Genomic DNA, 126,804 nt, shown 5'->3' on the forward strand with positions numbered 1-126,804 from the left:
TCCTCATCTTTCTCCTTTTCCTTTTTCCTCACAACACAGTAAACATCCAGAACAAAAGACAGAACCAGAAAATGAAGTTTGGTCTGATAATTGATGCATATTTTGTTTTAGTTTTGAGAACCTTTTGAATCTCACTCTTTTTGCAGCAGCTTTTAGCGGTTTAAAGAGTCTCCTGAAAATACAATTTAAAAAAAATATATGAACGACAACTCAGCAGCAAGGACAAAGACAATACATCAATGCTCTGACAGCTTGTTAGCAGATAAGGAACGCGCTTGCAGATCTACAAAGGACATTCTGACAAACGCCGGACAAAGACGCGTGTGCTGTGCAGTCGACAGAAGAAAGGAAGAAATTTTTAAAAACCGGGGTCGTGACTAGTGTCATCTCATTATGGAGTGTGCCCTTTCCCTTTCACACATTTCAGTCAGTCCACTTGTGACACTCGCACACACTCGCACGCGCACAAAAGCAATGAAGCTTCTGCGGTCTTAATTAGGGCCCGGTGGAAACAACCGGCAGCCATTCTCATTCACCCTCCTCGCTCTTATGAATATTAACTCTGTCATTCATGAATATCAAGACGCATTTGAAATTCAGAATGCTCTTGTACCTTTACCCTGCTGCTCTATTCTGACCTTGTATGGAAACTTTTCCCTGTGGATTCCTAAAAATCGACGGCTGATCATTTCATGTCAAGGATATGTGACTTTTCCTCTCCACCTGAGCAACCTGTTATAAAACGCTTACATAACAACAACAAAAAAAAATTACATAAATGTGGTTTAAACGGCCTTCAAATGACAAAAAAGAGGCAAGGATGCACACAGAATGATAGACTGTTTTCACAACAGTTGTATTCACTGTCACCACCATACTCCATGTGTGCTCAGTAGGTGGTTGTCTCCTGTTGGGATTACGTATCATCCAGGAGGCAAAAAAAAGGCCCACATGTCCTTCTTCTTTCCAAAAATATTGAATAGAGAAGCATGTAACACACAGCATCCTCTCTGTGCGAGCAGTGAGTAATGTTTGGAAATGGAGGGATGAAGACCTTTTTGTTTTGTAACAGCTCAGAGAGCATGAGTGGTGCCAGCTGAGCCACAGGGGCATGAGGTAGGTAGCTGTGAGTGACTGAGTGTGTGTTCGTGTATACGTGTGAGTGTGTGTTGGTGCAGAGAGAGTGCTTTTTTTTTATAGCCGAACTTACGTGAAGTAGTATGTGTGTATGCGTGGGCACAAGCGTGGAAGGTGTGAGTGTAGTGAAGAGTGTGTGATGCGTGGGAGGTGCATGTGTATGCTTTCATGCACTGTAGAGACGACCGCTCTGGGAAATATTGGTGTCTTTGTGCTGTTGTCACATGTACAGTACATGTTTGCTTGCCTTGTTATCGTCTGCCGCTTGATTTTCTTTTCTCAGTTCCTATTATATCCAGAAATTACTTTTTCTTGCTTTTTCCTGGAGACTAAGAGCTCTTCTACCTACTCCCATTTTCCTGCGTTAAACAGCTCATCTTATTCCACCACCTCCACCACTGCAGTTATATAAAAACACATTAAAAGAGGGCAATTATCTGTGTCTTTCCACAGGTTCAACAACGAACCAAAAACATTTTCAGCAGAGTGATTTTTGGGCTTATGCCATGCTGTAGCTGGGATTTCAAGGTTTAACATTTTCTTTTGTTTTCCAAATCTTGGATTTTTTTTCACCTTTACTTGACCATAATGTTCAAAACTGGGTGATGCCACAAACTAGAACTTGCAAAGATGTCATGTCAATGTTAGTGCAGTAAACAGAGTTCACAGTTTTGAAGGAATTAAAGGTGCGGTAACAATATGCAAACACAAGCAAAAAATACATTGCCTATAAAAAGTACTAACATCCCCTTGAATATTTTCCCCGTTCATTAATTTTCAACACTGTATCATGGTCGATATAATTTGACTTTCTGGACAAGAATTTTAAAAAAAAGGCTTTTTCTGTCAAAGTGAAAACATATTTCACATATTTCATTCCACAGTCATATTTCCAAAACTGTCAATTTACACTAGGATTGTAACTGATCACCTCTTTTTACATCCTGCCACAAATTCTGAATTAGCCTGACTTATCTCTGACTCACCCACTCCAGATCATTTAGCTTGTTGTCTTTGAATCAGTTCATTTTCTGCTCTGGCTGTTTGTTTTGGCTCGTACTGCTAAGAAACAAATTTTCTCCCAAATTGTAGTTCTCTAGCAGACTGCATCAGGTTGTCCTCCAGGATAGGAGTTGCATTCATTTGATCCTCTAAGCCTTCCAAAGCCTGCTACAGAGAAGCATCTCCATATCATGATGATGCCACCACCATGCTTCACATCATGATGCTGCCACCACCATGCTTCACTGTGGTAATAGTAAGTTTGTGATGATGTACATTGTTTGGTGTCTACTAAGTATAGCATCTAGTATAATGGCCACAAAGCTCAATTTTGGTCAAAGAACCTTCTTCCAGTTGACTTCAGAGTCTCTCACATGCATATTTGAACTCTGGGCAAGATCTGTTATGCACTTTTTTAACAGTGACCTTTCCTTTGACACTCTCCATAAAGCTTTGACTGGTGAAGAACAGACAACAGTTGCTATATTCACAATCTCTCCCATCTCACCCGCTGAAGCTTGTAACTCTTTCAGAGCAGTCACAGTTGTCTCAGTGGCCTTCCTCACTCATCTTTTTTTGTTCGGTCACTCAGTTTTAGAGGACGGCCTGCTGTTGGAAGACTTACGCAAGTGCCATGTAACTTCCATTTCTTAATTATGGATTTATCTGCACTCTAAGGGGTATTGTATGACTTATGCTTTTCAATAACCTTTTCACAAAGCTGTAAAGGCCAATATATCTTCTAATGGCCTCTCCTTTTTTTCCTCTCAATAGTCCATTTTCACTGTTAACGCCTTGCCTCTTACATATTTCAAGCATATCGCGTTTGGATTTAAAAAAGTGTTGCAAGTGTATGTGAAGAGAAACAGTTATCAACTCTTTTTCTATATTTAATATTACATGCTATCATGATCAAAATACAGTGCATCCGGAAAGTATTCACAGCGCGTTACCTTTTCCACATTTTGTTATGTTACAGTCTTATACCAAATCGGATTCAATTCATTTTTTCCCTTAAAATTCTACACACAACACCCCATAATGACAACATGAAAAAAGTTTTTTTGAGATTCTTGAAAATTTATTAAAAATAAAAAACTAAGAGACCACATGTACATAAGTATTCACAGCCTTTGCTTAATACTTTGTTGATGCACCTTTGGCAGCAATTACAGCCTCAAGTCTTTTTGAATATGATGCCACAAGCTTGGCACACCTATCTTTGGGCAGTTTTGCCCATTCCTCTTTGCAACACCTCTCAAGCTCCATCAAGTTGGATGGGGAGCGCCGGTGCACAGCCATTTTCAGATCTCTCCAGAGATGCTCAATTGGATTCAAGTCCGGGCTCTGGCTGGGCCACTCAAGGACATTCACAGAGTTGTCCTGAAGCCACTTCTTTGCTATCTTGGCTGTGTGCTTAGGGTCGTTGTCCTGCTGAAAGATGAACCGCCGCCCCAGTTTGAGGTCAAGAGCGCTCTGGAGCAGGTTTTCATCCAGGATGTCTCTGTACATTGCTGCATTCATCTTCCCCTCTATCTTGACTAGTTTCCCAGTTCCTGCTGCTGAAAAACATCCCCACAGCATGATGCTACCGCCACCATGCTTCACTGTAGGGATGGTATTGGCCTGGTGATGAGCAGTGCCTGGTTTCCTCCAAACAAAACGCCTAGCATTCACACCAAAGAGTTCAATCTTTGTCTCATCAGACCAGAGAATTTTTTTGCTGATGGTCTGAGAGTCCTTCAGGTGCCTTTTGGCAAACTCCAGGCGGGCTGCCATGTGCCTTTTACTAAGAAGTGGCTTCCGTCTGGCCACTCTACCAAACAGGCCTGATTTGTGGATTGCTGCAGAGATGGTTGTCCTTCTGGAAGGTTCTCCTCTCTCCACAGAGGAACGCTGGAGCTCTGACAAAGTGACCATGGGGTTCTTAGTCACCTCTCTGACTAAGGCCCTTCTCCCCCGATTGCTCAGTTTAGATGGCCGGCCGGCTCTAGGAAGAGTCCTGGTGGTTCCAAATGTCTTCCATTTACGGATGATGGAGGCCACCGTGCTCATTGGGACCTTCAAAGCAGCAGAAATTTTTCTGTACCCTTCCCCAGACTTGTGCCTCGTCACAATCCTGTTTCGGAGGTCTACAGACAATTCCTTTGACTTCATGCTTGGTTTATGCTCTGACATGCACTGCCAACTGTGGAACCTTATATAGACAGGTGTGTGCCTTTCCAAATCATGTCCAATCAACTGAATTTGCCACAGGTGGACTCCAATTAAGCAGTAGAAGCGTCTCAAGGATGATCAGTGGAAACAGGATGCACATGAGCTCAATTTAGAGCTTCATGGCAAAGGCTGTGAATACTTATGTACATGTAATTTCTTTGTTTTTTATTTTTAATAAATTTGCAAGACTCTTAAAAAAACTTTTTTCATTTTGTCATTATGGGGTGTTATGTGTAGAATTTTAAGGGAAAAAAAATAATTGAATCCGATTTGGAATAAGGCTGTAACATAACAAAATGTGGAAAAAGTGAAACGCTGTGAATACTTTCTGGATGCACTGTATATCATTTTAATTAAGCTTTGTATATATTTTCTAATTAGACTGTGCTACTTTTGGCTTGTCCTTTCAATACTATTGTAATTTGTAGTGTCAGCAACGTTTTCCGGTGGAGACTTTTTGGAACTATATTTGTTTTTATATCCGACAGACACTTTTTAAAGCCGGATATGGAAGATATTGGATTTTTAAAGCAGGTAATTCTACAGATACATGAGAGTTTAAAATATTGTGATACCCATATGTTGTGTGGTATTCATTTTAAAGCACTTAAAAATAAAAAAGTGCTAATGTTTAGCATGTTTACAGTCAGTATTTCAATATAGCATTTAGCAAGCAAACATTTGCTAATTAACAATAAATACAAATTTCCCTTTGATGGGAATATGGGTAGCTTGCAGATTTTTGGACATAAATAAAGCTGTGGACACATTTCAAATGCAACTTCATGGTGGTTAAAGAAAAGAATAATAATAGAAGAAAACATTATCAAAGTTACGAAGATCCATCTCTGAGGATCAGGAGTTTCATTACAACTTTTAGAGCAATCAGTAATGCTGATGTTAAGGTAGTGTTTTTCAGTGGTTGAGGGAAAACCTTGACCAGCTTTCGTGAAGGGAGGAAATCACCGAAGTAATTAAGGTTTACCCTCTGAGGATCCTGAACGTGTGTAATATATTGTGACTTCTCATTACTTAGCTGTTGAGACATTTCAGTCTGGACTGAGAAAAACTTATCTGATTGACAAACTATGGTACCATATCTACACTACAAAACAATATGTTTTGCATTATAGTACTGCAATTTTTTTGTTATTTACTAGCGGACCCACACACCTGTATCAACAGTAACCTGTTAGGAGCTGTGTGGGTTCTATCCCCAATATACAGCAGCAGTTTTAGAATTTTTCTTAACCCAGTGATTCCACACAGGGTCCTGATCACAGACCTTAGAATGATTGTTGTACGGGCCTCATGTAAATGCTACTAAAAGTGCTGTTGAATATCAATTACACTGGAATTCCCTCTGATCGCAGCACAACCCTGAAGGCTTGCATCTGTACCCCAGTGAATGTATTCCACTTTAAGGTGCTTCTGCTGCCAGTCATTAATACTGCATAGACTCCAGCATGGTGCCTCCACTCATGACATTCATATTTACACTGAGTGGGGTAATTAATTCCAAAGACCCATCTGCCCTTTTGCTTGTTTAAATATTTATACAGCAGTCAGTCGTTTCTTCAGTTACCATTTATTCCCATCCACTCTGCCTGGTTCTATTAAAACAACAAAAAAAAGTGCTCCCATATATGGCAAACAAATTGATTTAATTCTCTGGAATAATTCATTGTTGTTGACGACCGGAGAAGTAGGCAAAGGAAGCTCATCGATCAGCTTGTCAGGCATTGCTCTGCAACCGAAAACCAGCTGCAAATATCAAGAGCTGTAAAAAAATAAGATTGTATTTGCAGTGACAGTGACCGGCAGCGATATCAGCGCGAGCACACTTGACTCATGGATGTGTTTGTTTTCAGAACTGATTTATTTCCAGACTGAATGCAGTGAATCAAACTTTCAGAGCTGTCATGTGTCACAGCGAATTTTGAAAGTGAGAATCAAAACTTTCCCTCCTCTGTTTGATTTTATTTATCTGTTTCTGACAGCTTTCAGCGCAACAGCGGCAACAGATGCACTTCTGTTGCCATGGTAACTGCTGCCAGTGTGAGCATCAGCTCTTGTGCATTCAATAGTCCTTAAAGGGCTAGTTCACAGAAACAGGATGGGATGTCGGAAAATGAATAAGAGGGGTGATTTCTTTTGATTTAATTTGACAGCAAATATGAATACAAAGCTTCAAGTCACCTGCTGATGATCCCTTGCAGTGTCTGAAACTTTTCATGCATGGATATTGTTTAGCTTTGCTTATTTCTTGCAAGCTGTTTGTCAGTGTTTTACGTGTATGTATGCAAATAATGTTTTTTTTTTACACTATCTAACATGTATTCATTTCAGATTTTCTGTGTTTGAACTACTGGATCCTGCACACTCTTACTCATTCTGCATGTTGTCATCCGAGTAGTGCTTCACTGTCCTGCCAGTAAATCCATTCACAAACACAATGATGAAAGGCTCAAAGAAAATAAGCTTCATTTCAACACAATACAGGCTACAAACAAAAGCCTGTACACACACACACACACACACATACACACACATATCTGCTGAAGGTGTTATTGCATTTTGTCTAAAATGTCATCGGTGCTTCATTTTTTTGAGCACTGTTTCTCAGGTATGCGGGACTGTGATTGAAATTGCTGCTTCGGAGGCAAACAGGAGAATGATTACTTACTTATGCTGTGTGATGTGTTGTATCAAGAACCTGTCTGCCAGGTCTCGTAGGAGGAGTGGAAAGGGGATCTTGTTTCGGTGTAATTTCGGGATAAACAACAAACGTGTTTTTTTTTTCTGACGTTTTCCACCGCATGCAGTAGTGGTGTTTACCAGTATTCAGCATGCACAAAGGTAACATTTGTGTCTTTGTATACTAGCCTGTTATCATATTTTCTATTACAGCAGCTGCACACTTAAGTTGGAAATGTACTGCATAATGCACTGACATACATCTGTAAAATTATACATGATAGAGGAGTTTGATTGTGATTCATATCCAGGTTGCACCACATCAGGGACATTGCTGGACTATATTCACAACTAGAATTAAAACACACACAATCTTGATATATATATATATATATATATATATATATATATATATATATATATATATATATATATATATATACATATATATATATATATATATATACATATATATATATATATATATTGAAATCTCACTCCCTGCATTGTTTCTGGCCAGCTCCAAATGTGACTATTGACACCTGATTGATCACCCTGGACTGATTAGAAAGGAAGGTGTTAGAAATGCCAAAGAGATAAAGTGAGCATGTCTACTGTTGAAGCTTCAGTCAAACAGGCATTTTTTACTCTGCTTTCCTAATGGTCCCAAAGAGGATGTGAATTTTGTGGTTTAAAGAGAACCAAACTGGTTACAATTTAACTCTCATCAATAACTGAAAAACACCTCATAGGATGGCAGAATCCCATATCCTTCAGTTATGTCATCAACTCTATGTTTCACTTTTGCAAGCAGTTTGAAAAATCATATAACAGTTCTAATGATGCTCGGATACTTATCTTTTTTCACAGTGTTGATTCAAAGCAAAAGTTTGGTTTGTTGCTCAGCAAATGTCATGAAGCATCTTTTCATCAATGCTGGGGGAAAAAAAGCAGCTCTATTTGTGGTTTCCAGCTTTCTTTTCTGATACACTTTCTATGTTTGTTATGCATTACCGTGACTTTTGAGACTTTTCTCCCTTTGCCACATTATGTAATTTTGCACCAGGAGAACAGGAAGAGACCACAGTAAATGTAGCGTCTGCCTACAGTAAGTGAGTCATATGGAGTTGAATACCAATTAGCAGTGCGTAATGTGGCGGCTTTAAATCAGGTCTGACAAACTCTGTTTGTATGAGTGAGCTCTCAACAGCATAAGGCAACTTGAAGTGTAAAGACAGCAGATGGTTTGCTGGCACATCAGTTCCAATCACAAGACGCGTAGAGTATGTAGACCAATATGGATGCGGTGTAGCTGTGATCAGGACACTTGTCAAATGCAAAAATTGACGTTAAATAGAACTATTTGAATAAATTTATCAAATATCGCTTGAAATCTTATTATTGTTAGATTTTCCTCAAGATAAACGAGACAGCAGAGTTGGGTGATGTGATGTAAAATAATCAAATTGATTCTTTGAGCTGTGGTCTAGCATTTAATTACATTTAGTTTTGCATCACAGTGAATGATAAACCAAACGCACAATTCAGAAAGTTCAGTTATAAAAAAATGATAACAGTCGCTGTTAAAGGATTCAGCTGCAAATCATTTCAAAAATAGATCTTAACATGAGTATAAGTTTCATTTTTGCTCATATCATTCTGATTCCCTGCAGTATCAAGGTCAGACATTTGGAGCTCTTTGTTCGCAGATTCCTCAGTCAGATGATCGTGTTTACTGTGCAAGCACTACCGACAATATGATCACTGGCAGGAATGTTCTTATGATGGAAATACTGTGGAAATTCTAATATGCTTGATATGCCCCAATAAATGCTTTAAACTTAAAGTGAATCTTTTTCCCAGAACACTTGAAAACACTGTGAAGGAAATCAAGAGCTAACATATTGCAATGAACATACCAAAACTATTGACTGAGGCCACGCAAGTTCCAGTAACCAACCATAAAAAAGCAAATTAGACACTTTCATCACACTGTTTGCCAGAAATTCAACACAGATTGTATTTGTTGTTCAATATTTTGGATATATTGGTGTTAATATACTGACTAAATTGTATCTTCACTATCAAGCTCATTTTCTATCAGATAAAGATAGAGGAAAATAAAACCCCACATCCAGGCCTGACTTCTCCCAAAAAGTGTGTTTTGTTATTATGAATCAGACTGTAATGTCTGGAGACACTGGGGATCGAATACCTGCTATTCAAGTGCAGCAAAAAAAAAAAAAAAAAAACAACACTGGGGAGCTTTTACCAGTTCTCATGAATACAGGATCATGTGGCGTCTACGGGGAGTCGAACACCAGGGAGCGTTTCTGCCCACTGGGGGGGAGAAACAGCGAGATCCGGAGCATCACAGAGCTGGAGCTAAACAACCGCCACTCCGACACAGAGGGAGACCCTGAGTCACGACTACTGCACCGAGTGTCCTGCTCCGGTTGCAAAGTGGGAGGACAAAAAGAGAACGGAAAAGGGTGACATAGGGGCAGAGAAAGGGGGAGGAAGAGGGGAGGATGGAGAAAGGGGAAGAGGAAGGGAGAGAGTGCTGTTTATATGAGCAGCGCGTGCACCAACATTAACCTTCCCCATTAATGAACCGCTGGAGGGGACTTCACATGGGCAAACACAGGAAGGAAGCGAGGAAGGAGAGGGCAGGAGGGGTGGGGCAGTGGAGGAGGGAGGGGGGTGGGGGAGTTGTGTGTTGCACATGGGGACAGAGGAGGGTGATTCTATCCGGCCTCGTCACTTTTCCTGCCCTCATTGCCGGTTCAATCAGTAACACACATTAGGAGTAAATTGAGTGGATAGATGATGCAGCTGCTTTCAGCCAGTCTGGGGCAGACGGAGCAATTACCACCGCTGGGCCCCGTTTAGCTGCGTGACGTACACAACAGCAGCACTGTGGCTTCACACAGGACGTACGGAAAAGGGCTGGGTGTATCTCTGTATTCTCAACTGACCTGTTGTCTGTAATGGAAAGAAAGAAAACAATCTTTCATGTTCGGCATGTACACACAGATTTCATATTTGCAGTCATTCATGAGGGCAAGTTCTGCCACATTTTGCGAAGAAAAATGTTCAATTTAAAGATCAAGAAACGACCGACCAACGTAAAATGTAAGTCAAAACATGAAAATGTCAGCATTCAGGAAGAGAACTAGTCTCTTAAAGTGACTTGACAGCTAAAAAAAAAAAAAAAAAAAAACGTGGCTTAAGCTCAAGGTCTAAAGGTCAGTTTGTGACCAGTTCAGCTCCTGATGTTGAAATGTCAGCTGCCGTACCTCAGGGCATCACCAACATCATGTATCAAGGAGATGACATATGTTTCTGGGTAAGAACAGACTGCTCTAATGCACCCAAATTGAAGCCTAATGCCCTTTTTATGAAGTGAGGATGTAAGGTGACTTAGGTAGGCTGCTAGAAACATCCATCCATCCATCCATTCTCTATACACCGCTTTATCCTCATTAGGGTCGTGGGGGGTGCTGGAGCCTATCCCAGCTGACTTGAGCGAAGGCAGGGGACACCCTGGACAGGTCGCCGGTCTGCATATACAGACAGACAATCACACCTACGGGCAATTTAGAGTCATCAATTAACCTCAGCATATTTTTGGACTGTGGGAGGAAGCCGGAGTACCCGGAGAAAACCCACGCATGTACAGGGAGAACATGCAAACTCCATGCAGAAAGATCCCAGGCCCATCCCGGGATTCGAACCGGGATCTTCTTGCTGCAAGGCGAAAGTGCTAACCACTACGCCGCTGTGCAGCCCCTGCTAGAAACAGTCAGAGCAAAAGATGGAAGTTTGAGACGCATGTGCAGGTCGCCCTCATCTGGTTGTTGTTGTCAGTTGCAGCTGGAGAGCACTGACACAAAAGGCCCAGTTGTTCAAAAATGGGTTCGATCCTCGGCCCGTCGTCCTCATGTTGAGGTGTCCTTGAGCAAGACACCTAACCCCTAATTGCTCCTGGTGGGTCGTGGTTAGCGCCTTGCATGGCAGCTTCCGCCATCAGTGTGTGAATGTGTGTGAATGGGTGAATGTCACGTATCATGTAAAGCGCTTTGGATAAAAGCGCTATATAAATACAACCATTTACCATTTATCAAAACGTTTTATCTGGTTTTTGGATATGTAGCCACTTGATTTGGACTGGGCCACTGTGATCTAGATAGAAACTTCTAACATATCTGGATTGCGAGTGTTCCAAATGTGATTCCATAGCACAGTATTGGCTACCAGCTCTGTAAGGAACAACAGCTAGAACAACCAGCATGGAGTCCCTTTGAGTGTTTTAATTTCAGGACACAGAAAACACTACAACAAAATGATGAAAAGCATCTTTTAAACAGTCAGACATTTTAATCTGACCAGCACCATACAAGTATGAACAACCTAAGACACATTATTCACTAATACAAATGTGAATATTTTGAACATGTGTTTTAGACCATAAAAGGCCTAAATGTCCAAAAGTTAACAAAATAATTCAAGGAAGTTTACAGTTGCAGTCACTAAAGATTATCATTGTAATTAATATACAGTGATAAATGTTACAAAACATGTTATTTAAATTTGTTTGATATTTAAAGCTGTTTGAGCTGCTAGGGGATTATTTTACAGAAATAAAATCACTTTTTTAAACTTAAATTCTAGCCCAAAAACTAAGATGAGTTTACATGATCTCCACTGATTTCAGAATGCTTTTGAACAACCTTTTTTTCCAAGATTTGATCTAATTTCAGGGCCAACATCTGATCAAATTACTCCTAAAATTAAACTGCAATACAGTAATCAATGCAGCTAATTTTAATTTAGTGACAGCTAAAGTTACATTGTGTTTGGTACTGAATACAGTTAATGTTACAAGATAAAAATTACAGTTGAAAAGTCAGCAGAATATTTTTTTTGCGAGTTGAAACCAACCCTAAGTAAATTAGGTAAATAAGTCATACCTGTGACTAAATATGTTGTGCCATTGTACAATCACTGTGATCAGTTGTAACGCACAATGCACACAAATAAATGTTAAATTGAGTCATAGTGTTGTTGAAATTGTACTTACTTTAATCTGTTTGTTTTTAATATAATTTTTAAAAAGACAGTTCATTACATATAAAGATTTTTCTAATATACTTGTTCTCCTTTGCACTAAAACGCCAGAAAAATTTAGACTTATTGTTACTTCTCATAATTATGCTATAAGTTTACTGGTCCGGCCCCTTTGAGATCAAATGAGGCCGTATGGGGCCCCTGGACCAAAATGAGTTTGACACCCCTGCTCTATTAGATTGGGATCTATGGAGTTTGGAGGCTGGGTCAATGCCTTTGGGTCTTTTCTGTGTTCTTTAAGCTGTTCCTGAGGAGTTTTGTGATATGGTGGGATGCCTTACCCTACTGGGAGAGGCCATTGCTGTTAGGTAGTGCTGCTCCCACAGGAGGGTGCACTTGAACTGCAACAATGTGGGCGGTGTGTTCCAAAACAACATCTACATACATGCCAAGGCAGCGGGTTTCCCAGTAGAGTGATTGCATTGCAACAAGACGGTCAGTGTTGTTCACCTCACCCATAAATGGTTTAATGTAATGGGTGATGGGTGTGTAATGCTAGGTCTGTAGCACTCCTTTAAAGGACTGTATGTATTATGTATATATGTACCAGCCTCCTCCACCAGATGGCAGTGATGTTTTTGCCTTCTCTGTGTGGTAACGGACTCATGTACAGTACGACACTGAGCCCCACACCTGCCCTGTCATGGGATGCACTCACTCTATTCCACATTATACACAGTCCACAGTGCGTTTCTCCAATTTCATGCCACCCCTCAGATGTGCAACCACATGAAACAGACCAGTATTCCTCAAAGATCGGACACAGTAAGCTGCACCTTAATAAAGATCATACATAAGTGGGTGCTCCAGAGTCCCCGCCATGCTGTATTCATTTGCATGGCTCGGCGATGATGATCCAAACCATATGAGGAGCTGAGTGGATCTGCAGAGAGTCAGTGTGGAGGCAGGCCACCCACAGCCATCACTCAGTGCTCTCTTTTTCGTCTTTCCTCCCCTCCTAGGTCAGGCAGCATTCCTTCGTTGCCCTTGGGGATCTCCGCGGAAGAAGCCAACATCATTCACATAGATGCTAAAGCATATGCTACCTTCATTTCCCCCCCCCACCAGTGATCAAACGGGAACATTTAGAAGAAGAAAGAAGGGGGAAAAAAGCTGTGACAGACAGATGGGCACATAACTTTGTCATTAGTGCATACCTCTCAGTGTCAGGGGTGAATGAGTGCAGGAAGAGAGACGAGCAGCGCAGATGTTCTGATCCAGCACAGATTAGCCTCTAGTCACCTCCAGTGTTGCATTATTTGAAGACTGGGTGGTGCTGAACAAACACGTCTGTCCCGACAGCTGACAGATACTGTATTTTTACCCACGGTATTTTTTTTTCAGTGTGTGTTCAGTCTGTGGCTGTCTGTGTCTGATCACAGCAGCTAACAACGAGGGGGCAGATGTGAGTGTTTCTTGATAAGCTCCAACATAGTTTTGTTTATTGAACTTGATCTATTGCTCAAGGGCAGACCACCTTCACTCCCTCTCCTCCCTGTCATCTCTTTAGGCATTATTCTAACCGCAGCTGTAGAGTAAAACATTCATTGATAAACCCAGACAGTCAACAAAAGGCAGTCTGACGGGCAAATGAGCCCATTTATTGAAGTTTTCAGTATACATACTAATATATGTATATATATATGTATTTGGGCACTTCATTGTTGTGTAATTTATCATAATATTTAAAAGAATCATTTAAGATGAACCTTAAAGAGGTGGTGCTTTTCCTTCGCTACTGCAAAGAAGCACAATTGAGCTTAACTACTCGATCATGTTCTTTAAAAGAGTATTTTTTAACACAATAATGAAATAATGAATATGTATGTCATCTCTATAGAATCATCTCTATAGAATTCCTTTTCCACCCCCCCCCCCACCCACCCCCACACACACACACACACACACACACACACACACACATAGAATTATAGAAAGAAAACAGTCCAGCAGTATATGCTTTGTAAGAAGATCTCAGAGTTAGGGAGCATTAAAGATTAGACATTTCAGAATAAAACACCCAACAGGCAAGTAAATATCACATTCAGAGGCTACTATTAAACAAGGTATTTAAAAAAAAAATCTCAATCTGGAATTTTTTTTTTTTTTAAAAGTCTACTGTCTGAGTAAAATCTGAAAAGTTTAATTTAAAAAAAAGCCTTTTCAAGAAAAAAAGTCAGTGTTTTCCAGGACTTAATTAGCCTTTAATTAATCTACTATGGTGTGAAAACGTTTTGTGAGGTCATATAAGTGCCCAGTGTCTGGCGCTGGAGGGCATGGATCATTTCCCGACTCTGGAAATTGAGTCAGAGTCAAACTGTGTCCTGCCCTGGCTTATTACTGGCTGAGAGGATCGCCCATCCCAGCAGCATAATTCCATCTGGGCTAAATATTTATACAGAGGGGGAACGACATCACTTATCCACAACACATTCATTCACATAAGGGAGAGCTACTTGCAGAGTTGAGTTAGAGTGAGACGCCGTGTTTGGAACATCACTTCTCCTTGTAGAGATTTACTTAGACAACCGTCTGGGAGAAAAAATAACAGGTTTTTATACTAATTCAGAATACACAATGAGCCCTTTGATTTCTGTTTTGGGGGTGATTCTCTTTTTCTATCAGATTGGGAGGAATCCTGCCAGTGGTGAGTGAACTTTTTTTGTGGATGAGATGCTTTTCATGTCCTACATTTACTGTAAATCAATCTTCTGAAAAAGTATTGTATATTTCTGTTTTAAATTAATATATACAAGACAAATTTCCTGCTATTTGTCTATTAGTGAAGTAGAAATTATATACAAAGAAAACCTGCTACAACAAAAGACACAGCTTTATGTGGGGATTCTACTTTAAAAATTGCTTTAATATGAGCCGTTAATCTTAAAGTCTAACTGACAATCAATCAAAATGCCAGAATATACTTTCTATATTAGTTTCCATGTGTTTAAATGAACTTCTGTCCTCCAGCCGGGATGTGCTGGCTGCAGCAGAGTCAGGAACAGCGCTGCGACATGGTGCTGATGAGAGGGGTGACCAGGGAGGAGTGCTGTGCCGGGGGCCGCCTGGACACCGCGTGGTCCAACACCAGCCTGCCCATGAATGAGGTCAGCCTGCTGGGCTTCCTTGGAATCGTCTCCTGTAAACCGTGCAAAGGTAAACAACCAAAGAGAAAAAGTAATGAGATAAATCTGCCAAGAAGAAGTTACCATATGCTGCTTTGATTAATCACTGCAGGACACCTTATTAGTCAAAGCTAAATGCCAAACTAAACCACTTTAAAGCTACATTCAAATTCCTAACAGTCACATTCGGATTAAACAGTATAAAAAATGTTTTACTGGACTCATGCTGCTACTGTCGGGTGGTTGTTTTGTGGTGAGCACTAACATTTTCAGTAACTGTTTAGATTTAATTTACTGACGTAAAACTGACGAACTTTCAAATATCACAGCCGTAATTGATAAATTGGCTATTCCATTACACAATATAACCCCTGGCATCTCTCAGAGAGTTAGTGAAAGTTCAGTTAAAACACGTCATTTGTGAATCATGACATTTAAACAATGAGTTCCCGATGCAGCTTTCTAACAAATAGCAGACGTGGATCAAGGAGCGGCGATCCGCATAACTCCAGCTGTCCTGAGAAACGTCCTCCTCCTGGAATCTGTGCAAGGTTCATTCAGGTTCACTCGCAGATAAAGTCTGTTTTCATAAGCTGCTCCTGCATGATGTGATCAATCTGATGGTAAATTCCAGCAAAAATACCAACTACTAGCAGTTTTCTAAAAACACGCCCAGCCTCAACTTTGGCTTTTTCTGGCTTATCATGACGAGATGTGGGTTGTAGTTTGATTAACCTGAGATAAGTGGGCAGTTAAAAGTAGCACACAGCTTTGTTAAAGTCACTCTTGCATAAAGCCAAACAACTGTATTTCATTGCAAATGAATCAGAACCTTCCCTCCCTTCATTATGTGTTGAATTTTTCCAAAGCTAGTTAAAAAGAAGCTGTTTGCTTTCACAAGCAAAACAAGAAAATACATTCCTGCTGTCTGGAATAAATGCCTGCCACATGCACAGATGCCTGGGAATCATAATGTGTCTTCATCATGTGGAATTCCGTAGGAGGAAAAACATTGGTATTACTAATGCCACATTAATTGAAAGACACCAACATCCTCACCAGACTGCAGCTTGTATTCAAAGATCCCCTTATTGTGATAAACAGAGGAGATAGAGAGACAATGCATGCACTGCAAGAAGCAAAAATAAGAGATGAGAATCAAGCAAAAACAGAGCAGTGGAGTAAGAGAACAAAAACACAGGATATTGAAGTGGTGGCAGACGCAGGAAATCAGTTCCCGATTGTTTATTGAATCCTCAGGACTGTGACCAGGCATCATCTCCGCAGACTCAAAAAAGGGTCCTGGGAAGAAACCTGTGAGCACTGTCCTGTGTTGACTCTGCACTGTGTAAGGTTACAGTTCCCCCTGTGCTTTGACATTATGGGGTGTCAGAAGAGCCCAGGGCTTCCTCATTTCTCATCCAGTAAACTTCTCCGACAGCTATTTGAACTCCATCTACCTCCTCCGTTCCCCCTGCAGGAGCTCAGCCCAGTCTGAGTGCAGCCGTACACATAGATGTGTTATGAAACACGCCAGCCTCACATTCCACCCGGCGAGACACCTCTGTGTGTAACGGTCAATAAAGAGGTGTGATTATTGTAAATATTGTGCAAGGTGAAAATTGTGTTATGGTCTGGGAAAACCCCAAGATTTCAGGCTTGTTTTGTGTGAAAATGCCTGCGAAATCACCTGATGTCTGCAGACTTGTTAATACAGTAACTGACACTGACACACACTGAAGCTACTCGCTGTGCTTTTGTGTGTTTGCATGTGTTTACATGTGTGTGTGTGTGTGTGTGTGTGTGTGTGCGTGCGCGCAGAGACATGTGAAGGAGTCAAATGCAGCCCCGGGAAGGTTTGCAAGATGAAGACGGGAAGGCCCCAGTGTGTGTGCTCTCCAGACTGCTCTCACATTTCCCGGAAGCATGCTGTGTGCGGCAGCGATGGGAAGTCATATAAGGATGAGTGCACTCTGCTCATGGCCCGCTGTATGGGACATCCGGACCTGGAGGTCATGTACCAGGGAGAGTGCAAGAGTAAGCAAGATTCATCTCATCTGTGCAAGCTGAGCTGTCCTGCACAAAAGCAAATCAGTCTGAATGCATTCTTCGTGCCTTTTGCAGAGTCGTGCTCCAGCGTGGTTTGTCCAGGAACTCACACCTGCGTGACTGACCAGACCAACAGCGCCCACTGCGTCATGTGCCGCACCACGCCTTGCCCGATACCCATGCCATCTGAGCAGCCCATCTGTGGCAACGACAATGTGACCTATCCAAGTGCCTGCCACCTCCGCCGGGCCACCTGCTTCCTCGGACGCTCCATAGGAGTCCGCTACTATGGCCACTGCAACAGTAAGTACACACCTATCACTTCTCTTTACTCATTTCCAACATTACTGGTACAATCATGTCAATTTAAGCTCCTTTATTCATCTAGATCCACCTCGGAAAGCCACCGAAGGCAGCGAGGAAAACGCAGTGTAAATGGAGGATCCTTCACAGCCTTCTTGCCAGAAACATTTCACACCACTAGCTTCCCAACATGACCTCTTTTTTATTTGACAATCACTCCCCTTTGTACACAAAATGACGACACATTTGATATGAAATGATCTGTGATAACCTTGTGTTAAATTGGGAAGTGGAAGCAGTTGAATGGAAATTTACCTATGAGCTCTTTGGGAGATGTGTGCATATTGTAAATAGAATACCAGTACTATTTATTGGAGAAGGTAGCAAGCTCTATTTATGTTTTTATCCCAGTAACAACTTTATATACCCTTGGGAAAGCTGATGCAAAAAAAGAAAAAGAAATGTATTTATTGTGTTTTTTGTTGTTGTTGTTCATTGTGTATGTACAATAGCCATCACTGGTATTGGCTTTTCACAGCTTTCTGGAGTTCTACATTCTTCATTCCCCTCAAGCTGATGGAAAGCAATCCTAATTTGTTTGGAAAGCTGATTCCAGTTTATAGTCTGCCAATGTGGTTTCAATTCACCACAAAAACAAGAACAAGACAGCTATAGTCTACTGTACATACTCGAGCTTTATTTGGGGTGGTGAGGAAGGGTTTCAACCTAATCAGACCTATATAGTCTCTCTCCCTCACTCTACCCCCCTACACATGTTTACTCTGGATCCCGATCCAAACTCTTGGCCACCCGCTGATCACCAAAATTAACAGTTTGATGTGTCTGTAGGAGTCTGTTGGTACAACCCCAAGCACTCTACAATACCTCCTCTGTTGAAGGTTTGGCTTTGTTTTGTAAATGCATTTTTGTAGCTCTTGCTAGTTGGTTTGATGCTGTTTTGCTTTGATTGGATTGGATCTTTTTTTTTTTTATACCGGAAAGACAAATGTAATTAGCACCGCCTGACTTTAAGGAAAATTAAATTTGTCTGGGAATGGTTCGTCATTTGGACCAATTGAACATACATGATTATATTGCCATCAGAACGGAGACAATCTGCTGTTGACGCTGGTAAACCTGCACACAGACGGATTTCAAACGGTCAAGTGATCCAATTAAATCCTCTAAACTCGAAGCAGATGTCTGAATACTTTAGTACCTTATATTGTCACATTTTAATGATTCTTCTGTAAATAACAGACTTGTGTGTACCTGCCTGTGTACCTACTGTGAAATTTGAATGATAAATGCATCAACATATTTTTGTATTTTTGTACTGCCACTTCAAAACAACATAAAGTTTAATATTTGTCACAACCTGTCTTCTTTCTTTTAGAATGAAACAGGAACATTCTTGATTCTTGGAAACAGATTGAGCTTTGCAATCTGCTTTCTCGATTATATCTCACCATTGGCGATTAAAAACAATACAACCAGTGCTCTGCAACGGAGAAACAGTCTCCGAGATGAGATTTATAATATTTTACATTTGGTAATCTATGTCAGAGTTCCAATTGCAGTCAGTTCCAACTAAATCTGACTTGCACCCTACACAGTTTTGCTCTCACATTGGGGTTTTGTGTGGTGGATCAGCCACCCAGATGCTGCCAGTCTGTGCGTGCAGTGGTTAGACCTCTTCTCCTGTTCGTGCAGCAGCTGAGTCGTCTCTACAAAAGACCTCTCAAGGCGGCAGGGAATCAAATCCAGGCTGGGCAGCTTTCCTCTCGCTGTCTCCTCAGGGATATCCCCCTGCTCTGAATTAAGGCGGGAAGGGTCAGGGGGACGAAGGGCGAAGGGGCAAAGGAATGAATATTTCGAAGTGCCAAGGCCTGGGTACTGACTCACTTTCCTGTGTAAAGTACCTCCCTTGTTTTTCTGTCTGTAGCTCTCCCTCCTCTGAATCCTGCACTCGGCCATGCAGCAGCATCTGGTTCAACTTTAGAGAGATGTTTATATTCCTGTCCAAGTACCCTTTTATTACACTGGGAATGGAATTAGATGTTTTGTTAGTTCGAACAGGACACATAACAATGCCACCGAGGGGCTGTTGCTGTGCCCACACATAAAACACACAGGAATGCCTTTTTTCAGAGATGGATCGTTGGAAGTTTGTGACTCACTGTGTACAAAATCACATGTGATTGATCGATCCAGAGAAATCAAAGAAGCTAGGCACCACGCAAACATACTGCCCAGACTTTGTCATCAGGCATGTAGACATCACATCGGTATTCTCTGAGTTTTAGAAGTTATTGGATGAATATTCCAAATATTATACCTTTACCTGTTTCTTCACAACATGTGCTATGTAGAATGTTTAAACCATTTATTCCTCATCTTTAAATTCTTGTGTGACCCGCACAATAAACTCACCAAACCAGAGTTCTGTGTCACAGTTTAAAGTATGGTGACCCCACAGGAATTTGCAATGAACACCAACTGGAATAAGGCATTTGCCACTCGTTATTTGCCACTCGTTGAGGTGTGCATTAGTCTTTTGTTTTTTTTTGTTTTTTTCTGAATAAACACACAAAAATAAGGTTGAGTCAGCACTTTTGGTACATGTGTCTGGACAAACCATCCCGATAGGTACATGTTGTTCAAGACAAACAAAAATCCCATTTGCTGTTGTCATTATGACTGTGTAATATATTCACCAGGAACAACCTGTATATCATTTTTTACTCACACAGCCCTCTGACGGATGTCGGATATGATGCGCCTCTGTCACACCAGGGGTGGTAATGACATGACCACAGCCTAAACCTATGAGCCATTTCAGAGCTATTCTAATTACACTCAACAAGAGACCTCAGGAATTATCTGCCCACTTTGCTCCATATTTCATTCTCTTTTTTTCACATCTTACGGTTTGTGGTGTGTCCAGAAAGGTGTCAGGCTCCCTTCCACTGCAGCGTCGCTCCATGTGAGTGAGTGTGTGGGTGTGATTATGGCTTGCATCCCTCCTGTTGGAGCTCACCTGTTATGACCATAGGATCAGTCACACACATTACATCACAACCCCTGGCTGAGTTGTTTATATCCCGACAAACACATGGGGCCATAATGTGACGCCCACACTGACATTTCAGGGATGCGTAATCATCCCGCTCTGATATGTCGAGCCTCTTTCTCAACGACGTCCACATGGTATCATTTCCTCCAGCTTGCCATACTACTTCCAGTAAGTTAACAGCCAACATTTAGATCTGAAATGATGTTGTGATGAAACCGAGGCTCTGCGGAGTGTTTCGGAGACCACCCACTCTCTGGATCGCGCCACTGGATTGTAAACAGCTCCGTCCCACAGCTGAAACTAATAGATATCAGATCCATCACTCCATTAGAATCTATCTCCCTCAGACGTTATTTCTCAGAGCTGCTTTGTTAAATGGCATGTCTTTTTAATTTTCCACATGTGTGTAATATTTTACTTCTGACAATTCATCATTACACTGACACAACAGCCCACACTCCAGTCATATAGCTAGTACTGTTACAGATGATGTTTCATGCACTTCTCGGAAATACTTTTTTCAGCTTTCAATAATCTGAGGTAATACAGATTGTGTTTGGGGGAAATTACACAGACGGTCATTCAAACTGTCACCACAGATTACAACTCAATAAGGAGATTAAACCTGGTGAACAAGACAATGCCGAATACAGGAAGGAAAATCTTTGAAGTCTTATTACAAGTCTGGTCAGTTCGTGCTTTGAGAACCTCAGGGTGGATGTCAGGCAAAGGACAGTGTTCTTAAAAAGCTGCAAAACTATTGATTAATTCATCTGACAGAAGCATTGACAGCAAAGCTTTGCACTGAAATCAGCTCTCTTCGCAATCGCTTTAAGCAACAACTGAAATCCAAGCGAGCGTATTGCAAATCAACTGTGTTTTTCAGCATCAGATCATCAACAACAAATCAGCAGAGCTAGGAAGTTGTGTAAATGCTAATTATCCCTAATTATTCTTGGTGAGTTGTTTTACTTCCTCGTTGTGACCTCTGGGATGGCTTCTCCACAGACGCTGCGTGTGGTCCGGCCCATGTGTACCAAGGCTTAAGACGAGGAAAACGTACAGGAAGCACAACAAAATCAAATTCAAGGCTCTAAAAATATGTTAAACATGATTATAGAATAATAGTTGTTATCTGTGATGAATTTACTTCGTTGTGGTCGATAAATATTGTGGTAAAGTCTCCTAAGTGGGGCTTAAGTGTTTAGGCACATGTGTGCCTGGGACCATATATGAGATGATTGCCTCTCTGCCTTGGCTGCAACAAGGTCATTGAATTAACTCTGGTTTGAGTTTGCATTGAAATATCAAGCTGCACAATATGAAAGAAGTCAACGAAGTGTGATAATTGGGCTGCGCTTAGCTCCCAAACCTGACTTAAATTGAGTCCAATTGTGCAGTTTGAGGCTTGGAAGATCACCAGACCATGACCATAATTTCACATCAGCTTTTCAGGTGGCTCTCGCATGGAAACGAGACAAAAATACCTTATTTTTTATAAGCCTTGGCCTGATACCTACCTTGTTTATAATGGAAAGTTGGTTGGTCGTTGTGGAAAATTGCTCAGGCATTTAATTTGCTGTCATGCGTTACACAAATTCAGCAAAGATGAGCGTGGAAAAGTTGTCTTGGCCTGGATTTCGTGAGATTTTTTTGGCCTGCACATTATCAACAGCTTCTTTTAGTCAAAAAGCTACAATAGCTACAAGGACAAAGCTAATCAAATCATCTGTGAGAAGATCCTCTGCTTGTCAAAGTAGGCCAGTATACCACAAGTAAACACACTAGGCCCACATGGTGCCTCTTCCCAAAGACTACAGACATAGAAAGAGGGTCACTTGTAGATTAACTGACCTCATGTATACAGCCAGGAGGGTTGCATGGTGTGGACACCTGTGTTAGCAAACACTTGATAACTCACATAAGCTGTGCACAAAATATTCCAGTAACTTTCTGCACTCTGTACTGGATATCCACATCAGCATACAAACAGACATACATTTACCACATACCTAAGAATACACCACATGTCAAAAACAAAACATCAGCAACTCCAGTAGGGAATTTTCTACCTTCATGTGGGAGCGTGATTCGCCCTCAAGTGCTCATTTTGTTCTGTGAGTAATGGTTGGTTTGAATGTACTCACTGTAAATTATCACACTCAAGTCTTTGTCTATTCGGTAAATTTCAAAATGACAGCAGTCAGCGTAAATCATTTAAAAAGTCTAGTCTGAGCTGTGTTCTGAGCTAAGTGCAAAGGTTAACATTCAAACATGCTCACAATGACAAGGCCGACTTGCTGATGTTTAGCATGTACAATGGTTGACATGCTAACAGTGGCTAATTAACACAATACTAAGTGGTAGGTAGCATAAAAGTTGAGTAGAACTTATTTGTATTTTCAATGCATTTGGTAAGATATTACATAAGACTTGGAAAATGAAAGAGGCCACCAGTTCCAGAAGTGTTTTTTTCCAGTTTTTTTGGATTTTCACAGAAACATTGGACTCCCCCAGATAATGCAACAACTGCATAGTTTAATGTTGTAGCAACCCCTTTTAATCATTTCATTATAATCCTTTCAGCTTTGTTTCTGGGAAAACATCCCTTGTCTGCCATTTCGACATATCGGACGGGTCAAAATAGGACACAACCCATGAACCAGTTTTCAGAATTCCAACACAGACAGGCTACACCTTTTTAAAATCAAAGAACCAGACATCTCAGAACGCAACAGTTGATCAGGAATTGATGATTTAACCAAGAGATTTTTATGTTCCTCCAACACACCAGAAGTGCTCCAAGTGTGAGTCATCCTACATCTAGCACTCATATTGGGAAAAAAATAAATAAAATTGTGGCCGTATCAGGGAGAAGATCTTTTAATACATCCATGGAAAAACATGAGGAGGATGAGAGGGAATTTTATTTTCATAACTAAGAACTCCCAAAATAGCTCCTTGTACTTATTAATTCTTTTGACATGATGTCAGAAGTACATGTATTTCAAGCGATTAGCAACGTTATTAAAACTATTCGTGGGGGATTATGAATGTGTGTAGGTGATCACATTTATGACAATCCATCTGATAGTTTTTGAGACGATTTGTCAAAAGATGTTTTGGTCTGGATTAAAATAGTGCACTTTGCTATTCTTATTCCACACCATTAGCATTGCTGAAGCATGCCTGGCAGTCAAAGCAAATTGCACTGTAGCCCAGAAGTAAACACGGAGCTACGCTGAAAGAATAAAATGTGCAAAATAAAAAAAAAACTGCAGTGTAATGATCGAGACAGGTTGCCACAATCTAATGAAACATTAAAAGCAGACAAAGTCAAACTCAGCTGAAACATCTGCAGTGAGAAACCACAAACACCCCACTACAACACAGTTAGTTGAAGCCTGAATTGTTAATTGTGCACATATGTTCCTCTAGCAACATCTATATTTTGTTAGCTGCTCAGTGATGTAATCCCAAACACTTATGTACCAACGCTGTATCATGGGATTTTGTTCTGGAACACAGGAAGAGTGGAAAAACACTGCACAGAACAGAAGGGATACCTGCTGGGATCCAGATATGAGTATATGCATGGTTGTGGATGTGTCGGGTTTATTTTCTTAGAGGCAGCTTTGACCATCACTCTTGCTGTTTGTTCAGGGATCTTACAATGCGTGCATGCGTGTGTGTGTGTGTGTGTGTGTGTGTGTGTGTGTGTGTGTGTGTGTGTGTGTGTGTGTGTGTGTGTGTGTGTGTGTGTGTGTGTGTGTGTGTGTGTGTGCGCGCGCCTGATGCACAGGTCTTGTGACACACGGCCTCAGACAGAGTGTGTCTGGAGGGAGAGAGAGCCTTCGATGGGTGGGACTGAAAACAAGTGACGCATGACTAAGAGGCCCAGGAAGTTCCAGCAGGCGGCTGTTATTGCTGATTGTGTGGATGTGCGTGTCTGCGTGTGTGTGTGTTTGTGTGTGTATGCAAGTGTGATTCGGGGGCCCACAGGGACAGTGTGGGGCAATCCTGGCTGGAGTGTCTGGAAAAATTCTGTGGAGTGACAAAAGCAGCAGTGTCCCTTGCAGCATATCTGTCTGCTGCCTTGGCTCCAACACTTTATTGCTTTTTTAGAGTTTAATAGAATGAAACCAAAAAAGTAGGTCAAGAAAATGACAAACAATGTGTTAAATAAGTAGCTGACTTGAATGCATGTGCGTATATAAATATATATATGCACATGCATAAAGCTACTCTATTACAGTGGCAGCATATTTTCAAAACTTGCAGAGTGCAGTGTTTTAACCCTTATTGCAGCAAGGAAACATCGAATATAGTGGTTTGCCTACAGAACCCAGCATTTTTGGTGTAGATACCCTGGGGCCGGGGCGGCATGGCTCAGTGGGTAGAGTGGCCGTCTTGCAACCGAAGGGTTGCCGGTTCGATCCTGGCCCCGTCGTGCTCGAGGTGTCCCTGAGCAAGACACCTAACCCCGAATTGCTCCTGATGGGGTCATGGTTAGCGCCTTGCATGGCAGCTTCCACCATCAGTGTGTGAATGGGTGAATGTGATGTATCATGTAAAGGGCTTTGGGTACCTTGCAGGTATAGTAAAGCGCTATATAAATACAGACCATTTACCATTTTTAATTGACTAACCTAAAACTACATGAAATGGGAGGCCTCTCAGTCTGGCAAGTGTTGTTTTCTGCTGCTCACATGACCTCACTCTGACCCACAGTCACTCACTCCCCAGATTGCATTGCTACAATGAGCATTCGACTGCAATGGCTGTGACGCACTGGGTGCAGGGAGACAATGGCTTACCTCAGCCAGGCAGACATAGCAAACCTCGGTGCTATCAGACCCTCTCTAATCTCAGTCCATGGGACGGCAGTGTCTTTCCAGCTCCCACGTGTTCAGATCAGACACAACACCGACCTAAAAAGCACATTCGGACATAACTTGGTTAGATAGTGAGCTCTGTTGTACAGAAACATTCAGTCTTGTCATACTCAATCATAACATTATTTTGCATTTCAGTTTGCAAATTTTGCAAACTAGTTATAGTTTCTCTGACATTTTGCAGCTGGTTTAAAGAATACATAACAAAATAGATTTTTCTGCATGCATACATGCACACGTACACAACTAAAACCATCCAGTATTTTTCATGCAAAAACAATAAACCCATAAAATATCAGTGAAGCTGGTGGCATCCAGAGATACTATCCTGAAGACCATGAAACCAAATGTTTTTACATAAAAATCAGGCCAGAATGCCTGAGAGCCATGATTGGCTGACAAGCGGTCGGATGGGAACTCCTACTTACTCTCAACATGTCCTGCCAAGCACACAATATACTCCAGACATGAGTGGCATGTTTATAGCCAGCAGTCTGCAGCTAGAGTACTCACATTAAGGATACCTGTGAAAAAATATATAGCTGAAATTTTATTTGACAACTTGACAGGCCTGAAAACCAAATAAGATTTGTAATTTTGTCCTCTAGATACTGTAGCAAAGTGATTTCTGAAACCTTCGCTGCTGTCTCAGGGCCACCAGATAGGCGCCAGCGAGAATTTGGTAGTGTTCATGTAAAACAAGACACAATCTGAAAGGCAACTTCTTTACAGTTTTGTGTCTCAGGGTTGACACTCAATAAAATGCTTCCTGGAAAAACTGTCAGATGACCAAGGACAAAATACAAATCCACCATTAAAGAGATATGTTGTTCAAAAACAGATGCTGCACAACTTATGAACAATTCAAGTACGCCTGTTGGGCTCATAAGGTGGTTGACAGGAATCCAATGGAAAAGTAACATGTGTCAAAATAAATCAAAGTGTGATGCCAGATCGCAAAAACACATCTTTGGATGTCATGTGAGGAGGGGGAGCGAGGGGGTTGCTGTAAACCTGCAGGGAAAACACGAGTTCAGTGGAGACACAGTGTGGTGGTGCATGATACAGGTTTGTTGGGGGGGTTACATTAACCAGTCTTCTGTTACAGCTTTTGCTTTGGGATGTCATTATGGATTAGTGAAATACACAGCCGGATTCTGTAGCATATGACAATTTGACTGATTCCTATGAACAAAAAGAAAGGATACTTACTAGGGGTGTATTGTATCTTCAGTCACTGGCAACAATGTGAAATACAGTAACTCAACACTTGATACACAAAAGCACCACCATGTGGCAATATTTTGTAATACAGGTTTGTGGATATAGAATTTAGATATATGAATTATTTAGTTCTTTACTTTATTTTTGTGCTTGTGTGTGTTTTGTTGTTTGGATTCATATGTTTATATTGTATAGAATGCATTTATTGCTAAAAAAAATCTTTAGTAAAATTTCACATTCACTGAAATTTTGTTAAGATACATAAATGTGTAAATAATTTAATGAGGTCTATTTTGATATAATTTGTATTCATGAAGCGCATTTGGATATTGAACGTCTGTGATGTAATACATGTAAATCACATGGTCGTCGTATGTTCCAGTGGATTAACATTGTCCCTCTCGGTGCTCCGTAGTCCTTCCTCCTCCTCTCCGCCTGCCTGTTTAGTGACTAAAGATGGCGGAAGCTCCTCCATGGCCCAGCCGGTTCTTCTGTCACAGGTGCTCCGCAGAGATTAGTCCTCGGCTTCCCGTAAGTACCACAGACTGAAATTCTGGATATGGACAGGTGGACAACTAAACAAGACAGCAGCGTTGGTGCTTCTTCAGCAGATATCGTTGCAGCAGCGGCACAACTGTTAGTATGCTAACAGTTTCGGCTAGCTCCCGTTGGTCTTGCTAACGCCTCTCAGTTAGCTCGTTATCTAAACAGAGGATCTGTCAACATAGTAACTCTAACTGCGTAGTCAGTATACACGAGACACTGTTGCTTTGCGTACATATTGTGCAGTGACGTAAGGCGTAGTTGTTTGGTAATTATTTTGGGTTTTTTTCGTAACGTGTTAGCCCCATCATTAGCTGTATTGACTAACCGTTAGTATGCTGTAATCGCGTGTAGAAATCCATTTATTTCTCTCATTACTGAACGTTATTGTCACTAGTCTGTCTTGAGGCTGAGTAGACCAGATTGATAATCAATTATGTCAATGAACCCGCGACAACAATGCCACTGCGTCCTTATTCTTGCTTTGCCATTCAGTGAAACGCTTAAGTGGCATGTCTGTCACAAGCTAGAATGATCCGTCACAGGGCAGTAAATGTGCTCTTTACAATGTAAAACATTCGCCGTCTGTAGGTTGTTTCTGTAGATTGCTGGCAAAGACCTGTAGTCACATTAGCATGTCATGTAGCTGCTGCTTTTTTTTTGTATAGAATAGCCTTTTAGTATTCATTTGGAATTACATCTTTAAAAATATATAACAAAATAACATGTTGAAATCAGGATTTGGGTATAAAAACACAGCAAAACAAAATAACAGCAAATGCAACACCAAACAAACACAACGAATAGGAGTATGTATTGTATGTGGAAAGCAAAACAGACTTTGGAATATCTTGTTTTTCTTCAACATGCATTGTGACGTGAAAAAATATAGGAATATAGATCACTTGAATAACTCCACCTATAAAGGATTTATTATTTTAGAGTAACTGAGGAGATTCTGTAGGAGAGTGCATCTGCATTTGATTTATCTATGTGTTTGTTTTTGGACTCTTTCTTATATTGTGTGATACTGGCAAAGGTATCCAAGATGTTTTTTGCTTTTGGGTTTGCAGTCATCATACAGAGCTTTGCAGTTTTGAGTTTAAATAACCAAACAAATTAGTTGTGTTTCCTCGTGTAGTGACATTTTTCAAGATGCTGTAGACAGAGTTCCTGTTTTCGGTCAACACCGTCCTTTGTTTTGCCAAAACATTACCAAACAAGAAAAGCACTCAGAGAGTGCAGTATTCTGCCAAAGCTGCTTAGTCATTGTATATTTTTTGTGGGGTGAAATCTTGAAAAAAAAAATGAAGCAGAAATCACAGCATCATAGAATGTGTCCATTTTATAAAGATATACCCACAAACAAAATTACGTTGCACTGAGCACATGTGTGTGTGATGCATGTGCAGGCTATGGACGGATACCAAATTGTGTGACTTATTGTCTTACTGACAGTGACGCTGTGACGCTATCTCACAATGATACAAAAATCATAAAACAAATCCGTGGATCCAGACTACAAGCCGCATCACTGCCAAAATCTACTCACTTGGTCCTTGTGTCATTTCTGACCTGCCCTAAAAAATTTCCCACAAATCCATCAGTCTGTTTTTGAGTAATGTTGCGCACAGACAAACAGATGGAAGGACAAAGGTACACCGCGTTCCTTGGTGGACTAATGATTGATGTTGTGCTTCTTTTTGCTGGTAAACCTTTCTTTTTACTGTGCACATGTGGGACCTGGATGTCAACAAACTCAGTGTTTTGTAAATAAAATTTAAAAAAAAACAATCAGTAACCAAGAACCCTGAAATCTGAGTACATTATGCTGTATCAGAAAAACTTTTCTTGCAGATTGCTCAAAGAAAATGAGAAGTGAGTGTGAGTTCTTTTTATAACGAGCAACAGAAAAGCTATAATGTGGCTTATTTCACTTTGCACTTCCTGCGATGACACTACTGCATATGCATACATGGCAAGGCCGATGCTGAAACAATATATTGTGCAGCTGTAGTCGAAGGTGTTATATTCATGTAAGGCTACAAAGTTTAAGTCTGTTTTTGTGCTGTGCTCGAATGCTGTTCTGCTAAAAGATGTTTAGCATGAATAAAGAAATTTTTTTATTTAAATGTACTACCATGCATTCATACTTGAACTTTGGCCCATTAGATGGCGCCCTGAACACACAGGCCATGCATTCACACCATTTGACCAACCAGATGAAACTTTAATTTCACAGATTTTCCTTTTATCATGCAGGTCTATTACAAATGCATGCATTAGAATCTGAATGCAATCAATCAGCCAGACTGCATATTCATGTTCACACTTTGAAGAAAACACTGTTGTTTCTGAACCTTTCAGCCCACCTAAGGATTCACCGATTGGATTACATACATATGAACTGCACATCTGATAATGATGCAGCAGCTGCTTGAACAAGACAAGATAATGATTGATTCCAAACAGGAAATATTTGCAGTTTCACAGGAGGAAAAGGGACAGTGCAGAAATGTAGGATTTTTTTTAAATAACACCTATAAAAATCAACAAAAATATACTACTGATATTGTAAGGATTTTTTCTATATGCGGATAATGGATTCTTCTAAATGTGGGAAATGGCAACAATGCACAGGATTATTCAACATGTAGAAAATACTGATTTTGCACAGATTCTTATTGCATTTAGAAAATAATGATATTATACAATCTTCTTAATGTACCAAATGTCCATAATGCACAGGTTTGAATGCATTCATGTTGCATTCTCAACATTATCAGTAGATAGTGTTGAGGACAGGAAATGGTGCTTCTTCTGCTGACCTTCTTATCCAAGAGATTGACAAAGCACAAATCTGTAGTACCTTAATAAGAGACAATTTGGCGTTGCTTCTTTGCTCATGACCTTAGATCATCTTTTTCCTCTTTAGCTAGACAACCTTGTGTCAGTTCTCTGGACTGAAACAGTTTGTTTATTCAGCTGAGGCTATATTGCAAGTTTAATCAGCTAGTTACAGTTTACATTTGCCACACAGTGACACTCTAATGAGCGCTTTCTTTCTCTAATTTCACAGTGAAGATTGAATCTTATGTTTTGGTTCCTACTAATGTCTGTTTGGTTGCAGGAGTATACATGTCCAAGATGTGAGTCAGGGTTCATCGAGGAGCTGCTGGAAGAGAGGAGGTGTGTATAAAATGCATCATGTTTCCAGTTTACTTAATCAAAAGTAGTATTTTTCCCCAACATGCAACTATTATTTTGCATTTGTCACAGAATCAGTATCAAGAGATTTACATTATGCATTGACACATTTTCTGAAATAGTCTTCATGAAGTAAATTCTGCATTTTTGTTTGGGTTTTTTCCCCTTCATATGTTTGCCATTATTCATTGTAATGTTTCAATCACAGTAGCTAGCTTTTAGGATGGATAGAATCTGTTAAACCCAGCTGTACTCCTGCAGCTATAAAGAATAGCAATGCAGACTGACTTTGTGCCACTGTAGTAAAAATCTGTACGTGTCAGCTTTTAAACATACACATTTGATTTGAGTCTCAAATGCATTGCGGATGCATTGTTGCTCATACTAATAGATGCTACTTTAAAGTCATGTGTTGCAGAATGTTTTTCATTTGGAGTGACCTTCATAAAAACACTCAAGTTAACACTGGGTGCCATTCAACAGTACTTTCATTGACTTCAGTCTTTTTTAAGTCAGCTTGATATTGTATTTCTGACTTATTATGATATGATCATGATAATACAAAACTAAGGACACAGTTGCCTTTATTCCACATGTGAAATCAGAAAGTGGAGGAGTTCTGGCGAAGCAATAATAGAAAACCATGCTGTCATAAATTTTGAAAGCTATGACATGGTGATGAAGAACTTGATGTAACTTTGTCCACTCTTTGTCTCCTGTTTAGTACTGACAATGGCTCCATGTCTACCATCTCCAGTGGACCTCAGAACCAACAACCGTTTGAGGTTTGTAGCTCATTCTTTGCTTAGACTTTATCACTTAACCTTTCTCTGCCCCTGCACCACTCTGACTCTGTTACACATACTGTTGCATAATAGAGTCAGCCTTTCTTAAAACTGCTTCCACTGACGTTTGTGCTGATGTAGTGGAAGACACGGTTTAAGTTGTCATAGGTTTCCACTTCTGCTTTTGCAGATCCACTTTACGGTGGTATTCTATTGACTCACTGGGCTGTTTTTGCTTTGCCCAGTCAAATGAGTCATTTTTAACCTGATTTGTAGTTTGTGTAACGCTTGTGGGAACATTTTGATTGAAACACACCGGGGTTGTAATGATACTGTTTCCTCAGTAACCGAGGAAAGTTTGTATGTCAGCAGGTGTTTCACCCCTCAGCCTAGAGGCTTCTTTAGTGATGAGAACTCAGAAAGCCTCTTGGATGAGATGTGAAACGTCTCTAGAACCTAGGAGAGACGTGCGGTTGTTTTTTTTTTTACTGAAGCTCCTAAGATTACCATGACCTGGATGATTGAGAATATACACACAGAAATATGTCAGCGGGCAATCTGTTTTGTTTTTTTTCCATTGGAATGAAATTTGACCTGACAGTCAACACGGCTCTGGAATGTTCCAAGAGTGTTGTTTTTACTGTAAATAATTTGGGTTATATGGAGAAATCTTAATTGCTTTCTACTTTGCTGATTGTTTTTCAGTCGGTTTTCTTCGTTGTGTTTGTCTTCCAGAATGCAGACCAGCACTTGTTTACATTCCCTTCTGGCTATGGTCAGTTTGCCCTGGGTGTCTTTGATGACAGCTTCGACTTCGGGGCTGGACTGGGAACAGAGGACAACCGGGAGGCAGAGAATCGTCGGGAAAGGGAAACGGCAGCACGGCGATATGGTGCCAGGCAACCGAGAAGTCGTCATGGTTCAAGGCGGCAAGCAGGGCGGCATGAGGGAGTTCCAACTTTAGAGGGGTGAGAAGTGCAGTTACTGACTTGCTGACTTGTCTTCCATTCTTTTAATCATTCATCAAGTTTTCCCCTGAGATTTAATTATTAACGTAACAGCCCAAATGCTGCTCTCCCACAACTGTTTCATACCTTTTCCTGTTCTTTTTTGTAGAATAATTCAGCAGCTAGTGAATGGAATAATTGCACCTACAGCAATGCCAAATATTGGTGTTGGACCCTGGTGAGTATGTGGAGTGGAGCATTAAAAAATGAAACGTGAAATCCAAACAAAATGTGCTTAATTTGAACTAATGTTTCTTCTTTTTTTTAAAGGGGTGTTCTTCACTCAAATCCTATGGACTATGCTTGGGGCGCTAATGGATTAGATACTATTATAACACAGGTAAGACCATTTACAGTGTCAAAAAGGAACAATTTGAATTGTTATTATTGAACTAAAGAATGTAGATGTTGTGTAAGGAAGTCTGCACTACACACACACTAATGTGCATTCAGCATGTATTTTATTTAACTTCCTATCTAACAATTTTCTCCTCTAATGTGTAGTTATTAAACCAGTTTGAGAACACGGGACCGCCGCCTGCTGATAGGGATAAAATAAAAAGTCTTCCTACAGTACAAATTACAGATGAACATGTTGGTAAGTTAAATGATGATGATCACCACTGGTGTCATAAAATATTTTCTGGTCGGTTCCCTTCTGTTCTATCAGATAAACTGTATTGTTTTCAAAATTGAGCAGCAGTATAATTTTCTTGAAAATCGATAGTTACAAGGTCATATTTATTTGCAGTTTAACTGATGCAAGTATCATTTTCCTGACAAGCTGGCTTTGTGAGACTTCAGCTGTATGAGTTTATCAGTTTTGAACTCAAAAATGTTTAATTTGAGATGTCTTCCTTGATGCCTCTGGACTTGTTAATAGCTACTCTGGGTTTAACAGCAAGGACTATGATATTGCCGAAATATTGCTGGTGACTGATTTGAACTGTACTTGATTTCTCTTATTTGTAGATTAATCATCAACCACAGGAGATGCCTATAGTCTTACTGAAATCCCCATGTAACAATTCATTTAAAAAAAACTCTTATTTTTAAATAGTCAGGCATGTTTTGCATCATAAATTTCCACTTTATGGCATTTTAAAAACTCAACACACTTCTTATCACATCAGTTTTTTGGGAACTGGTTTGCCACTGTCATCTACACAACTAATGGAAAGTGACACCAGTAGCATAGCATCGAAGCATCTTTCTGAAAATAGCACTTTTGGTTTTCGCATCTGATTTTTAATTTTGGAGATTTCAAAGTCTGTTAACCTTCTGAACCCCAAGAAGTTTCTATGTGTTTGTGATGCTGTCACATTTTTGTACACATGTTTTTACTGAGTTATAACGTGTAATTATATCGACAGCATAATATATAATGTCCTGCACCTTGAAGCAGAACAGCAATAGACAGGAGTAGAGAGAGAGAGAGAGTTCAAAAATGTCTTTAGTGCCGTATGACACACGTACAAAGCCATAAATCATAAAAAATGACACAACCAAAGGTTGATTTTCTTTGTTTTCTTTGTTTTACAAAAATATCCCAAACCTGAAGTGCATATCCAAAACATATTTCCAAATACTGTTAACAATACTGGAGAAAAAAAGTGATTATTCATAGACATACATAGTATGCCCTGTAGATATTTTACTACTTAAATCTGTTCCTGTATATGTTTCCTTTCTGCTTCATGTGAACACAACACGCAGTTCAGCTCAGGCCAAATGTATAATCCCTGTTTTTGTCATGAGACTGTTGTTCGCAGCAGAGTGACCCATGGCTTTTGCTGAGGAGTGCAAAATTTTCAGTTTTTCACAGAATCCAGTTAGGACAAGTGGTTTATTTATTGGCATATTTTTAAATGAAACATTCAGAATACAGTTTTGAGTTAGATTTTCTGATAGAACTGCACATCACACATGATAAGCTCAAGCAGTTTTTGCATACTTTTGAAACACACTTGGGTTTTTGGGTTCAGACTGTTGAACTGTTAAACTGTGATTTTTTTTTTTAAATGTTTTTTTCCAGAGGTTATTAGTCGATTCTAATGCAGTGTCCCTTTTGGTTTAAAAAATACAGCTAAAACCAAGTTACATATCATGTTTAACATCACTTTTTTTCAGCTTCGGGACTGGAATGTCCAGTGTGTAAAGAAGATTACAGCGTGGGGGAAAATGTGAGGCAGCTTCCATGCAATCACATGTTCCACAATGATTGCATAGTCCCATGGCTGGAGCAGGTACTCGACACCATCTACACAATTCTCCTTCCACTTTCACAACATATTCATTGGTTGCTGTGTAAAACCTTGGGGTAGTGCCACTAAAACTGCTTCATATTTTTCTCCAGCATGACACTTGTCCAGTGTGCAGGAAGAGCTTGAGTGGACAGAACACAGCAACAAACCCTCCGGAACTATCAGGGATGAACTTTACCTCCTCTTCTTCCTCCTCTTCATCGTCTTCATCCTCCTCTACCCCCCAGTCCTCAAGTTCGACCAGCAATGAGAACTCCACTGATAACTCTTAGTAAGGACGACTGTCCTTCTCACCCTACGAGCTGATTATAGCTCCTAGGCTGCTGTACCTCAGAGCAGTGACCTCCATTCTCTCCCTGCAGAAGGGCAGAGAGCTGAGTGCATCTCGCCAGGAGCACTCACGCCTGATTCAGGGGTAAGTGATACATGAGGTTCATGTATTTGCTCCCACCTTCATCAGGAATCTGAACAAAGGACGGAGGCCTGGGGTGTAGCTTCTGTCAGGGAGGATGTGGAGAAGCATTGAAAGTTCAAGAGGCTCGATCTGCTTGAATCACTTCATACAAGAAGAGAAAATAACGGAATCCAAAGGTAGAAGATCGTGAACAACAAGACAGTTGCTGTTCTTTTTATTAATCTCTAGACTTGTATGGTTTAAGATGACACACTTCTGCCAATGAAGCAAAAAGAAATGTACAGTTATTCCTTTTTTTATAAGTAGTGTTCATATCTCACAGATAAGATGACGCAAAGTGCACTGTTGTGTGCTGGTGAAGTGTGCACTGAAGTTTCTTCATATTGTGGAAGAATACTACCTTTGATCCCTTTAACTCTCCAGATGAACTGACAATACTTCATTTAATTATTTTATTGTCGGCCTCCACTTGCGTTTTAAGATTACCTGACACCACACAGGTAAAACCGTTGGCACTTGAAATGATGCGCATAGTTGCAGTAACTTTTGTGTTTGAATAGTAATGTTGATAATGAAATTACATACATCAAGATTGAGTTACATTTTATCTGCAAGCCTAAAATGTGGATCGACTTTACACACAATACACTCGGAAACATTTCAATGCAGTTGTGCTTTTTAACTTCAAGATATCGTAAATATTTTGCCAGTTGAAAGCCTTGATTTGCAGTATGAACATGTACAAAAGGAATGAACTGATATGAAAATAAAGATATTTGGGTGCTACCACTCATTTCATGCAAGTCATTTTAAGCGTCTGTGTTTATAGTATTCTTTTAAAGGATAATTAAGGAGCAAAAATGGTCATAAAATCAAAAATTTTAGCGATGAGATTCTTGGGTAGCTGTAGAGCTGGTCTGAATTAGAATTAGATATATGTTGTAAAGTGCTTTGAGTGCCAGTAACGTGGAATAGCTCAATACACATGCAGACCATTTAAATGTATACTTCTTCACTCAGATAGTAGATAGAAGTGCAGTAAGACAATAAATAGAGAATTTATGAACAGTTGTTCAAATGCAAAAACACTATTATGATGAAATTCTTTTGGTAAACTGGGAAAGTTGTGTGTTGTTCTGCTCTGTGTTTCCTGGTCTAAATTACTTGTTTCTTTCATGACCCCTTGCACACTCTTAAAACCACCAGGCAGCAACCAGGGAACAATAACCCTATTAGCGAGCACTGCTGGACGTGCTTTCAATGCATAATAAGGTTTTGAGATCATTTTGTTCTTTCAAAGTGAGGCCCTGGTCCACAGGCATGCGGATAGTAAACAGAGTGTGTATTAAAAGAGTTACCGGTGTGCTTTCCTGCTTCATGTTATCAATGAACCAATAAATTCTGCTTCCTTTTATTGTTAGCAATATGGGCGTATTTCCTCCACATTGTATGGCTTCTCTCCTCAGGGATTCATTTTCAAAGGCCTTTAATCTGAGGGGATTGTTGTTACGGACAGAACATTGGTGTAGCTGCAAGACAAATTAATACATTTGACTTTACATTGTGAATTTGTTGATTCATATTCATTTTTTCTCACAACATCGTGGTTGATGTGAAATGTTTGTGCCTTGTAATGACATACCTGGGAGTATGGCAAACTCATTTAATGTTTGGTTTTTATAGGTTCAGCGGTACTGCAATTGCAATTCCATGTCTAGAGCTACCATTTAGCACTTTAAATTGTGAATATGTAGGTCTGAAAATTTTTCTGGTGTTAGAATTTGAATTTAGATTTTGTGATGCTGCAAAAAAAAGTCTTGTAACAGAGTGAGAACATAGGAAACAAAAACTAGTTAAAATGTTGGCAGCATTCTTTAATTTTAGAAAACCGTTACTATCATAGCACTTTGGGAATACCTGGGTAATAAACTTTAAATATACTCCACTGAATTGTAAATTTTAGTCTGGCTACTCAACACACTGTCTTTTGGCTCTAATACACTTTGCTATATCACTTTTTCTTTCACAAGTCTCTGTTTTAGTTACATATACTGTTAGCATTTCAGTTGTTCTCTCATATTCAAAGTCCAGCTGTGGTCTTTAGTTTGTATATATGGTCACATTGGCTTCTCTGCAAAAGAGTCGAGATGTTTGGTGTGCAGGGCGGGATGAGTTTCTTCTGTGTGGATTAGATTACTAAGAAAGGGTTTGCATCTTCTGATTTTGTCTCAGATTGCTAAAGACTGAGCCTACACTCTTATAAGCACCCAACATTTCAGTCCAGGAGGAGGAATCTTGATGATTTGCTGTGTTAATACTGCAAACATTTCCCTGCATACATTGGCTCAATATATGCACTCAGACACTGGCTGAGAAACTTATTGAGCCTGACTATGGAATATTTGTTTTTTAATTTTAAATCTAAAAGGTGTGACTGAGTAGGGATTTTTGCTTCTGGTTTTTCAATTTTATTGAAATGCATTGCACATATTCAGGTTAAAGACAATTCTGTAAACAAAAACATAATATAATAAAAAAATATGACACTAGTATCTCAAAAACACTTTTAAAGCACTTGTAGATGAGTAAAATTACCATACTATTAAGATAACAAACAACTAATCATGAAGAAAATGATTGTGCCAGAAAAAAATGATATAAGACATGCATAGCCTAAAATGTAGATAACCAGTAAATATAAGTATATGTGACTGAAATAAAATAAGGCCAGAATAGTAAAAAATAATGCCAGCAATTATACTAAGGTAGTAAGTAGCATCACTTATGTAATAATAAAATATTGCACATGAAAATGAATTAGTGCACCTGAAAAATAAGATTGAAGTGAAATATTGCACATTACAGTGACTGTGTTGTACATGAAAGTGAAATACTGCATATGTAATCAAATGTTGCACATTGCAAAGAAATGATGCATATAAAATTCAAATATTACACCTTACAAATGAAGTATGAAATACATTATGATGACATAAACTTTATTGATACTTCACCAGAAAAAAAATACATTATAGGTGCTACATACAGATGAGGGATGGCAATGACAAAAAAATACAAGGCTGAAAATAAACATATAATAAAGGTGTCATGAAGACAATGGATAAGGCATGATGAATTTAAATATGGATACACACACATATGACATGAGGAATTTACATATGTAGAGGTATGTCATGGGAGATACTGTAACTACATTTCTGTTATTGTAGTTTAATATGTGATGGAAAGAAAAGACCAGTGTTAACATGACGTTATTAGACATTATGAGCTGTGTGAGAAAAAAACGAGTTTAAGCCTGCTTAAGAAGTGTTAATTTGTTGATTGATGTAGAAGAGTTGTAAAGAGAGAACACAGTTTTTCATTTTGTTGTCATGGGGAGCAAACTCTGATCATTTTCAAAGAGCTGTAGTTGATATGTTTTTCCCCCAAAGTAAATAAGAATATGTACTTAATTTAAGAGGCTTAAGTAAAATCTTTGTAAAATATATGGCGGTAAATATAAACAATCTAATTTGTGTGACCTATCCACGCCCCTAAGCAAACGTCATGCGTACGTGCCTATCGGGGCGTGTGCGTGTGGTGCAACTAGAGGACGAGCAGCTCCAGCCGGCTCAGAGTCGAAACATTCAGCCCCTTCATACCGCTGTCTGAAGACCACACGAAAAACCAAGAGGGAGAAGATTCAGAAGACGAAGCTCAACGTTGCTTTATAAGTCGACGACCTAGCATCGACCATGAAGTTACTGTGGGCTGTCAGTGCCCTTCTGCTCAGCTGTTGGCGAACCGATGCGTCCACAGGTAACAATTTTGTGTCAGCCATGTTGGTTTGAAGATGTAGACTTTGCCCTCAGTACGAACATTAACAAAATGTTTTCTTCGGGGACTGCGCTATGTGAATGTTAAGACATTTTATGGTTTTCGACGTCGAATACTGTGTCCTAGACGTGCTACTCTACAGTAAACACGGTTAGCAAGAAACAAACAGGCCACTGTTGTTGCCGATAGTGTTAGCTCCATTAGGCGTAGCATTGTTGTTAGCGAAACATATTTTGCTAATTTGCGGTCAAGAAATCCCCTCTGTCTGTTTCTTGACGGCAGTTAGACCAAATTAATGTAGAAAACCATCTGTTTTTCGGATCCTCCTTCGAGTGTTAGCGTTTTACAGAAAGATATTGTAATTTCTGCTAGCAAATTTAATGGGACACGTGATGCCGACTGTTAATTTATACCCTATTGTTGTCACGGACTGTGTGAACTCGCAGTTGCGTAACATTTAAAATGGTTGATTACCATTCGTAGTTAGGTTAAATATTGTTTTAACCCGCCCTGTTTCCATCTACCAAAACCATCTAAATGGTAAAATAATCTTGTTTTTTTTTATCGTTTAGTGATTATCTTGCTCTGTCTAAATGGCAATCAGTTGTTTTTGATTAGGAGTCTGTAAAGCCAGTCAGCTTTGCGTGTCTTAGCAGTCACAGTTGAGCATGTTTGAAGCTGAATTGTAGTCGAGCAACTCAACAGCTTTCAACATTGCAGTGTTATTAGACAAGACGGATAAGAAATTGCTTCGATACATTTATTTCATGCTGAGTTGTAACCCTGATCATGTTGATCCAAGCTGAGTCATTTTCCTGTCTGTGTTTCTTCACCATAAGACAGTTAAGATAAATGGGCAAGTACATGCACTGACTTAATGTGTTGTGCAAATATGGACTTCACTTTATTTTTTGTTTCCCACAAGCCTAAGTATAGCTTTAATTTTATCGAGTTGCTCCCATAGTTGGATTGTTTGTGAATGTCATATGCACGTTAAACAAACATATCTCAGAAGCCCTCATGCCACTTGTTGTTTTCCGCTTTGGTAATACGTGCTCTATAGTACATCAGGGGTAAAATTCTATTTCCGTAGAGTTTCAGCTTCTTTTCCAGCTTTAACTATACCATAAAGTAGGTTACAAAGCAGACAGGTAGATAAGGCTGCTCTGTGTTTGAAAAGAGGCTCCTAAAAGCAAACAGACCTGTTTTTTCACATATTGGGTACCTGTTGTTCAGTTCAAGTAATTTGGCAAATGGTGGTGAATACGGACTCATTTTGTTATTGTCCACCATTTTGAGACTCCAGCTGCTTAACCTGCTCTCACTTAAATTATCCTTTCATGATAAAAGCCTGCAGCTCTCAACAATGGCAGTGATGATTGCACTTTTTTTCCCATCTGTAACAGTTGACATCCTTTAAATAGCAATGACAAATCTGTACTGGTCTATCACAGTTAAATGGTTGCAATGAACAAAGTGAGCTACTTGATAAGTGCACTCTGGATATATAGACATAGAAAGTTAGTTGCTTTGGATAACTTAGCATCTAATGGATTTATGTGGGCTGTATGAGACGAGAGGTTCTCTCGTCAGTTGTTTATTTCCATACAGTGACCTTGACTAGATAATACGTGGCTGAAATGACAGCTTGAAATGGCCTGTTTAAACATCAGTGTGATTGTTTCCCAGTTCATCACGTTGAAACCATTTGCATCTATCTTCTATTGGGAAGCAAAATGCATTGTGCTCGCCTTTCCTATTCCGCTTGACAATGTTCTTGTATTTGTTGCATGAGTGTTGAAAGTAGCCTGAGGATTACAAATTTCAATCTGTGAAAAGATCTTTGTCTTTTCAGCAAATTCCTACTTGAGTTGTTAATTTTCAACCAGCTTGTTGAATGAAAAGGGAGGACAAACTTCGTATGAATAAGATAAAGCATGTATGCCCATAGTGTTGGCTTCTTTTGCCAACAAATTTCATGACATTTTTCAGGCCAGTCCGGTTGCATTGTTCAGGCCATTTCACTTGCTGTTTACCACACGTAAATGTCAAATACTCACTTGGAAATTTGACCTTTGAAAGGGCTCTAAGCACAATGAGCAGATTCTCGTGTTATAGGGCAGAGGGTTAAAGGCAGTGAATTACACTGTCAAGATTCATGTCATTTACATTTAATAAGAGCTGGGATTTCAGCCTAGACTGTATTTAATCTTGAACTTCCATGCAGCATGTGCTGTGAAGGTGACCTTTTTGTGAGTATGGGGAAGCCATACTAAGCTGTGAATGTTACACGATATACATGTGGAGGCTGGGGATCTTGTTGACATGTTCACATTTATGTGTCTTTAGTTGGATCTTTTATTGCTATTTGCTAAATACTTTAAAGGAAAATGAAAACTCAACATGACTATCCCCAAAATCTGACCCATCTAAGGAAGAAAATGTAGAAGAGGTTTCTTTTGTGCTTACAAATAGGGGTGCTTGGTATTTCAGTTGTATTTGGTGTTATTTCAGTGTTGTTTCTAAAACAAGGGGAACGTGCTTGTTCTATGAAGTGGCCAAACAATTCCACTCTGCCTGCTATGGACATGTAAAGCTGGAATACCTGGAGGAGAAGAAATATTTTTCAAAGTCAATCCATCAAAATACGAAGGATATACCATACTTTGGAAACGTGTTCCACAGTTTAATTATAAATGGTGACACCTGATCCATCAGCCATGGATTCACACTGGGTATTAAAACAACTTTTGTTTTCTCAACTGTGTCCACAACTTGATCTGAAAATGCTCTTTAAGTAGGCTGGCTGCCTTGACAACAGATATGAAGCACCCCAGGTCTCAGGAATTGGTACCAGGCTCTTGTTGCACCAACACTACTGCTACTCCCTTTGGCAAGGGCTGCACCTGTAGCTTTTCTTGAGTTAGTATTAAGAGGTGGAGAGAAGTGACCTTTCAACTAGCTGGGCGGTTGTTTTATTTTTATTTTCTCCTCAAGAATGTGGTCATGCTGTATATACAGCATTTACGCCCGGCTGAGATCAAATGCAGTAAAAGCCTGACTCCCTCCAAAGGTGGTTGGGTTGATCCGATCACATTGAGATTCCAGTGCACTCTGAACTGATTTACATCTTAAGGTGTTGCCAGAAAATAAGTCTCCTGACACTCATCCATACACACAGAAGCAGGATTTTACAACCTAATCAAAGACGCCAACATGCCATGGAACACTCTGATTATTTTTCTATAGGCTTAGAATTTTAAAAATCTTTATTACTTTTCATACGCTTGCATTTCTTTTAAAATAGTTTGTGCAACACCTAAAAAAATAAATCACTTAGGAATTTTTTTCTTTAAAAAAAAGAAAAAAGAAGAAGCTAGCTTGTGTTGACCTAGTTTACCACAGTGACCACTGTAATTCAAACTTGGCTCAGCAGACAAACTCTATCAGCCCAAAATGCTTGGTGCATTTTTCATGCATTTTGATTTGATTTTGTAATGTGAAATGTTTTTTCCATCTCAGCATCATCTGCTTTTCTCTTCATGTTCTGTTTCACTCATTACATGCTGTCTTAATTCCATGGGAATGCTATTGTATGCTTTTAATGTTTTGTTATTGTCATTGTTCTTTTTTGTTTTGTTTTTTTTGTGTTTGTTATTCCTGCCTTTAGGGATGTCTTGATCAAGCTCTTTTGGCAACAAGCCCAGCCTGTATCCAAAGTCTTTATATTATTCTGGCAACACCTTTTTTTAAGATAGTTAAGCAAGAAACAAAAACTGTTAAGTATGTTTTGTCAAGGTAGGATTTTTCTGAAAGGGTGTTGTAAATGAGTTTAGTTAGAAAAGTATATTAAATTGAGCATGATACTGCACTCATAAGCTTGGTTCATCCCTAACTGCCTTCTAATTTGCATTTAATATATTTACATCAATTGGTCAGCGTACCGAGAGTGATCAGAACAATTGCCAAAATAACTGGGTGATAGTGCTGCTCTGATCTATGCCTTTTCTATGTGCTTACGTTCATATTTTCATTTCATTTGTGTTTTATTAACTATTTTTTTTCTCTTTCCTGTTTGCTTGTCTTTTCTGTTTCCATTATTGCATTTAATCATCAATCCATGAAATCGCCCTGTTTGCTTTAAACCCACCACATTCAAAATTTCTTAAAATCTGTTTGCTGGGCTGACTGTTAATGGTGCTCAGCGGGTTTTACCAAGTCTCCCCTGTCTCAGATGAAGTTGATCGATGACAATGCAGAGCTGCACTGCGAGGTAATAGGGAACCCCATCCCTGAGGTGCAGTGGTGGTTCGTAGAGGGTGAAGAGCCCAATGAGACCTTCACACAGCTGTTTGACGGAGCACGGAATGACCGTGTACAAATAAATGCCACATATGTAGCACATGCCACTAGCACCATTCACCTCACTAGCCTCACCCTCGACGACTCAGGCACATACGAGTGCCGTGCTTCCAACGACCCTGACCGCAATGAACTGAAGAAGACGCCAAAAATCAAGTGGATCCGCTCGCAGGCAAACATTATTGTGATTGAAAGTGAGTGGCAGAAGAAGCACGAGGAGGCTCCAGTCGAAACATTCGACTGTTATCTCCTCATTAGTGAAGCCCTGGGCATTCAACTCCCGTTGCACCCAGCTGCCATGTTTCCCGGCCCAGTACCCTCTCCATCCTACTTCACCCAGTACACAGTCTCCCTCTTTCCTCAAAAGCTCCAAGGTTGTTCCGTAGTAGAATTTGAACCTGGTCATGAAGCATGGCTGGGCTGCTTCCTAGTCCTGTATTACCCGAGAGAATACGTCTTCAATCTGATGCCTTTTTTTCCCCTTGTGTCAAGGCTTAGAAAACCTCATAGGCTTTCTTGCATATAATACTGGCCATAAGGTTGGAAATTTGCAAATGGCTCCTGCAGCAACGTTTTTGTGTATGAACCAAATATAATATTTAGTTAATTTGACTAATGGGAGTCAAAGAAAGACAAAAAGGGGTGTCAGATTTCTTCATTAGTGTTTCTTCTCGGTAGATATTGATGTTGCTAGCATTTTCCTTAATTAATACTAACATTGACGATGCCCCTTTTGTTAATGCTTGTAGACCATTCCTGTGGCTAACAGCCTACTGAACTGTAGGCACAGAAGATGGCAACTCATTTTTAAAGATACATATTTCAGCCATGGGGCATCTTTCTGCCTTGTGGCCCAGTATTATGTTTACAAGAATTGGTCAGTTTCTACACTCAATTAAAGCAAAACTACTTTAATTTAAATGCATTGCTTTAGTGTTTCCTTTTAGTCATGTGATTGGCATTAAAATTGCCGATTAATTGTATCTGCCTGTTGTTGCTTCTTCTGCATGTGTTTTTTAAAGGATCTTTTCCCTACAACCTTTTGTAGTTACTGTATATATTACCTTCCCAGTACATGTCCTATTCTTCCTCCCTTTTACCATTGACGTGGCTCCCCATTTTGGGGAGCTCTTTCCACCTTTCTTGGAAAGTTCTGTGAATTTCTACAGAACTTGTGGTCATGTCACATTGTGTTTTTGGTTAAATTTGTGAAGTGGATGTTTTGTTTTCCTTCCCAGACTTTGTAAGTTGATGGAACTTGTTAGTTCTTACTTGACTAGCCAACACTGAACAGTTGTTTTAACAACAAAAAAACAAAACGCCAAAATGTATTCCTGCTGACAGTAAGATTATGATAACTAACTAGGCAGTGATGTACTGTACTTTACTTGTATATACTTGTAAACTGTTTGGCACATCAATGAGCATGAAATTGTCATGGTACATGATTTGCACTTTGACATTTCACTTTGTAAGATTGTTTTTCTTTTTTCTAAAGACAGCGGTTGAGTGTTGGAACAAAATGTAACTTAAACTATAAAAAATGCATCCATTCATCATGATGCTTTTCAAGGCAAGACTTAATTTTCAGTGTCTGAGGACATTAATGTTAAAATCATTATTGACATACAAGCGTGTAAAAATGTCTAACCATCATTTTACCCCATGTTAAAAGATGATAATTTATGTTCCCGCCTCTTTCTACCTTAAGCTCCAAACATCATTACCGAGCCTCATGAGGTCAGCAACCAAACCTCTGCGGTGCTCAGCTGCAACTTGACCGACTCCAGCCTTCCCATCAAGGGTTCCTACTGGACACTCAATGGCAATATCCTTGAGGATTCCGTATCTGCTGATGCCAGTCCATTCACAACTCGCCGGTAAGTATTTACATTCACTCAGTACTGTTCCATGGTGTGCCGCAATGAGCTATTTTGTTGATATTTTAGTGTACGGTGGGCATACAGATGCAAAACGGGTCTGAGAACAAAAGCTGACCTAGAGCAATGACAGAGTACAGGGATGGTCAAAATGTAGAAAGAGGACAGGATGTAAATACATTAGTAGTTAGTGAATGGTTTGCATGTAGGTACTTAACAATGATCAAACGTAAGGAGATCGAAAGGCCTGGCAAAGAACAAAGAAGGTGATGAGATTAAAGTTTCAGAACACTAGGGGGTAGGAGATTGTGTCCAGACGTCACATGTGGATTCAGAGCCGTTGATGTTTTCCAACACTATAGCAGAGAACAGTTGTTATTCATCAATTGTATACATTTGTTAGGTGTGTTCTTCCTGACTGATAAGGCCAAAGACTTTTTTTTTTTTCCTGAGAGGCCTGTTATGTACTTGATTCAATTAAAAAATTGGCATCACTGAGGGAATGAACCATACAAGTAAATTCACTTCTAAGTGTTCCATACACTCAAGACCGAGCATCTTTTGCATAGAGAACATTTAAGAGTTAATTTGCCAATAAGATAGCTATGTTGGCTTTGCATGTCTTGCTGTAGCCTTTCTGTCTCCTGTCTCCTTTGTTCCAGCTCTTATGCTGTCCATTTCTCTGGCTGTGTTTGGACACTATATTGCCATCTTTATCTTTTAATGTTCTCTCTTTGCATGTTGTCTTTTGCATGTACACCATCCCTCCCCCTCTCTCCCTTTACTCCCTCCCTCCCTGACTGCCTCCATTAGCAGCAGAGCTAGGGGCATGGTTCGGGCATTCACTGCTCTTGATTAGCAGAGAGATGGAGTGTGCAGACGTGCAGCTTTGCCGGTAGTCTTGGCAGCAGGGATAAGCGCCCCTAGCAGTGTGCTCACTTGGGCTGACCTTAATTCCCCATTAGGGAGAGAAGGCAGGACTGTACAGGACAGTAGCACCAAACAAAAGTGGGATTGTGATTAAGAGGGGGAAATTTGGAATGTGTGTTGGATGGACAAGCAGCATTAGTTCTACCTCCAGCTGTTGCACGTAAACAGGATTGCACTGTGAATTGTTTGCTTAGCGAAGTGGTAACCTGATAATAGCTTCAGCTTTGATCACTAGTCACCTGCTACACGTTAGATGCTGAGGCTCAGAGGAAACCAATACATTTGATTTTGTTACAGATTAATTTTGTGTGGATTAGGGCTGCACCTAACGACGCGTCGACGAGTCGTCTGAGCACGATACGTCATCAAAAGCGGAAGTGAGCGCGCAATGCAACAGAAATTCCCTTCCGACCGGAGCGCGGAACACGGACGAACGTCGGCGCAACATCGTGCATGTATTATGTATGCATGATGCAGCGTGGATGTCCGTGTTTAGGTACAGCTGTATAGTAAACGCATCCATGTTTACGATAGAATGCGGACATCCGCGCTGCATCGTGCATACATAATACATGCACGATGTCGCGCCGACGTTCGTCCGCGCTCCGGTCGGAAGGGAATTTCAGTTGCATTGCGCGCTCACTTCCGCTTTTGATGATGTATCGTGCTCAGACGACTCGTCGACGTGTCGTTAGGTGCAGCCCTAGTGTGGATTGTTAATTAACAGGCCTCATTTGTTTTTTCTTTCCTTAGTTTGGACAAGATCACCCACAGTAATAGTGGAAAGTATGAATGTGTGTTCAAGACTGAGCCACAAGTGAAGCAGATGATCGAAGTCAAAAGTAAGTATACAAATATCTCACAGTAAAGTTGTTTTTAGTGTCAGTGGTCATTTAAATCATGTTTTATCTAACATGGGGTGCAAATGTTTTGTTTTTATAGTAACTAATTATGTTGTCTGTAGATTAAAGGATATGCTTTAGATTATATTTGACTTTCAGGTGTTCATACCGATGACTGATAGTGATCACATCTACTGGGACTCTATGGCTGTTCATTACATTACATTACAGCTTTATTTTCATTAATGAATGGATCATCTCTTCTGGTCTGTCTTCTGTTTGTGTTGTTTTTTGTTGTTGTTTTGTCTTTGCATATAAGGAATATCTGTAAGAGCTGCAAACTCTGTCTCACCTGCACATGAGAACAGTCACGTGATAGTTCGATGTTGGCTTTAAATTAATTTTTACATCATAGGAATATTTAAAAAATAAAACAATATTGTGTGAATCAATTAAATAATAATATATTTGTTATTATTTGGCCTAAATTTATGTTGAGTTGCTTCTTCTTCTTCCAGGACAAACATTTTAGATTAGTTTGTTATTTAATTCACAATCTGTAATATATTCTGAATGTGTTTCTCTTCTTTATATAGCACTCCCCCATGTTGTTGCCTACAAGCACTCTGAGCATGGAAATGAGAATGACAAAGGTGTGATGGTCTGTGTGGCTCATGGCCATCCACTGCCCACTGACTGGGGCTGGTTCAAAGAGGAAGATAGCAGCCGTAGGGTATGTGTCTCTTAGGCTATGAATTGAACATTTTAAATCAGTTGTATCTATGTAATGCAAAAGCACAGAATATGTTACCTCAGTGCACTTTACATTGTCAAGTCAAGACCATACATTATCAAAGAGAGAAAACCAGCAATTTTCCATTGAGTGAGCATTTGGTGACGGCGAGGAGGAAAAAACTCCCACATAACGGGAAGAAACTGCAGGCAAGACCAGACTCAGTGAATTTGTCTATCTGTGTCAGGAGAAAATGAACAGCAAGAAACAAACAGTTTACCAACAAACACTGGGCAGGTAAGAAATATGCAGCCAGAGATACCTGTGAAAAGGTACAGGGAGAGAGAGAGAGGATCAAGAACAAACTACAGCAGCAAACTTATTTTAGCCCCTTTAACCCTTTAAGCTTCAGTCAATTCCAGCCGTTTTCAGTACAAAAAATCGCTAATATTCTATTTTTAAATAAAAAAATTACGAAAAATACGGGGAATATTGGACGGGCATCACGAGGTGCATTTCTGCCCCCACTCTGAGACTGGACAGGGACAGAGAGCTCACCGGTAAACAACATGGCGGAGGTGTCTGTCTGTACGTTAACACACGTTGGTGCTCCACCGTTGTTGTGAGGGAGAAACTGTGCTCTCCAGACATTGAACTCTTGGCTGTTTCGCTGCGCCCTTACTACCTACCTAGAGAGTTTCCACAGCTTTTTGTTATTCTGGTTTACATCCATCCCAAAGCTAATGCCGCCACTGCCACAGAACATATCATGAACTCACTGGACAACCTGGAACGCATCTCCCCCGACTCACCTAAGTTTATCCTCGGTGATTTCAATCACTGCTCCCCTGGGAAAGCCCTGAAAGGTTTTCAGCAGTACATAACATGCACCACACGCCTGGGGAAGACGTTGGACAAATGCTATGGGTCAGTTCCAGATGCATACAGGTCTGTTGCTCTCCCCCCTCTAGGCTCTGCTGACCACAGTACTGTTCTACTCATTCCAGCATACATCCCCATTATACGGAAAGCCAATAAAATCATCTGCAACATCAAGCAGTGGACCAAAGACAGCATTCTTGCCCTACAAGGATGCTTTGAGTCCACAGACTGGGATAACTTTTTAATCCCCTCCAATAACATCAGTGAACAGGTCGACACCATCTCTTCCTACATCTCTTTCTGTGTGGATAGCATTATCCCCTCCAAAACTGTCACAATATTTCCCAACAATAAACCATGGATCACCAAGGAGCTCAAAGAAACCATCAACAAGAAGAAAAGGGTCTTTTTCACTGGCTCTGAATTAGAGAAAAAAGAGGTCAACAGGGAAGTTAAGCGTGCCATAAAAGCAGCCAAGCTGAAGTATAAAAACAAAGTTGAGGAAAACTTCACACAGGGGAACCTCCGCTCAGCTTGGCAGGGCTTGAAGAACATGGCTGCTGTGAACACCACCACCAACTGCAGAAACACCATCCATGTGGACGGTAGCAGCCCTACATCTCTTCCCAACGACCTCAACTCTTTTTACACCAGGTTTGAAAGAGACAACACCGCACAGCTGGAGGAGATCAGGACCACACTCCAACCCACTGACTGCACACTGACCTTCAACAGAGAGGAGGTGACCAGAGCCCTGAGGAGGACTAAAGAGACCAGCTCCCCCGGCCCGGACAACATCTGCGGTCGTGTGCTCAGACACTGTGCAGAACAGCTGGGAGGTGTGTTTCAAACCGTCTTCCAAAACTCCCTGGACAGAAATAGAGTTCCTCAGTTGTGGAAACATTCCACAGTCATCCCCATCCCCAAGAAGAGTACAACCAAAGTACTCAATGACTTAAGACCTGTGGCCCTCACCTCTCTCGTGATGAAGGCAATGGAGAGAATCGTGAAACAACATGTCATCAGAGTAACTAACTCACAGATTGACCCTCTCCAATTCGCTTATCGTACGAGCAGAGGTGTTGATGATGCCAAAACATTCATTCTGGACACTGTACACCGTCACCTGGAACACCCAAACACTTCAGCAAGACTTCTGTTTGCTGACTTCTCCTCTGCATTTAACACCCTCCAGCCTCACATCCTGGCTCATAAACTCTCCTCCCGCTTCCACCTGGATAATCAGCTCATCCTGTGGATTCTGGACTTTTTAACCCACAGATCACAGAGGGTGCGGGTCAACAACACCTTCTCTGATGTACTTCACACCTCCACTGGTTCTCCTCAGGGCTGTGTCCTCTCTCCGCTTCTCTTCATCCTCTACACTGATGACTGCAGATCCACACAGCCCAACTCCCACCTGGTCAAGTATGCAGACGACACAGTCCTCCTGTCTCTGCTGTCAGGACCTTCTTGGTCTCACAGCTCAGTCCTCCAGGAGTTTGTGGACTGGTGTGATGACTCTTGTTTGGAGCTGAATGTTAAAAAAACCAAGGAGATGGTGGTGACCTTCTCCAACAAGCAGATGGCGCTGGCTACAGCCGTCACCACCACCATCCATGGACTGCCTGTTGAGCTTGTGGAGGAGTACAAATATCTGGGCACCATCTTTGACAGCCAGCTGAAATTCTCCTCTAACACAGAGGAGATAATCAGGAAATGTCACCAGAGGCAGTATCTCCTAAGGAAACTCAACTCATTTGGAGTAAATAAGAACATTCTCCAGACATTCTACTACTCCTTCATAGAGAGCACCATTACATTCTCCATCATCTGCTGGTTCTATTCTATCAGCCTCCAGAACAGAAACCGCCTGCAGAGGACTGTCACTGTCTGTTCCAAGATCATAGGACTTCCTCTGAGAACTCTATCTGCAGTGTATGAGCACTTAACATGCAGACTGGCGAACCGGATCATCAGTGACCCCTCACATGCTCTCTTCTCTGCATTTGAGTGGCTTCCTTCTGGTCGACGGCTTCGCTGCCCCGCATGTAGGACACAGAGGAGAAGGGCCACCTTTGTACCCAGGGCGGTCCAATTACTCAACTCATAACCACAACACCCCCCACCCACTGCCACCACCTCCCACGGACTTTAACACGGACCTCGTGAACTTTTCCATTTGCATTTTGCACTCTGCATTTTACATCTGTACTGACTTATTACTGTACCTACCTCATTGCCATTGCAACTATTCTACTTGTACTACTGACATACACTTGTATATTTGCACTAGTAAATTGTTTACCGTATTGTCATTTTAATTTTTTAGTTTTTATTTCTGTACATAGTATTTTGCCTTTATTATTATTCCATTGCACTGACTGCTCTACGTGCCTTTGAATTGCCCCTTGGGGACAAATAAAGTTTTTTGAATTGAATTGAATTCCTTGAAAATGACCGATTTGGGGATTTTATACGACTTCAGGACATGTTTTGGACAAAACAGTTTACTGGCTTGTGTCGTCTGGATGTAAAAGGTTGGATTATGGCCGTTTTTTGTGGAATCTTTTTTTTTGTGTGTAATAATGAACCCGGAAATGTGAGTCGCGCTGTGTGCGTTGAAGCCGTGTATAGAGAACGGATGGATGAATATTCGTTTTTGTCGGACAAATGTGTTTTTCTCACCCGCTGTAGTAATTGCATCTGAAAGTGGTTTATACTGGCGGATTCATGAGAATCTAAGCTTTCCATCGGCGTATAGTGTTTGTATAATCGTGTTTGCAGCCGTCGGACATTCTTGAAATTCCTATGCAAATTAGTAGGTGTACCGCCGGCGGTACACCTACGACGCACTGAAGCGTAAAGGGTTAAAGTAGCAGTAGTCCAGCTGAAAAGAATCTGCGTCAGTTAGTTTTTTTAAAAATATTTTCACTGCTTTACCAAGTCTGTAGGCAGCTTTTTCACATGGGGAACTGAAGCAGTTATTTTAATCTTTTCAAAGCCACCAGACTCCTGCCTAAACAGTTATTTTACCTCTGAGCACACTGGAGTTACTGGTCTACTGCTGTCTCAGTTAGGTAGTTTGCTTTTTGTTGCTTTTGTGTTGCATTAGTTAGGCTCTACACTAGCACAAAAGTCAAACAATAACAAGCAAACGAACTGATCAGTGCAACTAGCTATACGATTTAATGAAATTGGAAGTTTTAAGCCTAATCCTAAAAGTAGACAATGTTAAAATTAGTATTGTGTTAAATGATTATGCCTGCCCAACTATAAAAATTGATCAGTAAAGTTTTTTGCATCATTAACTTGACGCTTCAATGTAACCCTCAGCAAATCCTCAACGGCACTGGTGACAAATATGAGATCAAGAGCACCCCCAACAAGACCATTCTGACCATTAATGACCTGAGCATCCAGGACGACATCGGGGACTACACCTGCCTCGGAACCAATGAACTGGGCCCAGGCAGCGATGAGATCCACCTGCGTGTCCGCAGTCGCCTGGCTGCTCTCTGGCCCTTCCTCGGCATCGTGGCTGAGGTCATCATCCTCGTGACCATTATCTTCATCTACGAGAAGAGGAGAAAGCCTGATGAGGTCAACGACGGTACGTATGCCCTGTTACTTATAGCATTACGCGTTGCACCAACTTGGCCGTGTTCAAACTGATATTAGCATTGCGTAATAAATTCTTCTCGTTCGTATTATTGAGACTACAGACTTGACACAGTGAGGACATCGGAGTGTTCCAGCAGTTTGTGAAACACCCTGAACTTTTGTTGAAAGTCCTCTGTCTTGGCACTACATTTGCAAATCAAACATGTGCAAGTTCACTTTCTATTTAATTCCATTGTTTTCTCTTGCAAATATCAAAAGATGAAGTTCTGATAACTTGTCGCTGAAAGTATTTAAATGTGGTTTAAAAATGTTGTGACTCAGTCATATTTCACAGTACCACTGTAATGTTTAGGACATCTCGTGGACTCCTAGACTGTATTTAACATCCTCATGGATACCGGTAGCAACGAGCCTGCATGAATACTGTCCCTTTTTCTTTTTTGTTTTTAATTACACTGCTATTTCCACTTTTGTTAGTTGGTCATGGTGGTTTGCAGTGGTTTGCAAAATTTGCAGGCCTTTTTGCTGGTTTACTAATTTGTGAAAAATTCTCATTACTAGTACTTTGCTGCCCAAGTGCTGTGAAAATATCTGCCAAAAAATGAATGTACAGTTAAGTATATGAATTTTGCCCATTTCTCAACCTGTAACTCAACTCTTCAACTTAAACTTTTGTTATTTTCTATGTAAAGAATCCTCCTTTTAGGTTATTCAGCTTCTAACAGAACAAAAATGCATCAAACCTAGTTCACTGAGCCACTAGTTCAGAAGACTGAGATCCTTTGGGGACGTATCAGGGAGGTGTATAGACTAGTTGCATGCATTCAACATGAACCCTTATTGTCTTTGGTTTTGTTATTATTTACGTTTATATCATTTAAAAAAAAATCAGGAATTGGCTTCCGCCTCTGTGTAAACAATCTGTGATAGAAACATATTATTTTATTATTTACATTTTTACTTCTCTGTTCGCTGCTGATTTTGCATTTTGGTAAGTGAACAAAACTGCATGTCAGACTGAAGTGGTTGAGCTGAGATGACCGTGTGGAGAAAAGCTATGGGAGTCTGAATGAACTGCTTTCATAGTAACCACTTCTAAGATGAATGTGCTCGAGGATTTGGTCACTCTTTCACTGGCCCTGAGTCTTAATGCAGGCTGCAGTTCTTTCTTTTTCACTTCATTTGTTTTGGTCCTCAAAATCATATATTTGAGCCAATGAAAGAGTCAAATGAGACACCACAGCGTCATGGTTTGAAATGAAACTGAGTAGGTTTAAAAGAGGTTTCAGCGATCTGTCTGCATGCTTTCTGCATCTTGTACTTTATGCATGAGAAACGATAGGCAACCCTCTCCTTAGGATATCAGTATACCATACACCATTTGTCTTGTTCATCATTTGGCCACAGTTAGCCTACTTTCTGCCTATTCTTGTGAATACATGCTCTTGCTCCGTGTGAATCTTGCCACTGTACATGCCAGGATGTCTGTTAGCTCTGCCAGTTTAAAGACTGTTTTTAATACACGGCCACTGCAGTGTTACTTTGGTGTCCTTTGCTTGTATTGCATGAACCTCTGTGATGCTTAGGGATGACACAGGATAGTGCATTATGATGTTCATAAAGAGCTATTTAATTTCAAATGTTTTAGATGTACTGAAGCCACATACAGTATTCAAAGTACCATTATTTAGCAGTGTGTCTTTTCTAGAACAGGGATGATTGTGTGTGGAATTGCTTGATAAATGATTTTTCTAAGGATTTTGTTGTATCCGTCATCTGAAATGCAACAGGTGGGCATGCTTTCATTCATGTTTAGTTGGATTTAATCATAACCTCATTGCAATCACATTACACAGGTTGTCATGTTATAACATTTGCTACCATCATCTGTGGGCAGGTGGGGTTGGCATGAATTTCTTACACCAATCGCAGACTATAAATCTGCTTTTAACTGACCTTTTTTCCCCTTTTTTTCCCACCTTTCTTCACTTATTTACTGGTGTTCAGATGATGACTCAGGATCTGCTCCTCTGTAAGTACATTCAGCGACTTACTGTTTTTATTGTCGCTTTGGATTTTGCGTTTTGTCACAGAGCTCATGTTTTATGATGTATTCCAGGAAGAGCAATTCTACTGCAAACCACAAAGACAAGAATGTTAGGCAAAGGAACTCTAACTAGAAGCTGAAAGAGGTATGTAACACTGTCCATTGGAGAGTAAAGCTGTCAAAATCTGCAAGTTTCTTTTTTATTGTATAGGAAAAAATAGAATATTTTAATGTGTTGTTTGTCGTGTCCTTTTCTTTCTTTCTTAGATGGACGTCCAGATGTCAGTGCAGCGTTCAGCGGTTGTGTGGCACATTATACTGTGCACCCTGCAATTTAAAGTACCTTCTTGTGCTTGGGTGTTAATGTTTTAAGAAAATGATTTCCTCCTATTTTTGGTTTCTTCTATATTCTTCTCCACATTGTGCAGCCAGAGAACATAGCGTGAAATAATTTCTGCTTGAGGCCGTGGGGCAAATATTGCATGAGTTTAAATGCCGTTCTAGCCAAGTGTGTGTTTGTTGTAAAATCATTAACGTTCACGTGAGGAATGCTTAGTTCGTGGTTATATTCCGTCGATGCAGATGCTTCCTACAATGTCCTCACAGCTGTCAGTCTTTGCTTTTTATTTTTCCCAGATCTGGAGTGGTTACTTGCAAAGCAGCACAAGATCTGTTCAGAGGGTCTGAAACATTTTTAGATCCAGATACATCACTGCCATTCTTATAGCAAAGACTGGTGTGCATTTGAATTCACATGTTTGGTCTGTCCCTACACATCCACAAAACTCCCTTAGCAGAGTTCTATACTTTGCCTTAAGAAGCACCATTTCTCTTTTGTCTTTTTGCATAGTGCTAACTGATACAAGACTTCAAAGTGACAATTAAAAATAATGCAGAAATTACTAGGGTTGGGCATCAAGTCGCGACTCCAAAGGAGTTGTGAAGAAAGTTTCTATTCTGCTTATTGGTTCCTGAACAGTTTTCACCTGTGCAAGGTTCCAAATGATATACTGCAAACACTACCGTGTATCTACTGCTGTCTGTCTGCACCAGTACTGTCTCCAATATACTAGAAAACCCTAAATGATGAAAAAGTGAGATTTTACTGATGTACTAACTCTAACCTGCTCTATGAATCGGAGTAATGAAGAACAAAAATCGATGCGCAGAATCGTTACAATACAAGCGATACCCAACCCTAGAAATTACCAAGATAAAAGATGGGTTTTCTTGCCATAAGAAATTAGTTTTGAGTAAGAAACTTTATATTTAAATAGTGCTTTATTTCCTTTTCCTATTCACATATTTTAAAATGAAGTTTTAGCTGCCAATTCTTGTTGCTGATTTCACATTCACAGTAACAATCTCTTTAGGACCAAGTGCAAGGGATGCAACTGTTGCTTCTGTTGAATGCAACTTTACTACAGCGCACTGATGTTTAAGACTGCAGATAATCATGGATGTTTTATTTTTATTTTTAAAGTGATCTGAACTGTGTGCGCGATTGTCTCTGTTCCTTCACTGTGTAGATTATACAGAAGCCATATGTTCCATTTAACCTGAATAGTGTTGTGACTGGATGTTACATTTCAGAATTACACTGATTAAGAGACCTAGCCAGAATTATGTAAATAGTTGTACCATCCAAGTACATGGAAATACCACCTCTTGTACAACTTCACAAGCTGAATAAAGGTATTGAAATTTACGTGTTTTTCTTCTTTCATGTTTACTCAGATGTAAGACTCGCTTAGAATAGTAGAAATACGGAAGAAGCCTTTTCTGAAAATGTTTACTCCTGTGAATCATGAAGGCAAAAAAGGTCTTTTAAACAAGGAGCATGCTTCGTCTTAACTAGAATTCATTAATGTTTATGAATTCTAAGTAATAAGCATACAGTGCAAATCTTCAAAAAAGACCCCCTGAGCAAAACTCTGAATAAAACGTGATATATATAGAGAGTTTTTTTTCTAGATAATTTTCCTCGTTTATTTGAGAGTCTAAATAGTTGCCCCATTGTAATGTGTTTAACTCGATAATTTGCATCACTGGCAATGAGTGCCGTCTATGGACAGGGTCCAGGTTTTGTGATACCACTTTAAAAAACAAAAATTTGAACATGACAAATGTAGAAGTAGCAGTAAAGACACAACCAGGGTTTACCTCAAAGTCCTGTTGATGGAAAAAGGTGTTATGATGTAGATTCTCCGTCACTCAGCTCCTCATAATCAAGGGAGTTTAGCCAAATCAACTCATTTTGTCTTGTGCACTTCATGATATGAGTCTTGCTAATTTGTAGTTAATTAAACTTAAAAATGTCTTATTTTTTATTTAGAACTAAACTAAAACATGACTTTTAACTTGCTGCATTTTGCCTTAAACTGAATTGAATGAACAATTGAGAGTTCAGTCAAGCTCATTAGGTTAAGTTTATCGGAAACAAATCTAGTATATAATCAAATTTCCTATCTTAGAGTTAAAACTCCACAAACTCTTGTTTGAGAAAATGGACATGTTGGAAATTTTCTGTGTTGCTGACTTAGATTAACTTCTGGTTGTTTCTATTCAGAATTATCAAAACGATTCTAACTATTATAAAGGTCGGTACTGAATTCAGTGCCTTCACCCACAGACTTAATTGTCTTACTGTAACCAGATGCAGTGTCACTGTTTGTTTTTGTACCGAGTCTAAAATAGCTTCAGCAGTTCTTGAAGTTGAATGAAAAAGAAACCATAAACTTTGAAAATATAATAGAAAAACAAATGTCTATAGCCAGTGTCTTTGATTCAAGTTAATATCTTGAGCTTATTGAACTGTTTTCTCATGTTCCTCTAACTTGATTAGCCTTACACTGTAACCGCTCATTAGATGACTTTAAACTAAAGGACCAGCAGAAATGCAGTCAAGACTTTGTAGTCACTGTCTGAGACAAATAGATTCAACTTAATTGTTTCACTTTGCTGAACTTGTTCAGTTAGCTTAACTTGATCAGTTTGACACTTTGACGACTCACTGGATGACTTTGAATGAATTAGTCAACAATAATGCAGTTAACTCGCATTTTTAAGGCAGCTGGAGAACAACTGAATCCCTCTTTTTGGTTCTTGGAAGATGCTTCAGCTCTTATCCAAGTCAGATGTTTGGGTCTTTAATCAACTTTTAACCATGTTGGGGCTGTTGGTGGGGCAGTATATATCTGAGACCTCCCCATCAGTCAGTTCAAACTGAAGAAGCCTCTTGGATTGGAGGTGAAACAGCTTCAAGAAGCAGAAAGAGAACTCCAGTTGCTTTATGCCTGAAGCTCTCAGGTTTGATGGCTGCAAATTTTGTTGAATCTGTGCAATCTGCACATTTCTCCACCGGGTGGCGCCTTTGCACCAGGAGAGCCTCATCATTTTGGAACGCTACCACCAAACTAAAGCAACAGGCAGGCGCTGTTGCTACCCTCCCAGTTCAGTTAATTTAAAAAATGGCTAAACCTAATATTATTGTATTGATGATCTGATTATTGCAGCATGAGTTATTTTCATTTATTGCTGTTCAGATCAACAATGGATGGAAAAAGAGGCAGAACTTGATATTTGGTGACCTTCATTTGTCACCTCAACCCTGCAGGTGAGTTAAAATGATGTATTCATTTTTTTGTGAGTTTAGTAGAGTTTTCTGTGATTACACTGTCAGGTTGGGTGTGTCCTGGGTGGAGAACATTTCCTTTTTTGTGTTCCACCTTCAGCTACCTGTGGTTTATTGGTGATGCTGTCGTCTTTTTCCCCCCTCTTTCACACACACAATAACAGCATCCAGGTTGCATCCATGGCAACGGCACCGGCGCGCTGTTTATCCTGAAGTGGTGTGGATGGAAAGCAGAGGGATGCTGCTGCTTTGAAACCGCCGCTCAGTCTCGCCAGGTTCAAGGAGTGTCCGTGCGTCCGTCTGTCCGTCTGTCCGTCTTTGTCTGCCTGTGTTCATGGACGAGGCGGAGGACGGCGAGGAGGAGCCCAAATTCCTGCAGGCTCCACGGCCTCCAGCAGGCATTTCGACCGGTTGCGAGGATCATGGGAGCAGCAGAGGAGCCAAGATGAAGAAATTTACGCCAGGAGGCGGAGCCGCGTCCATTGCGCGCAAAAACTCCAACAGCAATGAGCTGTGGCTCCTGCAAGACGAGGACTGCTGCGCGCCGCTCAGTGCCAGTGGCAGCGCTGCCTCTGCCCTGTCGTGCCAGAGGGAGGCTGCCGGCGGCCAAGGCGGCTCAGAGTCACACCTCAGAGGGGACACAGCAGAGGGGGGCATCGGCATGATATGCAACAAAAACGGAGACTGTAGAAGGGACCCGGCCAGTTCAGGGAGCCTCTCCTCCCTCATCTCCAGGCAGGAGAAGCAGCCAGATGGAGTAGTGGCAGCTGAAGACAGCAAGATCGCAAGCATGGACGGCTCTGTCCCTTCAGTGGGGCCTGAGGTCAAGACCGTGGCAGCGATGGAGAAGAAGGACTCCAGAGTTTCCTTCTCCAACGCCCCGACTAGTAAAGGACAGACTCCGAGTCAGCAGTCGAGAAATTCTGTCACTTTCTCCAAAGCGGAGGACGGATCCCAGATAGTGCCGGATGATGGAGAGCCCAGGTCGAACCAGACGTACATGCAGCGGCAGTTTAGTGCCATGCTGCAGCCCGGAGTTAACAAGTTCTCCCTGCGCATGTTTGGCAGCCAGAAGGCGGTGGAGAAGGAACAAGAGCGCGTAAAGTCAGCGGGTAATTGGATTATCCACCCATACAGCGACTTCAGGTATGGGTCAAATTGAGTTAGGTTCATGAACAGGGCGGGCTGTTACACTGAGCTGCTCTGCTTGGAGGATAAAGAGAAAAGGATGTTTGTTCTCTTCTCCAAATCCAGCAACTTTAAATGAAGAGAAAATGAATGCATTGTACCTATGAACACAATACAAAACAAAAATAGAAACTTAAAAAATCCTACAAACTTTTTTTATGCAGGATGTTGCCTGAACAGAATTATAAGCTCACATAATGAAGACAAAGTTAGTTTTATTACAAAAATATAATGTTTAATGGACAGGATTCCCTGTTTTATTGGTCAAGGCAACATAGTTGCTCTATTGTAGACCCTCTTTTGGAACTTTTGCATTAATTGTCCACACAGATCTTTCTTATTCCTGTTCAGTGTGCTGCAGTGTGATATATTCCACCAAAAATAAACCTTTGGAAGCTTAAAAAGTTGAGTTTCAGCACCGAGGACAGCTCCTCTCAATATCTGAACCAATGATTTCTTCTCTTCACTGCTTTTTATTGGGGCGTGTTTCATCAAAGTATCATTCTGTTGATTATTTGTCAGTGGTTTCATTCTGTGAAGTGACAGACAATGCTTAACAGTAGGACATTTTCTGAAGCGGAGTGTTCAAGTCATGACTCAGCAACACACTTCCGTCAGTTTCCCCCGGCTTACTTTCAGCTGATCAGCTGAAATGCCTTATTTTGTCTCACCAATCATCTACAACCCTGAGACATGAAGTTTAAAGTCACGTAATGTATGATAAAGAAAGCAGAGAATCTTTGCAGTGGAACGGCCAGATATAGAGTAAGCATGGCTTTTTTTTCTTTGCTTTAAAAGTAAATCAGTAATTGATGTATTAGCATACTATTTGCATATACAGTGACCAACTACTTTATCAGAATGTATTAAACCTGAAACCAGTGAAATGTAATGCAGTCCATTACAACACCTCTACCATAAATCCTGCCTGTACAATGCTTAATTAGAAGGTCATAATTCTACTTCATAATAATTTATTTTTAAGTTTGCCTTTTTATTCCTAATATGATACCTCCATATGTTAATGAAGTGGACAAGTCAGTAGGGACACCTTTAAATGTGATTTTATTTTCAGCTATAAACACAATGGTGCCAGTCCTGGTATTATTCGCTGATTTGAGTTGTTTTTGACAAATAAATGTCAAAAAAAAAAATCACTGCTTGGGTTCATTGATGGAGCACAGAACTGCAGCTGTGATGACTTCTGATTGTGTTGCTATGGAGATTTGGGGTCCCTGAGTCTATTTGGACTTGATTTGGAATGAATTTAGGAGTTTTGTGTTGCCTTTGTTTGACCTGGTCTTGACCCTGGTGGTGTGGGTTAACTTAGGGTTTGAAAAATTGCACTTAATGGAAACAATAATGTGTGTTTTCCTAAAATATCAAGCCTTTGTGTTTCGGGTGGAGCTGTTTTCTGAGTGTGTGTGGCCCATGAGAGTGCATTTCTTCACAACAGAGAGGAAGCTAGAATCTCCACTTGTCACAAATCGAGCAGAATCAGCATCTTTGCTGGCATGTGATATCCATAGCAAACAGCGGCACTGTGAGTGTCTGGACTAGGGATCCACTGATATGGGCTTTTTAGGCCTGAGGCCGATCATTAGTTTTCAAGAAAGGCAGATAAATGATATTTGGAATCCATGTATATTAAATGTAATGTTTTAACAGCATGTGATAGCAGAGAACCTGTCATTCAAAACTAGGCTTCTTCATTAATAGGTGTGACTATAACTGAATATGTAAAATAGAAATAGGAGTGATTAAACTACAACGCTCTCATCTGTTTATGTGGGATCGACTGAGATCGATCAGCTTATTTCCTGAAGTTACATCTGCTGTTCCTCTCTATTTTCTTAATATTTCACTGTTCTGTCACTTTTATTGTCCACTAAGGGCCAGATCTTAGAGCTTGTTACAATTTCTACAATTCTACAACTTCATTTAACAGATGCTTTTATCCAAAGCGACATACATCTGATAGAAGATACAGCACAAGCCAGGATCTAGTTAGGAGAACACAACCTGGATATGGGCCATAAAATAAATTCAAGTCTGATAGGAACTTGGTGCTCACAGGCAGTGTGGGAAGTAATAGGAATTATATTTGTTTTTTATCTTTAGATTTTGCAGTCTGCTAAGTGCGAAGGTGTTAACCTGGGTCCTTAGTCCTTTTTTAAAGACAGAGAGGGATTCTGTAGATCGAACAGAGTTTAGTGACTCGTTCCACCAATGAGGAACCACAGAGAGAAGTGTCTAGCTGTCAACCTTGGGCCCTGTTGTGGTTGTATCAGGTGCATTTTGTTGGCCGAGCATAGTATTAATTATTGTTTTCCAGCCGCTTGCCATTAGCATTAGTCACTGTGAGAGAAGCTAATTTCCTGGTTTGTGATTCTTGTTCAGTTTCTGTTTGAGAGTCATTTCTGACACCACAGACAGAGATGTAGCTGCTTTAGACCTGATGTACCACCTTTAATTTTATCAATAATTAGTCAATAATTTACAGATACTTATAATAGAAAAAATGGCAAATATTGACCATGATATGATGATCACCCAGGACTATAAATGGTCCATCCTTAGTCCTGACCCCAGTGTTTGAATTTTTAGGGGTGTTTATTTTGGCTACTACACTGAGGCTCAAATTCTGCCTGATGCTGTGTTATCTGATATCCCCTCAGATTTCACAGTTGGATCTAATACATGTGGATATTTACAGTCTCTGGTTTGGTGTTTTTGTGCATTTTTATGTGTATGAAGGATTAAATGTGCACCTTCTCCATCTCTAATCATGTTCTGCATCCCCGCAGGTTCTACTGGGACTTCACCATGCTGATGTTCATGGTGGGCAACCTGATCATCATCCCCGTGGGCATCACCTTCTTCAAGGACGAGACCACGACGCCGTGGATCATCTTCAACGTGGTCTCAGACACCTTCTTCCTCATGGACCTGGTGCTCAACTTCAGGACTGGCATCGTATTCGAGGACAACACGGAGATCATCCTGGACCCCAAGAAGATCAAGAAGAAGTACCTGAAGAGCTGGTTCGTGGTGGACTTTGTCTCCTCCATACCTGTGGATTATATCTTCCTCATCGTGGAGAAGGGCATCGACTCGGAGGTGTACAAAACGGCCCGGGCGCTCCGCATCGTCCGCTTCACCAAGATCCTCAGTCTGCTGCGGCTGCTGAGGCTGTCCAGACTCATCCGCTACATCCACCAGTGGGAGGAGGTACGATGGGGTTGTTATATAAGCTCAGGAGGGATGGGGGGGGGTTTAGGTGACCATGTAAGGTCACACTGGGGAACCACTGGTGAATAAATCTGATGCTTTAGAGCAAATCAAGCGGCACTGATACGCAGGAAACAGATTACTCAGGAGAATCACATGGCATATGCCTGGGACTCCCCGGTTTTAGGCCGTTCACTATATTTAAGCAGTGGTAGTTGTTACACTAAGCCATCTGCACATATTTGCAGCAAAATAACTTGAACAGAAAAACACATTTTTGGCAACAATGTATAAAATTTTATGATTCACAGACAAAGCATGTTAAAGTCCCTGTAGTTGTCAGCATCAGAATAAAGTTTATAAATCGATAAGCACTAGAAATTTAGCTTAACTTTCATTAAAGACAAAGGCACTCAAAATTTTTACCTATAAAAATTTGGAAAAAAAATGCCAACATACTGAACTTTTTTATTTTAATTTAATTTTGTTTTTTCATCTCATATATGCTAACATGGGCAAATCTGCTGGCATCTGATAAGTTACTATTGCCCAGTAATACTATATTGTTGATAAATTGGTCTTTTTTAAGAACTTTTGTCCCCATTGCCATCATTTAATTTTTTTTTATTAGCCACTTATTGAAATCTTGCAATATAAGTACATTTTTGCACTTTAACCATTAATAGAAAACAATTAGAGATGAAATGTGAAGCATTTGAACAGAAGTTTATATATGCATTTGATGTTTTTTTTCATGTCACATTTGATGAAATTTGTAACCATCTGGTAAGTCAGGATTGCCCATTAATCTTATGCTGCTTATATACTGATCTTTTAAGAGAATTTCTACCCCCATTGCCACCACTTTAGAATTTCTTTTTTAGTCACTCTCTGAAATCTTAAAATATAAGTACATTTTTTTGTACTCGATTATTGCATGTCATGTTTTAGAATGGGTAAATCTGTAAGGATGTGATAAGCCAGCGTAGCCCAGTAGTATTATATTGCTCATATATTGATGTTTTTTGTTGATTTTTGTCCACATTAGCATCATTTTAAACATCTTTCTTTAATCACTCCCTGAAAATTTACAATATAAGCACTTTTTTATACCAAAATGTTTATCAGAAAACAGAAACAGTTGAATTAGAAACACTTTCTGTGTTTTTTTTGTATGATGTATGTTGCATTTGTAGATTATATTAGCATTTGTGGAATTTAGCTACATGTTAACACAATAGTATGTTTTCTATAATGAATCCTGCTGGTGAGTTTCAGTGTCTCACAGAAGAGCCTCGTTAGCATTACTTCTCCCACAGATGAAAGCTGTTAGAGCTGTATCGATTATCACTGAAGTTATTGTGCAGAAGTAAGGTGAGTTTGGCTCCTCCACTTTCTTTTCACTTTACCGATGCAGCTAAGGATTCATGAATGAACAATTTGTGCTCATCCGAAGAGGAATTTTCTTAGAAATTAACACAAACACCAACTTTTTAAAACTCTCATAGCAAGAATACCTGTTCCCTACCAGTCCTATATGTGGCATTTCAACCAATTAAAGCATCAAACGGTGGTTAATGGATTGCTGACGGACCGGCTAATGCATACACTCAGGCTTCATTGATTACATTACACACCAGGAAACAATGTCCATCTATAGATAGTTGCATTATCATCCATCAAATGCCCTCATGCTACATAAACACAATTAACCCTCGTCAACTGTCGGCAGGCGTTTCTTTGTACAAGGATCCCTGCTTGGATTAACCAAACATATACCTACCCAGTGTGTGTTCCCTCACTCTGAAAATGGCCGCTACTTTGCTGATTACAGAGTGGTAATTTGAGCTCGACGAGAACCATAATTACCGATTCAAACACACACAACCGAATGCTCCTTTGCTGCGACTCAGCCCTGCCCTGATCCTCTTAGTTCAGCTCAGCTCAGCTCTGCTCTGCTCAGCTCGATCCAAACGTGGCTGGCTGTGTTTCCCCCTCTGCCCAGCTCAGCTCGGCTCAGCTCAAATCGCAGCAGTGGGGGTTTCCTAAAAAGATCGCCTTAGTGTTGTGATGATTTCGCCATAAAACTCAGCTGTAGAGCAGCACAACGGCAAGCACTGGACCACGCACAAACTTAATATCCATATTTCTGGCATGATCTTAGTGTAAATTGATGTACGAGTTCATGGAAGCTCATGACGAGCATTGTTGAGAGTGTCCAGAGCAATTTCCTGAGGCAGGGAGGTCGTATTGATGCCTTTTTCATGTGCTAGACGATGATATTGAATGGTGGGAGTGTATCCACAAGAGTGACATCATGGTAGCAGGACTCATATTCATCATGGTAACTCGTTTTTCTCTGAATGCATTTGACCATGTGCAACAGAGAAGAACAGAAAATAGTTTATCTGTGTTTTCCAGGCTGTGACTTGTGGTCACAGTAATATGCCTTGACCCAGATTGTGGTCTGACAGTGACACATGGCCAGGTGCTGTTCTGGTGTCGAGGGGAACATTAGTCCTGGAGCCTCATTAATCATGATGGGAATGCTTCCTAATCACAGGGCAGGGCCTCACAGCGTGTTTCCCTTTCTGCTTCTCCAAAATGACCCAGGGCCATTAGCTGTTACGGAAGATACTCAAAAAACAAAGCAAAGAAAGTGGCGACTGTGATGGTTTGTGGCTAATTACATTTTTTGACCCAATGACGACAAGCGGTAGAAAGAATAAAGAAGAAGTAATATTCAGCATATATTAAAAGATGTTATCCACATGGTAAAAGCAGCCAGATGCCGAAGATATGTAGGTGTTTTATATTTAGAGGAGAGATGTGATGTGAAGAGCTGCACACAGATAAGATATCACATTTTTCCGAGCCCCCCGGAGCCCTCGTTGTAAATGATCATTTTGTGAACTCGTCGTGTAAATTACACATGAGAGAAATTCATGTTTTGTTTTTTTTTTGTAAACATGTCATTATTCAGCCAAACACAGACTGTAAGAGAATGGCCCGGAGCTATTTGAGCCGGAATTATGCACATTAGCAAGTCGAGTATAATGTGTGTGAGGTTTTGATATTCAAGTGAGCCGCAAGTCGAGGGCAGCGAGGCCTCTGAAGTGATGGGATGAGTCACAGATCGCCCCGACCTGGCTGCTCCCAAAGTGTAAATTCAAAACAGAGGCGGCTCTTCTCCAGAGACACACACACACACACACACACACACACACACATAGTTTTTGGCCTAATTCACATGTAGGACGATTCTCATGTCTCAAGTGAGAAATGAGCCTTTGTTTTTGATATAAGAAACCACCAAATGAGCTCATAAGACAGGACTTTCTGATATGCATATATATATATATATATATATATATATATATATATATATATATATATATATTATGCAGACGTACACTGTCTGGCCTACTTCCCTTCCCTGTTGGACATTTGTCTTGTCCCCTGGTTGAGAAATGTGCGTTTACTTATGATTTAGTGAAGCACCCAGTTAAGCGAGGATTTCATACCAGTGCACAGACACATGCATGTAAAAACACACACACACACACACACACACACACACTGGCTGATGTCCAGCGAAGCCACACTGAGTTGCGTTTACAAGGTTGTGACCACATCACCAGCTCTCACACCAATGAGCCTCCTTACCTGAAGCTGATTAAAGCTTCATCAGCATCTTATTTTGTCATAAATGATTGCAAACCATGCACCGTTGAGTTTCTTCCACACCTTTTTATAAAGCAGAGCTTGATACATGCTTATGCTAAGACTTAGAGGAAATTAAAGTGTATCCCTTGTAATGTGAAGCACAAACACATCCATAAAAATCTAGTTTTTCAAGTTTTAAAAAATATTATTCCCTGCAGTTCCTCTTTACTGCTGCACTTGCCCATATTTTTTATCTTAAAAGTAGGCTAAACAACTACTAATAAACCAATGAGAAAGAGGCTGCTCTTACACTATTGACTCTGGAGTTCCTCTCAGCTCGAACACCTGTTTTAGCCCATTATTCTGGCTTTCCAGATCCCAACTTTATTGTTTTGAGTCACTCTCACTCCAAATTTTGCAACTAGCCAGTGACCAATTACACGAAACCAACTCCAAATGTTCAAGTTTCTCCATACCTGCTAAATGTGTAAATACTGTTTGCTAATTGTAAATATAAGAGGCGAGGTGTACATGTTGATGTTGTGTGTAACATCTTTTCACACTGCCCCAAATGGCCAAAACAGACCAGTTAAACCTGCCTTAGGAGTATAGCCAAATCCCAATCTCCACTCAGAGGCTTAACCCTCATGTCTTCCTGCAGGTCAAAACTGACGCATTTTCAAGTTTGAAAATGTGGGGAGAAAAAAAATATTTTCACAGTGAAACTTCTAATGTCCACATTTTCAACATTTTTGGGAAATCTTTGAACATTTTTGGTGGAAAAAAAAGAAATGTTAAAATTATTTTTTAAGAACATTCACAAAAAAGTCAACCAAAATCCAGCAAATTTCTTTTGAAAGATTTTTACTCATTTTTTGAAAATATTTACAAGAATTTTCTTGTCACATTTGGGAGATTTTTTTTGAAAAAATAAAACTTTTAAGGGAAATTTTTAATTATTGGAATTTTCTTCCTGCAGGTTTTGCAAATTTTCAGAAATTTGGGGAATTTTTTGCTGAATTTTTTTTGATTTCTCTTCAGACAAGGAAACAATATTTTTTGGTGCCTGTAAATGAAGACAACAGGAAGTTTAAGCACTAAACTCTTACAAGTTTAACTGTCATTGCAGCTGTAATGCTACAAATTGTGTGGGATTCTTGGGGCTCTAAATGATACAAAAAGGAGAAATCTGTCAATAAATTGTGATTAGCATAGAAAAGTGAATTTGGACTCACAGTTTAATCAGCTGCTCGGTTCATCTTTCCCGATTTGTGACATTACAGTGTTTGTACATTGTAGCACACTATTAAAAGTCAGAAAAGCCATGAGCATCTATAAATTTCCTGCAGATTATTTATTTGACAGAAAATGCAAACAACTGAGCAAATGTGTAGTAAATCACCACGGCATGAGGCAGCCAGATGCTGTCATTTAAAGATAAACTTATTAGCAGATTTGTTGCCAGCACATCTATGCTTGGTTTGTGTACAATTTGCAGGAGGCAGGACAACTGTGTTTATGTCACCAACTTCTCTATGAGCTATGGGCAAGTCTCTCAGGGAAGTCTGTAGACTCACAGAAAGTCCAAAAGTTAGCACCAGAGCGTCACTTGATGCTCTGACAGCGGGACACTCCTAAAGCCTCATGCAGTTAGCAGGAACGCATCTCAAAGTCTGTCCGCCCATGAGCGTGGGGACTGAGATTGGACCTATGATTTATCCATCCATCCATCAACTGTACCTGCAGAATCCTGTGGAGGTTTGCTTGGGCCCGGAGTCGATCCCAGCTGACAGTGGGCGAGAGGGCGGGGTATTAAGAGTGCAATGTTCACTGAAGTAATTATTCTTCAAAGTTAAACAACTTATCCTTCACTGTTAGCTCGTAAATCTCAATATGTAAGCAGTATAATATGCACTGAAAGATTTTGAACTAAAAAGTGAATCAGAAATTGCTTCAAAGTGTGCAGATCTACTGAAAATAACCTCATTATCGGCCAAACTGTAGCCGAGCTCTCCTCAGTGTGGCAATATGCTGGATGTGCCACTTCAGCAGTGTTTACCATCCATTCACTTCTGACTCCATCTGTATAAACACTGATTTTTCATTCTCCTCACACATCTAACCCGACTTTTTCTCCCCCTCTCTCCTCTCCACTTCTGTAACTCTCCTCCTCCTCCTGACAGATCTTCCACATGACCTATGACCTGGCCAGCGCTGTGATGCGAATATTCAACCTGATCGGTATGATGCTGCTGCTGTGCCACTGGGATGGCTGTCTCCAGTTCCTCGTTCCGATGCTGCAGGACTTTCCCGCTGACTGCTGGGTCTCCCTCAACAAGATGGTGGTAAGCAGAAAATATGTTTGTGGGTGACGCAATCGCAGAAGTGTTTGTTACCAAAGCAACAGCTACTGCAAAACCAAAAGCATAAAACCACAATCCCTGTAGAGCACAGAGGTGTTTTGTTTTCTTCTCAGATGGAGAAATAGGATTTATGTAAAGCTGAGTTTTGCACAGATACATACGCAGCATTGGCCTCAATTAAAACCCCCACTAGTTAAACCCAGGAGACATGCTAGCACACAGAAGAAGCCTGTTTTCACTCGGCACGTATGGCACTGTCATGCCGTTTGTTATTTAGCATGTTCTCTTCTTTGCTTCTCGTCTCAGATGTTCTTCCTTCCTTCTAGCTGGCAGGTAGCTTCTGGCCATCTGCTGAAAGACAGACCATTAGGAGAGGTTTTCTCCAAAATTAATGTTGGCATGAAAAAATAAAACCTCTCCGGAGAGTGGTGTAACAGTCGAGCTGCATGGAAAACAGTTACCAAACAAGATCATTAATGAACAATCGGGACTAAAAACACGTTCATTTTGGACTCGCAATCTTTATCAACCGGCCAATATTTGCAGAACAGGAGTATCGCTTGCTCAGTTAACCTTTTGAACACACAGATTGCAAAAACCTCTAAATCGTTGCTGTCCTTAAATATTCTAGCAATGACAAATACCTGCCTATCTTAATGCTATTTGAGATATCCAGTAAATCCCAAATCTGGACACAAATACAGAAGAACCCCCCCCCCCCCCCCCCCCCCCAAAAGAATGCTGTTTGGGTCTTTATCGTTTTGGACTTAAGCCCTTCCATCCGGCCTGACTCGTCTTTCTGTAATGGAGATAACAGATTGGAAGTTGGTGACTGACAGGGCCAGAGGCAGTGAGAAGTCGGAGGATATGAACTGTGTAAACTGTACACCTTGTCACTCAACATGTGCCACTTTAGCACTTATTTTTTTACTATTCACATGTTTATCTGCATTCAAACATACAGCATGTTTGTGCACCAGGAAAAAAATATTACAGCTGAAGCATTATCTTCAGATTATTAACACTAAAAGCAACAATACAAGCTGTTTGTGCTTTTTTGAATCATGGACGAGAATTAAACTTAAACTTTGACGCTGGTTTGAACGTTTTTTTATTTAATACTTGAGGGATATTTCAGTACTTCGTGCAGTTGATGTGATGAACTCAATGAAAGGCTGTTTTTTTCCCCCTGATCTGTAGGCTACAGTTGGTAGAGGGAGTGTGTGTTTAACAAAGAGGTGATGATTGGTTCGGGGAGCAGCTTTGGCAAAACAGATGAGCAAACACTGGAGAAGTGATTTGCATGTAGCCATAGAGAAAGAGAGACTTGCACTAATGAGATAAATCGATTTACAGGGAGTTACGGGGGACGATTTGCGCTGATATTAGAGGAATAAATGCAGGAAGAATGTGCTGTACATGACTGGTTTAATAGAAATTGCAGTTTTTTATTTAAAATCATCTGCAACAGAAACCAGGTGGAAAGATGTTACAAGTTCACTGCTGCAGTACCAGAATCTGCATGTGACTGCAGCTGTGTTGCAACATTTTTTATTTTATGGAGGGAAAGATACATCTTTGCTGCATCGAAGGAAGTTCAGTCGACTGGGTAATTCCTCCTTCATGCTTTTGTCAGGCTGTTTTGATGAGCCGCTCTGATTCTGCTCCTATCTGCTCACGTAGGCTGAGAGGGAACCTTCTAATTTTGGCTCGTAGATATTGTGACATTCAGGGCCCCCGAAAAAAAAAAAACACTGATGCGACACACTGGTGCATGTGTTCCCGTGATCTCCGGGAACAGATGGATCTCACACCCATTGACCCTGGGGGACATCGCTGTTGCTTCCCTGTCGCTCCATCTCGGTTTTCTCGTTTCCTCTCTGGCCATGTTTTTACTCTCTACACACGCTTTTTTCCCCTAACTCTTTATGTCACTTCTGTATAGCTTGACTCAGATTGTGTAAATAATCTTGTATGTTTCCCATACTGCTCAAACATATCTCCCAGTTCCCAGTGGCGGCTTTAAATGAGCTTCTTATCAGCATTCAGCTCCAATCTAAAGAGATATTTCAGGTCGATGTGGATGTTTTCCAATCTCACAGACGTCTCAGCTCCTATATTGCACTGTGACATTTTTGTGTATACTGTTAATTATCACAGACGCCTATGAATACAGAGAAAATGCATTGTTCACTTCACCTCATCTCCCTCTCGTTCTGTCTGCTGTATCAGTTTTCCCTCTTTGATGCCTCGCCGTGTTGTTTGTGCCTGTTTCTGAGCTCAGTGCCACAATACCATCGAGCTCCCATGTGGGCGTGGTCGCCTGGTGCGTTGTGCCGCTGCCATCTCGGGGTAATCAAGGTCAGATCCTCTTTGGAGTTGAATGAGAGACGCAGTGTTAAATGATCCCAGTGTTTCACCTCAGGCTGACTGGACTTTCCTTTTTGCATTTATTGCGTTGAAAAGCATGTGACACTTGCTCTCATATCGCTCTTATGAGAACTATTTCACCTGCTCTTACATCCATGCGCCATTTTTTTTAGCTATATGTGCCCATGAGACTATAGAAATATTTTTTTGTTGTCCTGCAATGTGTTCATCTCTGTGTCTAAATGCTCAAAAACAAAATCTGCGACTTGTAAAAGACATGCACCCATGCTAATTGGACTTTCATTTTTGCATTTATTGCATTGGTAAGCATGTGACACTTTCTGTCAAGTTACTTTTATGCAAACTATTACACCTGCTCTTACAACTTATGTGACTGTTTTTTAGCTCTATGTGCATGTGAGACTATAAAATAATGTAAAAAGCCTTCTTCTAGGTCCTTTCTTCCCTGTTATGTATTCATCTCTGCGTCTAAATGCTCAAAAACAAAATCTGCGACTTGTAAAAGACATGCACCCATGCTAATTGGACTTTCATTTTTGCATTTATTGCATTGGTAAGCATGTGACACTTTCTGTCAAGTTACTTTTATGCAAACTATTACACCTGCTCTTACAACTTATGTGACTGTTTTTTAGCTCTATGTGCATGTGAGACTATAAAATAACGTAAAAAGCCTTCTTCTAGGTCCTTTCTTCCCTGTTATGTATTCATCTCTGCGTCTAAATGCTCAAAAACAAAATCTGCAACTTGTGAAAGACATGCACGCAGCAGACAGTGGTGTTTACTGTAATCCCGATAATCAGGCTCCTGCAGCATCGTGATCACAAGAGACCGGATCACCTCGGTCTGTTATGTAAGTGACTCTGTTATGTGGATGATGACAGGTGCTTTTGTCCAATCTACCTCAGCCTGATTGACTGATAGATCAATGGCATTAGAATAAAGCCGCTCTTTTCCCTCTCAACTCCTTCCCCGTGCCTCGGGCTGAACTGTGTTTCTGTGGTTTAATATTTAGGGCTTCTGGGAGACATTTTACCGTAGCAGAAGGAGAAGAGTTGCTGCTGTGACTGCGATCGTGCACCAGTTTGCACCAGTTATTTATTCATGCGCGCTGTATGAGACACACTCATGCTTTGAAAGTTAATGGGGAGATCCTCCATTCATTCAATTACTGAGGGGATCTAACTGGCAGGCAGGACTGTCGGCGCACATAAGAATAATGGACAGTTAGGGCGTGGGATTGGTGGCTGGAGGTGTTGGTGTGTGTGTGTGACTGACAACTGCCTCTTATGATCCGACAGCAACGCTCAGCACTAATTTGCCACAGAGCTCAGTAACGCAATGAGAATTTTTCAGAGAGAATAAATTAAAGCGGGTGGTATGGTACAGGGAGCGATTTAAAACACAACCAATAAGACTGAGAGGCTTGTAGAAATTGGTTGAATCCTCAATTAATTGAGGTTCTCCAATATGTCAGTCACATGTGTGAGAGCACAAGGTCTATTTATTGCAGAATCATGAAGCTTTTAGGCGATTTTATGTTGTATAAAGAAAATTAAGGTCACTATTACAATATTTAAGGTATCCATGAATATGTATTTTTGTTGGAAGGAGATTAAAAGCTCAGATTTGAGTTTATTTTTGTTTTGCTGGGTCATGCCATGTGGTAGCTAGTCAAAGAAAATAGCTTCACAGGCTGGTTAGTCTTTGTGGGGCAAGTTGCCCCTGTGAAACCAACCCCATTCTATAAAGGAAAAGTTGCCATTTTTAGATGTGCAGTGAAATATAGTGAGTGAAGGTTTTTATTGAATGATGTTAACTTTTTTTGTACACTTTCCTTATTATATATCTTGAAATGATACAAGTAGAATTAACAACAATTCAGATTTGTGTAAGAGAGGCAGGGCTTTTTCCAAACACAGATGCACCCTCAGAATGATTTATCAACTTTGTGTAGTTTAAATATAATGTCTTTAAATAAATAAAATGTCTGGAAGCTTATGTTTCACTTTCTGGGCTGGTTCTCCCTCTGATGTAGTTTCCTCTCATGCGGTTTCAGTTTAAAACGTTCCTTTGCATCATACCAGACACTGCCACCTTGATGTCTCACACACAGAATGTGCAGTGGGTGGTTTTTTTCTAGTACAATGACACAGCAGCATTGATTTTTGCTCCTTTTTCAAAAAATACAATGCTAATATCTAGTGCATTTTGCTGCCATTTATAGAATATCCAGATTTTGCATGGATTTTACAGGTTTTTCCTTTGAGTGATATATTAGGGCATCTGAAGTAGGGATCAATTGATATGGGTTTTTCATAGTAATCAAGCCAGGCAGTTAATCGATATTTTGGTCCAACATACATTAAATGTAGTGTTTTAACAGCATGTTCTAATAAGGAACCTGCCATTTCTAGAGAGGCTTCTTCATTTATAAATGTCACTGTAACTGAACATGTGAAATAGAAATCAGAGTGATTAAATTAGAATCTTTCACTGTTCTATTAATAATTGTTTACCAGACTCCATTCCAAGCTAATTTGTGGCAGCTTTTTAATATAGCTGCTAGCCATTAGCATCGCCTTAGCCACTGTGAGAGAAGCTAATTTCCTGTTTTGTGGCAACAACTTATGTTTCTTGTTCAGTTTTTTTTTTTTTTTTTTGAGTTTCTCCTGGTGAGGCATTTCTGAGACCACAAAGTGATGACAGACAGACAGAGGAGCCTGCATCAGATCTGAAGTAGAGAATTTATTTTATCAATAATCAGTCAGTCAGAATAATGATACCTATATTTGTAAAAATGGCAAATATCAGCCATTGACCAGGCTGATAATTGACTTAGCTCTAATCTGAAGGGGTCGATGTATGCTTGAATAAAGCTTGAATGTGAATCCATCCAGTAGCTGTTATGAGCCAAATAAACGGACCACGTGAATGACAACGGCAACAAAGACAACCAGCTCTCCACAATGTTGTTACTGTATGTTCAAAGTAGCTCTACAGATTTTTTTCTTTCTGTTACCGCTGCATCAAAGGCCCATCCTCACATTTGATGCGAGCAGAGCAGGATATTCTTTGGACTTGACTCATATGGGCACTGCTTGCATCATCAGCTCAACACATTCTCCGGATGCACATGGTTGCACACCAACAGCGATCTGAACTCTACAGCTGTGTCTCAGTTCAGAGCCTGGATCATCTAACTTTACATGAAGAGCTCTCGGAGGACCTTAAATCTACCTCTTTTTTGTCTCAGAAATTATCTAAATTACTCCTAGTTACAGTAGTGCACCAGTGATTTTCGCCCTTGTCTGCAATAAATTCCTCTTGCATGACTGGATTCTCAGTGTCTCTGAATGCAGAAGGATGACAGCTGTGGTGTTTTCCATTGCAGTGCTGCCAGTATTGAGTACCTCAGGGCTTAATGTTTGGATAAAAACAACTTCCACAAAACAAAACCCCAAAAAACTACAGATGTTCAGCTGGCAAAAATGCAACCAACTACTGAATGGTTTTCAGTTTTATACATGAAATGCTGAGTGTAGCCAACAAATAACCAGTTCATTGGATCTAATTTGTGTTATGTGGTAGCTGTTATTTGATTGCATGAACTTCGTCCTCAGTATATCTGTCAAAGGATAAGTTAAAGGCTAATGAGCTCAAACCCAATAACAGCAGCTTATTGAGCAGCAAGTCGAGATCCACAGAGTCAAATTCTTCATGCAAATCCATTAAGTCCTGCAAAGTAATTTACAAGGATCCATTTCACGTCTGATATAGTCAGTTAAAGAATACACAGGGGTAAGAATTTCATAAACCAGACTAGAATATAATATTAAAATGATTATCATGTACAACACAAATGTTCTTTTCGTGTTCGTTTACTTTTCAGCCATGCTAGTTACAAAGCTCTAGGGATAAACCAGTTTAGGAGACATTAAAATATCTCAAGAAGATTTAGATGGATCATGGGAAAATGCTGCATTTGGCTGACTTTAATTCACTTAAAAACAACATTAAAGGTTCAGTTTAGGTTAGGGATAGATCGATTATCAACCTGGTCGATTATCATGGCCGATATTTTTCCGATTATTTGTATGATTGTTTTAACTGACTGATTATTGATAAATTAGATGTGTTACTTCAGGTATGATGCAGCCTCCTCTGTCTGTCTGTAGTCACTCTGTGGTCTCAGATTTGTCTCTCAAGCAGCAATTGCACAAACTGAAGAAACGCAAGCAGTTGCCACAAACCGAAAAGACAAACCATGGGCACCGCTGACTCATAAACAGGAGCTATAGTCGCCAAAGCAGTTGTCAGGGGTTTGATTCCAGCCCACGGCCCTTTGCTGCAGGTCCTTCCCCCATTTTTCTCCTGTCTTCCTGTCATTACTGTCAGTAAAGTTGAAACAAGGCCAAAAAATTAAAAAAAAAGAAAGAAAGAAGGCAACCACAGATTACCATGAAACAGAGTCCGGAAAACTGACAATAATTGTATTTTAAGATATGGAGCTGAGAGGATAATGAGAGTGATAAAACAGTGAAAGATTAAGAAAACAAATGAACAACAGCATAACTGCAGGAGATAAACTGATCAATCTCAGTCGATCTCACATAAACGGAGGGCAGTGTCCTAATTTAACAACTCTCATTTGTCTTCTATATAGTTAGTTATAGTCCTCCTTGTTAATGAAGAAGTCTAGTCATGTTCTCTAATATCACATGCTTGTAGAACATTACATGTAATGTATATTGGTTTCAAATATTGGTTATCAGCCCCCCCTTGATTGCCATTAATACTGACCAACAAAACAAACAAACAAGCAAACAGCATTGATGCTTTAAATTACACCAAGTTAACCAGTCAAAACATATAATTCTTTTGTGAAAATCAGCTTTATTAATTACCAGTGAGTGATTCTAGCAGACACCAAACCGTCTTGCAACTTTCTCTACTCATTTGCTGATGAATAATAAATACAAACACAGACCCGCTGGTTCTAAATAATAAATCTTAACACTGCTAACAAGCTCTTTTATGGAAGTTTACATATAAAAATTCTAAATGTCAGTCCTTTGAAGCAAAACAAACTGTCAGTTTTGGACTCTGGGAGAGGGACTGTCAAAGAGATGCGCAGCGTGGCACGCAAACACAAACACACACACACACACACACACAAACACACATACATACACACTGTCTGGAGAGTCAAACAGCTTGTAAACCCAGAGGGGTGTGCCAGCGTGCACGTACACTCACTATTCTATAATTACGGCACCATGCATCATAGATGTCCCGTGCTGCCTTTGTGTTCCTCTCTAAATGTATTATGTACAATTAGCTTACCATGCAGCTCAGTTAAGACCGATAGCAAATAAAATGAACACAAGAGCTAATTTCATTTGTTTCCTCTGTCTTTTCCCCTCCTCACCCACCCTCGCAAGGGGTGGTATCTCTGCAGAATTAGTTTATTGTGTTACTATGAAGCGTGTAGATGTCAATAGTAAGAGACAGCTGTGCACTGTCAGCTTTAATCAGCTACTATCACCAACGTAAACACGTACTGACTGGTTGCAGCTGGTCAGTGTGTGCCATCTCAAAGGGTTTTCCAGACGCATATGAAGGAGCAACTCGACATTTAGACAAATATATTTACTCTTTCTTTCTGAGAGCAAATTTGACTTGTACTAGTCTCTAGAATGCACAAATGCAGATGTTTCTCAGGTTTCTGAGTGCTGTCATCACGTATTTTACCTTGCAAACATTTTCTATTTTGTGTTTTATTCATATTATTTTTGTATTGTTGACCTTGCACTCATTGCATTACTTGCACGTGTATTTTACACTTTATTGTACATATTGCATCTTAGTATATATTTTTTCTGTTCTATTTCTATTATGTTTTATATCTTCCTCTTGTGTTGGCAATGACTTTACTCCTGCTTGCTACTGTAATAACAGAGTTTACCCTTGGGAATCAAAAAATATTTGTGTTCTATTCTATTTGAATTGAAAGAACAAGTTGTTGCTAATTTAACATTAAAAACCTTTTTAAACACTCTTTTGTCAATGCATAAGAACAATAAGACCAGAGGAGGTTCCTCTGTAATTATCTTCACGTCACCAAAAAAAACAAGATGAGAAAGAAAAGTAGATGAAGAATTACACGTTCAAGTACAACCAATGCATTGCCCAAATGCACAATTTCACATTTGATCTTTTCACCAAAAATATAAAGTCTATGTTCACTGACCCTTTTCCAATAATTTCTAATAACCTGGCAATCCTAAAAGATATGAAAGGCATTGGGTTCATTAGTTCTGCAACGTCTCCAACAGGCATCACCACGGCCTGATGCCGTTCCTGGATAGGTGTAACAAAAATATTGCAATGTTTTTCCAGCAGAGCTCTTGGTCTTGAAATGTATTTGGTGCTTTTCATATGCCAGAAGATATATAATGTTTAAAATTAGTGGTCAATGCCATGGCTGAGCATTTCCTCTCTGAAACTGCAATGTACCGACGACAGTCTCAAAAACACAGATTTAGACTTTCATATGTCACAAACCTGAATAGCCAATCCAGTGACCAGGATGCGGTTTTCCACGTCATCATTTATCCTTATAATCAATTTCTTGTTCCAACATGTGTCGCTGAATCATTCTGTTACAGTTTGCCACTGTGCGGCAAAAAGTTTGGTTTACAGTAGGTGAGCTGGTGTGCTTGAGCTGCTGCAAGTAGCGAGTGTACAGATTAATCCACATATTCTAAAAGTGGCAATGGTATAGTTACATTTAAGTCCTTTCAAGGCAGATTGGATTATATTCATGGGAAAAAAGCTTTTACATATATAACTATGATACACAGAAATAGACCTTTTGGATTTTAATCAATAAACATGTAATTTGACATGCCATATCCATTTTACTTTATCAAAAGCAATCATTCTTAATGTAAGATTGCAAACACATGCTTCAACACGTGCAGCTTGAAACAACAATCCTGTGCCACCCAGATCCTTGTGCTGTATATTTGCATGAAACAGGAGACTCGCCCAACGCAGGCCTTGACGTCAATACAAACATTTCTAGGAAAGCTGGAGGGATGAGCTGATTTATACCTGTGGGCTTTCACTAATACTCACACAGACAGACATTCAGGATAATGCACCTTCGACCCATAGATGAGTTATATGGCCACCTCCTGTATCTGTGCCAAGATAGTAAAAAAAACTATTGGCAGGCACCATGGATTTACAGTAATGATGCCCTATAAATGTCACAATAGCATCTTGACAGTAGTAGGGAGACATATTTTACCATTAGGAGTTGTTGGATGGATCACAGACAGACAAGATGAGAGCTATTTTTTGATGTTGAACAGGGTGTGGTCATGAACTGATCGACTCAGGAGTATAAATAGATGGATTGGGTATTGCTTATGATTTTAAGTGCAGTTTCTCCTCAGTGACAGACTATTTTTACACATATACTGCCATTGGGAGCTGAGGGTTTAGGGGGTGCTGGACCTGCAATGCTTAGGTGGGTGTCAAACATCCTCATGAATGTCAGGACTCAAAGTTTCCCAGTGGAACGTTGCATTATTATGAGATGATCAGTGTTATTTTGTGTTGTTGTGGCTGATCGGTGTTTCTGTCTGTGCATTGAAATACTGAACGCACTGTACACTTCTTTGTGTGTATGTGTGTGTGTTCGGCTATAAGAGATTAAGCTTGAAACAGACCCAGACAGATGCATCCAAGTGAAAAAGGTGTTTTTTGTTTGTGTGCCTCAGCTCGGGGTTAGGGCTCCCTGCTCCTGCTGTTTATCCACCGGCAATGTGGCGAGCATGCTGATGGCAAATCCACGTCTGTTCACCACCTGTGGCAGCGGTTCTGTCTGAGGCCGGGCTTTTAAATGTTCTGTCCGAGTTCGCGGGAGATATTTTTTATTATATTGGGCTTAAGGGGCTGCTGATGACAGTGAGACAAGTATCGCAGTTACAAGGCGGCATCGCATTGAAATAACTACAAAGCTGGAGATATGATGATGGTGCTTATAATCTTAAAAGCTTCGAACGCTGTCATTGGTCTTTTATCTAAGATTAGAGGGTCCAGTTTATCTCCTTGGACAAATCAAAACAACCGATACAGCTGACAGCTCACAACTTTAAGCCACGCTCGGAGCTGGAGCTGAGCTCACAGAGTGACACCAGGGCTGAGTTTCTGGAGGCTAAACGCCTTTGAAATCTCATCTGCTTTCTTTCTTTCTTTGCAGGCCTCTCAAATCACCTTTCTAATTTTTACAACATCTGATGTCAGCCCTCTGCCAGTTTGTCCTCTTTCACCTCCTCCAAAACCAACCAAATTTGAATCCCAAATTAAATGCAAATCGCCCCGAAGGAAAAATACAAATGAGATAAGAATCTATCCAGTCAATCAGCGGCTGAGAGGGCTTAGTAGTTTTTAGAAGAAACACTCACGCATGCAGCGGTAATCTCCGGACAGTGTGTGAACGGACGCTGTTATGAGGTTCAGCAGTGCCTGTGGAGGGCTTTCTAATGAATCCAACATGGGAGAATTAGGGCTGACTGAGTGTGCGAGCGCCAATCAAAGGCGAACTGAAGCAGGCAGATGTACAGGCTCCTCATTAACCACTCGCCTTTTGCTCATCCCCTCCTGCTCCACTAAGACAAGGCGAGGCTGCTCAGTGATGATGATTAGGCCCTGAAACAATCACCAGACACCGAACTAAAGACTTCACCAGGAACATCTTGCTCTCTAGACCTCTTGTTCTTTCATTTTACTCTCTCTGTCACCACTTCTGTAGCACTCTAACTGGTATAAATTTTCTACCTTTGGCAGCCTCAGGTCATCAGGTCAAAACAGCTGTTACACGAAGCTAAAACTTCTACATTAGCTGAATACCCATCTTTGTGTTCTTTCATATATCTCATTTTCCTCCCATATCGCTTCCTGCAGAATGACTCGTGGAGCGAGCTCTACTCCTTCGCTCTCTTTAAGGCCATGAGCCACATGCTGTGCATCGGATATGGAAGACAAGCCCCAGAGAGCATGTCGGACATCTGGCTCACCATGCTCAGTATGATCGTAGGAGCCACCTGCTACGCCATGTTCATCGGCCACGCAACTGCCCTCATCCAGTCACTCGACTCGTCCAGACGACAATACCAGGAGAAGGTAAGGATCTGGCTAATTCCTGGGATCTTGGTTTTTAAAGTTGCCGCGTCATCTTTGAATGGAACAGACATCTCAGAGATTTAAAGAAGTGAAAGCTGCCATAATTAACAACTTTCGTTAGGAAAGAATCAGATGATTAACTGTAGTAAAAAAAAAAAAAAAAAAGTTAGCTTTAGCTATTTTTAGCCTCTTTCAGGTGACTATTCTTGTTTTCCAGCCCATATTGTTATTGTTTTTAATTCACTGGTAGGTTTGTTTCCACGAGCAGCTGTTTTCAACCAAAAATATGTTAATAAACCTATTGTATGCTACTTGGCAGACAAAGTTAGCCAAAGACACTGGTGGAGACCAAAAGCGGAGCTAAAAAGTGACTCCTAATGAATGCTAGTGCCACTCTACATCTTTATAGATCAGTAGCTGTTTGCTGACAAGTTATGGATGTACATAGTTTGGTTCTGTTACCCCCCAAGTGGCTTAAAAGAATACAGGTTTTTAGGTTGAGTTACAAAATGATGTAAACTCAATCTTATGATGCGCGATAAAGATAGTTTTGTTGTTTATTTGCGCAGATTATAAAATATGTCTCTGTGGTATGTGTTGTTTAAGGCATTAAAACTTTTAGAAAACACTTTTCAGAAACAATACTTGGCTAATACACAGATATTACAGATACTATTTGTGGTTATCTTTGGAAATGTTTCTGACTTCTGAAGGAATAATCATCTTGAAAACTGTGGACTTTGTGTTAAATTTTTCACGTGTCAGCATCACAAACAGAATTTTATTCACTTGCACTAAAAACACCATTCCAGAGGCAGATTTTTAAAAATCTGACAAATCTTAGCATACCTGGATGGCTGAGTAAATAGCACAGGATGCAAACTTGAACTTTTGTTGCTTTGTTAAGAAAAATCAGTAAAATGAAAGAGGGATGATTGCACTGAGTCTATGTATAGTGTAATAGATTGTGTGTTTAGCGACAGGATTACTTCTAACCAGGTGGCTCCTCTGTCTCCATCTGACGCCATAAGAGTTTTAATCTACATTGTTTGTCCTTTACAACAGCGTGGTTATCACATTTGATTTGAACAGAGAGGGATTGTTTTTTTGATTCCCAACACACTTTGATAGGAACAGCATCTGTTCTATTAGTTCGATATTCATGGCTGCGTCTTGCTGGGCCTCGGCCCGTCTGTCGTCTCTGAGCAGCAGATCAAAGCTTCGGGTTTCTGGGAGGGAAGTGTCTCCTGCTTTGTAAGGCCTCAGTGTCAGCAGTGCTCTGAGTCTTCATAGCTCCCTCAGATCCTGGGTGATGTGGAGAAGTCTCGTGCTGTCTGTCCCACAGATTCATCCATGCAGGCAGAGACATCAGAGTGACTGGTCAAGCTTAGCTGTGCGGTTGAAGTCTCTGGACAATGTGTAGAACAAAGGCTGATTAGATTGTATTCTTTCTCTCTGACTCATGATAAAAATGGAGGTCTATGCTTTGTTTTTCAGTCTCAGATCATCTGAGGCCTTAATCTGCTCAGACACCTCTGATTAGCTTGAAAGGCTTTTATCATAAACTAAGGATATTTAATGTTTGGTTTCAGAGAACTGTTTGAATGATATATTATGTACTTTCCAAGATATTAAAAAAAAAAAAGTTCATCAACTTACTTTCAGGGCAATTTTTCGCACTTTAAAATTTGAGGTATAGTATATCAGAATTAAGACAAAAAATTGGGATTTTCACAGTTATTCCTCATCAGACCATTAAATTGAATCAAAATTGGACAAGTGGATAAAATAATCTATGATTTTTTTGATAATATGAGCATATTTTTAATTTTCTGACCTCATATTGTAGGCTAAAAACTGTTACTATTAGATTAGATTTTAGTCAAGGCAGGAATATTTCCCTCAAGAAAAGTCCCACTGTCTCAGCTATCTATGTTTTTGGTTGTATTAAAACAATATGATCTTAATGACCTATTGCAGTCATTATTTGTAAGGAAATTGCACAAAACTACATGAACAGTTGCCTCCAAATGTGAACAAAAGGGGGTCTAAATGTATAAAGGCTTGCAAAGTTGTGGGGAGGGAGTTTGAAGCCACGGTAGCTGAACGACATTCTCTGAACAAGCTGCTGTGCATCACAGATAGACACAGCCATCCCCTATACAGCACTTTGGACAGACAGAGGAGCATGTTTAGTGGCAGGGTGCGGTCGCTGAAATGTTCCACAGACACACTCAGGAAGTTCTTTGTCCAAAGAGTCATCTGGCTCTTCAACTTGTCCTGGTAGGAATAGTGGACTTGGACTTCATTTAGCAGATTTTTGTATCTTTTAGATGATATTTTATATTGTTTATACCTCTGCTAACCTTTCATACCTCACTGTGCCTTATTGTAAACTTTTTGTAGTGTAATGCACTGCTGGATACCTCAGTTTTCTTCAGGATTTTTAGAACTATTTTGAAACCCCACAACTTTGTTTTAATTGTATTAGGCAATCTCTCAATATTTTTATTCTTGTGGTACAACTTGTCATACCTGCTCATTTAGTTATGAAAATTAGGTGAAAATAGCTTTTTTTTCATTTTTGTGATCAAGTATTTTCTATTAAAACTTATTCAATATGTTCTGTCTTCTTTTATCGTGAAATGAAACTACATATGGTCCAGAAAATTTCACTAGTTGACTTCTTCATTATCATTTTTTTAACTTGAGCTCAGAGGTGGGACTTTCCATGACTCCTTCATTTTTTCTTTCATATTTCAACCTATCCATAATCAGATATTATTTGATCTATATGTCCAATATTGCACATTCAGAATGAACGTCATGATGAAAAATAAAAGTGAAAAATTCTCACTTTTGTCTTAAATAGTTCCTGAGATATTGTCATTCAAACAGCCTCAAATTTCAGCAAAAAAACAAAAACATGCCAAAAGTGGGTTACCAGGCAATATTTTTAAAAAATTTTATCTTAGAAAATTTTGGATATATCAAGCTAAAATTTCACAAATATTTTTAAAAATATCAAAAATACTGTATGCTATGAAGATTTCAGGTAAATCTGTGAAAGTCGAGTAGAAATTGTTCTAAAAAATTTGGACATTTGAGATGAAATGAATCTGCTTTTTATTCTGTGGCTGAAGGCGGTTGTCTTGCGGGTGCATCACGTTGGAGAGATGATCATCTTGCTTTATTTTGTAGGTCATGATATCAGTGAGCATCCATGATGATGTTGAGATCATAGCAGGCTGACTCGCCTCTGAAATGAAACAGTTCTGCTGTGTGCATGCATGTGTTGAATTCATGAGCCTGGTAGCTGCAGCAGGAAATGGACACATTATGAGTGTATCTGGGTTACACCACACTGAACTTCATGTATAAATGTATGTCATGTATACGTACCAACATAAAACAAACTGCTATGTGGCCTCAGTTTCACCTCAGTGAAGTTGGTCGAAGACAAACAACAATCAAAAGGGTTGATTCCTTGAAAATGCCACACAGTTCAAAGACTCTCTTGATAATCCACAAACTTCTCTGAACAGTTTTCTGCTTTTCTAACTTTCCAGTTAGTGACCTTAGATCTGCTCAAACAAACCACAGCCACTAATTCAGCCCCATCCTTTAAATCCACGTCTCCAAATACACTCTCACAGACTCGCTTTCATGTAATTGCCTTTTGATCTTGCCAACTTTTAACCTTGTGATGCTTAGCCGTGCCTCTTTAGAAAAAAAATATTTCATTTTTTGAAGTTACTTTTCTTTTGATCGTGTTTTCTATTTTTATATCCCTGTTGTGTTTTTATCTTTTATTAATTTGTCTTTTTATTATTTCATTCCCGCCTTCCTGCTGTCCTGTAATGAATTTTGTCAACTTTGTTTGGTTATTTTCAAAGTTTCTCATTCTTCTTGTCCTTATTACCCTTGGAAAGAAGTTAAATCGTATCACCGGTTCTACTTGAGTTTGTTTATCTGGTAAAATCATATTTTATTGGAATTGTTTTTACGTTTTGCCTCCTATCACCTGAACCTTAAGGTGTGGATGAATCCTCCTTCTTTTCTGGTATCAATTTACCTCCCCCATTTTATAACTTTTCTAACCATTCTTCGACTTCCTTGGATGGATCTGAACAACGTTGCCTTACAGTTGTAGTGTAATTGGTTTCCAGGTGCTCTTTGACATTAAAGCCACAAGTCTGACGGTTCTTTTTCAGTGAGCACAAACCACAGTTCTGCTTCTAATAGAGACTCAAGAGAAAAGTAGAAAGTAAAGAGGAAATGAGCTGCTGACTCTGCGCTGGAGTCTGTTTTGTGTCAGTTATGTATAGCTGTGCTTTGTCAGTCCTGTGACGTCTCTAATCAGTTGCTGCCGTCTATCTGATTCTTCCATGATGCACAACAGTGAAATACTTACCAGAGTAGCAGCTCCACCCTGCAAAGCTCAGCCAAGACGCCTCATCAGCATCCTGTTCGGTCTCCAGGACTTCACGACTGTTTGTGCATCATTTGCTGCTGAACTGAACCATCCGGCCACCAGATAACAGACTGGAGACAGAGCTATGGCTTGGAACTCTTTGTATAAGATAGTCTGAATGCTAGCGACGGCATGGACTCCTGTTGACATAAAACAGAGTAAACAGTTTGTGTCGTGTTCCGTGTTGAGACAGAAATGTCATAATAGCCTCGGCGCTGAGCATCTAGTCCCGTTTGCTCTGCTGACCAAAGAGAGACGAGGATTCTAGCTGTTTACTGTGGGTTTGATTTACACAAAGCATGTCAGCGTTTGCCGACTTTATCAGAACAGACATATGTTGTTTGGTTATTAGGGTGTGCAGCAGCTCTGTGGACGGGAACAAAAATGGAAACACAGTAACTGAGAGACATGCGAAGCACTAGTGAACCGTGATTCCCAACCTATTCTGTCTGTGTATATTTATGTTTACCTGTCAGATTCACTCAACTACCCTTCATCGACACCATCCACGATGTTCAAGTGCCTTCTTTAACTGAACTGTCAGTGTTTAAGTCAGTTTAGTCTAGTTTGCAGTTCTTCTGTTAGCACTTCGGTGTCAGCAACTAGACATTTCAGTCATTCATCCATTATTTTTAGCCTTTTATCCATTTAATTTGGCATAATTGTGTCAACTGTCAACCGTTTAACCATAATTTTTTGGACTCACTGATTAAAACTCGTTCCGAAGATGTTATTGGTCTTTGGTTTACATTATTGGTGACATCTGATTAATTCGTTTCACAAAGATCTGAGAGTGAAAGCACAAATCTGAGAGGCACTAAAACTGAAGCATGACATGATATTTTTGAAAGCAAAAGTGTATCTGAATGCAGTCAAAGAGTTTTGAGCAGATCCAGAGCAGATTTGCACCCAAGGAGGGACTATTTGAAAAAGAGGGTGGAAAATCTGAACATGAAAACAATAAATAATGGCCTGAAGTTGCAAGACTGTGCTGTTGAATAGGGAAAGAACAGTAACTCCATGTCTTCTTAGCTAACTGCTTGTTTGCTGACTGCACTGTTTAAAATTAGGCTTTAACTGTAATTTACTATTATTTTACATGTTTTCCGTGTTTTGTTAAATTGAAGAAAATACCTCGGACACAGAGAAAAGTATTCAAAACTGAAAAATAAATAGATTTCTATTTTATTAAAAATAATAATAATAATAGAAAATTGTTCTTATACAACATGCGACAATAAAATTACACATTTTTTAAGTGTTTAAATCAGGCCAATCTCATTATTTTACAGATATTTTACATTATTTTGTAGAAAAGTTGTGTATATTGAGTATGAAAAATAGTAAATAATGAAATATGGCTGTTACTTCATTTTTTCTGTTTTGTTAAATTATACGTAGTAACTATTGAAATCGCTGAATAACCTATAAATTAACATTAGCTGTAAAAAAAATGGCCCAAACTATGCATAATGTCTACATAGGTTATTTTTTTTACACATATTAATTAATTCTTTTAGATATGTGACCAAACAAACTGACTCAGGTTGATCTACTGTGCAGTCATCTCACTGTAGCTGGTAGCTTTCTGGTTTTTCTGTCAGATCTCTGTCATATAAAATTGTAATCATGGTTGAAAGGCTATTTTTCTCATCAAGGCAAATATTTTGATTTATTTTGGTTGTCAGATCACAGTTGCTTTTTGTTACGATTAGCTGAGCTGCTCCATGATATGTCCATGGACCTTACAGTGCCTTTTTAACATGCAAGAATATGTCGCAAGACTTTGAGAGGTTCCCCAGTGGTTGGCTTGTCAAGCTTTAGATGGTGTTCTGTGTTTACATCATCTCCACTAACAGTAAAAATGATGAGGCAGCTCAGCGTTCCTGTCATCCCCTCCTTCACGCTGAGGTGACCCTGTCCTCATCCTGTGTTCCTCCCCAACCCTCTTCCCATCTTCGTACCTCCAGCCGTCCCCTGTTTCATCTGTCCATTTGCCCTTGACTGTTGGGCAATACACCATCTGCCAGCGGACACTGCACATGGACAGAGGGCATTAGCCATTATGTAACCGCTCTCCCGCTTCTCCTCCCCCATCTTTTCCTCCCCCCTCAAGAGCCGTGGAGCAGCGTGTCCAAATAGTTGTGAGAGGAGCGAGATGCGACCCCCGGGGCCTCAGTGATGAGCACTCATGCACTTGGCCTTGACGCATCAAACAGCCATTTGACGAACTGCTCCCTTCACAACCTGGACAATCACCGAGGCCTGACCCGCAGTACCAGGGGTCTGACACTTTAGAGAGTAACGACATGATGTGACAAAAAAACCAAACAATTTTTACTCAAGTCTCAGCCAAGCAGCAGCCTCCAGGGCTGAAAAATATAGCAAAAGAAAGTGCCAAAAACTGCAGTTCCTTAAATGACCACTGGTGGCTCCAAAAGTGAGTCAGTCCTTACTGGCCTCCATGTTAAAATGCTGAACTTTACAACAGAAATAGATAGTTTTACTGCATTGTACAAAAAACTGGATTTGGTCTCTATAACTAGTTTTTCCATTCATGACAATGATATAGGGGATGCATTTTTATATAAATTATCCATTTAAATTTTATTAGGCCTAAAAGTCCATGACCAAGAGACTCTACTCACACTCCACCTCTTTGCTCATTTTTGGATTAGTTGGGAGTTATTTGAAGTCAGTCATTTACCAATATGTCATCAGTCAGAGCTACTGCACTGAGCTTTAAAACGGCTCTTCAGGAAACCAGCAGGTGATGTCCATAGTCTCCATTTACTTTCTTTTTTCTGGAGCTTTCAGCCATCTGTCATGGCTGAAAATGACAAACACCAAAGTCAAACTCATTTGCAGTTGAAAGTTCCTGAAATTTAGTATGTAAAGTTAAGATTTCTTTAGCAATTAATTCAAATATTTACACTCAACTTCACCTGAAATTTGTTTGGGTTTGGGATGCTCCTGTTGTATCTTAAATAGAGTCTATATCGGCTTATTACTGGTACTATTTTAGCTACCATGTGTGGCTTTGTTTCCTGGATTGTAGGTTCCCTCATAATTAAATGGAATGATTTTGTGTTTGTGAAAAGAGTGTGTCATTCTGAGTGGTGCTGCTTTTTTTAAGGTTAAAGTCCAAAATAATATTTTTTTCTGCACAAAACAGGAAAAGAAGTAAATTGTTCAAAAAATTCTAGTTAACAACTTCATTTTTTTTACAGCATTGACTTCCCATAACGCTTTATTTTGCTTGTGTGAACCCATTTTTTCATCATTTGTTAATCCTTCCATGCCATCATTGTCAACACACACACACACACATACACACACACACACACACACACACACACACACACACACACACACACACACACACACACACACACACACACACACACACACACACACACACACACACACACACACACACACACACTGGTCAAGCAGTTTATAGTGATATGAGTTCATTTGTGCGTAACTGATAGGGAGCACATTTGTGTTGACTGTGTGTGTGTGTGTGTGTGTGTGTGTTTGTTTTGGGTCTGTCTCTACTGTTCAGTCAATAAGCCAAAGGATACTGCTTAAGTCAACTTGGGTTTTATAGTCTCAGGACATCATGCACGCACACACACACAGATATAAGACATGTCACATCCTGAGCCATGACGCTCAGTGACATGGCCCATTAATAAGAGGCCAATTCAATCTCTGCTTTCCCGCTGCGGCAGCTTACAGCGACAGCCGTGCATCAAGCCACCAACTCTGGGCTTTATGTCCCACAAAAAGAACCTCAGAGCAGCTTCTGGCCCTTGATAAGTCCCCAAGCAGATTTAATTTCACGAATGTAATGCATTTGTTAGCTTTATGCGAGACTGCAGGATGATCTGAGTCCAGTTTTGTCTGCATCCTGTCCTTTTTTGAACATTACAGTATTGCATCATTTTTAGAGCATATTTTTTGACCCCCTTGTTATCAGACTTCCACAGTTTTGTTTTGTTTTACAACATATTTACACTTTATGTGCTTTACGGTGTATTTATGTTCGGGGTAAGAACAAACATTTAAATTTTATCCCTTTCTTTTTCTCTCTACATTTGTGCCTTGTGGTTTTCTAAGACATAATTTCTAAATATTTTCCCCCATGAGAATGTTTTATATGCTTTTTTTTTTTTTTTTGGAAGCATGAGGCCATTTAAATCTCGCTCCCATCCCGCTGACTTTGACTGACGTGGTCACTAATCTGAGTCTAATGCTGAGAAAATCAGCAAGTCAATAAAGCTGAGCTTCTTCTCCGACCACTTTTAAAGGAGTGGGAGGACGAGGGAGTGAGCGAGACAGAGATGTCATTCCAGTTTAATTGAGACTGTCACACAGTGAATCCCGAGGCAGGAAACACTTAATAGGAGCCACACAGTTTATCCTTCGTGCTTGACTGAATGAGCCGGATACTCTGAGAGGCGGCTGCATCTTTATTGTTCCTGACACGTGGCAAATTGGGAGGAATTTGTCAAGTTTCAGTGAGTTTCAGTGCAGTTTTACTGGAGTGCATTTACTTTTAGGGAATCCCCCCTGTGTAGTAAATAAATGAAGTAAAGATTAGAAAAGAAACTCTGTCTGGATTGTGTTTTAGCAGTGAAGATTTGTTTACATGTGAGTTACACAACCTGTGAAGGTTTCCATTCAGCGCTGCCGCGGCTTTTCACGCTAAATGAACCGTGACCCAAGGCAATTAATTAAGACAGAATGAGATGGAGATTAAAATTGGTTTACGTAAGAAAGGAGAGGATGCTGTAAATTGTTTTTGCAGATGTAATTTGATTATGTGGTTCATTAAAGTAAGTGATCCACTGAGATTATCTTTTTGTCATGTATGAGGCAACGCTGTCCTGTGAGTATATGTAGGAGTGTTTATGTGTGCAGAACAGGCTGGGAAAGTGAAGAAAAGATTGATTAAAAAGCAGAAAGTAGGAGGATTATAGGAGAAAGGGTGGGTTTATTATTAAAGGTAGGGGCAAATGTCACTCCTCTGTTTGTACTTCTTGCATAAAGTCAACTTTTTCCCCTTTTGTGGCAACCTTTCATCACTTTATGTGTGAGGAGAAAATCCTCCTGTAGAGAAATGATGTCCTACCGTGACAGCCAGCGTGTGCCGTATTAATAATATTGTGATTTGCTGTGTCACCCATGCCACCGAGGTCAAGCCTTTTTATTCTCTGAGCCATATGTCACCTTACAATGTGACAAAATTTAATTTTCCCAGACAGCGAGCGATCCTGTCCGACGCTTGTGTGTCATTGACTGTTACATGGAAGGTCATTGTGGGCTCCCCCGCTGCTCCTGCGCACTTTAAATCTGACCGTCGGTGTCGGACAGGACGAGGCTCTCCCTCAACCCTGTTTGAAATCTACTACTTGTCCAGTTGACAGTTTATTCCACAGGGGGATGACTCACACTGCTTAACACAAACACACTCACTGGGGAGGGAGAGCAACCTTATGTAACATTTAAAACAACTCCAGCCACAGGGCCACGTGGATTTGTTGCACAGTATTGATTTTAGAACAGCTTTTCAGATTAATTCATATTATTCACCCACAATTCTGATTGTCTTTTATGCTCTATTTTGCTCTGTGATTTCATGTGTTTGGTGCAGCTATACGGGTCAATATGTAATTGCAGGACTTTTTGTAACATAGTTGATATTTTTGCTGTTTTCAGGCCTAAAATCAACATGGCCGCCTATCACCAAACACCACATGACATTTTTTTAGAGAAAAATTCTTCTAAAATATTTAATATACAACCGTGTAAAATTGAAATTGAAAGATATTGTAGAAACAGTGTTGAAATGCCATAAATCCACATTTGACTCACACACTACTTTATAATAAATAACTCAGAAAGCCTTGGAGTCTTTTCTTCAGGAGGAAATGACATCATGTGGAGCAGGTCATGTGATCTGGAATTAACACACTTCTTTTATAGGTGTTTTTGTAACGGGTAACTTAGTTAAAAGTTATTTCTTGGACACAGATACAATGTGTTATTTTCCGTATAAAATTTGATATATTGCCAATAAATAAATATCTGTTATGATTATCTCAACTTAATAAAATGAACACAATCAAAACAATTTTTGAATGAGCTGATTTTATTATTGTTTAGCTAATTAGAAGGTGGTTGTTATTAAATTCGGATGATTTTAGTTGTCATTTTAGTGATATCCAGTCATTTTTTTAAATTAATAAGTGATTGTTTTTATAATAAATAATCATGGAATTTGAAAAGACATGATCATAATGAACATAAAAAGCATTCGTTTTTTTTCCCATTTAAAAAAATGCATACAAGATACATCCCATGGACTTCAAAAGTCCCTCAATTATATATTGACTCATGAAGAAGAGAGCTACAGAGGTTATCTTCTCAGCCTGTTCTTCTAAATCACGTGGCCGCTTTTCATCCTCAGGGCATAAAGATCTGTTGTTTTTTTCTCCTTTTGTTTACAAGAAGGTAGCGATGCATGAAACCGCATAGATGACCCGTGCTCCCGGAATAAACAAAGCAAACCCGAAGCCATTTCCGTACAATGAATAAGGAATTTATCTCCCGGTTGACACCGCCACCATGCAATTCCACCTTAAAGCTGTACAGTAGATCCAGCTGTGGAGGAAACCAGGCGTGAAATGTGTTAAGGAGCACCACAATGAGCTGATAAAAGTGGACATTCGGGCTGCATTCGTGGTGAATATGTGATTTTGTGATTCACTTGGTTTCAGTTTGACCCTCCAGTGAACAAACATGATGTGTTGGACCCAATTTCTGTCTTCAGCTCCTTACTTCCAGCCACATAATTACATATTTATCAATTCTGACATAAATAAACATCTTTTCTCTGACTAGAAACTCACAAATGCCCAGAGGTTCCATTTAACATTATCACATTTACTATTGAAATCAGTCAAAATTATCATTATTTTGCAGATAAGTGCTGTTATTTGAAACAAAACTATACACATTAAGCATTGGAAAATAATAAATAGATATTTTTTTGCTGTTTTGTTAAATTACAGAGACTAGTAAAATCACTGAAAGAAAAAGGAATTAACACATTGACTGCAAAAGACAAACAAAAAAGTCAAAGCTATAAATAATATCCACATTAAAAATCTGTAATTTTATAAATGGTAATTTCTTCTTTTATAGTATTAAACCATGAAGTAAAAACAAAACATCCACATTTCAAATAAATCAGCTAAAAATCTATATATTTTACAGATATTTATAGTTATTATCACACACATTTATGAATAATTAAAATTGAAAAATGGTAAATAATTTTATCATTTTCTTTCTTTGTTTCTTTTTTTTTTTACAGATTTTTGTTGTTTTGTTAAATTACAGAAAATAATAAAATCACTGAAAGAAGTATTCGTTTGTTGACTTTAAAACACAAGCAAAAAAAGCTTTAAATGATGTCCACATTAAAAAATATATGGTTTAATACATGATATTTCAATCTTTTACAGTGTTTGACCATAAAATTAAACAGGTTTTACTGTATTTAAATCAGTAAAAAGTCACTTATTTGCAGATATTTGCCATTATTTAAATTAAAAATTTTGTATATTAAAGATTGAAAAATGATGAATATTTTTAGAACTGATATTTTACAAATTTTCACAGTTTTATTAAATTACAAAAAATGTATAGTAAAATCAGTGAAAAACAAGTGTTAATTTACAAGTTTACTGTAAAAAAGAAAAAAGACCAAAGCTGCAAATGATGTCCACATCAAAAATCTATATTCTTATAAGCAATAATTCATTATTTTACAGTTTTGAACATAAAACTAAATCATTTTTGTTGCATTTATATTGGCTAAAAGTGTTATTTTTTTGACAGACATTTGCCATTATTTGAACAGAAAATTTTGTATGGTAAGGATTGAAAAAGGGCAAATATTTTTATGTATTTGTTATTTTATAAATTTCCCCAATTTTGTTAAATTACAGATATTTCATAAAATCACTAAAAAGCGTATTACTTAATCATTAATTAATTAATGTCGACTGTAAAGTAACAACAACAAACAGACCAAAGCTGTAAATGATGCCCACATCAAACATCTGTATTTTTTTTTTTTTATTTTTTTTTTACTGTTTTTAAATCAGTTGAAAACATAAGTGTTTTAGGCATAGTTACTGTTAGAATGATGTATGTTTGGAACTGAAAACAGGCATGAAATGTGTTGGGGAGCATCATAATGACTTGATAAAACAGTGGTGAATGTATGGTTTTGTCAGTCACTTGGTTTCAGTTTGACCCTCCACTGAGCAAACATGATGTGTTGGACCCAACCTCTGTTTTCAGCTCCTTATTTCCTGCCATGTAGGTACATATTTATCAATTCCTGCATTAATAACAAGCATCTTTTCTAGAAACTCACAAATGCCCAGTGGTTCCATTTAATTATTTACCTGTGTCTTTTCTTTCCCCACATTCCATCTTTACAGGTCATGTGAGATTTGTTTCACATGTTTATCTCATGAAAAAATGAAGCACAGAACAGTAACAGATATGTTTTCCCAGGTGAATATATTTCCTGTAGATTTGTCGCTTCAATAAAACAGCATTTAGTAAACCGGAATCACCGGAGAGTCTGCGATTAACGTCTACAATCGCGGCGTCTTTCTTCCCTAAACACAGCAGAGCGTGATGAAACCTCGTGGGCTTTTCAGAGCTGTCATGTTTCCTTAACAGCTTCATTGCAGTTTTCTTCCCATAGCTACAAGGTATAAATGGGTCACAGAACCCTCATGTGTGCAGAGCTGTACATCTCAGTAGTTTTAGAAACGCAAGGAGCTGATGAGAAATGATCATTTTAAGCAGAGACAAGCAGCACATGACGTCTTCTCAGCTGCTCTGACTAGCCCAGTAAAATCAACACGATGCTCCAAACTTCTCCAGTTAGCAAAAAAGTAGCCGAAATATGCTTTCTGTTATTGATTTCTGCTTCTGTTTTGCCTCTCACGTCTCTTTTTTTCCCCCCCATCTTCCAGTACAAACAAGTGGAGCAGTACATGTCGTTCCACAAGTTACCGGCCGACTTCCGACAGAAAATCCATGACTACTACGAGCACAGATACCAGGGCAAGATGTTTGATGAGGAGAGCATCCTGGAGGAGCTTAATGAGCCTCTACGTGAGGTATGAAAACATCCGAACCTTCACTGTAATGTGCTCATTCACCCGTAAATACACAGATTTCTCAACTATCCACTGAGTAAGTAGACTGGAACAAATGCATTATAATGCTCAGTTATGGTCTCTGAAACCCATAGCAGTGGAAAGAAGTCATTTACAGCCTTCTCTGTATCAGTTTGCTCATTAACTGATCCTGTTTTCTTACTCCCTTGGTGGTTATTCAGTGAGTCTTGGTGTTTTTTACAACTGAAAAATTATGTTACAAGAAAGAAATATGATTTTAACATGGATTTTATACTCCCACACATGAAAAATCTGTTTCCCCTGCTGCTAGTGGATACTTTTTACTGCATTTTACAGTAAACAAAGTCCTCTGGCTTCGAGAACGGCTCCAAGTGCACTTCAGGTAACGCAAAATGAGAGAAAAATAGAAGGGGAAGCTAAAATGAGCTGTGTCAAGGTCCCTCAAGGTAATGAATAAGAGCATAGCTACAAAAAGGCTTGAATCTGCACTGTGTTATTAATGGAAACTGTGTTTTTATTACTGTATTTCAGTTTTTTCTTTGAAAAAAGAGATAATATTTGACATATTTCTCATGCACAGCCATTATGAAATCAGTGGTTGTATCATTGGCAGCAGATCCCAATGCAAAAAAAAAAGACTCACCCAAAGGCTTTCTGCTGTCACCATTTAGGAAATCGTCAACTTCAACTGCCGCAAGCTGGTGGCCTCCATGCCGCTGTTTGCCAACGCCGATCCCAACTTTGTGACAGCCATGCTGACCAAGCTGAGGTTTGAAGTCTTCCAGCCCGGAGACTACATCATCAGAGAGGGCACCATCGGCAAGAAGATGTACTTCATCCAGCACGGGGTGGTGACCGTCCTGACCAAAGGAAGCATGGGCATGAAGCTGATGGACGGCTCCTACTTCGGAGGTACGCCACCGTCTTCATTACAGTAACATCCCCCAGATGTGTGTTTACTACTTAGACAAGAATCACAGCAACAAGCAGATGTAAAACAAAAATGAGAAATGAAAACAACACCCTGACATATTACTTGTGTGGCCCTGCCTTACAGCCACTTCTGTCCCACTTTCCCCGGCTGTTGTTCCTCTGTGACTGTTTAGGAGCATGTGGTGCCTCTGCTGCTGCCCGTAAAACCCACACAGGCATAACACACACGCACATGCACTTTCTGTTTTTCATCACTATTATTGTGTACGTCCTGTGGTTTTGACTGTTTGGGCTCCGTTTTTAACATCCGGTGCCCTCTGCAGCAGACCAGAGTTCACTGGCAGCGATGTTCATGTTGCAGCTGCCCAGAGAAAAGTGCCACACAAATCCAAAGCACGCACATGCAACCACACACACACACAGCCAATTAATAACAGCTAATTAGCACAGCAGAACGGTGACGACAGGGCCATTTGTGATGTCAAACACTGTTGAAAGCCGAGTCTGTTGCTAAGTAGGAAGCTGCGGATTGGAGGGACAACAAGATTTAACCACCGCAGGAGTGTGTGAGTGGTAAAATCTCTGAATTAGTAAGCAGATGTTAACATCACTATGAAACTTTCATGCAATTTCTTCTGCTTTCAGATTTTTGTTAGAGACCTTTGCACTCGGAAAGCAATGGTTGCATCTTCTAGCATTCATTTCTATTTCTTTAGCCTCATCGTTCCATATTTTTGTCGCTCAGTTTCGGTCTATGTTTCTTGAAGTTGCAGGCTAGCAGAACAAACCACTATTTGTCCAGCCACTGCCATCACATCCCTATCTGTTTTCATATATCATACAATAACTATGTGACTGTGTAAAAGCTGATGCCTTAAAAATACTGCAACATTCTGTACATTTGCATATTCACTTTATTTATACTATTACTATGTACTGAATGTTGTGAGGCTAGATTTCCAAAGCTTTCATATCTTCTAATATGTGAACAGTGGATTCCACGCTTCCAATAGCACAACTCAGAACATCTTTCATTAGATCCTAGAGACCTGGCAGATGCCTGCATCTTTCAAATTCTAATACTTAAGTCTTCCAAGGCCAGCCTGAGCTGCAAAAAGTAGCCCGATTGGATAGCCACTTGGTCTGAAAAGTGAATGCAGAAATACCTTAAAGCTGCATTCTGTCTAAAAGCCAGCAGGGGGCGACTTCCCCAGTTGCAAAAAGAAGCCTGGTATTATAGAGATCTGTGAGGACATGAGTCAGTTTCTCTCTTGATCCGTTACCTCAGTTAACATTTTCCAAATGAGTTTATGGTCTCATTCACTAGTTTTTAAACGTTCTGAATACCACTTGATGTTCATTTTGTAAATTATGGTCACATTTAAAGGAAAACAAATGATAAAACATGCGGTCGACAGGCTGCGATTACATCTAGTTTTTAAAAGAGCAAGATGCAACGATGGCAAAATTTAAAAAAACAGGATTTCTAAATGGTTGATGTCACGGTGGCTGCACCCGTGTTTATTATACAGTTGGATTTCTCATCAAGGAAGCAAATAGGCTTATAAATCACTTTTACCACTTATAAACCTCCAGCGACAGTCCACCCCTGTGCAGCGCCTACCAACCAAAGATTCCCCTGAAGACGTCATCTCAATTAATTTGTCAGACTTGAATAAAAAAGACTTTATACGACAACTGTTTGACAGTCTGAATCATGCCCACGATGAGCAAACTCCTCCACAATGATAAGAGATAAAAAATATGTTTAAATCTTGACTAAAAAATTAGGAATTTCAGGTAGTAAAACAGTAAATGATTTTCTTTATAGACTTACATCATCTAGTAATAAGAATGGGGAAACGGTGCAGCCAATTCGAAGGATAAAGGTGAAAATGGTCATGATTCCAAATAGTGCTAGGGAATATTCAAATCCCAGCGAAAATTCACTTCACAGCTTCCCAGTGTTTTTCTTCACATTTCAGAGACAGTGGTACGATCCATCAGCTACAAATGGTTACCCGGTGGTTTAAACAACCTTTTAATTCAGCCCTGGTGGTTTCATTAGTGCTATTATCCTCCACCAGCGCTTCCCACAGCACGCTAATGATGCTAGCAATATGCAAATGGTTGTGTATAAACAGGAGGATCCCGAGTGAGAATCTATGAAAGAAGCATGTTGGGGGCAATTTGAGGAGAGTTGTGACACAACTTTCATAAAAGTTGGAGCTCCTACATTGGTTTTCTAACATGATTGGGCAAAACTTATATAACAAAGAAAACCCGTCTGTATTTTCCCATAAATATTCATCAATAGACAGCATAATAACTGAACTTCTTCATATAGTTAATTCTACAGCTTTTATTTCCATTATACCAGCTGACCACAAACAACATAACAATAAACATTGCATCATCTGTCTGTATAGGATATTAATCCTTAATCTACCGGGAACCATATAAATCCTTTATCAGACAGAAAACATGATCACATTTTACTTCAGTAACCTCGAAATAAAGCTACTGTGTTCTGACTCAGTGAATGTATCTGAATGTATTTTACATACAGTCTACTTCAACTGTTTCGAGACAATGTGTGTGTGTGTTTATATACAAGTGAAGACAGTTGTGGCCTGTGTCTTACCACTATGAATATTCTTGAAATTTTCCAACATAAAGGAATAGTTTTACATCTTAGGTTGTTTTTTTCTTTTTTCCAAGACTGAGACAAGTAGAATTATATCTCACTCATATCTTTATTCTAAGGGTACAACCTGTTGCCAGGTAGCTTAGCTTAGCTTAGCATACATATAGTTGACAAGGTAACAAAACAGCAAGCCTGACTCTGTCCAGCCGAAACAAAATTAGTATGAAAAGAAAGTACAATAGAAAGAAAGAATCCAGTTTATACACTTTCATTTTCACAACCTTCAGAGCTAGTGATAGGCTTTGTTTAGCACTAGATGAAGCCAGGCTATGCAAAGCTAAGCTAACTGGCTACTGGCAGTAGCTTCATATTCAATGGACATACAACTGATTGTATATAAAAGATGAATGTAGTCAGACTGGGACTGAAAAGTGAAGTCAATGCAGAAGTGCCTTAAACCTGCATTCTTTCTAACAGTCAGCAGGGGGCGACTCTTCTGTTTGCCAAAAGAGCCAGATTATATAGAAGTCTATGAAATAATGAGCCTATTTCTCAATTAAGTCTGTCACTTCATTACACATTTTACAAATGGGTTTATGGCCTCAATTGTTAGTTTCAAGGGTTTTTGAATTTAGCATTATGTTATTTTGACAATCATGGTGCCATTTAGGGTAAAATTGGGAATAAAGCACAGTGTTGTTTTAGGGTGATGCTACCGTAAGACTGATGTGTTGCTACCATACCACCATGCATAATGTCCTTTGGTTCTCCAGTCCAATCTACCACTCTGATAATATGACTGATTCAAACGACCAAGTTGGTGATCAAACTATAAATTTGAGGCTTCAGAGTGATTGCTCACAAACCAGTGAGTGATGTCACAGCAACTAGGTCCATTCATGTAAAGTCTATGGTGACTAAAGAAAGTCACACTGCATAGCCTCTAGGTCTGAAAGGGACGGCCAATGGGAATGTGCCTCAAACTTGTATTCTTTCTAACAGACAGCAGGGGATGATTGTTCTGGTTGCAAAAATTGTCTAGTTGTATAGAAGTTTATGAGAAAATCAACCAACTTTTACCTCAGTGAACATTTTCCAAATTAGTTTATGGTCTCAATTACTAGTTTCAAGGCTTTTTGAATACAGCATGATGCTATTTTTGTAAATTGTGGTCCCATTTAGAGTAAAATAGATGATAAAACTCAGGTGACATTGGCGGTCACTGCCATATCATCCTTAGAGTTCTCAGTTATATCCACTTCATTATATCTGATTTCAAAAAATGCAGCCAGATGGTCAGATTCCAAACTCAAATTTCAGAATGATAATCCACAAACCAATTAGTGGTGTCATGGTGGCCACATTCATCTTTTATGCACAGCCAGGCTTTTCATCAAGGAAGCAAATGCGCTTATTTTTCTAGCTACTGAACCACCCTTCACTTATAAACAAACAGTCCAGTCCATCCCGTGCAGTGCCTGTTCCCAACGGAGTTCCCTTGCATTTCGTTACTTTCCCCTCTTTCCCACTGAGTCAGGAGGTCGACCTTTCAGGCGAAGGAAAAGGAGGGCATATGGTTGTCAAGACAACAGTTCACCCCAGCCCATGTAAGAGGAAAAACTAGAGAGAAGAAGATAGTAAAGGAAGGGAAGAGGAACAACTGGATGTAACGAAGCTTAGCTGCACATCTCTAAATATAGTGTGAGCTTCCTCACACAGCTGTCAGTGCTGTTCCAGTGATGGAAGAAATACTCTGTCACGACCTCTGCATGCATAAAACACTTTCGTTTTGATCACAGATTTGCTCAAGGCCAAAAGTTTTTTTCCAGCTCAGAGAAAATTAACATCAAAGTTTTATTTTGTGGCAGTTTTATAACGGGTGATCGATGTTAGACTGCTCAATAAGTCACTCATTCGTGGCGTCTCTGTTCTCTTCTCCGTCTGACACCTGGAAATTTGCCAGTCTGCCATTTTTCACAATCTTGTCTGGTTTTCTTTCACCCTACCAGAGATCTGTCTACTGACCCGCGGCAGACGGACGGCCAGCGTGCGAGCAGACACCTACTGTCGCCTGTACTCTCTCTCGGTGGACAATTTCAACGAGGTCCTGGAGGAGTATCCCATGATGAGGAGGGCCTTTGAGACAGTTGCCATCGACAGATTGGACAGGATAGGTAAGACCGCAACATTGTTCAACAAAGAGGAGGACTTGTAGACTCCAGCTGGTGCTTTCATTTGACATCAACATAAAATTGCGCTACAAAAAGTTGTGTGCAAAGGAGGGCAAACAGCTTCACTTTTTTGGAATTGTAGGATTGAGAGCTTTAGTTTCATTTATTATAGTTTAATGCTGGTTTTTGGAACAGTAAAATGTAAGAAATAGTTACCCCATATGCTGTCATAGATCCCTTCAGTCCAATCCATCTGTCCAATTTATACTAAAACTGTAATAGTGCTGACCTATACTAACATAAAACAAACTTTTAAATCAGAGCAACACACTGAAAATGGAAATTATTTCATATTTCCAACCAGATTTAATTTCTGAAATGTGTCTCAGAGATTTAGTTCTGGATAATTAGCATTATGCCTTACTGATAAAAGCCACAGGTATGGTGTCTCATAAGCATATGAGTCACTCATGAGATGAAATGAAGCGTAAAGAAAAATGTATTCATTCATTAACGTGATGTTTCTGTCAAAACACTGCTCTGCCTGACAGCTGTGATATACTGTACAGATGATTCTAACAGGGCCTGGGTGGTGTCGGGAGGAGGAAGGGAACCCAGGGTGAAAATGCATTAATGGTGCTGCAGTTTAATGCTTCATATATCTGACATTTTGGAAAACAGATATTTGAGAAACTTGAGATGTTTAATTTTGATCTGTGATATGAGTGAGTGAACAGTTTGAATGCACAAACATGTTAACACAAACAAGCACACTTACGGCAGATCCACCTTTCTCCTCTCAACCTTGCCCCCCAAGGTCAGCAGTGCGGCTGATGTCACATCCCCCCATCACATGATTGCACTTCACATTTTCAAAAAAAAAAGCCCTGCATGTGCCACCTGCCAGCTGTTGCCATAGCAGCCAGATTCCACACATGAGCAGCCTTCAATCAGGCAGCTCACATATTTGGACGGAGGCTGACATGGCTGCACGGAGACTTGAACACCAAATAAATGTTCCCACTGGGCTCCATGTGTGACCTGATGCATATTATTTGTTAAAAATGTGTTCTTTTGTTTGGCTTTTTGAAAAGTCATTGCTAGGAAAAACATCTGGATCAAACACATCGAGGGCTATCAGAAGCCATGTTAAAACTATTAAAACCGACTCAAACCCACAACATTTGTTTCTTTTTACTGCTATGAGAAATTGTTGGATAACTCTCCTTAACCCTCTAAACCCCAGAACCCACCAACAGGTTTTAAAGGCATGTTATGTTGTAAAAATCACCAAAATTACACCATTTATCAGAACCGGAGACAGCAAAAAAACAGGAAGAATTGCTAAATTTTCAACCCTCTTAAAACTACTTATCTGTTCTGCTGGAAAATGTAACTAAACTAAGGTTATAATTTTGGTACATGTGTTATATAAAAAGATGCCATAAATAAAGTGTAGCTCTACCTCTAACTAGATACTCAAAAAAAAAAAAAAAAAAAACTAAAACCATCTGAGGTCCACAGTGAAACCATGAAGCTATTAATGACTCAGCTGCAGCCAACATTCACCTGGAAAAAAAATCATTTTGGCAGAAGTGCAAGCAGTGCTGACAAAGATCTGATAGGAGACAAGTATGGAAACCAATTAGAGTGACAGAAAATAAAAACATGCTTGAAGAATTAAATGAATGTGATTTTGTTCAAAAACAGTATACAGTGGAGCATGTTGTCAGCAAGTTGTTAAAAGATCTATTCTGAACGGTGAAATATCTTCCAAAAACGGTATAAAAACAGCTCGTTTCTAGAGGTTGCAAAAATGTAAATAGGAAAACATCTACAGTATGCATGTGCCACAATTTCTTTTTTCCAATACTGTAAAACGACAGGGCACAATTTTTGTGAAAGAATCATCAAAGAATCTAACTCTCCTTTTTTCCTTTTAATTACTGTTTTACATTTTGATTCCAGGTAAAATAATAAAAAAAGAATAAAGAATTTTTTAGTGAAAGTGCAAGGAGTTCAAAGGGTTAAGATCGCTGCTTTAAAATTATACTTCAAGATCAACAGGTTTTATGATTTTGTTTTCCTTTTTCTGTTGAGTATTTGCAACCACAAATCTATTCATATATTTAATGGAACCACAGTTGCTGTCAGACATCCGCTCCTGTCCATAAAAACAGTCTTTGGCTTTGTTACTATGCAGATACACTGTTCTACATTGTCTTTCTGTCTATATGCATCACATTGTATTGGCTGTTGGGAACTACCGCCTATAGTAGAACCTTGAGTATGTGAGTTATTATTCAATACAATGCCATGTACAGTGTCACATAAAATCTGCTGAAGAAACTACGGGGCTGTGATTGGATGGGAGATGGAGGTGTTACTCGATAATGAATAGGCATTGTTGAGAAAGCAGTGATGCACAGAATGTGTGATATCTGTGGGTGTCTGCATCTGTAAGGGCAGCTTCGGCCTACCATCTGCTTTCAGCTCACCCTCAAGTGCTCTTAACAAGTTATTGTCGCCCTTTTTCGTCACTTGTAGCATCTGTTTGCCATCCGTGTTTCCTCAGGAAGGACATTTGGCTGGCAGAGGCCTACGCTGCCAGTTTATAACATCCTCAGGAGGCTGTACAACAAGAAAGATTGTATATTTGAGAAACTAAGAACACTCTCTGCATTACTGCCAAGCTTTTCCAATATGCCACACACCAAATGGGGATTCTTCTGCCTCCTCCTTCCAAACTTCAAGAAAGGACCCTGATCCCAAGCTTAGGCTGCCAAACTTGGTGTTTTCAGTTCATCACAATCATCATCTGGTCCCTCCGAAGCTTCTCCTTCTGGCTAGTTAGCTGACTGTGTTAGGAAGGAACAAGTTCATGGCCAGGCTTTTTGACCTCTTGGTTCTGTGAGTGGTTCTCAGGCTGTTGCACTGACTAATAACCTCACTTTCTAGCCAGCTTTCTGGACCGCCTTCTGCACCAGAGAACCGAGCCAACTGCCAGTGATAGTAGCACAGAAGAGCTACAGTACATCCACTACTACAGTTGCCTGCTACCACATTGAAAATTCTCTGCATGCCCATTTCCGCTGAGTCCCCCGTTGTCCGCAAAAAACAACAGAGGTTGGATCATCTGGATACAGCTAAAGCTAAGAATGAGCCAAAATCTTGCCGTTGGTGTCAACCTTCAAGTCCTGTAGCATTTGTTGCCCATCACATGATATCATTCATCAAGAAATCTTGATTATCTGAACCTCATTCTGTAGCAGTTCCGGGTAGATTGTGTATCTAATCTTCACCTAACAACAGACATTTTCCTTTTTTCTTGAAGTTATTATGTGGTTAACAAAGGCAGCAGCTGAAATATTGAGGCGTTGTCTGCCTCATTGTATCTTTAGAGAATTGCCTTCACAAATCAGAGCAAGTCATATTCTGGTTAGAAAGGTTTAGCTGAAACAAGAACTCAGTCTACCTGCTCCATCCCCCTTCCTGATTATTACACCAGAGAGAAGAACTTGTGAATTTAACTCTCAGGCTAACACACTCGTGTTACTTATCTAACAATGGTGAGTTTGAACTTGTGTGATCCCATTATGTTGTTCTCTGTGATCCTGGATGGGTCCTCTGCTCAAATGCACTTCTACTTTCAGAGAGATACTCAGCATTAACCAGCTTTTTCAGGACCAAGTGCAATTCTACAGTTCACTGGCAGCTTCCTAAATCCACGTGCCTTCTAGAAGTCTTATCTCGAATCTGTAATGGCAGAAGGAAACTGGGACTTGCTCTTTTAGTCTGCAGTGCTTTCAAAAGGCTTCATCAGTTTTACGTACGGGTGAGAAGGAGTACATTTCTGTGAGATATTCACGGTCTGAGATCACACTCGAGAGACTTGTTGAGGTCACATGTGAGTTGCGTAAAGTGACATGACCTTCATATGAGTCATAAGAGACAACGGAACTGAAGTATGATATAGTACAAAGGCATGTCAGGAAGGCAAACACTCTTGTAGTTAATTTTAGCATCACTCCTGCCAAGGGTTTCATGTAACTCCTCGATATATGAGTGGATATACCGCAGCTCTCCTCTTATGTTTGGGTGTGTCCCCTCTGCTTTGCTTATTTTTCTGGAGACATTGCAGTTGGGAATTCTGCTGTACCACCAAATACAAAAAGTGGGTGCTACAGTTAAATCAACAGATTCAGCGCTTGCTCAAGCATTTGTTTATTCTTTTTTTTTTTTTTTCCACCACACTCATGTCTGAGATGGTGATATCTCTGTTTGCCCTCAAGTCAGCTGCACATCTGCTTGTAAAGTTGGGACCACTGCATCCAGCTGTGCTTTGAACTACTGCTGGATGCAGTGCACTGCAGGCAACTCAGATGCCATCTCCACACTTCTAATAAGCCAAAGCTAACCTAGTCCTTTGGATCTGAAGAGGGCATGAGGCTGGCCAATATCTCATTAACACAAGTGAGCCACAGCAGCGGTTGGGGGTAGAGTCTTAGATGCATAGTAGGTGGAACATGGACTTTTATCTCCAGCACTTGTCCCATGTTTATGGATTGTTGAGGTTGTGGCTCCTTCAATTCAATTCAGTTCAATTTAAGTAGAATAATAGAATAATTTTGTTGTTCTTGGTGCTGCAAACTGATGGGACTTAAGCTAGCAGGGAGTAGTAATTCCTCTCAGATGGCTACATACATACACAATTGGAATTACACCAAGGTAATAATTATCTTCTCCTGGAGGGCTAATGCATGCAGAGAACCAGAGTAAACAAACATTCTAACAATGGATATACTCTGTTCAATATCTTCTGCACTGAAGTGAGTTTGCAAAAACACTGTCTGACCATGTTCAACACAGGGAACGAGTGTCTGAGTTGTTATCTATTTTTTTTCTGTATGTGTTTGTCAGTGATGAATTTTACGTGTACAGAAAAATATAGTTGACCAAAAACTGCCGATCCACCAAGGCCAGAGGTAGAATAAAGGGTAAAGGTGATTGATTATTCTTGTTAAGCAAAAGAAAAAGACTAACAATAAGGTAGGAAGAAATGCAAGGTAGCAAAACTTCACTCGCATAACTATGACTGTTGCAATTTTCTGTTGTTGTGTCATTACAGGCAAGAAGAACTCAATCCTGATGCACAAAGTTCAGCATGATCTCAACTCAGGTGTTTTCAACAACCGTGAGAACGAGATGATCCAGGAGATAGTTAAATACGATCGGGAGATGGTACAACAGGTGGATGTTCCACGACCTCGGGCCATGTCCATGACGCCTCCTCTGCCTGGTGGGATCTATACTCCCTCAGGTTCCTCCACCCAGCCCCAGAATTCAGCAATTGCCACTCTGCAGCAGGCCGTAGCCATGAATTTTTGTCCCCCCACGCAAGGGAACTCGGTGGGAACTGGGACCCTGCAGTCTCCCAGAATGGTGAGGAGATTCCAGGTAATACAAGGCGTTTCCAGCCCTGTCTCAGCCTCTCCACTGCAGTCTCAACTTCTTGCTTCTGGTGCCTTTGCTCCGGTTCTGTCCAGCCCTCCTGTCCAGAGCCCACTGGCGGTTGGAGGACGATCATTCCAGTATGGAGCCAGTCCTACCTCAGGCTCCCAGCTCTCTCTAGCCCAGCAGCACATAACCAGCCCTGCACACCGGCCCAGCACACATAAGAGTACCCATTCCTTGCAAATGGGCAGCCTGAGCCAAGATGCCAGGGCGCTGTCAGCCTCGCAGCCCTCACTGCCTCATGAAGGGGTACAACCAGGTGCCCCTAGTCCTCCCCAATCGACACGAGTGTCCTCCACTTCCATTGGACCCCCTCAGACCCCAGCAGGTCTTACAGGCATCCGGAGCGCTATACCACATAGGGTAATACTCCCCCACCAAATGTCCGTCGGAGCATTTCCTGTAGCATCCCTGCCTGGTTCTGTGCCTGGTTTCACTCCTGGCACAGGACTGGCAATAGGAGGTCTGGGAACAGGTCTAGGGGACTCGGGACTACCCAAGAAGGACTCGATATCAAGCCTTCCTGAGACAGACCACATCAAAGTCAGATCCAGGCTATCTTCAAACTTGTGATCTTAATTAAACTGTGCTGGAAACGTGACTCAGTGGGGGGGCTCGACTGCAGGAACTGGGGAATTTGTTGTTCTCTTGCCTACAGTTCCTCCTCCGTCTACTCCAGTTTGACGTATGAATGTTGAGTGAGCGGCAGCAGGGAAAGAGAGGAGACTGTTCTAACATAATAAAGTCTGTATGGAGACGTTTGAAAGCTGCAGCATTGAGATGTAGTTGCACAGATTGGTAGTGGTAAAGTAGCATCTTTATTTCACAACTTAGTCGGCAACAATATGGGCATAATTGCTTCACTATCCTCTCATTCACCTCATTTAATGCAAACTTGGGGTCGGATGGGGCTAAAAGAAATTCAGGGACCTGCTTCAGAAATCAGAAGTTGGCACTTTAGTGAGGTTTAACTACTGTGTCTATCACACGTTGTTGGTAGGCTGGCTGAAAAAGATGATCTTCTCACACAGGCACAAGAGTAAATGTAATTTTGTAAAAACAAAAAAAAATTCATACAGACTGGAGTGCTTTTTGCGTTTTTCAAGGATTCCCATGAAAAACTCTAAGACTAAATTTGTAAGCACAAAACTGGACAATATTAAGTGGGATATAAAAATACAAGGCAAAAGCACTCCCCTTTGACTACCCTGATGTTCCCAAATATTTTAAGCCATATTCCCCCCACTCTATTGTTACAAATGGATGAATGAGTATATTTATGAATCAAAATGGCATTTTCAGAATCCAATCAGCATCTTTTGTAAGTCTTCCCTGCCTCTGATAGTCAGACAAATATGAGTCCGGGGGCATTTCAGATCACAGACATTGAATATATCCTTCATACTGAAATTACAGCTGTGGGACAAATTGTCTTGTTCCAGCCAAGCCATCGATTTCTATGGGAAATGCCTGCATGTTTGTTTCATTTAAAGCTGCAATAATCAATACACTTAATATTAACAGTGAATCAAATGACTAAGTGCAGTGAACCCAAAGAGAAAGATCACTCAACTGTGGATCTCATTGTAGCTTTTTAGCCTCTTTTAGCTCACCGTTTTGGTTTAAGATCCACAAATTTCACCATCTCTTTTACCACTTTAAGTAAGAGCTGCTTTATAATGAAAGAAAGAATGAAAGACAAGTTTAGCAGCTTGCTCATGAAGAAAATCAAACATTTTTCCTCATGCACTGGTGGAGACCAAAGCGGAGCTACATGGGGAGCCCAGAAAAATAATTTTTACTGACATAATAAGGAAAAAGAAAGTTAGCAATTGATTAATGCAGATTTAAGAATCATGAATACATATGGTTTAGTGAGAATATTCCCAATTAAAATAAGCAACACCCCATCTTACAGCTGATATAGAATGGATTATGATGGGTGAAAGGACCGTAGGCATGTGAGTAGTAATATGCCACACAATATTCTACTGGATCTTAGAAATTGGGAGACACTGCCAGTTAATTACAAGAAATTTTATATGAGTCAAAATGTAAATTCAGATCATCACAATGTAAATCCATGAATCCATTTTTTTTCTAACCCCGAATCTCACTCTCCTCCAGCAGCAGTTTGGCCAACGTGTCGCTATGCCAAAGTCAATTCACACAGATATTGAAACTCCTGCAAAGCTCAACCCTGCTGTTATAACGCTACAGTTTTGATCAACAGCCAAGGACAGTGTGGTTATTTTTGCAGGATGTATATTGCAGTGTGCCTCTGTTATAAATGCCTCAATAAGAGTTCATCGGATGCCGCTGATTTGTGTCCAAAAGCATTAGGAAGGGAACCTTTTCTCCTGGACCTGACATTCTATTCACCTCATCTCACTAATGCCTGAGCCATTACTGGGTAATGAGAGTGGAAATTGGAATCCCTCGGGTCTGTTTGGGACTGTTATTATTCTCCTTCGATTGGATTTCATTATACAGTGCCAATAATGAGTTCCTCTTCTATGATCATTTTTGCATTCTCATTTTGTTTAGTTTCAGCTCCTGTGTTGTTATCCACCTTGAGAGTTTCTGAATGGGACAAAGTTGAAGGTTTTTAAGTATTTTTATACAGTGTTTTTTTTTTAGGTCTGTTGTGTTTTTGTTCTATGCCCAAATTATGCCCCGTGGAACCTATTTGGATGCTCGAAAAATAATTAATAGAGGCTTGTTATGAGAGTGGTGTTTTACTGAAATTCACACCGTGTCCTGGAGGCACTGTCTTAGGACACAAAATGCATTTAGTGACAAAATTAGTTTGCAGACTATTTTTTGTTGTTTATTTAACATAACTGGAAATCACACAGAGAAACAGAAAATAGGATCAGCAGCAAATATGGTCAGGATCAGTACTTAAACTGAAATCACAGATATTCTCAAGCTTAATTATTCAGAATCAACCCCACAATTTTCAGCTTAAACATGAACAGAATCACACCAAAGTTTGTGGGATGTTTTGTATGCAAGTCTCACTAAATTTCAGGCAAATCAGTCAATAATACACTAAACTCATTCAGTCGTATTGTCTGAAAGTGATGTTTATCACGCAAAGCAATAACTGTTTGAAAAAGAGCGAGTGGTCACTTTTATGTAGATGACGTTCTGTTGTATCTTTGAGATGTTAATGGAGATGCAATATATCAGCTTTCGGACTGATTTTCCAAACTTTACTGATATTTTGTTGTTGGAAGCAGATATTGAGATTTAAATCACACTCTTAACTAAAAATAACTTAGCTATTTCTACGTGTGTCTCATGTAAACCTGACTGCTTATTTATGTAACCTAGTTTACTATAAACTACTGTAGACCTACTAAAAAATGTTTGAAAAAGGAATCTCATCTTAGTCTCTGACAAACTGCATATTATCATCTGGTGTGAACTGATATTACTTGAACATTACAATTAAAGCAGAAGAAAAGCTTTTGCTTTGCAGAAGACGTATCACTTCTTTTTCTACAGTCGCTCACAGAACCATCCACAGTTTGTATATAATCCTGTGCCAGTTGCTGTGAGGTCTGCATGACTCTTTCTACTGTATTTGTTTAGTTACTTTTCTAATCTCACACCCAAGTAAATTAGCGAAACCTGCTCCTTTTACCGACGGCGCTTTCAGATTTATTCTCCCTTTGACACCGTTTACCGCTCACACCTAATTAGCATGTTGCCCAGAAACTGTGTAAGTGCATTTTTAGCTCCTTTTTGCAACTTTACAAACATGTTTAGTGTTATGTAAATGTTACAACAACTCAGCTGTTCAGCTCTTTCAATAGACCCTCAAGGCTTTTGCTTAGGATAGCATCTGGGCTGCACACATGCACGCAAAGGCGGCAGCAACATCAACAGAAGCGTCTGTATTTGCCAAGTTGTGTGCTTTTCAAAAATTCTTTTTCTTTTTTTTTAAAGCCTCATTTTTCTTATCTTCAAGGCTACAGTTAGAACTGCAGTATTTACCATTCCAGTTTTCATCAATGGGAGTAACGGATGGTGATTCAGAGTGTTTAAAACGTGCATCTACAAGGGCTGTTCATTTGAATCGAGCGAGGATGTGATTTTGTGTCTAACATTATTATCTTTTCGGCGAATAACAACTGGAAGAATACATGATGCACTTTTTTATACTAGTTGTTTCTGTATTTCATGGGATACACTATTTATTTCCTTTGTTGTTTGCATACTTCATTCTTGCTTTATCCTCAGAACCTTGTTCTTGTGAATAGCGTCATTCAGTAATGCAGTGACTTGGTACAAAGCCAAACTAATCGATACCTTAAATACTGCAGACAAATGTAGGCTAGCTAATGTAGACTGCGCTCTTCTCCTACAGGAATCATGAACTCCCTTGAGGCAAGCAGACGATCTCAGGCGGTCACGGTCTGTGAAATCAGACATTAACGGTGCAGTACAGGCATTTTTCTTTTGTTTTTCTGTGTCAGGGACCTGATTTTCTTTTATTGAGCCACTCTACAGTTGTCACATCCCATAATATGTACTGTGCATACCTAGTGCCTAGCAAATATCGTAGTCTCCACATACATGTACTATATTCTTTGTGTGTGTGGCTGTAAAAAGAAAATGCAAACCTCCTCACAATGCAAACATCACTGTCACTTGTATCCCACTGCAATACATGTACAAAGGAAAACCAATAAATTGTATTTGAATACGGTGTGATTCCGCTGCTTCATGTCTAGCTGATTCATTTGTAGGTTGGCATGTTGGGAAAAATAATCACAAACAGGCTGTGTGGTAGTAATTTTACATCATAATAGAAGCATAACTTCTCAATGCAGTAAAGGCATCTGATGGTGAAGCCTCTGCCTTCTGTTAGTCAGCATGTTGTTATTCTAGTGTCAGAATAGTGACTGTTTACGTGGTTCAGTATCTGATTATCTAAGTCTAGTAAAAGATCCCAATATTTCTTGTGTCAAATACTGAATAGAGAACTGGGTATTTGAATGCTATTTGTAATAGAAAACTGCATTTTAAAATGTTCAATATAGGTCATAGTTTAAAAATACAATTCATTTTACAGACAGAAACATTTATCCGTTCCTCCATTAGTCCATTTTGCACCACCTACCCAGGTCTATTCCTTCTCGGTATCTGGAACTATGAATAATTCACAGCAGCCCTGTGCTTATTGATTCCTGACAGTGAAGTTTGCTGCACTTCCCTCTACCTCGCCTGGTCAGTCTGAACATTCATGTAAGGATGAATCCATGTTGTAGGTAGAAGCAGGTGCAACCGTATAACTGTGCAGGCGCCTCACTCACCTCGGATAGAACATTAATGTACTAGGATCTCACTGGTGGCCAGTTTCTACCAAGAAATCAAAAAGTTTAAAATATAGACTTGATTTAAGACTGAAATAAATATTAGGATCATAACAAGTTGTCAACTAAAATCAATCAATCTTGATACTACTACAGTATATGTACAAGCCCAAATTTCATTTTTACAAAATGTTTATGATTTTATTGAATAATTCAGTTTTGACAACAATATAAGAAACAACTTGATAACAAATTGTCTAAAATAATATGCCAACATTTGGCGCATAATTTGCCCCTTTTTAACCAGTCATTGTAAGTCTCACTCTTTCCAAAGATGTGTTTTTAAAGTTTCAGCTTAAATCGCTCCACAGGTAAGTTAATTCTACGCGCCTGTAATTTTTCTGCTTTTGGTCTAAAAAGCCTGTTTTAGTGTCTGTAGCTTTAAAATTAACAGAGCTGCTGCTGACCACATCCCTTTCAGGAAAAGGGCTGCAGGACAACTTTCTATGCATCTTCTCTGTGTAGTTAGTGGCTATAAGAAGCTCAGAGAAAGAGGAGGAGCCAGAAAGGGGCCTGTTGTGACATCATAACAGGCCGCAAACTTGAATGGCTCATTCAGGATGCACTTTTTGATCTGTTATCTATGGAAATAGGGAAAAAATATGTGGTTCCTCTCTAAACTCACTAATTAAACGTAATTATGCACAAAAATAATGCAAAACTGGATTTTGCAAACTTTGGCCTTATCCCTGTTACATTCAAAATGATTTTTAAAGGCTTTCTCAAAGATAATGTAATTGAAAACTCTGGTCTTCTTTGTTGGATGAACTTTTTGAAATTCTAATGTACATTTCAAAAAGTTTAAACACCTATCTGTACTGAAACTCCAAAACAGTTTCCATTCCTAAGTGGCACATTTTGGGACTTAGTATAGTTTAAGTATTGGAGTTTAGACTCCACAGTGTTATATATGGTGTAAATTTAACAGAGTAATTAACATAGTAAGGATTAAAACCAGACAAAAAATTATAAAAATTGCAGTTTTGATTGACTGTAATAAACATTAATGCTAGAAGTCTTATGCTTATCGTATGAGTTTGCCTCTCAAAGGTTGATGTGCAGATGATTGTACTTAGTAATTTATAACTACTTTTTATAGATATATTAGACAAATAACAAATTTAAAAAGCTGATTTTAACATCTTACTGATGTGTACAGAGCTTCCTTCTTGCCCATCTGCATCAGGAAGCAGATGTGTGTTTACTGTATGTGTTTGAAGGCTGTTAATCAACCCATCAGTCAGAGTAAAGGTCAGAGCACTCACAAACTCACACTTACACACCTGAAACACACACACACACACACACCTACCACCTGTCTCTCTCCCAAACACCGATGCCCCCTCCTCACCCTGCTTCCTCTCCCCTGCTGTCAAAGAGCTCTGACCCTGTTTCCTACCTCCAGATCTGTCTGTCTGTCTGTCTGTCTGTCTGTCTGTCTGTCTGTCTGTCTGTCTGTCTGTCTGTCTGTCTGTCTGTCTGTCTGTCTGTCTGTCCACTCTGCTCCCCTGCTATAGAGCCGCTGAGTGCCGGGCCACTCGTGACGCCACGGGGCAGCAGATATGCCGGGGCAGCCCAGGACCCTGGCAGGGAAATCAAAGTCGTCTCGGTGAGTGTGAGTGGTGCAGCTATCAGGAAGTGGCTTCCAGCTCTGGCATGTCTGACTGATAGCGACCAACACCTCCACAGTGTCCACAGTCTGGAGACCCTGCGACTGGAATAAAGGGTTGGTTAAAAGCTCCACACTGCTGTCTGATGAGAAACACTTAGTCCTGCAGGTGTGGCTTCATACGCTGACATACTGTTTGTTACATCCGCTATTATCCTACTGCAAATTATCACGTAATAGTTTAGCGTTTACTCTCAAAATAGGTCACAATGTAAGAAGTTTTCCTGTAAAATGAAAGTAAATATACAGGCAGCTGTGGTTAAATCTCAAAGTATTCTAGGTGTTACTATTGAAATGTATTTAAACAGTTAACGACTGTATAATTTATTAAACTATTCTACAGTCAAGTAAGAGGTTTACTGTTTATTACTGCTTCCAGTAATACACTGCATTTACACACGTGGACAAAATTGTTGGTACCCCTCAGTTAAAGAAGGAAAAACCCACAATTCTCACTGAAATCACTTGAAACTCACAAAAGTAACAATAAATAAAAATGTATTGAAAATTAAATAATCAAAAACAGCCATTACTTTTGAATTGTTGATTAACATAATTATTTAAAAAAACAAACTAATGAAACAGGCCTGGACAAAAATGATGGTACCTCTATAAAAGATTGAAAACTATTTGACCAGAGTGACATGATTAACTCAGGTGTGTCATTTAATTGACATCACAGGTGTTTCCAAACTCATAATCAGTCAGTCTGCCTATTTAAAGGGAGACAAGTAGTCACCCTGCTGTTTGGTGAAAAGGTGTGTACCACACTGAACATGGACAACAGAAAGCGAAGGAGAGAATTGTCCCAGGACATCCGAAAAAAAATTATAGACAAACATCTTAAAGGTAAAGGCTATAAGACCATCTCTAAACAGCTTGAAGTTCCTGTGACAACAGTGGCTCATATTATTCAGAAGTTCAAGACCCACGGGACAGTAGCCAACCTCCCTGGACGTGGCCGCAAGAGGAAAATTGATGACAAATTGAAGAGACGGATCGTTGGAATTGTATCCAAAGAGCCCAGAGCAACCTCCAAAGAAATTAAAGGTGAACTCCAAGGCCAAGGTACATCAGTGTCAGATCGCACCATTCGTCGTTGTTTGAGCCAAAGTGGACTTCATGGGAGACGACCAAGGAGGACACCACTGCTGAAAAAAAACTCATAAAAAAGCGAGACTGGAATTTGCAAAAATGCATGTTGACAAGCCACAAAGCTTCTGGGAGAATGTCCTTTGGACAGATGAGACCAAACTGGAGCTTTTTGGTAAGGCACATCAACTCTATGTTCATAGACTCAAAAACCAAGCATACGAAGAAAAGAACACTGTCCCTACGGTGAAACATGGAGGAGGCTCAGTAATGTTTTGGGGCTGCTTTGCTGCATCTGGCACAGGGTGTCTTGAAAGTATGCAAGGTACGATGAAATCTGAAGACTATCAAGGCATTCTGGAGAGAAATGTGCTGCCTAGTGTCAGAAAGCTTGGTCTCAGTCGCAGGTCATGGGTCTTCCAACAGGACAACGATCCAAAACACACAGCCAAAAACACCCAAGAATGGCTGAGAGAAAAGCATTGGACTATTCTAAAGTGGCCTTCTATGAGCCCAGATCTGAATCCCATTGAACATATGTGGAAGGAGCTGAAACATGCCATTTGGAGAAGACACCCATCAAACCTGAGACAACTGGAGCTGTTTGCTCATGAGGAGTGGGCCAAAATACCTGTTGACAGCTGCAGAACGCTCATTGACAAATACAGAAATCGTTTAATTGGAGTGATTGCCTCAAAAGGTTGTGCAACAAAATATTAAGTTATGGGTACCATCATTTTTGTCCAGCCCTATTTCATTAGTTTGTTTTTTTAAATAATTATGTTAATCAACAATTCAAAAGTGATGGCTGATTTTGATTATTTAATTTTCAATAAATTTTTATTTATTGTTACTTTTGTGAGTTTCAAGTGATTTCAGTGAGAATTGTGGGTTTTTCCTTCTTTAACTGAGGGGTACCAACAATTTTGTCCACGTGTGTATATAGTTTTTGTCACTACAGGCAGCATTAGCTTTATCTGGAGTTTCCTGTAAATTTACAACTTCTTCTTTTAAAATGTATAAAAACTGCTGTGAATTGCAGATAAATAGCTTAAGTTACAATGCATCTTTGATCTTTATGATCCAAAATTCCAATCCACTAACTCCGTTTAACATTCGTATACCACTATTACACCTAAAAAAAAAAAAACTCATAAAGGATGCGTTTCATTTTTACGGTTTGGGAACATTTTGTCAATGGCAGGAACAATATATGACTAACTGTACTGTATTAAATGGATTGTAAAAAACAAAGAAAAGAAAAGTAACAAACACCTAACATCAGTATAAAGTTGGCAATATTATTCTTAGCAGTCTAAATGAAGTCGCTAGTCTAAACAGCACTATGTGAACACATTTTGTTTAATTCACAGCATTAGTTGCTGCAGTAGTCTGCTGTTAAGGGTCATTGTTTGATTTTTGGTTTCAAAAAGACACCAGATTTTCCAGTATTTAACCATACTTTGGAAAAACAGTATATCACAGTTAGAATTTGGCTGCATTTTATTTCATTTCATTTCAAGTATTTATCTGTTTTTCAATTTTAAAGTGAACATTTTCACTAAACAGTTAATCACTTCCACCATGTTAGTTTTGTTTCTGGCCATATTGGGCTGTAGATGATTCCAACATGCTTTAAGTGTGAGACCGGGAAACACCCCTGAACAGGCCCTCACTTTATAACAGTGTGTCACATTCACACTCATGACCAGTTTAGAGCCTTCGCTTGACTCATGTTGAACTGAACTGCCAGACGATTGCAGTAACTGCTCAGAGAAATGCAAGAATCTGATGGAGTAAATCACTGAGCCATTGATTTTTATCAACTATAAAGACACTTGAAATTTATCTGACAACGTGGCAATATCCAACTCAAAAAAGTCTGTCAGTATTGGCAAATTTATTTCATTACTGTTCTACAAGGCAGATTCTGAGCTTGCTGTTCTTCTCCTGGACAGATAACATGCTGTCATCTTAAAAGGATTTACAGGCCCACAAATTTGCAAAAAGGACATTAATTTTCAAAGAATTACAGCTAAAAACGACACTGGGACCACAATCATTATTGGGATGAAAGACATGAATGGGGTCTGCTTGTACGGGTGACTGGATCAACATATCAAGAAAATCATGGTTTGGATTGTATCACTGCTTTGAGCCATGAACTGGATACTTTTTTAGACCAGTTGCAAAAAAGATAAGACAAATACTGCCATGACTCTCACTGTCAACTGCTTTTACAATGTTGCGTTCAAGTGAACACATTTTAGGATTTGGGAAATAATTTCTTGGTTTTCAATGTGTTTTGCTGCATTTTGTCTATAAGCAGGATTACATAAAAACTACCAAGTGTGGATGTAGATCATTTTCCTTATAATGACTCCACCGAGTAATGTGACGATCAGCGTACGTTTGTAAGTTAATCTGTGAATCTGTCTGTCTGTCCGTGTGACACATTACTCAAAAATGGACCAACAGATTTGGATGAAATTTTCAGGGAAGGTCAGAAATGACACAAGAACCAACTGATTAAATTTTCACAGTGATGCAGCTTATAGTCTGGATCCATGGCTTTGTTAAAGCTGCTGTCCGGAGTTTCCGTTTGTTTTCAATTTATGTATCATTTTTTAACAAAGCTTAAATGTGTTAGTCTAGTTCGATACTATAATATAAAGTTAGTATAACGCGATATGAAAATTTATTCCTGAGCTCCGCCTTCCTCTCATAGACCCCCATGTTACTCCAAAAAGTGCCGGTTGCTGCCGACCAATCAAGTTCGAGCTTCAGCTTTGTCATGCTGTCAATCAACGGTTACGCGCACAGCAAGCAAGCCCATGCAGAGGTGGGCGAGCTACGCACTACGCAACCGCGCGCACATTTGTTTTGCTTGTGGAGGAGAGAGCATCAGGCCTCAGCAACTTCCAGAAAAGTTACCAATCCCACGGCTTGTCAGGCCAAGAGACTGCAGGACGTTTTTTGGCTCGGGGTGCTCGCGTCGCTCCCCGACCACGGCCTCCATAGCCCGCCTGATGGCTTCGTTTAGATGCCCGACCTCTGGAGGAAGATGTTGGGGCGTCTGGGACATACTCTTCGTCAGAGGAGTCATGCAATTCTGAACTCTAGATAGAAATAAATAAACAATGTAACACATATACACGCGTAAATGCACTAAGTTTGATAAACAACGTCATCGAGAGGGATACACGAGTGTAATCACATATTGAAACTTTACTAGTTCGTCCTAGCAGATTCATGTTATTTTGGTATTAGGACAAGTTAGACTCAATACAGCATTCTAACGTAATTCCTTTATTATTTACTAAATGTACTAAATGTAGAAGAGGGGAAAACAGCAAAACAGACGAGATGCTGCAGCACTCCGGGCACTTCTCTCATGTACTGCGCGCGTGCACAAATAAAGGGGCGAAATCAGGGGGAGGGAGGGACCACCAGTGTTTTGGGAGACGCTGCGATTCAAACTCCGGACAGCAGCTTTAAGTATTTCCCATTGCCAGATATCATTGTAACCATGATTTGAACACTGTTTCAGTTATATGCTGATGATCACATGATTGCGATCCTACTACAAATTGACCATGATTTATCAGTTGGAAATCATACAAGTAACAAATGGTTAAACTGTGGGGTGTTTCCGAGTCCCATCAATTGCTATTGCCCGCTACATATTTAGGTAGTGCAATGTAGAAAACCCCAGCCAGACAATGGTGAAGCTCCTTGTGTTTCACAAAGCCTTTCACATTCAGCCGCCAGCCTTATTTTGAACACAAATTCACCTTTCTGTCCTTCACTCCTTTCTTCAAGAAACACCATCAGAGCTTGTCTCCATTCCAGCTGCTTCTAAGTTTAGACACATCCTTTGCTAAACAGCAAGGTCTGTAATCCGTGTATATTTTGGCAATTAGATTTTCCGTTCTGAAACGGGTAATGACAAACAAAAAACAGGTGATTTCATTTTCATTTTAAAATACAAAAATTAAAATTGAAATACAAGACATTTTTCCCTTTCATTAACACCAAGCAGCCACCTGGACAGCCAATAGGAACACAGCTTACTGGAAGTCCAGAGGGCTGGCTTAGTGAAGTAAATTTAGTTTAAAGTTGAAGCAGAAAGTTAACAAAGAAAGTTGAAAACCACCTTCTGATACCTGAAATCTCTGAGTTTTCACACAAAGAACGCCTGAACATGTCAAACTGGTTTCACAGCAGAACTGTATAAACATCATAGTATGGTGTGTTGCTCAAAAAACATTATGACCATCTGTCTAGGGTCGCTGAGGAGTAACACAAAAACAGGACAAGTGCTGGTTTCCAGGGGGTTAGGCAGCTATTTATTTGAAAGAGGAAGTTTACAACAACACAACATGTGAGCAGAAAAATAATAATAATAAATAAATGACATTTTTTCAACATGTCGCAAAAACATGCCATTTGATGAAATGATGTAAAGTAGGCCGTGAAAAACACTATGGAGCAGTTTTCTTTGAAAAAAAAATCATCATGAATTTTGTCCGAAACAAACGCCATAGTATACTATGTCGAAAAAAAATGACATTTTTCAACATGTCGTAAAAAAACGCCATTTGATGAAATGATGTAGAGTAGGCCGTGAAAAACACTATAGAGGAGTTTCTTGGAAAAAAAACATCATGAATTTTGTCCTAAAAAATGCCATGTCGACAAAAAAGAAATTTTTTCAACATGTCGTAAAACATGCCATTTGATGAAATAATGTAAACTAGGCTGTGAAAAACACTATAGAGCAGAAAAACACCTGTGAAAAGCAGATCATATGCAAAAATAAGACCATTTGCAAAGCTGATGATATCGCATGACTTCTACTGGAGTTGAGCTTTCCTGTCTTAGCTGACCTCCACAAATCCTTGTTGACAGTCAACTGCTGGAGAATCTGCAGGGTTTGCCTGGGGGGTCACGTTGTCTTGTGACCCCCCGAACTATGACCAAAACGTCATAGTTTAGTAGGTCGTCCAAAATGTGACCAAAAATGTCATAGTATGTGGTCCAAAATGTGGAAAAAACTCATAGTTTCTTATGTCGTCCAAAATGTCACAAAAACGTCATAGTTTACTATGTCGTCCAAAATATCACAAAAATGTCGTAGTTTAGTATGTCATCCAAAATATCACAATAACATCACAATTTAGCATGTCGTCCAGATTATGATGAAAAACGTCATAGTTTACGATGTCATCCGAAAATGGACAATAAAACTTATAGTTTAGTGTGTCGTCCGAAAATGGACAAAAACGTCATAGTTTAGTATGTCGTCCGAAAATGGACAAAAAACGTCATAGTTTAGTATGTCGTCTAAAAATGGACAAAAAACGTCATAATTTAGTAGGTCATCCAAAAATGAACAAAAACATCATAGTTTAGTATGTCATCCGAAAATGGACAAAAAACGTCATAGTTTAGTATGTCATCCGAAAATGGACAAAAAACGTCATAGTTTAGTATGTCGTCTAAAAATGGACAAAAAACGTCATAATTTAGTAGGTCATCCAAAAATGAACAAAAACATCATAGTTTAGTATGTCATCCGAAAATGGACAAAAAACGTCATAGTTTAGTATGTTGTCCGAAAATGGGCAAGAAACGTCATTTTTTGTCTGAAAATGGACAAAAACGTCATAGTTTAGTATGTCATCAGAAAATGGTCAGAAAACGTCATAGTTTAGTATGTTGTCCGAAAATGGGCAAGAAACGTCATTTTTTGTCTGAAAATGGACAAAAACGTCATAGTTTAGTATGTCGTCTATAAATGGTCAAAAAACGTCATAATTTAGTATGTCATCCGAAAATGGACAAAAAACGTCATAGTTTAGTATGTCGTCCGAAAATGGTCAGAAAACGTCATAGTTTAGTATGTCGTCCAAAAATGGTCAGAAAATGTCATAGTTTAGTCTGTTGTCCGAAAATGGGCAAGAAACGTCATTTTTTGTCTGAAAATGGACAAAAACGTCATAGTTTAGTATGTCGTCAGAAAATGGTCAGAAAACGTCATAGTTTAGTCTGTTGTCCGAAAATGGGCAAGAAACGTCATTTTTTGTCTGAAAATGGTCAGAAAACGTCATAGTTTAGTATGTCGTCCAAAATATCACAAAAATGTCGTAGTTTAGTATGTCATCCAAAATATCACAATAACATCCCAATTTAGCATGTCGTCCAGATTATGACGAAAAACGTCATAGTTTAGTATGTCATCCGAAAATGGACAATAAAACTTATAGTTTAGTATGTCATCCGAAAATGGACAAAAAACGTCATAGTTTAGTAGGTCATCCAAAAATGAACAAAAACATCATAGTTTAGTATGTCATCCGAAAATGGACAAAAAACGTCATAGTTTAGTATGTTGTCCGAAGATGGGCAAGAAACGTCATTTTCTGTCTGAAAATGGACAAAAACGTCACAGTTTAGTATGTCATCAGAAAATGGTCAGAAAACGTCATAGTTTAGTATGTTGTCCGAAAATGGGCAAGAAACGTCATTTTTTGTCTGAAAATGGACAAAAACGTCATAGTTTAGTATGTCGTCCGAAAATGGTCAGAAAACGTCATAGTTTAGTATGTCGTCCAAAAATGGTCAGAAAACGTCATAGTTTAGTATGTTGTCCGAAAATGGGCAAGAAACGTCATTTTTTGTCTGAAAATGGACAAAAACGTCATAGCTTAGTATGTCGTCCGAAAATGGTCAGAAAACGTCATAGTTTAGTATGTTGTCCGAAAATGGGCAAGAAACGTCATTTTTTGTCTGAAAATGGACAAAAGCGTCATAGTTTAGTATGTCATCAGAAAATGGTCAGAAAACGTCATAGTTTAGTATGTCGTCCAAAATATCACAAAAATGTCGTAGTTTAGTATGTCATCCAAAATATCACAATAACATCACAATTTAGCATGTCGTCCAGATTATGACGAAAAACGTCATAGTTTACGATGTCATCCGAAAATGGACAATAAAACTTATAGTTTAGTGTGTCATCCGAAAATGGACAAAAAACGTCATAGTTTAGTATGTCGTCCGAAAATGGTCAGAAAACGTCATAGTTTAGTATGTCGTCCAAAAATGGTCAGAAAACGTCATAGTTTAGTATGTTGTCCGAAAATGGGCAAGAAACGTCATTTTTTGTCTGAAAATGGACAAAAACGTCATAGTTTAGTATGTCGTCCGAAATATCACAAAAATGTCGTAGTTTAGTATGTCATCCAAAATATCACAATAACATCACAATTTAGCATGTTGTCCAGATTATGATGAAAAACGTCATAGTTTACGATGTCATCCGAAAATGGACAATAAAACTTATAGTTTAGTGTGTCATCCGAAAATGGACAAAAAACGTCATAGTTTAGTATGTCATCCGAAAATGGACAAAAAACGTCATAGTTTAGTATGTCGTCTAAAAATGGACAAAAAACGTCATAATTTAGTAGGTCATCCAAAAATGAACAAAAACATCATAGTTTAGTATGTCATCCGAAAATGGTCAAAAAACGTCATAGTTTAGTATGTTGTCCGAAAATGGGCAAGAAACGTCATTTTTGTCTGAAAATGGACAAAAACGTCATAGTTTAGTATGTCATCAGAAAATGGTCAGAAAACGTCATAATTTAGTATGTCATCCGAAAATGGACAAAAAACGTCATAGTTTAGTATGTCGTCCGAAAATGGACAAAAAACGTCATAGTTTAGTATGTCGTCTAAAAATGGACAAAAAACGTCATAATTTAGTAGGTCATCCAAAAATGAACAAAAACATCATAGTTTAGTATGTCATCCGAAAATGGACAAAAAACGTCATAGTTTAGTATGTTGTCCGAAAATGGGCAAGAAACGTCATTTTTTGTTTGAAAATGGACAAAAACGTCATAGTTTAGTATGTCATCAGAAAATGGTCAGAAAACGTCATAGTTTAGTATGTTGTCCGAAAATGGGCAAGAAACGTCATTTTTTGTCTGAAAATGGACAAAAACGTCATAGTTTAGTATGTCGTCTATAAATGGTCAAAAAACGTCATAATTTAGTATGTCATCCGAAAATGGACAAAAAACGTCATAGTTTAGTATGTCGTCCGAAAATGGTCAGAAAACGTCATAGTTTAGTATGTCGTCCAAAAATGGTCAGAAAATGTCATAGTTTAGTCTGTTGTCCGAAAATGGGCAAGAAACGTCATTTTTTGTCTGAAAATGGACAAAAACGTCATAGTTTAGTATGTCGTCAGAAAATGGTCAGAAAACGTCATAGTTTAGTATGTTGTCCGAAAATGGGCAAGAAACGTCATTTTTTGTCTGAAAATGGTCAGAAAACGTCATAGTTTAGTATGTCGTCCAAAATATCACAAAAATGTCGTAGTTTAGTATGTCATCCAAAATATCACAATAACATCACAATTTAGCATGTCGTCCAGATTATGACGAAAAACGTCATAGTTTAGTATGTCATCCGAAAATGGACAATAAAACTTATAGTTTAGTATGTCATCCGAAAATGGACAAAAAACGTCATAGTTTAGTAGGTCATCCAAAAATGAACAAAAACATCATAGTTTAGTATGTCATCCGAAAATGGACAAAAAACGTCATAGTTTAGTATGTCGTCCGAAAATGGACAAAAAACGTCATAGTTTAGTATGTCGTCCAAAAATGGTCAGAAAACGTCATAGTTTAGTATGTTGTCCGAAAATGGGCAAGAAACGTCATTTTTTGTCTGAAAATGGACAAAAACGTCATAGTTTAGTATGTCGTCTAAAAATGGACAAAAAAACGTCATAATTTAGTATGTCGTCCGAAAATGGACAAAAAACGTCATAGTTTAGTATGTCGTCTAAAAATGGACAAAAAACGTCATAATTTAGTAGGTCATCCAAAAATGAACAAAAACATCATAGTTTAGTATGTCATCCGAAAATGGTCAAAAAACGTCATAGTTTAGTATGTTGTCCGAAAATGGGCAAGAAACGTCATTTTTTGTCTGAAAATGGACAAAAACGTCATAGTTTAGTATGTCATCAGAAAATGGTCAGAAAACGTCATAATTTAGTATGTCATCCGAAAATGGACAAAAAACGTCATAGTTTAGTATGTCGTCCGAAAATGGACAAAAAACGTCATAGTTTAGTATGTCGTCTAAAAATGGACAAAAAACGTCATAATTTAGTAGGTCATCCAAAAATGAACAAAAACATCATAGTTTAGTATGTCATCCGAAAATGGACAAAAAACGTCATAGTTTAGTATGTTGTCCGAAAATGGGCAAGAAACGTCATTTTTTGTCTGAAAATGGACAAAAACGTCATAGTTTAGTATGTCATCAGAAAATGGTCAGAAAACGTCATAGTTTAGTATGTTGTCCGAAAATGGGCAAGAAACGTCATTTTTTGTCTGAAAATGGACAAAAACGTCATAGTTTAGTATGTCGTCTATAAATGGTCAAAAAACGTCATAATTTAGTATGTCATCCGAAAATGGACAAAAAACGTCATAGTTTAGTATGTCGTCCGAAAATGGTCAGAAAACGTCATAGTTTAGTATGTCGTCCAAAAATGGTCAGAAAATGTCATAGTTTAGTCTGTTGTCCGAAAATGGGCAAGAAACGTCATTTTTGTCTGAAAATGGACAAAAACGTCATAGTTTAGTATGTCGTCAGAAAATGGTCAGAAAACGTCATAGTTTAGTATGTTGTCCGAAAATGGGCAAGAAACGTCATTTTTTGTCTGAAAATGGTCAGAAAACGTCATAGTTTAGTATGTCGTCCAAAATATCACAAAAATGTCGTAGTTTAGTATGTCATCCAAAATATCACAATAACATCACAATTTAGCATGTCGTCCAGATTATGACGAAAAACGTCATAGTTTAGTATGTCATCCGAAAATGGACAATAAAACTTATAGTTTAGTATGTCATCCGAAAATGGACAAAAAACGTCATAGTTTAGTAGGTCATCCAAAAATGAACAAAAACATCATAGTTTAGTATGTCATCCGAAAATGGACAAAAAACGTCATAGTTTAGTATGTCATCAGAAAATGGTCAGAAAACGTCATAGTTTAGTATGTTGTCCGAAGATGGGCAAGAAACATCATTTTCTGTCTGAAAATGGACAAAAACGTCACAGTTTAGTATGTCATCAGAAAATGGTCAGAAAACGTCATAGTTTAGGATGTTGTCCGAAAATGGGCAAGAAACGTCATTTTTTGTCTGAAAATGGACAAAAACGTCATAGTTTAGTATGTCGTCCGAAAATGGTCAGAAAACGTCATAGTTTAGTATGTCGTCCAAAAATGGTCAGAAAACGTCATAGTTTAGTATGTTGTCCGAAAATGGGCAAGAAACATCATTTTTTGTCTGAAAATGGACAAAAACGTCATAGTTTAGTATGTCGTCCGAAAATGGTCAGAAAACGTCATAGTTTAGTATGTTGTCCGAAAATGGGCAAGAAACGTCATTTTTTGTCTGAAAATGGACAAAAGCGTCATAGTTTAGTATGTCATCAGAAAATGGTCAGAAAACGTCATAGTTTAGTATGTCGTCCAAAATATCACAAAAATGTCGTAGTTTAGTATGTCATCCAAAATATCACAATAACATCACAATTTAGCATGTCGTCCAGATTATGACGAAAAACGTCATAGTTTACGATGTCATCCGAAAATGGACAATAAAACTTATAGTTTAGTGTGTCATCCGAAAATGGACAAAAAACGTCATAGTTTAGTATGTCATCCGAAAATGGACAAAAAACGTCATAGTTTAGTATGTCGTCTAAAAAATGACAAAAAACGTCATAATTTAGTAGGTCATCCAAAAATGAACAAAAACATCATAGTTTAGTATGTCATCCGAAAATGGACAAAAAACGTCATAGTTTAGTATGTCGTCCGAAAATGGACAAAAAACGTCATAGTTTAGTATGTCGTCCAAAAATGGTCAGAAAACGTCATAGTTTAGTATGTTGTCCGAAAATGGGCAAGAAACGTCATTTTTTGTCTGAAAATGGACAAAAACGTCATAGTTTAGTATGTCGTCTAAAAATGGACAAAAAAACGTCATAATTTAGTATGTCATCCGAAAATGGACAAAAAACGTCATAGTTTAGTATGTCGTCCGAAAATGGACAAAAAATGTCATAGTTTAGTATGTCGTCTAAAAATGGACAAAAAACGTCATAATTTAGTAGGTCATCCAAAAATGAACAAAAACATCATAGTTTAGTATGTCATCAGAAAATGGTCAAAAAACGTCATAGTTTAGTATGTTGTCCGAAAATGGGCAAGAAACGTCATTTTTTGTCTGAAAATGGACAAAAACGTCATAGTTTAGTATGTCATCTAAAAATGGACAAAAAACGTCATAGTTTAGTATGTCGTCCAAAAATGGTCAGAAAACGTCATAGTTTAGTATGTTGTCCGAAAATGGACAAAAAACGTCATAGTTTAGTATGTTGTCCGAAAATGGGCAAGAAACGTCATTTTTTGTCTGAAAATGGACAAAAACGTCATAGTTTAGTATGTCATCAGAAAATGGTCAGAAAACGTCATAGTTTAGTATGTTGTCCGAAAATGGGCAAGAAACGTCATTTTTTGTCTGAAAATGGACAAAAACGTCATAGTTTAGTATGTCGTCTAAAAATGGACAAAAAACGTCATAATTTAGTATGTCATCCGAAAATGGACAAAAAACGTCATGGTTTAGTATGTCGTCCGAAAATGGTCAGAAAACGTCATAGTTTAGTATGTCGTCCGAAAATGGACAAAAAACGTCATAGTTTAGTATGTCGTCCAAAAATGGGCAAGAAATGTCATTTTTTGTCTGAAAATGAACAAAAACGTCATAGTTTAGTATGTCGTCCGAAAATGGACAAAAAACGTCATAATTTAGTAGGTCATCCGAAAATGAACAAAAACGTCATAGTTTAGTATGTCGTCCGAAAATGCACAATAAACGTCATAGTTTAGTATGGCATCCGAAAATCAACAAAAAAACATCATAGTTTAGTAGGTTGTCCGAAAATGGAGAACAAAGTCATAGTTAGTATGTCGTCAACATTGTTTCCAAAAACGTCATCGTTTATGTCGTATAAAATGTGACCAAGAACAGCATAGTTTATTTAGTGTGTCGTCCAAAATGTGACCCAACACGTCATAGTTTCGTATGTCATCCAAAATGTGACCAGAAACGTCAGTTTAGTATGTCGCCCAAAATGTCTCTAAAAACGTCATAGTTACCTCCGCCAAGGAAGTTATGTGACACCCGGCGTGTGTGTGTCTGTCTGTCTGTCTGTCTGTCTGTTAGCAAGATAATTCAAAAACGCCTGGGCAGATTCAGATGAAATTTTGAGGGGATGTAGACTATGGTAAGAGGAAGAGCTGATTTAATTTTGGTGGCAATCCGGAAAGGATCCTGGATTCTGGATCACTTTGAATTTTGTAGTATGTTTTAGTATGTGGTCCAAAATATGACAAAAAAATCATAGGTTAGTATGTCGTCCAACAAATTGGAGCAAGGTGTCCAGATAGCTCAACTGGTTAAGAAGGTAATTCATAAACAGAACTGTGTCAGAGACACAGGTTTGATTCCAGCTCATAATCCTTTACTGGAGGGGTTTCCTGTTTTCCTCTCTATCCTTGGCGGAGGTCTGCACTCTCTGAGTGCTTTTCTAGTTTAGCATGTCATCCAAAATGTTTCCAAAAATGTCAGTTTAATACATCGTCCAAAATATGACCAAAAACGTCATAGTTTAGTATGTCGTCCAAAATGTGACCAAAAACGTCATAGTTGAGTATGTTGTCCACAATGTGGAAAAAAACGTCATAGTTTGGTGTGTCGTCCAAATCTGACCAAAAAGTCATAGTATAGTATGTTTTCCAAAATGTCACTTAAACGTCATAGTTTAGTATGTCATCCAAAATAACACAAAAATGTCGTAGTTTAGTACGTCGTCCAAAATGTGACTAAAAATGTCATAGTTTAGTATGTCGTCCAAAATGTAAAAAAAACAAGAGAAAACAAGAGCCTATGAGTAAAACTGGATTTTACTGGACTGCATTATTTCATTCAGAAGTCATTCTCTAGATAATATATTACAATTGTATGATTTATTTCTCATATTGTCCTACCGCAATTAATATAATCTCCTCTCTTTTTGTATTGTGACAGTGATTCAGAGACCAGAATGAAACAGATAATGATCTGCAGTGAATTAAAAAATAAGCATCCTGTCTCCGTCTGGCTGGCGTCAGCACGATGACAGATTGAACTTTTAGAAAATGCTCATCGTCAGCCTTTCAATCACTCGAGATCAGTCAATGAATACGCAAATTTATGACAGCAGGCATTTCAGAAAACCAACTATAAGGTCAGTTGAGAATCTTGCAGCATTTCAGTGAATTCAGCACATACATAAAGTGACCCATCAATCATCAAGACAACAAACATACATACAAAGACATACAAACTGCATTTTTGGACTTTTTAAAAGACGTTGAATAAATTTCCATTTCTCAAGAGATGCATCTAAGTGAAGCTCCACCTGCACAACAAACTTTCTCTGCTAGCAGATCATCATCAGTAGGACGTGTTAATCTCTGGAGAGCGGCCCGTAATGGAAGCTATCGGACTATTTCCTGCTACAGGTGGCGTTCCATTACTGCAGGTCGGACTGGTGGAGCTCTGAGATCTAACATCCTTGGAATCACCCCAGAGAAAGTGAGACGGGCCCATCAGGCTGCACGGCAATGGCAATTTGTTCTGA

The 126,804-nt window shown here is 39.5% G+C and overlaps 4 protein-coding genes across 6 annotated transcripts; all 4 read left to right on the forward strand.

Moving 5' to 3' along the window:
- Positions 1-14,082: 14,082 nt before the first annotated feature.
- fstl3 (follistatin-like 3 (secreted glycoprotein)) lies at positions 14,083-19,037 on the forward strand. Its single transcript, XM_022191748.2, has 5 exons — positions 14,083-14,830; positions 15,154-15,339; positions 17,130-17,345; positions 17,433-17,660; positions 17,746-19,037. The coding sequence occupies exons 1-5, from the start codon at positions 14,761-14,763 to the stop codon at positions 17,790-17,792; spliced, it is 747 nt and encodes a 248-aa protein (XP_022047440.2). The 5' UTR covers positions 14,083-14,760; the 3' UTR covers positions 17,793-19,037.
- Positions 19,038-27,243: 8,206 nt separating this feature from the next.
- LOC110949589 (E3 ubiquitin-protein ligase RNF126) lies at positions 27,244-35,883 on the forward strand. Its single transcript, XM_022191732.2, has 9 exons — positions 27,244-27,386; positions 30,529-30,587; positions 31,330-31,390; positions 32,126-32,358; positions 32,507-32,575; positions 32,668-32,737; positions 32,902-32,995; positions 34,528-34,643; positions 34,754-35,883. Exons 1-9 carry the CDS (start codon positions 27,312-27,314, stop codon positions 34,931-34,933), a joined length of 957 nt encoding a protein of 318 aa, XP_022047424.2. The 5' UTR covers positions 27,244-27,311; the 3' UTR covers positions 34,934-35,883.
- A 2,769-nt stretch (positions 35,884-38,652) lies between these two features.
- On the forward strand, positions 38,653-55,921 carry bsg (basigin). Of its 2 annotated transcripts, none has more exons than XM_051946631.1 (8): positions 38,653-38,895; positions 44,987-45,155; positions 46,839-46,927; positions 47,524-47,660; positions 51,879-52,155; positions 54,174-54,198; positions 54,286-54,358; positions 54,481-55,921. In XM_051946631.1, exons 1-7 carry the CDS (start codon positions 38,832-38,834, stop codon positions 54,344-54,346), a joined length of 822 nt encoding a protein of 273 aa, XP_051802591.1. In that variant the 5' UTR covers positions 38,653-38,831; the 3' UTR covers positions 54,347-54,358; positions 54,481-55,921. The 2 variants fall into 2 exon arrangements, with proteins under 2 accessions (XP_051802591.1, XP_051802592.1); XM_051946632.1 differs by having other exon boundaries at positions 54,186-54,198.
- A 796-nt stretch (positions 55,922-56,717) lies between these two features.
- Positions 56,718-109,587, forward strand: hcn2b (hyperpolarization activated cyclic nucleotide-gated potassium channel 2b). Of its 2 annotated transcripts, XM_051946630.1 has the most exons (9): positions 56,718-57,829; positions 58,012-58,993; positions 61,843-62,266; positions 68,116-68,277; positions 79,666-79,884; positions 93,430-93,576; positions 94,269-94,509; positions 99,187-99,351; positions 104,477-109,587. In XM_051946630.1, the coding sequence occupies exons 2-9, from the start codon at positions 58,182-58,184 to the stop codon at positions 105,433-105,435; spliced, it is 3,129 nt and encodes a 1,042-aa protein (XP_051802590.1). In that variant the 5' UTR covers positions 56,718-57,829; positions 58,012-58,181; the 3' UTR covers positions 105,436-109,587. The 2 variants fall into 2 exon arrangements, with proteins under 2 accessions (XP_051802590.1, XP_022047409.2); XM_022191717.2 differs by lacking the exon at positions 56,718-57,829 and having other exon boundaries at positions 57,906-58,993.
- Positions 109,588-126,804: the final 17,217 nt, after the last annotated feature.

This window comes from Acanthochromis polyacanthus, chromosome 4, assembly GCF_021347895.1.
Source record: "Acanthochromis polyacanthus isolate Apoly-LR-REF ecotype Palm Island chromosome 4, KAUST_Apoly_ChrSc, whole genome shotgun sequence".
NCBI classification, from domain to species: domain Eukaryota; kingdom Metazoa; phylum Chordata; class Actinopteri; family Pomacentridae; genus Acanthochromis; species Acanthochromis polyacanthus.

Coding starts and splice junctions, on each gene's coding strand:
- fstl3 (XM_022191748.2), top strand. CDS start 14,761: ATGAGCCCTTTGATTTCTGTTTTGGGGGTGATTCTCTTTTTCTATCAG. Junction 15,340..17,129: donor CTCCTGTAAACCGTGCAAAG/GTAAACAACCAA, acceptor GCGTGCGCGCAG/AGACATGTGAAGGAGTCAAA. Junction 17,661..17,745: donor CTACTATGGCCACTGCAACA/GTAAGTACACAC, acceptor TTATTCATCTAG/ATCCACCTCGGAAAGCCACC.
- LOC110949589 (XM_022191732.2), top strand. CDS start 27,312: ATGGCGGAAGCTCCTCCATGGCCCAGCCGGTTCTTCTGTCACAGGTGC. Junction 32,996..34,527: donor AATTACAGATGAACATGTTG/GTAAGTTAAATG, acceptor ACTTTTTTTCAG/CTTCGGGACTGGAATGTCCA. Junction 34,644..34,753: donor TAGTCCCATGGCTGGAGCAG/GTACTCGACACC, acceptor ATTTTTCTCCAG/CATGACACTTGTCCAGTGTG.
- bsg (XM_051946631.1), top strand. CDS start 38,832: ATGAAGTTACTGTGGGCTGTCAGTGCCCTTCTGCTCAGCTGTTGGCGA. Junction 45,156..46,838: donor AGTCCATTCACAACTCGCCG/GTAAGTATTTAC, acceptor TTCTTTCCTTAG/TTTGGACAAGATCACCCACA. Junction 54,199..54,285: donor GACTCAGGATCTGCTCCTCT/GTAAGTACATTC, acceptor GATGTATTCCAG/GAAGAGCAATTCTACTGCAA.
- hcn2b (XM_051946630.1), top strand. CDS start 58,182: ATGGACGAGGCGGAGGACGGCGAGGAGGAGCCCAAATTCCTGCAGGCT. Junction 58,994..61,842: donor CACCCATACAGCGACTTCAG/GTATGGGTCAAA, acceptor GCATCCCCGCAG/GTTCTACTGGGACTTCACCA. Junction 93,577..94,268: donor TTAATGAGCCTCTACGTGAG/GTATGAAAACAT, acceptor GTCACCATTTAG/GAAATCGTCAACTTCAACTG.